This window comes from Vombatus ursinus, unplaced genomic scaffold (genome assembly GCF_900497805.2).
Source record: "Vombatus ursinus unplaced genomic scaffold, bare-nosed wombat genome assembly UNPS02014785.1, whole genome shotgun sequence".
Lineage (NCBI taxonomy): Eukaryota > Metazoa > Chordata > Mammalia > Diprotodontia > Vombatidae > Vombatus > Vombatus ursinus.
In genome coordinates this window covers 12,863,928-13,008,106 of record NW_020954563.1, presented here as the reverse complement: position 1 = coordinate 13,008,106, position 144,179 = coordinate 12,863,928, and the positions used below count along the sequence as shown (strand labels likewise).

The 144,179-nt window shown below is 39.1% G+C and overlaps 1 protein-coding gene across 1 annotated transcript; it reads left to right on the top strand.

Moving 5' to 3' along the window:
* Positions 1-66,717: 66,717 nt before the first annotated feature.
* On the top strand, positions 66,718-127,515 carry GFPT2 (glutamine-fructose-6-phosphate transaminase 2). Its single transcript, XM_027867160.1, has 19 exons — positions 66,718-67,205; positions 89,172-89,279; positions 93,229-93,327; positions 93,967-94,092; positions 96,251-96,309; positions 101,195-101,329; positions 102,509-102,570; positions 106,326-106,405; positions 106,873-106,990; positions 110,212-110,375; positions 112,251-112,346; positions 112,447-112,544; positions 112,855-112,975; positions 113,813-113,970; positions 114,412-114,526; positions 114,994-115,121; positions 124,817-124,984; positions 126,052-126,213; positions 126,653-127,515. Exons 1-19 carry the CDS (start codon positions 67,199-67,201, stop codon positions 126,695-126,697), a joined length of 2,049 nt encoding a protein of 682 aa, XP_027722961.1. The 5' UTR covers positions 66,718-67,198; the 3' UTR covers positions 126,698-127,515.
* Positions 127,516-144,179: the final 16,664 nt, after the last annotated feature.

Here is a 144,179-nt window from a genome sequence, read left to right as displayed (position 1 = left end):
CACACAGCTAGTAAGTGTCAAATGGTTGGTGTGGGGTTGGATTTGAACTCAGGTCCTCCTGACTTCAGGACAAGTGCTCTATCCACTACGCCACCTAGTTGCCCCAAGCTATAGTTCTTTAGCCCCCACTGGCATGTTTACTTTTACAAGTCAGCCAGAGAGTACAATCAATTCAAAGCAAAGGCCTTTAGTGAAATGCATAAGAAAAAAAAAAAAACTTCTAAACACAATGAGTAGTATTTATTATATTGGCTTTCTTGATATGGCAATTTATTGTTGTATATTTTGAACCTTCTCTTTCTTTTCTTATCTTGTATTTGTTTTAATATTTAAGTTTATAATATGTTTCTTCTTATTGAGTATTTAAATTTAAAATAAATTAATAATAAAAAATAACAGTAACACATTTCTTTCCATAATCCAGGGCACACTCTTCCATAAATACACACATCATCGAATGAATGAATATAGAAGCATCTATTAAATGCTCACTATGCATTAAGTGCCAGGTACTGTGCTAAGCATGAGGGATACGAATACAAAAGGAAAGATAGTCCTTGTAATCAAAGACTTTATATATACAAACAGAGGGAGACAACACACAGAAGAGAGTCTAGCAGGGCGGGGGGCCACGAGGCGACTATTGACCTGAAAGTTATAAAGGCAGTAAGTGGTACCATAGGGGAATAGATTCACACACACATACATGTAGAGGGGAACATAAATAGAGAGTTGTGTGGTTAGAGCATACATGAGGACAGGGCAACCTCAACTTTCAGTGCTAAAAAATTTCCAATCCCTTCTAATGGTGTCATTATGCTAATTCTGCCAATCCTGCTCCACCCTAGCAGAATATAGTCTCTGCTAGACGGGGTCTAGTGGTTTAAGTCAGGAGAATCTCTACTGGGCACCTAATTATAGAACTTCTCTGCTGCCAGCTTCTGGCTTCAGCTAGGGTCTTCATTTCAAAAGTTACGCCTTTCCCATTAGAGTAATAATGAGCTAAACAACCTTTCTTTTAGCTTAAAACTCAGTCTTAAGCTTCAACTCTTTCAGGGAAGAAGTCTCTTCAAACAATAGTTTCTTTACTTTCTTCCTTTGTATCAGACTATGGAAATTCCCAAGCAGCTTTTCTAACCATAATGAGAATGAGATCTGTCAGGTCCCAAAGCCCTGGTTGTCATTAGCTTTTGCTCCGTTATGAAGAGTCTTTACCATCATGGGTCAGACCCTTTTTTTCTTGATAATTTATTTATTTTTAATTTTCAACATTCACTTCCATAAGATTTTGAGTTTTAAATCCCCCCCCCATATAGCAATCTGATATAGGCTCTACTTATACATCATAATAAGCATATTTTCCCATTAGTCATGATGTAAAGAGCAATTAGAACTAACGAGAGGAATGAATGGAAATTGATGGGAAGAATGAAGCAATAAAACAAAACAACAAAGGAAAAGGAGAGCAAATAGTATGCTTCCATCTGCATTCGGACTCCATATTTCTATCTCTGGGGGTGTGGATAGCAATTTCCATCATGAGTCTTTTGGAGTTGTCTTAGATTCTTGCACTGCTGTGAAGAGCCAAGTCTATCAAAGTCAGTCATCTCACAATGTCAAATTCTTTTTAAGCACAAAGCATCTAGGGAGCTAGGTAGAATCCATAGATATTAAATCTGTCTTTAAACTTGATCTTCCTGCTCGCCAAATGCAAGGACTCTCTCTGAACTAAGCCACTATCCTATTTAGGGTTATAAAGTCCTTTTAACTCCTGCTTAATTCCCTTGTGAGGATCCTATGCTTTAAAACCTTTTTCAAGGGAGCTTTGCCAAAGTATTCCCACAGGATTATATGGGTCTCCATTAGCTTTGTTTTCACTCAGACCTAGATATTTTGGGTCTCTATTGCAAATGAAAAGAAGAAAGTCAAGGAACAAAACCCCGTAAATGGAGCCAAGTTAAAGCATTGCCACTCATCTAAATCTTTTCTTTCAAATGCCTACCTTTATTATATGAATGTGGCTGACAATAAGGTCCAGCCTCTGAGGATCCCTACATCTAAAAATTCTAACAGGGATGTCCTGAAGCTGGCTCCAACTGGTTTGGGATAGTTGACTGTCAAATTTTCATTGTGAGCATATACACTTTGGAAACTGGCAAATGCTACAAATCAAAACTTGAGTAATTGTTCTATTGATTTCTAGACTTGAGAAAGTGATGGAGAAAATGTTAATAATGAAGACTAAATTGAAAACTATGTTGTGTATATATTTATTTTTTCCAAATTATTCAACATTTACCGTATATGATACACATGAAGGAAATAGGTTTAGGACCAAACTGGCATAGTGATCTTTGGAGTCAGAGGACTTAAGATTAAAATCCTGCCTCTGTACTATCTGTGTGACTTCAGGGAAGTCACTTAACCTCTCTGGATCTGTTTGCTCAACTGTAAAATGAAGAACTTAAGCAAGATGGCTCCTGCAGTTCCTTCTGATTCTAAATCTATAATCATAGGACACTGTTGTTAGCCTGCTATAGCAGAAGGGAATAATGTGTTCATGCACTGTGTGATTCTGTGCTGAATAAGGGTTTCCTACTCAAGTAGGCATTGGATGAGAAATCTCAACTTCCTTCCAACTGAAATTGTATGAATCTAAGTGCTGGAACTAGTGCAGCTGGCTCTATGTGTGCTAAGAAATATGTGTAGTTGGGAAATCCTTGATGAGCAGGATGGCCAGTAGCTGGGAAGGCATTAACCCCTCCTAACACTTTCTGAGCCATCGGCCATTGTCTTACTCAGAGAACTAATCATGGAGCAATGGCACTGAGCTCAATGGTCAGACCACAGAGAGTAGTTAGGATCTTCAGTTCACTGCTAGTACACTTCATTCACTCAAACAAGGGTTTATTAAGTACCTACTAAACTGTAAAGCATCATACTTGGCTTTGAGTATACAAATTCAAAGTGAAAAACAGTCCCTGCACCCAAGGAACTTATATTCTATTGAAGATACAACATTTACACAAATAAGTAAATACATTTAAAGCAAATTATTCCCTAAAAGAAGAGAGCAAATTCCCTCTCTCAACATGGGCATCTGGAGAAAAGTAATTAAACTCTTTAAGTTTGTTATATCATAAGTATCCTATATTCATAGAGGTTGCAGGGTGGGGAGTGAGGAAGATACCAGTCATATTTTATAATTTTTTGTACACTAAGATATTTTTCTAACAACGACCTTGATTCCTAGTAGACCATTTCCCTAGGTGAGTGGTATAAATCCTAATTTAGATTATCATCACCTCTCACCTGGATCACTGTAATAGCCTCCAAATTACCCTCACAACTTCCAGTCCTTCCTCTACCTAATCCATTCTCCAGGTCAATTTGTGGTCAAAAGCTAAGCCCTGAGCACAATCAGTCCTCACACAAACATACTGGGGATCTTGGTAAGAGAGCATGGATAGTCCAAAAAGAGTCAACTCTGCTGCTGGATGACTTTCAACATGTGCCCTGTTGAATTTAGGAAAGTCATGAGGATCTTCTGCATGCATGGTGAGGAAGCCTTCTCTGAGGTTGACACTGTGTAGAAAGAATAGGAGAGTAGAGAAATGAGCATTGTGCATATATGCGTGCATTGCATCTGTAAATTCCTGAAGAGAGGCAATGTGGCTTAGGGGACTGGACAACCTGGGTTCATGTCCACTTCTACATATTGCATCTATGTGGCCATCAGCAAGTTACATACCCCTTAATATCTCTAGACAGTGAGTTGCAGACCTGCATTGGTTCAGTGAGTTTCTATACTTGGAGATCCCCAGAGGACAAGAGAAGCATTTGTACAATGATAAGAACTCTGAGGGCTTTGGAGTCAGAACACCTGAGTTCCAATCCTGTCTTTATCACATGTTATCTGTGTAATCTTAAGCAAGTTCGTTGACCTCTCTGGGCCTTCATTTTCTCATCTGAGTTTTGGACCAGATGGCCTCCAAGTTACTTTCCAGCTCTAAATCTATGACCTTATGACCCTACATGGATAAAATCATGGATCCAAAAAAACAAGAAAGTAAATTATGCTGGAAAACAGGACCAGATATGAGAGAGTAGAGCAGACCCACTCTTTAACTTATGGGGTCATTTATTTTGATGTGCTGTGTATGATCCCACAAGCTACATGCTCTAAAGCCCGAAATCCACCCTTTGCACATGTCCAGTGCATGTGCTTGGAGCCAAGTAGGACCTGCTGGATGAGGCAGATAGCTGAGTGATGCTTGGACCTCCAAGGATTGTGACCAGGCAGAAATGAGAATTTGAAAAAAATAAGTGAGAGCTAAGGGTGTGCAGTTTCTGAGCAGGCATTTTTGCCTCATCAGGACAGAAAGTCTAACTCACATGGCCAGACAGGGTTCAGACAGCCTCTCTGCTGGCACTAGATCACAAAATGGGCTATGAAGTCATTAAAAAAATTTGTCCTTTGGGTCCTCAGCTCTGTCTCTGGCCTGTGATGGATGGATGGGCTGGGCCAAGTGTTAAACCAAATAATTGTATCTAATTATTATTAACAAGACCCAGAACAGTTTGTCCGGGGGAAACCTTCAGGAAACTCCACCCAGTCCACGGGCCACTCCACACTAGGAGTAGGGAGCTACTAGTCACAGGGTGAACGACACTCCAGGAAGACTTAATGTCCATAATTAACAAGGAGAGCCAACCTTGGATTTGAAGACTTCATCACACTTCTTCCTGCTAATATTGTTTGAGCAGAAGATGGTAACAACAACACCAATATGCTATTAAATGTTCTCATTTGATCCTAACAACAGCCCTAGAGGTATGTAGTACATGTATTATTACATTTCATAGATGAAGAAACTGAGACGCACAGAGTTGAAGTGATTTATTCAAGATCACATGACTTGTAAGTGGCAGAACAAGACGTTGATAAGGTCTTCTAAAATCCAAATCCAAAGCCCACCTACAGCTGCTGGAAAGAGACAAAAACATTCTTTCCCAGGGTTGGTATGAGGGGGAGGGAGGGAGAGAGAGAGCAGGAATATCTTGCTATATGCCTTACCAGGAAATTCTCTATTATTCATTCTTGATAGTTGATCCAATCATTAGACCTAAAATTTTTTTTTTGAAAATCAAACCTCTGTCCCCATACATCTCCCTTGCTAGGCATTTATTCCCCAAGGAGGTTAAAGACAAAAAGAAAGGTCTTATATTCACCAAATAATGAAAATCTTCATTATAAAGGATGACTCACTGGGAGGAGACAAGGGAAGTATATATTTGAAAATAAATGTAATGTAAAAAAAAAACCAACAAAAATAAAGAAAGAAAAAAAAGAAAATCTGTTCAAGATATTTTAACATTATATAGTTTTGAATAGAGAGAGGTATGTGAAATAGTTTTCATTTTTGTATTTTAGAAGAAATTTAATAACAGACAAGAGAGGTGAGATATAGGAAGGAGCAAAATTTAGAGTATGTCCAACTCATAAAATTCTACAATGAAGGGCAATTCAATTATTAAATGAGATCAATTTATTCATAGTTACGTAGAATTATTATTGGACATGTGTACATTATTTCCATCCATTCCTTCTAAGCATTCATTCATCCATCCATCCAACATATATTCACCCACCTAACTATCTCTTCACCAAATAAAATTTTATTGAGAGTTTACTATATACAAGACCTCATACCAAGGGTATGGACCTAGACACATTCTAATAAGCTCTCCCCACTTTCCACAAATTATGCTTACATCCCATCTCTGATTCTGATGACTGCTCTATTAATGCTCTCTTTTTCCATTCAGAAACAACTGGGTCTCAGAATTGTATGAATTATCTATTTACATCTTTCAGGATTTCATCATAATAGTACCCAAGATAGTGTACCCTATAGGGAACACACAGGACCAAGGGCTTTAAATTTCTCTAGTCATCTCTATAAACAGGGAGGGGTTTCCAGCATCGTTTTGGACTAGGAAGCTGCCCCCCCATTCAGTGAGGCATCCCTCTTGCCTCATCTCACAAAATCTCTGATGATTATGGATAAGGAAATAGAGATAGACAGAAGTCAAATGGCTTGCTAGTAAGTGTAAGCTCATCTGAGGTTTGGGGCTCAGATGACCTTTCCCTCATGCTCACATTCCAAACATAGAATTTACTACAAGGATCCTTGCTTGAATACTCTTCTTTCCTTTTGTATTATACCCAACATTCAATTACTCACTCCAAGCATATATAATAACTAATTGAAATATTTCATTGTCTCCTCTCTTGCCCCCTTTTCCATCATTCATTTAATAATCACTATATGCATACATTCAGCAATTTAATTTAATTTAATTCAATTCAGCAAACCCATGTACCAGGTACTATATTGGGGGGTTAGGAATATGAATACAAAACCAAAATAGTCCTTCCTGTCAAGTTTACATTCTACTAGGATTGGGGAGAATGTAGCATGTATACATAAGAATAATACAAGATGACATGAGATAGAAGAGATCACTAATGACCAGCAGATCAAAGAAGGCTTCATGGAGGAGGTGGCACCTGAACTGAGCCCTGAAGGATGATAAAGATCATGAGAGGTGGAGATAGAGTGAATGCATTCCAGGCTTAGGGGATGATCTTAGCAAATGCACTGAGATCAGATATGAAGTGTATATCTTGGGGAACATTTAGAAATACAGTTTGGCTAGAACAAAGAGTTCTAGCCTTAACAGGCTTAAAACTGTACTAAAACTTTTAGGATGCCCTGTATAGATCTGGAAGTTTTATGCATTTAGATAATATTTGGACACACTCTAGTAGATGGACTCACTAAGGAAGAGAGAATGATGATGTGTTGAAATTGTATCCTGCTCTGGTCCCCCTCACGACCTGTCCTAGTTAGTAAGCAAATTTATAAGTAGCCAGTATTAAGTAACAATAGCAGGAAGTAAGATTGCAAAGGGGAACCTAGAAGTGACTTACAGACTGTTCCATAGATCAAAGGAACATAATGGTTACTTGCCAGACCTTATCATAAATTAACTAAAAATCACATCCTGAGACTCTGTGCTAAATCAGGGGAATCCAGATAGGATTTGCTGTCAGGGCCTTTTGGACCTGCTCACTACCATGATCTGTAAACCTCAGCTAAGTCCATACATCTGCAGTAAGACCAACAGAACACCAAATATTGCTGAAAAGTCTGAGATTATATGGATATATTAATGAACTAACCATAAAGTATTGTTGATAACTTTGAGATGATGTGTTAATGAACTAACCCCAAGGTGTCATGGATAAAAGCTAGTCTGTCCTCTCAAAACCCTATAAAAATGAGATCCCAAACTCCTGTCCCCTGAGTACTCCTCCATCTACTAAGGGTCTATGCTGCCCAGCACTCCCAACTCTAATCTATGGTTGCTTCAGTCATTCTCTGTGATTCTCACCCTCCCCATTCTCTTCCCCATGCTGCCTGCCTTCCTCCACTACCCCATTCCCATCTCCATTCCCATGCTGTCTGCCTCTGTACCCTCATGCTGTTTGTCTCCACTTTTTGTGCCATTTGTCCCTGTACTCACTGTGCCTTTTTAAAGTGTGATTGAAGCATTACTGCCCACTGCCATCATGGTCTTTCCCAGCAAGTACTCAAAAAACCAGTTATACCTGCCCCCGTTTAATAATTTCATAAATTAATTAGAAATTCAGCTGAGAAAGGGGGTTAGTATAGAGCCCCAGGAAACACTAATGCTAAGGGTTTGGAAAATAGATGATGATTAATGCTATAATGTAATATCATGTAGCATTTTAACATGAACAAGGAGGAGAGGTGTGTGAATACTGTTAATTGACTAGTCTTTGGGTCTAGTCGTTCAACTAGTTCCAGATTCCTCTAATGCTTACTAATGTCTAGCTTACTTATTTCTACCATGTTATTTTTATACAAATGTTCTCCACCATATCCTCTATTTTCTTTCCTTCCCTTCCCTTGCCCAGGGTCACATAGCTGGTAAGTATCTGAGGTAGGATTTGAATTCAGGTCTTCCTGACTCCAAGCCTTAAACTTCACCTTGGGAGCACTTGAGCTGAGAATTAAAGGGAGGTAGAGGTTCCAAGAGATGAAGATGAGGAGGAAGAATATTCTAGGTATGAGGGCAACCTTTGAGAAGGTACAAACATAGGAAGTAGAATGTTATGTATGGGGAATAACAAATAGATTGTTTGGCTGGAGCACAGAGTGTGTGGTATTGCGGGAGAAGATGGAATGTGTAATCCTGGAAAAATAGCAGGTTTCAAAGGGCTTTCACTATCACAGTAAAGTTTATATTTTATCTTAAATAGGGAGTCACTGAAGATTCTTGAGTAGGGAACTTACATAGAATTTCAGTTTGGTAGATGTGGGGAGGATGGGTCAGAGTGAAGTGAGACAATAGAAAGCTATTGCAATTGGCCAGTTTGTGATTGCCTAAACTAGAACAATTGTGTTGTGAAAAGAGAAAAGGGGAGAGATGTGAGAAGTGGTAGAAAGGTGGAATCAACAAAACATGATGACTGTGGAGGAAGATATAGGGATAGTATATACTCATTCAGCCACCAATCAAGTAGTTGTTTGATGGGGAATATTGGGAGGCTCAGTTGGAGTATTTCCTATACTTTGCCATCTCATTCACTTCTGAGTGAGTGTGAACCACTTCTATCTTATGCATTCCCTTTACCAGCATTCTGTAGAGTAGAATATAAGCTCCTTGAGGGCAGAAACTATTTCATTTTTGTCTTTACATCTTTCTGTCCTTATGCCAGAAAGTGAGACCATACAAAAGCTATTGTTTGTGAATATTGTATCAATGGCATCTGATCCTGAACCACTGTAGCACCTCTTTAGTTACAGCCACAGTGACTCAAAACAGAACAACCTAACTACAGCTTCTCAGATAAAGGTCTCATATCTCAAATATATAAACAACTTTGTCAAATCGATAAGAATACGAGTTAACCTGCAATTAATAAATGATCAAAGGATATGAACAGGCAATTTTTCAATGAAGAAATCAAAACAATTTATAGTCAGATAGAAAAAAATGCTCTAAATCATTATTGATTAGAGAAATGCAAATTCAAACAACCTTGATATATCATTTTACACTTACCATATTGGCTAAAAGGAATGAAAGGCGAAAGCAACAAATGTTGGAGGGGATGTAGAAAAATTGGGTCACCAATTCATTGTTTGTGGAATTGTGAACTGATCCAACCATTTTGGAATTATGCCCAAAGAGTTAATGAACTGCCTATATCTTTTGACCCAGCAATACCACAAGATCTATGTCTTAAGATGATGAGGGAAAAAGGAAAAGAACCTAAATGTTCTAAAATGTTTATAGCAGCTCTCTTTGTAGTGGCAAAGAACTGGAAATTGCAGGGGTGCCCATCAATTAGGAAATGACTGAATAAGTTGTGGTATATGATTAAGATGGAATGCCACTGTGCTATAAGAAATGATGAGCTCAATGGTCTTAGAAAAATATGTACTTGCATGAAATAATGAAGAGTGTCGATGATTCAGCAGTTTCTACTATGTTATGACAAAAAGTCTTCTAATTGACTGCAGAACTGGAAGAACTGATGATTCATGAATTTCTAAGCCAGAATTGAGGATGCAAACAAAGGGGGCAACCGGCCCATCTCTAAATCTCTTTCCTTTTTCTAAGGAGGTAGAACTACTTTAGAGCCAAGTGGAGATAAAGGCAGCTGCTCCATCTTCTATCTTCTATCTGGCCATGGTAGCTAAGAGTATGTCTTCCTTAGACAAGTGTGCTCATGGGATGAGGCTCCTTTATTTTGTGTTTTCTTCCCTGGGTAGATGACCAAGAAGCATTCATTCTTAAGATAGATTTGTCCAGGCAGCAACCTTGTAAGTTCAGGAGATCCAGAAGTTCAATAAGAGATAACAACAGTAGCCAAAGGTGGCATCAGTAGCCAACAAAACAATAGTGCCTGACTGTCATAGAAAAAAATCACTCAAGGATGATGGCTTCAAAGTGTGACTCTTGAGGAGATGGTACTGACTATGACCCCTAGAAAGGTACCTCAAATCTCAGCAGAGAGTTGCACCTAAGTATTCATTGGAATGCTATGAAAAGAGATAAGGACTTCCAGTGCCAGGTGTCAGAAGGTGTCCTTTGCCACATACATTCTCTACATATGTGGCTCACTACTGTTGTACTTGTAAGTCTGAACTTTCTATTCCCAGGATCCTGGTATGCAATGAAAGAGTATGCTCCCAGTTTGGAGAGAATGTTTTATGCCAACTGTTTGTTCCATACCTTCCCAGTAAGTCTTATTTCTAAAAGCAGAAACATCTATGAATAAATCCTAGCATGTTGTTATTTCACATTCTCCACAAATTCCACAGCATCCTCTGTGTCATAGTATTAGATCATTTTCCTTTATTTTATAGTATTTAGTCATAGATGCCTAAACTAGTTTATTAGATCTGCAGGCTGTATTTCTTTCTGTTCTTACTGCTTTGTTGTTGTTGTTGTTGTTGTTGATTTATCTGTTTATGTTCAAGGTCTTTTGATTTTTCTTCTTGAAATCTTTGGTAATTTCAGTCTCTTTCCCCCTTGTTTTCCCTATCACTTGTGTCCCGACTTCTGCCCCTCTGATTGTGGTTTCCTTAGGGGCTGGATATCAAAGTATCTCAACCTCTTCCTACACCAAGCAATTCATGGTTCACCAGCCTAGATCTCTGCCCCAGCTGACTTCTGGGTACCCAGAAATGGCCACATCTCAGTGCTATACTTTTTCTCCCACACTTGGTGGAATGCTGCACAAACCAAACCCTCCCCCTGCCCCACCCCGACACATACACACACATAGAGTGTCCTGTCTTGGTGACTTGTCCCACTACTCCTGTTCCTCGGTTTTCTGGACCAGCACTGGCAGTTCAGTACTTTGTAGCACTGGTGTATCTGGGTTGCAGCCCCTAGAAGGCTTTTGCTTCTGAACGGCTATAACCATGATGGCTATCAAGACCTGAGAAAATTTCCATAGCCAGGAGCCAGGATCTTCATAATACTGGAAAAAAGGAGGGGGGACCAGGGTATAGGAGTGGGTTTTGATGTGAGTCTGTGTCTTTTCCTTAGGTCTGCTAGTGCAGCCTTCCTGCCAGTAATGTGGGAGGTGGGGAGGGGGTGCTGAATGAGCTCAGGGTCATCTGTTTTGATAAGTCTCTTGAAAGTCTTTTTTCTTTCTTGGACACTTGCCCTAGAAAGACAAAGAATTTCTCAGTTGTTACTACTGAGTGGATAAATGAATGCCTTGGTATTCCTGAGCCACCAAACACCATTAATTTCTGTATCTTTCTCTGATTCCTACCAGTTGATCTTTCATCTGTTAGTTTCTTTGGCTTTACTTTGTTATTCCTTAAAGAACAAGCAAATGCATCTCCTTCTCCCAAAGGGAACGTCAAATTTTGCTTTTTAAAAACTATGTATAATTCACTACTGTGCACAGTTGTCCTTCTAATCTTCTTCTGTGTTATATTCTCTCACTTTCCAATATCTTGACAAGAATCAAGTTTCCTTTCTATCACTTTAGAACTTTTTTTCTTTTCCATCAAAGCTATGCTTCTTTTTTCATGTGTTGTTTGAGGAGAAGCATTTCTACAACCTAGATAGTCTTGAGTGCTGAGTTGTGCTCTTCGAACCCCTACCCCTTTTTCCAGAAAGAAGAATAGACTAAACTTGGAACATCCATAACAGGGATTTAGCTGTGGCAGAAATGAAAACATCACACAGTCAATGCAAGTGACTACAAATTCATCATCTCCATGTTGATTGAGAATTTCAGTCTTTTTTTTGGCATGACTTTTGCATGTTTAAATCACCTCCTTAAATCCAAGCACCTCCTTAAAACCTTTACATACTATTACTGTCTTATCATAGTTGGACAGTCATACCAACTTCATTTCCTTAATCCTAATAATTCCATGGCTCCATTCTACCTCTCCTCCTCCATATATCAACCCCTTATCTGATTCACCCACATATCCCAAACATCAATTCACTGTGCTAGTTTGCTTTACCCAATAATTTGTTCCACTTGCCTTTTCTCCCCTTTCCTTGCCAACTACTTTCTTCCTGAGTGCTTCTCTTGAGATTTTTATTCCTAAATCCTACTCCTCTCTCACAGAAGCAGGGAGTAGAATCTAGACCTGAAGATCATTCTCTTCTACAGATTCCTCAATTTCTCATCCCCAAATTTGATCTTTGTCCTCCTTTATAAATCTAAACCCTTCCAATTTACCTACATCATTCTCTTTCTCTTATTTAGCTCATAACTTTCTCTTCTCCTTTTCCTTCTCTCATAAACTTCTTCCATAAAGACTCATATCTGAGACCATATAATGTCATGAGATTCTACCTCTACTACCATAATCTTTCCCTCTCCCTTAGGGAACTGTATATTTTCCATAACTCACAGTACTCATTTTTGTGGAGCCTCAGTAGGAAGGAGTGAGCAGGGGGGCAGGGGCAAGGTTCACTCCTCCACTTTAGCATACTGAACTGCAGTGTTCTTTTGCCAACAACTCTCTTCCAGTCACTGCTACCTGTTGGTCTTCTAATGTTCCATTGTTATTGTTCAAAGTATAGATGAATTCTCTGCTGCTTGTGTTAATTTTGACCTATCAATTAACACCAAGAAAATAGAGATTTTTCCACCAATCAGCATCACATCATCCATACATGGAACCATTGGTTAAAACAAATGGAGAAATTTTGAAAGCTGTGGATAAGTTCACTTACCTTGGCAGTATACTTTCCAGGGATGTGCACATAGATGATGAGGTTGGTCCGTGTTTTGGAAGTTCTGAGGAAAGTGTAGGAAAGAACAGGGATTAGACTGCCTACCAAACTGAAGGTCTACAGACCCAATGTGCTGACCTCATTGTTGTATGTCTGTGAAACATGGACAGTATCCCAGAGGCATGCCAGCAAACTGAATCACTTCCATTTGAATTGTCTTAGGAAGATTCTGAAGATCACCTGCCAAGATAAGGTACTGGACACTGAGGTCCTTTTTTGACCTGAACTGCCAAACATTCAAACTCTCCTGCAGAGAGCACAAATCTGATGGGCTGGCCATGTGATCTGAATGCCAAATGTATGTTTGCCTAAAAGACTATTTTATGGAGAATTCACATGAGGCAAGTGGTCACATGGAGGCCAGAAAATGCAATACAAGGACACTCTCAAGGTCTCTCTGAAGAACTTCGGAATCAATTGTGAGACATAGGAGACACTGGCACAAGACTGCCCAAGGTGGCATGCCCACATCAAAGAAAGTGCTGTGCTCTATGAGCAAAGCAGAATTGCAGTAGCTCAAAAGAAATGTGGGATGCAGGAATTTAGAGACATCTCTCCTCCAAATGTTCACACAGACTATTTCTGTCTGACCTGCGGTAGAGCCTTCAGAGCTCACATGGGTCTTATCAGCCGCAGTTGGACACGCCACACCTTGACCCCAGCACAGTGATGTCGTCTGGGTCCTCTTCAAGAACAAGGGATAACAACTGTGATCCTTTACTCCCAACAGCTGTTGTGGCTCCCCCTCACCACTGTCAGAGTTCTCTGTCCTGCTTCCCTCCACTGCTTGGCTCTCCTCCACTAAAGAGGACCAGTTACTCTCTTGCCCAGGGACCAGCTCTCAAGCGTCTGACCTGTGGCTCCTCTGCTAAAAGTATTATAGTTCTTTTAGATCATGGGCATTGAAAGCTTCTGGCCTACTTAAGTTTCTCCAATAGAATATAAGCTTTTTGATACAGGGACAGTTTCACTTTTGTTTTCAAGTTTAAGCTACCTAGCACCTAATAATTATTTAATAATTTTTTAAAATAATAGATTGGTTGATTTTTTGGTTTTCCACCTAGGTCTCAGAGCCCCACTCTCCTCCTAAAGAGCATCTTCCAGTGATTCTGGCCACACCTCTTTCATGTATAACTGGGGCAAATCACCGATGATGGCCAAAGTGTTTCTGTTTTTCTTGAGTTTGTTCTTCTCTGATCTAAAGTGAACAAATATCCAGGCACAACTGACCAGGTTACAACTTTGCAAACTTGGAAAGGTCAAAAGAACCAGTAGATATCCCACTGTCAACCAGAGTCAGAAACAAAGTCTAGCAAAAGTCATAGGAGTACAGAGTTGGATGTGGAAAGCTAGTCACCTGAGAAAGGTAAAAGATTCAGGGAATGTAACCCTTAAAGAAAGAAGTTATGGCTATGCACTCCAGAAAGGCACTGATCCTCAGAGCCCATCAGAGAGGTATATTTAATTGGATCATCAGGAGACTCCCAAGGGGAAAACGGATCCCCAGGGCTAGGAATCTTGAGGTACTCCTCAGTCCCATGTCTTCTCTATTCATGAATTATATTTTGACTGAGCTCACTATCTCTAGGTACTTAGCACGTGCAAGGGGAGAGTATGATGTACTCTAGTTTGGGGATAGAGGATGGTTTTACAACAATTGTTCTTGCTATGTCTTCTTCATAAGTCCCATTTGTAAAAACTAATGGAATTCAACTGTTTGAAAATGAGAAGCACCTTGGAAGCTCATTAACTACAATGTTGGCAACTTCAGTGACCCTCAAAGTTACCTTTAGAACCATGAACAAGAGTATCAGTTGCTCTCCCAGGGAACCCAATTTGCCAATGCCAGTGCCCAGCTAGGGAGTGAGCCTAGAGGGGCTGCTAGTGATAGATTGCTCAAATGAAACTTCATTTTATATTCTTTATGAGTTTATAATGACCCAGTCATCCCTTCCCAGCACCTGGGTAGTGTACCTCCCAGTTGAGACATCTTCCATGGAGGCTTTGGGAGTCCGAAGAACCATGCCTGCCAAGTTTAGGAGTTGTCTCCCAGATGAGAAGCATTTTTTGTGTGTGTGTCTGCACTATCTCATAAAAGATTATCTAGTAAGGCTTGGAGTAGCTGAGATGTGTGTTTGTGGAGGGAACATGTACAGTTTGTCCTTTGAGGTACTGAAGAAGTTAGAGAGTTAGATGCTTTATTTAAAAAGAGCTTCATTGGTTAGGACAGTGTGGTTCTGGGTCTTGGAGTTTTTCTACTAATAAAGCTGTGTCAGAAGAGTGTTTAGGCAATGGGCATTAAGAGAAGATACCTTGGGGAGTTTACAGCAAGGGAAATTGATGCACCCCACTGACCAACAGGACTGAGAGTTCTTTTGTATAAGAAGTCCCTGATGACTTAGTTCTTTCTCTTCCTTATTCTTCCCCATCTACAATGAGTGTACTCCTTGGTGCCCTGTCAGCTTCCACTATGATAACAAGGATAAAAAAAGCACAAAAAACTTTTCTTCAAATGAAATGTAGGAACACATCATAGGAGAGGTATTAACAAAGCAAATAAGGAGCAGCTGAGTGATGTAGTAGCTAGAGGAGTTAGAGAAGGCTTCTGGAAGAAGTGGCATTTGACCTGGGTCTTGAAGAATGGGAAAGAGCAAGATAAGAGGAGTGGGGGAAGGGAGGGTAGAGAGTGAGAGGGGAATGAATTTCAAGTGGAGGAAATAGTATGAATGAAGGCATAGAGGCAAGAAATCATGGAGCAAGTTCAGAGAATCCCAAGTAATACAGTTTGGCTGGAACCGAGAAAACACCAAGGAGAGTAGCATAAATTAAATGAAAAAAGTAGAATGGGATATGAATGGAATAGAATATTGCTGCATGTTAAGAAACTATGGATAAGAAACCTTATATAAGTTGATACAAAATGAAGTGAACCGAAACAGGAAAACAATATATTTAAGGACAAAACAATGCAAATATGAAGAATCATTTTTAGGGGCAGCTAGGTGGCACAGTGAATAGAGTAGCAGTTCTGACATCAGGAGGACCTGAGTTCAAATCTGGCCTCAGACCAAACACTTGACACTTACTAGCTGTGTGACCCTGGGCAAGTCACTTAACCCCAATTGCCTAAAAAAAAAGAATAATTAAAAAACTATGAAACTGAACCCTGTGTAAATGTAATGACCAAGCTTAGTACCAAAGAAAAGATGAGAAAATGCACCTTCCTCTCTTCATTGCAGAAATGGGAAAATATGGGTATGAAGCATTGCATATACTGTCGTATTTACTTGATGTTTCAATTAGTTTTGTTGAACTGATTTTTTTTCTCTCTTTTTAGGGAAGGCTCTCTGGATAGAGGAGAAGAGAGGAATATATTTGCAAATAACAGTGGCATATATGATATCAATAAATTGTTCTAAGTATATTGTAGTACAATTGTGGAAGGAGTTGAATACAAAGTAAATTAAATGTAGGGCAAGGAAATAACTGTTAGAATTCAGAGACGAATTGCATGTGTTTCAGTATATGTATCTACATGTATACGTGTCACTGTGGATAAACAATGCCTGTGTATGAATATGTACATACATGCATTCAAGTATCCCAGAATTGCAGATTCCATCTGGGAGGGCTGAGCTCCTTTCTGACTTCTATTTTTTAATCTTGACAAATTATTTTGGAGCCTCTGCCTCTCATGGAAAGAGTAGCCTGGTCTGGGTCCCTTCATTGTGTCTAAGGTTCTCCCTGGGGTATCACTGATATCTTAGAATCTAGAGCCACCCATGACTCCAGAGATTAGTACTCATTCTGGGCTTCAAAAGCGGCATTGACCAGAACCAATTGTCTTGATCTCAGAAGGTGGTAGGATGAGATGTGAGCCACCTTCATAAAGAATGAATGGCAGGGCAGCCAGGTGGTGCAGTGGATAGAACCTAGGCCCTGGAGTCAGGAGCACCCAAGTTCAAATCCGGCCTCAGACACATGACACTCACTAGCTGTGTGACTCTGGGCAAGTCACTTAACCCCAATTGCCTCACCAAAAAAAAAAAAAAGAATGAATAACTACTCACTGTCCTGAGCTTCAGAGACTATATGGGAACACTAAGATCAGTACAAAGAAATAGAAACATGAGCTCATAAGATCATAGATTTAAGCCTGGAAGGTACCTTAGAGACTATCTAGTCTAGGAGTGGGGAACCTGTTCTGTGAAGTTTGGATCCAGTCAAAGGGCCGCACTTGAGGACCTAGAGGGCCAGGAGTGGCCTCGAGGCCGAATGTTCCCCACCCCTGATCTAGCCCAACCACTTCATTAGTAATTTGCCCAGGGTCCCACAGGTAGTAAGTAGCAGATGGAGGATATTCATATAAGTTCTCTGGCTCAAAAGGCAACATTCTTCACACTATACCACATTGTGTGTTATGTGTCCATTGACAGGCCAATGTTGTGTGCTGGTCCTTCTGGCAGCCCCAAAGACTGCCCTAGAGATTGCTGCTGGACAGTGGAGTCCTTCCCACCTGCTCCCAGGTTCCTCTAGTACCACAAGAGGAAGAACCCAGCTGAAAACATATTAAATGGGTGGTCGGGACATTTGAGTTCTCTAGACCCGTTTCTTTAATTATGTCTCTGTATAACCTTGGGCAAATCACTTATACTCTCTGGACCTCTGGTTTTATAAGATGTTCATTAGATTTACAACTGGCTCCTCTAGTCCAAGTCCTTTATTTTACAAGTTGTGACTTGTCCTTTTGGCTAGAAAGCCCTAGTGGTTTCTAGCACATTGTTGAAGAGGAATCTCCTGGAGCTTTGGAAAGGAGCAGGCTTGGCTTCAGTCAGGTTTCCTCCCAGTCCTTTGACCAGAGGAGGACTTTGACAGCATTAAAGGATCTGGAAAATGTTAGACTGCCTATCTTCCCATTGGTTTCATGGCATCATGCCCCTCAGGGCAGCGTCAGATCCTCTACCATCTGTGTCCTAAGCAGTGTTCCTGGATCAAAGGGCAGCAACAGAAGTTAAGGACAGTCTGGACTTGCAACTTTGTATAGGAGCCCAGCAAGAAAACCATACCATGCCTAAGGGGAAACTTCTTGAGCCTTGCCCCAAATGAAAGAAAAGGTCTTTCAGCAGTCAGATCTGTGAGTTATTTCTGTGTGCTGACTAAGCTTAAGCTCTCTTTCCCTTGGACCTATGCACTCCCAGGAAAATATCTCACACATCTTTGAGGAGATGTTTTGTACCAATTATTTTTATTGTACAACTTTAATAAATATCCCTTTCTAAAAGCTACTTAAAGCATTAAGGATCTCAACTGAAGCTTGGGGAGAAGCACACCGATGGGGGCTCTATTCAATAGCATTAGAGTGTCATCTTTGACCAATCAAAGGTACCCCTAGGACTCTAAGGAGGAGATATAGCTTACAAAGTCCTGGAGAGTGAGAGATGAGATAAGGATGCTCTAGAGCAGAGCTTCTTAAACTTTTTCCACTTGTGACCCTGTTAGCACTTCTTAAACTGTGTATGGGGTCATGACCCCCAGTTTAAGAAGTGCTACTCTAGAGCATACATGAACTACAAACGGATAGTATTCAAAATGAGGAAAATAATAGTCCTGCCATCCTTTGCCTGATCAGACTACATCTACAGTATTGTGTTCAGTGTCGGGTACCACATGTTAAAAAGGACATTGACAAGCTGGAAAAGGTCCAGAGAAGGGCAACCAAGCCCCAAGAAGGCCAATTGAAGGAATTGGTGGTAATTGTCTCACAACATGAGCTGTTTAGTACATAATGGAAGCGTTGTTGTTTAGTCATTTTTTTTAGTCATGTCCAACTCTTTATGTCTCCTTTTGGGGTTTTCTTGGCAAAGATACTGGAGGGGATTTGCCATCTTCTTTTTCAGCTCATTTTACAGATAAGGAAGCTGAGGCAAACAGGGTTAAGTAACTGTCTGAGTTCAAATTTGAACCCAGGTCTTCCTGACTCCAGCCCAGCACTCTATCCACTGTGCTACTTAGCTGCCCTACAATGGAATGTACTGCTTTAAAAAGTAAGTGCCTCATCACTGAATCAGTGATCCAGGATTTTTTATGCCCTTACATTATGCCAAACGCTATGCTAGAAGCTAAGGATATAAAGACAGAAAAGAAATAGCCCCTGACTCCAAGGGGCTTACTCTCAAATAAGGGATGAATAATTAGCAATTGTAAAGGTTTCATGCTTTCAGGTAGAAATTGTACTAAGCAACCTCTGACATCCCTCCCAGATGGAGTGTTCTAGGAGTTGAATATTACACAAACTTAATTCCTGCTTTAAATTCTGCTCCTTCCCCCCCCTCCTCGAACTCTCCCCACTTCTCTCTCCAAAAGACATTAAAATATAAGCTACTCAGTATGGAATTGTACAAACACAAAATTGTGTCCATATTTCCCCTCTCTCCCCTCCATCCAGCTGGGCTTAGTTGTTGACAACATTCCTTCAGGACCCAGCTGTGATTACAGACCAGAAGTCTGGAATTCATTAGTGGAAAACTTGCAGCCTTCTTTTTCTGACTGGCCTGGTTACAGGACGGCAAAGCAAACAGAGATGAAATCTCCCAGGGAGGGATGGAGAAGAAGAGAGGGGAGGGGAAGGAAAGGCAGGAAGGAGGTTCCTAACTCCCTTTCACAGGACCCCCATGGGGTGAAAGAAGCAGACTTAGCTTCCTTTTTTTTTAATTTTTTTTTGGTTGGGAGGAGGTTCTAGGGGTATCAGGTCTGGGTGGAAGGCTTGCCCATTTCTTCAGTCTTTTCTTGACTCGGGAGAGATGTTCAACAGGAAAGAACTCACAGAAAGAGACTGTAGTCCTTTACCAATCCCACCAAGCCATCTAGCTGCAGAAATATTATTGACATGTTTGCAGAATATATTTAAAAGTTGGAACTTTCCCCTTCCATGTGGTTTAGTTAGTTTGCTGAAAAGGCACTGCCCAGACTTTTTCACTGACCAGGCTTATATTCTTGGGCAAATAACTGAAAGAGGGAGGCCATTGAACTGGGGAATGGGTTGAAGGAACACAGTTTTCTCTATTTTAAGATAGTTAAGGTCCCTGTTTGTGATCTTAGGAGAATGGGGTCATCCTAATTGACTTGGGAAGATCCCTTGGCTTTGAAGTCTCCTACACTCCCTGAGGCACTGAGGACCCTTGCTGGTAGTTCCTCCTTCCCTTTCTCAGACTGCTTCCCTGGCCTTCAAACCCTGACCTCTCCCTATTGCCATCCTGTTGGAGCTCATAAAGCACAGGATGTAGGATGAAGGTAAAGAGAACCAGGTGGGTGAATTTGGCTGAACATAGCATGGTGGTTTCTTTCTTTTTCTTCCCATATCAGAGGAGGAATGGAATTTCAAACGCTTTCCTTAGTGAAGTGGGACAAAGGCATTTGATCCAATTTTGAACATTTCCACTCTTATGGATTCCATGTTCAGAGCTTTAAACTCCAGCCTGTGGGTGTTCATTCTTTTTCTCTTGGGCAAGAAAGTCCTTCTTGTTTGTGGAATCTGAGATTCCACATATGTCACAAAGAAAGTTCAAAAGGACCCTGGGAGGTCTACCATGGCTTCGGAAAGATCACTTTGATGAGATAAGTACAAAGGAATCAGAAATTCACAAATTGTATTTCCTTTCAAATGGGCTGGTTTAAAAACTGAAGGAAAAAAAGTATCAAGTAAAACCATTTCAGATTTTATTTTTTTAAAGGGACCATTAATGGACCGTTTGTATTAGCCAGAACATCCAGGAAGGTATTTCCTTACTCTAGCCCTAAACTAAAATAAACAAAGGGGAAAAAAGGAGCTACCTAGCAGCAGATCAATGAGGGTCCTGTTAAAGACTGATGCCGGCCAATTGCCGCAGTGGGGAAGAAGATAAGAGTTTCTGTTTACATTTCTATCTCCACAGCTGGTTCGTTGTTGAAACAAGAGGTTCTTTTGCCTTGCTTCAGGCCTTAGTAAATGAAAGCTGTTTCTATTTCAAACCAGCTTTGTTGCATTAGTCACTTAATAAATGTTCAATTGAATTAAATCAAGGCAGAAGACCTTTATTAAACAAAGAATTAGCCTTGAGACCCAATGATTCTTTAGACAGAAATTGCTCCCTGAGTTTCTGATCACAGTTTCCCTTTGCTTCATCTCTTACTCTTCTTTCTCCACATCCAGCTCTCTAAGCCTGTGATAAATCAGAAAATCTTGGATCCTGAAAGAACCTCAGAGGCCATCCAGCTGAATCTCCCAGCCATCTCTTTTCTCCAGCCTCTGTGATATCACATAGGCTCTGCTTAAACACTCTCGGTCAGGGGTGGGGAACCTTCGGCCTTGAGACCACATGTGTGGCCTTCTAGGTCCTTGGGTACAGCCTTTTGACTGAGTCCAAGTTTTAGAGAACAAATCCTTTTATTAAAGGGATTTGTTCTGTGAAATTTGGATTCAGTCAAAGAGCCTCACCTGAGGACCTAGAGGGCCACGTGTGGCCTCAAAGCCACAGGTCCCCCAGCCCTGCACCTCGTGATTCACGTCCACAAGAGGAAGAGTACTTCATCGTTGGATAGTGCTACTTATTAGGAAGTACTTCCTAACCTGGAATCAAAATCTCCTTCCTTGTTACTTCCATCCTGTAGTCCTAGATCTTCCCTGGAGTCAAACTTCTAGGATGAATTTTCTATTCCCCGAGACTGTCCGTCCTGCCTGGAATTTACTTCTTCCTTATTACTTCCTCCTCCTCCTCATAGAATTTTTCTCTTTCAAATGAGATATTTGTAAAGCACTTAGCACAGTGTCTGCACATAGTAGGTGCTTGATAAATGCTTGTTCCCTTCCCCTTTGCCTCTCTCCATTAAAATGCTGTTCAGATGCCATCTTCTACAGGAGGTCTCTCCTCCCAACTGCTATTGCCCTCCTTCCCAAACTACCTGTATTAACTACTTTATATATATTTCCATATATGAACTTTTACATTTATGCTGCATAGATTTTTCTATCAATTTGTTTCCCCCATTAGAATGTAAGCTCCCTGAGAGTAGAGATTATTTCATTCTTTGTACTTGTAGCCTCAGCACTTAGCTCAGCACCTGGCACTTAGTAGGTGTTTAATAAATACTTATGCATTAACCCATTGATGTTAGTCCTTTAACTATGTGAAAACAGCAGATCATAATCCTCCTAAATCTTCTCTCCTACGGAAGTGAAATTTATACTTTTCCCTTTGGTTTTCTAAAGGCCAATAGGAGTTTACCAGAGGCTACCAGAAGCATTTTGTTTTTTAAATGCTTGGGCTCTACTTGTTGGCAAATCCATTCTCAGTTGCCCTAGCATAGAGCCTCACAAGTCATCTCAGCTGTCGATATGAAAGAAAATGATGGGTTGAACTCTTCTGCTAAAGGAAATTTAGAAGTTAGAATGTGGGGCTCATTTTATACAGCTGGGCATCCAAACAAAAAAGTGTACATAGATAGACCACTTGAGTGTGGCAATATTATGATCCTATACTTCTTTTTTCCAATTCAACAAGCATTTAATTAATAACTTATGACATTCCAGTCTAGAAGTAGTATGGTATAGTTAAAAGGCTGTTTTTCAGATCAAGAAGACCTTGGTTCAGATCCCTACTCTGACACATATTAGCTGTGTGGGCAAGTCACTTAACGTCTCAATGTTCCAGACAGTTCTCAGACTCTGAGTTATAGACGCCTTGGCAATCTGGATCAACAACAGTTAAGAGTTTCCACCCCAAATGTTTCCCACACTGATGAAATCACAGGTCTGGACCTAAATAAATCAACAAATGTGTCATGTGCTATGTTAGGATATTCACAAACAGAAAACAGTTGCTGTCCTCAAAGAGTTTACATTCTACTAGGATACTTGCCTCATATTAACTATTGCAGCCTAAACCCTGGAACTAGCCTCCTGCTGATCCTACATTGAATCTTATTGTTATTGCTGATTTGAACCCTGCCTCTGCTTTAGACACCCCTTCCTTTCTCTGCTCCATTCTACTCTATGATGTGTCTGTCTTCTTGATTTGGGTTTGATGCACTGGAATTCTGACCCTCAACCATGTAGGAATTTCTTGTCTGCAACTTCCCCCTCATCTAGCTCCCAAATCAGTGAAGGTTCACAAGGCAGCCTAGATCCCATTCACTGACAGCCTTTGATAGGCCTCTATCCCAGACCTGTCCCCAGCAGATGACTATGGAATCTTCCCACCCTCAGTTACACCAGCCCTGGTGACTAGGATGGAAACCCTTCAGCACTAGCTCTCCCAATACTGCACTACAGTAGCTGGGCCAAGACAGGTTAGCCATTGTGCATGGAAAGAATACTTGTTAGTGAACATAGTTGGATACCGAGAGCAGGGGGTGGCACAGAATAGAGCAGGTCTATGGACGCCCCCAAGAAATTTTCTAGTCAGACAGCAGGTCTTCCTGGATCCACTGCCCAGTGGAGTTTAATGGGTGAACAAGTCCCTAATAAAACTTTGCAGGATTCTTATAGATATTCCACAAGTTTTCCAAATACCTGATTCATGTCCAATCTTCCAACCAAGGCATCTACTGGCTTTGGCAAAGGAGTGTCTCCCAAGTGGAATGTTTCAGTTTCTTCTGTGTCCTGGCCCAGGATTTTCAGTGGAACCAGTTGGCCTTATGGACCAATTTCAGCAAGTCAGTCAATATTTATCAAGCACTAACTCTGGGCCAGGCATTGTACTAATTTGTACAGGCTTAATGGATCCCATCCATGATAAAATGGAGAGAATAGAGCCAATGGGGACCCTGTCCAAGTCTCATCAAATAGTGCTCCGTAATAGATAAACACTCCCATTTCCAGCTCAGAAAATAAAAGATTCCTCATGGGCTATATTTAATTTCACTTTAAACCTGTACATACTGAGAAGCAATCTAGAAAAACCCATGTAGCCTTGCAGGGAAGAAAGGAGAGAGATAGCGTACAACCCAAAGTGACACTGGCTAAATATACCCAGCACCCATGAAACATTTCTTGCTCTCTCTGATTATTCATAATCTCCCATCCAAAATTGCCTGGTACCTATTTTCTTTTCTCCACCTCCCTTACCCAAATGATTCCCTCTCAGTATCTTGGCCAGACTGCTCTCTCCTCTAATTTGCAAGACACTCCAATCCTGGGTCCCAAACTAGCTTACTATCCTATACAAAACCCACAGTTCATTCCTGAGTCTCCTTAACCAATCCCAACAAGTTTTCTGTGTAGCCACTTCATTTCATCCAATGGCTTCAATCTTTCTAAGCTTGATTAAGTAGGTTATTTGCACTTGGTTTAATGCCTTTGATTAACTGATTGTGGAAATCTATGCCTTGTTCAGTAGCAGCTAGGTGGCCCAGTGAATAGAGACCTGGGCTTGGAATCAGGAAGACTCATCTTCGTGAGTTCAAATCCAGCCTCAGACACTTACAAGATATGTGACCCTGGGTAAATTACTTAACCCTGTTTGCCTTAGTTTTCTCATCTGTAAAATGAACTGGAGAAGGAAATGGCAAGCTGTTTGTGACCCCCAAAATTGGTCACAAAAGAGTTAGACATGACTGAACAACAACACCTTGTTCATACCTAATTCATACCTCCGATTGATTCAATGCAGAAACCCTAACCCTCTGTAATAATTGATAGAATACTCCCTTATATATGACATGTTGCAAAGTAGGGGTGAGGAGGGAAGGAAAATCATGGAAATGAAGTACAAACTACTACACAATCATATGATGAAAATTGAATGAGAAGTGGGAAAAAGTCCTGATTGAGACTTAAAGGGAGTAACTGAGAATGTGTTTTACATGTTGAAATTAACTTAAAAGGCAAATCATTATGAAGGAAGTCTAGCTTATATCAGTGCACAATTTTAAGTTTCTAATTTTTATGATCTCACAAAAATGTGCATAATGGGTTCACTGATTCTTCTCCCCCGCTCCAGGCTCTCTGTGCCCTTCATGAAGAAAAAGAGCAGGTAGTTGAGGCTCTCAATGTAACTACCAGATCCTTAACACCAGTACAAGGTAAAATCATTGCTCTCTATGCCAACTCTCTGTCAGCCCACCTGCATCTGTATATTCTCTTCACTAAGCTGGATTTGAGGAGGACCTGTAACTTTGTTTGGGATCTGGTAGGGAGATAAGTGGAGTATGGCATTTCAGACTAGGCAGCCTGAGGACAGAGTTGTTCCATTTGGGCTCTGCATGTCCCCTGTGGCTTCCCAGAACTTTGTAAATTCAATCTTGTTGTTTGTCCATTCTTGAAGAGGACCATGACATCAGGGAGGTGATGCCATGACATGCAAGTGAATTAGCTTTAAGTGAAGGAGGGCTGTGCAAAGTCACCAGCCTCAAATTCAATCTTGAAGGACCTGCTGAATCAGAAGTAGTTTACCATGATCATATCTTAATCCAGCTTAGTGAAAAAGGACTATCTGATATTTCTGATACAATAGTAAGGTATCAGGCAGAGAATAGTTAGTGTATGGTCCTGCTTACTGTCCAGTTCCCCTACTGCATAATGATACACTCCTTCATACTGAATACTTCCTTCTACTCAAACTATGGGTTTTTGGGCTTTTTTATTTGCTCTTTTTCCCCCTTACTCACCTCTGCACCATTAGCAGCAGGTAACTAGCTGAGAGCATTGCAGGCTGTCTGTAAGAAATCTTACAAGCCATAAAGAGGCCTACAATGGACAAAGAGATTGGTATAGTGACCAATAGTGATTTCAAGAGAACATGATGGTGAAGTATGTCTCCCTTTGCAGAGATGTGGTGAATAAAAATTACCGACGTACCCCTTCTCAGATATGGCCAGTGTGTTAATTTGTTTTGCTTGATAGAGGTTTTTTTTGGAGGGGAGGAGAGAAGGAGTCATTGGGGAATGACAGTAATATGAAAAAAAGAATATTAATAAGACATTTTTAAGAGAGGAAAAAAAAGGAAGGCAAGGTGGCCACCTGGCAATCTCTATGGTTGCAAAGTAGATGAGCTGGAAAGGGAAAGGGATCAGTTCACATAATAGATTTGCAGTTTCATGTGCAATTATCATTTTTAAAAAATTCTACTATGTTATTGAAATGCTTGTTTCATTTCATAAATTAAAAACAAATTAAATTAAGAAAGAAAAAGAAGGGAAGGGAAAGGAAAGGAAGGGGGAGAGGTGGGACATAGCGTCAGGTGGATGCAAAATCAAAACTAATGTAGCAGGGGGACTGGATGAGAAGGGCCCAGTTCCTAGAGCATGCACAATATTCTAAATTTGCAGCAAATCTACAACTAGATTGATGGAGGGCCCAGTCACTCCTCAATTCTGGGCAGGCTCAGGTATTCTGTTTCCTGTTTTTTTACTGTGTGGTGATGAAAATCCTTTTAATTGACTGCTGAGCCAGAAATAAGTGAGCATGCAAAAGATTCTCTCAATTTACTAGTAAGAAACAAGGCAAGAACTATAATGGGCTTCTGGGTGAGAGAGAGAGAGAGAGAGAGAGAGACCTTGGGGCCTCTCCTTGGTCACCATGTGGCCATGAATGCATTGCACCCCTGTTTCCTCTGTATGATGTTTCTTCTTTCCTGATTTCAGGTGACTGAGCATCTCTCCATCTTGGTAGTTCTGTTACTAATGAACTCTAGTTTGTTATTTATTTTTTAGTAGAACCATGATTTCATTGGTGTAAGGAACTCTTGGTGAGAAATTCCATCTACCAATGCAGAATGACATTACCTCTGTAATTTATAGTCTTAAAGAGTTGCCTGAGGCAATGAAATCTTGATTGACTTTCTCAAAGTCTGGAGACCCCAGGTTAAGAACTCCTTCTGTAAGACTATATTCATATATGTGTGTGTGTGTGTGTGTGTGTGTGTGTGTGTGTGTGTGTGTGCCTATATAGTGTTTTGCAAATCTTAAAGAGCCATATAGGTGTTACCTACATATTGACTCTTCCCAGATGGTCACTGGTACAAATCCAAATGAATGCACTGTCATCTAGCCCATATCTTCTGATTCTACCTATAATAATAATCTTTGTTGTTCAGTTGTTTTTCAGTGGTGTCCATCTCTTCATGACCCCATTTGCGGTTTTCTTGACAGAGATACTGGAGTAGTTTACCATTTCCTTCTCCAGTTCATTTTATAGATAAGGAAACTGAGACAAACAGGGTTAAGGGACTCATCCAGGGCCACATACCTAGTAAGTGTCAGGCCAGATTTGAATTCAGGTCCTCCTGACTACAGGGCTGGTGCTTTATCCACTGTGCCACCTGGTTGCTCCTTGGGCAAGTAATTTAATCTGTCTGGGCTTCACTTTCCTCACCTATAAAATGAGAAAGCTGGACTAGGTTGCTTCTGAGGTCACTTCTAGCTCTAAATCTGTCATCCTGTGGGAAGAGTAATGGAGAAATCCCAGCAAAGAAGATTCAGGGTTGTGGTATATAGTAGTCTGATGGACTACTAGCCAATCAAGGCTTGTTTCAATTACGAGGTGATAGAAATGAATATATTGTAAATAGAAGGGCTCTAAGCCTAGAGGTATTTATTGAAGGATCTTTAGGATCAAGTAGAAATCATCAGATATATGGTCTATTCTGGTTGGCCCTGCAGTAGTAGTGCTAATCAATGTAGCCATCCCTAAGACTCAACTTTTTACATGCTAAGATATGTCAATGTGCATACTGTTAAGAAGGATCCCGCCCTACACTAAGCTGACTTGCTTCCCTTTATTTCTTATACCTCTTACAGACTCACCAGAGGAGGAAAGGTCTGAGAACATCTGTTAGATCAGATCTCTTGTAGCAGGGATGATGGATCAGTCTCCAAGAAGCCACTATATGGAGCCCAAGAGTACCCGTGAAGACCCCATTATAGTCATCTTTCCATCATGTGTAAAGCTCCTAGGCCAGGGAGGCAAGGTTGTTTCCCTCCCTCCTTTGTTCTGTGCAGTTAGTGGGAACATAAATCAACAGATTTTGCTATTACTAATTAATAGGAAGTGAACTCTATCTAAGGAAGAGAAGCAATATATATTATCCAGTCCTTTGTCCCAAATAGGACAAAGGGTGCTATATGGTGGGCACCAATTAAGCTGTTTCCAGACTAAGCCCATGATTTAGTCTTTTCTGATATGGCTTTGTACAGAATGTCTTCAGAATGATGGCAGAGCCAAGTGAAAGCTGTAGATAGGGGCCTTAACCTTCCAAGTAGAAAGGAGATGGAGGAACTTGAGTCCAGAGAAGCAGGGACTTCAGCAGAAAAGCAAAGCTTCAGGCATGAGTACTTGATTGTAGCGAGTATCTGCTATATGGCTCTTCTCAACGATACAATGATTCAAGACAATCCCCAAGGACTCTTGGTGGAAAATGCTATCCACATCCAAAGAAAGAACTGATGTCTGAATACAGACTGAAGCACATTATTTCCCTCTTCTTTTCTTTATTGCTTCCTTCCTTCCTTTTTCAAGTCTTCTTGCACAAAATGACTAACATGTAAATGTTTTAGATGATTTCACATGCATAACCTATATCAGATTGGTTACTGTCTCAGAAAGGGGGAGAGGAGGGGAGGATAGAATTTGGAACTCAAAACTTAAAAAAAAATGTTAAAATTTAACATATAATTGAGGGAAAATAAAATATTATTTAAAAAAAAAAGAATGACAGAGTCATTTAACTGAGAAGGCAAAGTCCAGATGTGGGCTCGGGCAGAACCACAGATTTAAATAATGATTTTAACACTTTGGAGGACAACTTTTACATTTCCTCTATCTTAAATTCTGGACTTGGTCATTCAGCATGAGTTTGTTGTTGTTATTATTATTGTTGTTGTTTGTTTGTTTGTTTGTTTTCCAAATGGCTTTACTAACCACTTGAAGCCAGTGGAAGGGAGGAAAGAGCGGGGAGAAGTCTTGGGGGCTTAAAGCTGAATGCGTTCTAGTAGTGTCTGATGGCAATAGGGCAACTTTTTAGTAAGGGTCTTTGAGAGCAGATTTGAAAGGACCAGTTGACTGATGGCTCAAATATAATACAATTTGGTAGATAACTCAGATTTTACCTGCCCTATTGAAGGAAGATGTAGACTTCTTATACTAGTCTAATGCACCAATGAGCTACACACTAAGTGTCCCATGCACTGTACATCTGTGTCACATGACTATCATATCTAGACAATGGATTTAGTGACAGCTGCTATCCTCCATATAGAGCAACGAGCTAATATCAGAAACCAGAAAGGATAAGAGACAACAGGCAGAGTCAGAGAAGGAAGCTGGGTCAACACTAGGAATTTACAACATCTAAGAGAGGGATGGTGAAAGGCAAAGTCCAGGTTTCAGACTACAGGAATTTCAGACTACATCATTAATTATCAGATGTAATTAGAGAGGATGCAAAAATAATAGAAGGAAACAAAGGTAGCAAAAAGTGGCTGGGTTAGACCAAGTATACAGAGGCAGATCTTGCTAGATGTGGCATAATTTGAAGGCATTGAAATGTCAATTCTCAAATATCTGAAGTTGAGGAAGATACAAAAGACATGAGAAAACACGCACATCCACATATACACACACACAGAAGTGATCAATAGAACATACATCTACTTTTCCATCTGTACAGGGTGTCCCAAATGTGTTAGTTCAGGTTAAAGTTCTAGTAGCTTGACACTACACTAAGACTTTTGGGATACTCTGTATAAAGATTTCATAAGGATAATCTATATATGCATCAATGGTATCCTTAATGAAGGTACAGAGAGGAACAGGCAGGCTTTTATAAGCAGCTTTCCATAATAGATCACATTATACCATCACAAATGATCAATAATAGAAGATCCAACTGTGTTTATTCTTTGCTGACTATAAAATAAGACTTTGATTTGGTAGAGACAGAGAGGTGGCAAAGTAGATAGAGTGCCAGACCTGGAGTCAGCACAACTCATCTTGAGTTCAAATCTGGCCTCAGACATTTACTAGCTATGTGACCCTGGGCAAGTCACTTAATCCTATTGGCCTCAGTTCCTCTTCTGTAAAATGAGCTGAAACAGAAAATGGCAAACTACTCCATTATCTTTGCCAAGAAAACCCCAAATGAAGTCATGAAGAGTCAGACACAACTGAAAATTACTGAACTTGGAAGCAATACACTACCTACTGCCTATTCTCCAACATGGTGTCTCTCATACATGTTTCATATTCCATGAAATATTTAACAGAGAAAACCTTACTTGAAAATGCTCTGATAATTAATATCAGGTAAGAAAAAATATAGGGAGATGCATCAATGCCAAATGTATTTTCCACTGTGGTGGAGGAAGATCCAGCCCCAAGTTCAAATCAAGGAGGGATTCTCTATAGATGGTGAGATCTTCTAGATTGTCCTCTTTGTAGATAACATTGTGTTATCCACATCAAGCCCGAGAATACTGCAAATACTCTTAAATGAGATCCATAACCACTCAAAAAAAATTTGACCTAACTGTTCACTCAGGTAAAAAAAAAAGTGCACAAAGAATGCCTATTATTCAGAACATGAGATTCGGTTAGATGGACAACCTATAGAGTTCATTTATGTCTATCTATCTATCTATCTATCTATCTATCTATCTATCTATCTATCTATGTGTGTGTGTGTGTGTTTGTGTGTGTGTGTGTGTGTGTGTGTGTGTGTATCTTGGGTAAACACTGCAAATGGGCAGTTATTTGGGCCTAGAATTGAGCAGGATGGAAAGAGCAGATTGGATCACTTTTTTTTTTCAAATTGAATATTGCAAAAATTCATTTAAGGACTCCAAACTTCTTAAAACAAAAGCCCATCTTTCAAATACCAGCATTCGTCTAGCGTTCTTGTATATCTGCCAGATATGGAACAACAAAATCTAAGCCAGGGAGAGTGAAAGGCAAAATCCAGGTTTCAGACTGCAAGGAAGCCTACAAAATGAATCTATCCAATCTCCAAAGGATTGAAGTTGAGTATCAACCAAAAAGTAAAGAAGTTCCTGGAAGACACGAATAGGATACAAAACATAAACAAAGAAATAAAATAAGGAGAAGCAGAGGAAAGGTCATCATCAAGGAGCTGTATAAGCAAAAAAGAAGATAGATTGATTATATAGCTGGAATGAGGCATAACTGATAGCAAGCCCATGTATTCTATCATTAACCACGTTGGGTAGACTGCCTACGGTAAATTTATGGGAGATTATATAGGATATATATAGGATATATATATAGGGAGATATATAGGATAGGCAGATATATAGGATAGGGAGATATATAGGATAGGCATATAGGAGAGGGCAACTGTCCACACTGGCGAAACCATAGATCCACTTAATTATTTGAAAGTTTAGGTTGGATTGGATAACAGACTTGGTATCACACAGCAGGGCTCAGAATCAACAGCACTATAATAGCACTTAAAAATTGGAAGGGATCTTGGAAGTTGGCTTTTGATTTTTTTTTAAATTTTGAAATTAAACATACACCAAAAAAGTATTTCCATACACATAGCAAAACATAAAAGGATTCTATATGTGAATGTTCATTTATACCACTTGCTTAAAGAAAAAAAAAGTATAAATTCATGTTACTTTCAAAACTATCCTACTTCTCTGTGCTTCCTTCTGAGCTGCCTTTTGCTCTCTTTTGTGCATTTTAAGAATGTTTCAATGACTCTCTTTTTTTGTTATTATTACTAATTTTCCTTCTCCTGAAGCCCCCTCCCAATTAACTGAAAGAAAAAATGTTCACAACAAATAAGGATGTTTAGATAAAATTAATCCATCCTGTTACCATGTTCAAAAATATAGGCCTCTAGGGGCAGCTAGGTGGCGCAGTGAATAGAGCACTGGCCCTGGAGTCAGGATGACCTGAGTTCAAATCCAGGCATAGACACATAATACTTAGTAGCTGTGTGACTCTAGGCAAGTCACATAACCCCAATTGCCTCACCAAAAAAAAAAAATATATATATATATATATATACACACACACACACACACACATATATATACACACACACACACACACACACACACACATATATATATATATATATATATATATATATATGCCTCTGCATCTTGTGTCTATCACCTCTCTATCAAGAGATAGGTAACACATATCATGGGTCCTCTGGAAACATCATAGGTCATTGAATTGATCAGAGTTCTTAAGACTTTCAAAGCTCCTTTTCTTTACGTTGTTTTCCTTCTATAAATTGTACTCCCAGTTCTGCTCATTTTACTTTGTATCAGTTCATAGTACCTAGGATTCTCTGAAATTGTCTTTTTCCTCATTTTTCGTGGTGTGCTAATATGTTATTATATTCATATTCCACAATATGTTCAGCCATTCCCCAATTGTCTAAGAGGCATTCTAACATACCTCTTATCGGGGTGGGGAACCTATGGCCTCAAGGCCTCCTGTGGCCCTCCAGGTCCTCAAGTGAGGCCCTTTGACTGAATCCAAACTTCACAGAGCAAATCCCCTTAATAAGAAAAAAACTCTTAACTTAAAAGGACATCATGTAAGACACCTCTAAGACCCTGGATGGGAGGTGTATCTGAGTATTCCTACTCTAGAGCTTTCTGACCACTCTGGGGTTTCCTTGGGAAACCCTCTGCTCTTGCTGCCTCTGAACACGAAACCTTGAAGGCTACATGCATTTCTGGCTCATCTTGGTTTCACCAGGAGGCTCCCTTGCTCTGGTTTGGCTTTGTTTGCTGCCCCCTTTCCTATTGTCCAAGGGCTTCTGGCTGGCCTCTTGGGTAGTACTGGAATGGAAGAAATCACTTGCTATATAGTTTCTCATTGTCTCATGTCTTGATTATTATGTAGTCTGGTGAAAACTTCAGACTTTTATCAGAGTAGGTATGTGGGAACTCTGCAGTCTGTCTCTACCATCTTGGTCAAAAAGTTGGCTTAAACTTTACTATTATCTTTATTTTTTTATGTGTTTTATATGTATTCATCTGTCAAATTTGAATCATTTTGTAACATGTGGTAAGGAAGAAGACTTAATTCTGGTGTGAATTCATTTGGTTGCTTTTAAAATTATATGCTTTTTTATTACAAAGGATATCATTTCCTATTAAATTAATTCAGCTTTGTATATTTGCTGGTATACAATTTTGTACTATTTATAAGCTAATTGCTTTTCCCAGGTTTTGTTGTAATTTTTAACTTTCTGTTCTATGGATGCCTTTTATTTTAAAATTACATTTGTTTCTAACTCTGGGTCATGTGAGCAATAAGATGTTAGCCTAGAAATTTTCTCCAATCACCACAACTTCTCAAGCCTCTCCAAAATAGAAATTATGCACTAAAGATAAAACAACTTCAGCTGTTTCCATGGTAGAGGACACCCAGAATCCAAAAGAAGGTTTAAAAAAAAGACCCAGAAACTGATTCTCACTGACCCTCCGCTGACTCAGCACCCTTTCTCTACCTCCCACACTACTGGCAGTGAGGCTGCACTAGTAAACCCAAGGACATGATATGTATGTACATCAAAACCCACCCCTAGACACCAGTCTTTCCTCCATCTTTCCAGTAACATGGAGATCGTGGCACTTGCTCTGGGCTCAACAGCCAGTTCAGCCACTGCCCTTCAGGAGTACATGCCTACCAGGAGCTACAACCAGGAAGAAACAGTACTGCAAAGTCCTGAACTGGTAGTGCTGGGGAAAACAGGCTCTAAATTGTCTGTGCTGGCCCTGAGACCTAAACAGAGGAAGCAGATCAGGCCACCAGAATAGGCCATAGATGTGGCGGGTTGTGCAGTGTACCACCAAGCCTAAGGGAAAGTACACAATATCCAGATGGGGCCAGTTCTGACCACTCAAGAATTAATTGGGGGAGAGACTTAGGACGATGAACTATGAATTGCCCAGTGTGGGAGGAGGCTGAGACTCTTTGAGATCTAGCCCCCAAAGAAAACACAATCAGAGGGGAGGGAGTCAGGAAGTGAGTGATAAGGCAAAGGGGGAGGGGGAGAGGGAGGGAGAAAAGAGTAAAAGCACCAAAAATTTCAGGAAGAAGAAAGCTTAAAGACCTTGAACATAAACAGATAAATCAATAGGGAAAACTATAACAATAGAAGGAAACCTGGCCTCCAGAACTAGTTAACAAGCTCAGGCATCTATGAATAAATACTGAAAAATAAAGGAAAACTATCCAACACTTGATGAGATAGAAGACTTTGTGGAATTTGAGGAGAACATTGAATAATAACATGCTACTCCTGAGTGGTTTAAAAGAGAATGAGAATCACAAGAGTAGAATTACATCCTGCACAGTGAAACTATGAGCAGAATAGCAAAACTTGAATTTGCAATGGCAAGCTTCATCAAAGAAACAAAAAGGGTACCAATAGATTGAGAATACAAATACACAGAAGTGAAGGGCACCCTAGAAGAAGAGAAGTAAAAACCAGTAACATTAAAGGAAAATATGCTCACTATGCAAGCTAAACATACTGAACTCAAGGACAGGATGTGCATATATATTCTAAGGATGTCTTCCCGAAGAACATGGCAGGACAAAAATATTAACACCATAATAAAGAAAAATAATGGAAAAGAACTGCCCAGAACTTCTGAACATGTTAAATTAAATTCCAATGGAAAGAATTCACAGATCACCTCCAGAGGAAAAAAAAAAGGCTGCAAATTCCAAGACAGTGGTTAAATTTAACAATTTAATTCAGAAACAAACTCCCTAAGTAATCAAAAGGAACACTTTCAAATAAAAAGGAAAGGTCATTTGATTAATGCAAGGTGATTTCACACCCACTTTAGAGAGAGAAAGGAATAATGTATATTATAGAGCAATAGAGCTCCAGATGCAGCCCAACCAGAATGCAGGGGTCTATCCTGCAAATCCTGAGTCTAGCCATAAAGTACAAAAGATGGATGTTCAACAATAAAGAAGAGTTTGAAACATTTTTAGAAAGAAAACCAGAACTGAAGAGATTATTTGCATCTTGAACACCTCCAAACAAACAGAAATGCAAGAGGGGGTGCATAAATGCAGCAGGCAAGGACAATAACAACAATAGATCAGCAACAGAGTAAGAGACTTCTTTCTAAATGTACATAAGGAGTTGGGGAGGTTGGGGGTGGTGAAGGCAGAAATCTGTTGGAGGTAACATGGAGGAGGTTGATGGGGGTATTATGGACAGAACCCTGTGAAACCTCACCTACAAGTGAATGCTTCATTTGCGGCACTACATTACAAATTGGGAAGGTACCTGAAAGGTGGGGGAGGAGATCAGATGGGTAAATAGGAGTGAGTGATGTACCATGGTCGAATCAAGAGCTAGAAATAAGGGAAAGGTGATGTCTATGATCTTAGAAAGAGAAGAATCTAAAGGTGGGGGGATTGAGAAAGAAGGAAGGACGCCTCACTTTGGAAGTGGTAGGGGATTCCACTAATGAATACTACTATGGGTGAAGAAAGATAGTGAAAAGAGATGAGGATCTAACACTGAACAAGGACTGGGGGATTTGCAAAGTATACTTGTCCTGGGAGTGGGGGAGTTGGAATCCTTGGAGACAATTAGCACCTGGAAGAGTGGGAAAGCATGAACACAAGGAGATTTCTAGGCAAATGAAAAAAAGGTCTACAAGAAAAGGCATAAATCAGTGGTGGGCTGCATGCTGGGGAAGGGGACCTACCACAGGTTAGTGTCCTCTCTGATATGTGTAATAATTGCCATTGTTCTGGAAATGAGGCACAATAGAAAAGGAGAATATATGAGGCAAGCCGTCATGGAAGTGGCAGAAAGCACTTAGTGGGGAGAACCTAGAATGGATACCTTAGAAGGTATAGAGAATGTAGAGAAAAGCAAGTGTCCAGATAATGATAAGGGTCATAAATCAGAATGAAGGTGTAGAGTGAACAGAAAGAGAAGATGGAAAATGAAGAGAATGAAAGAAATCCTTTTTAAGAAAGGGGTACAAAAATGAAATTTAAAAACTAAGGAACAGGACTAGCTTGAAAGGAGAATATCAAATGAGAAGAGGGGATCAGGAGTGAGGAGAAGAGAGCCAACAGGAACCCCAATTGCAACTCCTTCCTCTGACTAAAGATGATAATTTTTGTGATATTGGCTGCCTTCTTATTAATTCAGGTCAATACCTTATAACAACAATTTCTTTTAATTATTTATTTAATATTTCCCCCCCCTCCAATTACATGTAAAACAATTTTTAACATTTGGTTTTAATTTTTTTGGTTTCCAATTTTTAATTTTTCTCCTTTTTTATTTTGTTTAGTATTTTATTTTTCCCCAATTACATGTAAAAACAGTTTTTAACATTTGTTGTTGAAATTTTGAGTTCCAAATTCTCTCCCTCCCCACCCTGCTCAATAAGAAGACAAGCAATTTAATGTATATTACACATGTGTAGTCATGAAAAACATATTTCCATTTTAGTATGGTTTTAAAAGAAAACATAGACCAAACAAAACAAGAAAAATAAAGAAAGTAAAAAAGGAAGTATACTTCAATCTGCATTCAGACTCCATCAGTTCTTTCTCTGGGGATGGACAGAATTTTTGGAATTGTCTTAGATCATAATATTGCTGAGAATAGCTAAGTCATTCACACTGGATCATCTTACAATATTGTTGTTACTGTGTACAATGCTCTCCTGGTCCTACTCATTTCATTTTGTTCATGTAAGTCTTTCCAGGTTTTTCTGAGAGTATCCTACTCATCATTTCTTATAGCACAATAATATTCTATCACAATCACGTACCACAACTTGTTCAGCTATTCCCGGGCATCCCCTCAATTTCCAATTCTTTGCCACCAGAAAAGAGCTACTATAAATATTTTTGTGCATATGGATCTTCCTTTCTATTTTTTGTGTCTTTTGGGATACAGACCTAGTAGTGGTATTACTAAGTCAGAAGGTATGCATGGTTTTATAGGCCTTTGAGCATAGTTCCAAATTGCTCTGTACAATGGTTGAATCAGTTCACAACTCCACCAAAAATGCATTAGTGTCTAAATTTTCCCACATCCCCTCGAGCATTTGTTGTTTTCCTCAGAATTGTTTAAGTTTGCATTTCTCTAATCAGTAGTGATATAGAGCATTTTTATATGACTATAAATAGCTTTATTACTTCATCTGAAAACTGACTTCATATCTTTTGATCATTTGTCAATTGGAGAATGGCTCTTATTTTTATAAATTTGACACAGTTCTCTAAATATTTGGGAAATGTGGCCTTTATCAGAGAAATTTGCTCCAAAAATTTTTTCAGTTATGATTGCTTCCTTTATTTCCCTCCATCTTATTTCCTCTATGTTTATTCTATTCTCTCTCACCTTTCACCCTGTCCCTCCTTGAAAGTGTTTTGCTTCTGATTACTGCCTCCCCCAATCCACTCTCAGTGGATTGCTGATTGCTATCAGAACCCTCTCCCTTCTCTTATCCCCTTCCCCTCCTACATTCCTGTAGGGTAAGATAGATTTCTACATCCAACTGAGTGTATATGTTATTCCTTCTTTGAGTCAATTCCAGTGAGAGTAAGGTTAAAGCATTCCCTACCATCTCCCCACCTATCCCTCCACTATAAAAGCTCTTTCTTAACTCTTTTATGTGAAATAATTTACACCATTCTACTTCCCCCTTTTTAGATGCCATCCCTTCATATTCAACTCACTCCTGTGCCCTCAGTCTATATGTACTCCTTCTGGCTGCCCTAATAATGAGAAATTTCTTATGAGTTGCAGGTATCATCTTCCCATGTAGAAATGTAAATAATTTAACCTTATTAAGTCCCTTATAATTTTCCTTTCCTGTTTGCTTTTTTATGCTTCTCCTGAGTCTTGTATTTGAAAATCAAATTTTCTATTTGGTTCTGATCTTTTCATCAGGAATGCTTGAAAGTTCTCTATTTCATTGAATAGCCATTTTTCCCCTTAAGAATTATAGATGATTATTGATTGTAATCCTAGCTTCTTTACCTTCCAGAATACCATATTCCAAGCCCTCTGCTTCTTTAATGTAGAAGCTGCTAAATCTCATGTTATCCTGACTATGGCTCCATGGTACTTGAATTGCTTCTGGCTGCTTTTACAATATTTTTTCCTTGACCTGGGAGTTCTGGAATTTGGCTATAATATTCCTGAGAGTTTTTATTTGGGGATCTCTTTCAGGAGGTGATTGGTGGATTCTTTCCATTTCTATTTTACCACCTGGTTCTAGAATATCAGGGCAGTTTTCCTTGATAATTTCTTAAAGATGATGTCTAGGCTCTTTTTTTGATCATGTCTTTCAGGAAGTTTAATAGTTTTAAAATTATCTATCCTGGATCTATTTTCTAGGTGAATTGTTATTCTAATGAGATATTTCACATTGTCTTCTTTTTTTCATTCTTTTGATTTTGTTTTATTGTTTCTTGATGTCTCATGGAGTCATTAGTTTCCAACTTCTCAATTCTAATTTTTAAAGATTTCCTCAGAGAACTTTTGTACCTTTTTTCTATTTGGCCAATTCTGCTTTTCAAGGAGTTTTCCTCCTCAGTGAATTTTTTTATATCTTTTTCCATTTGTCCTAATCTTAGTTTTGAAGGTATTATTTTCCTCAATACTTTTTTATGCTACCAAGATATTGACTCATTTTTTTTCCTGACTTTCTTGCATCACTCTCATTTCTCTTCCCAATTTTCCCTCTACCTCTCTTACTTGATTTTAAAATCCTTTTTGAGCTCTTCTATGGCCTGAGATCATTTCATATTTTTCCTGGAGGCTTTGGATGTAGGGGTTTTGACTTTGTTCTCTTCTTCTGAGTGTGTGTTTTAATCTTCCTTGTCACCATAGTAACTTTCTGTTGTCAGAAATTTTTCTGTTTTTTTGCTCATTTTTCCTGTCATTTCTTGACTTTTAACTCTTTGCTAAAGTGGGACTATGCTTCTAGGTGGAGGGTACACTGTCCCAAGCTTCAAGGGTTTTGTACAGCTGTTTTCAGAGATACTTCTAGGGACCCATAGTTTTCAGTTCTTCCAAGGTGGTATGATCTAAGGAGAGATGTGTTTACTACTCTCCTGGCCTGTGCTTTGGTCTGTGAGTGACCAAAAGCACTTTTTTTTCTGCCTTGGAACTGTGACAAGGGTCCCTGCTCCACTGAAGCCACAAACTCTACTGCTCTTCCTTGCCGTGGGACTGCCACCCAAGACTGTAACCCAGATCCAAATATGGGCAAAGCAACAGGGTCCTGCCCCCAGTGCCAGCAAAGAAACCCCTGTAATCTTCTTCTAACCAATTGTTTGACCACCTTAACATCTGTGGCTGAGAGCTGTGGAAGCAGCCACTGCCAATGATTCAGTCATTCCCAAATCTTGCTCCTGGTTTTCCTGGAACCAGTCTGCCCTAGTGTGGCCTATTTGGACTATGCTCCACTCTCACCCTGGTGTGACGGACCTTTCCTGCTGACCTTGTAAGTTATCTTGAGCTGAAAAATCATTTCACCCTGTCTTTTTGTGGGTTCTGCTGCTCCAGAATTTGTTCTGAAGCATTGTTTAAAGTTGTTCAGAAGAGTTTTGAAGAGAAATCAGATGAGTCACTGCCTTCTCTCTGCCATCTTGGCTCCACCCATCCACTCCCATAACAATTTAATGGAAAAAGAAAAAAAAATAGTTCGATAAAACCAACATTCACGTTGATCTCATCTGACAGTGTACACAACATTGCACACTCACAGTTGCTTGTCCTGCCAACACAAGGAAGAGATACATTTTCTCAACTTTACCTCGTAGCCAGCCTTGGTCATTTTAATTATGTGTGTTCAGTTTCACTTTATTATTCTTTATTTTTTTCTTTGTTGAAGTCATGTATATCATTTTCCTGATTCTGTTTACTTAACTCTGCATCAGTCCCACATAAGTCTTCCCATGTGTCTTAGAATTCTTCCTATTCACCATTTCTTTTGACTCAATAATATTCAGTTACATTAATGTATCACAATTTGTTGAGCCATTCCTGAATCTATGGCACCCAAATTATTTCCATTTCGTTGCTACCACAAAAAATTCTGCTATGAATAATTTGGTATATACGGGATTATCCTTTCTGACTTTCACTTTTTAGGAGTTTCTGCCTAGGTGTGCATATTTTAGTTATTTTTTCCAAATAAGATCAAGTCACAGTTTCACTAACAATGCATTGATAAGTATGTGTTCCCACAACCCTTCCACCACTGACTATTTATTTCTGTGTTTTGTTATCTTTGCCAATTTGTTGGGTATAAAAGTAAACTTCAGGGTTGTTTGAATTTTTTTTTCTCTTATTAGTGATTCAGAGCAATTTTTCCTATATTGTTAATAATTTGCAATTTTTGTTTTGTTTGTTCATATCCTTTGACCACTTATCCATTGAGAAATGCCTTTTGATCTTATATATTTGTGTGGATTTCCTATGTATTTAAGATATGTCTTATTAGAGATATTTGTCAGTCAATTAACATTTATTAAGTTATCTAGTATGTACCAGGAACTGTGCTAAGCACTGGATATTTGATAGAAAGTTGTTTTTTTCTCAGTCAACAATTTCCCTTCTCATATTGGCTATATTTATTTTAATTGTGTTAAAAGCTTTTCAATTTCACAGGAAGCAGTGGTTGAGGGTTTGAAGGTGTTTGGCTGAAAGGAAAACTATTTCCTTTTGGATAGTACTTTTGTGAGTGGTGTCACATTTTCCGAACTCCTCCCTTTCAATATGATTCTCTAACTGCCACCTTCATCTCACCCCAAGGGGAGAGGAGGGATTTATTTGAATGCCCGTTAGGAAACGAAACCAGAAGAAGGAGATATGTCTTAGGCCTCTAAGGCAACTACCTCTGAAGGGAACTCCTGTTCCCTATTCACCAAGCAGCTTTCCCTCAAATACTAACATTAGTTCATTCTTCACTTGGGTGAACGTCTGAATTCTTTTTTATTTCTGCTTTCAAGGAATTTACTATGTTTCCAATAAAAACCTCTTTAGTTCATTTGAGCCCCCAGGCAGACAACCAACCCTGTTATGTATAAAGAGTCTCTCTCTCTGTCTCTGTCTGTCTCTGTCTCTGTCTTTCTCTCTCTCTCTCTCTCTCTCTCTCTCTCTCTCTCTCTCTCTCTCTCCCCCTCTCCCATCTCTCCTCTCTCTCCAATAACAAATTGGGGTTAGCCACAGTTTTATCTTAATATGGCTTTTTTAGAGACAGGGTAAACAATGATGAAAAATATAAATTTTGAGGAATAGAAGTTAGCTTTGAAAAAGATATACACTCATCCAGGGTGAAAGAGAAGAAGGGAGTTTTGCTCTTGGTAGTTGTCCATAAAGGAGGACAATTGAAGTTTATTCTGCATTGACTCCAGGTAGTCCCACATACTTTGGAACTTGAAGGTGAGAATGGCAATCATAACAGCAATGACAACAGTAATTGCAGTGGATTCCTCTCGTTTCTTTCAGTCACCCTCAAAAAGTTGGTGATGATGATTAAACCTCTGGTCACCTCCACCCCTACACCATGGTTGAAGCCATTTGGGCGTGGAGGCTGTGGGAGAGGGTCCAATACTTGAGGCAATAGTGGCAGTGGCTGCTTTGGCAACCAGAGCAAACTGGCCTCCCAACCTCCTTTCTGCCATCTCCTCTGCACACACTCTATTTTCATCACCACTTTCACTCAGGATAGCAAGTCTTGCCTGTCAATCATAGTCTGCTCTTATCAGTTTGTCTGAGGGTTAACTGATAAGGAAACTGAGACACAGAGAGGTTAGGTGACCTGCCCAGGAACATATAGCTACTAAATGTGTGAGGTGGAATTTGAATCAAAGTTTTCTTAAATCCAGGTCCAATGTCCTCTCCATCACACCATGCTACCTGTTTGTTTTCTTACCCATTTTGCCATTCTCTTTCACTTATTGGGTATTTAATCCATTTGAATTTAAGGATATGATGGTTAGGTTTGTCTTTTCCTCAATAGTTATCTTGAATTGATTTGTGTAGCCTTCTTCTTGTAAGTCTCTTCAATTAGTTTTGTTTAAATGACTCTGATACTAGTCTGTTCCCACAGGCTTATTCTCTTCACCCTATCCCACCCCTGCCATTCCTATAAATGTGTCTTATCCCAAATTCCTTGAATTTGCTTAAATTATTAGTCTATCTATCTATCATCCTTTCCTATCCACCCCTTTTGGATCTTTTCCCTTTTCCTGCCTTGGTAAGCATGTGGTTCAAAATTGTATATTTTCTTTCCTCTCCAACCTTGAATCTTAAGCAACATTTTTTAATCCTATTTTCTAATAAGTTTTAAATTATCTTGTCCTTATTTCTATTCTCTTTTAAGGCTATCCTGAATTCTGTTCACCCATTTATGGGCTATACCTTTATTCATTCCTTCTCTACCTTATCTATCCCCTCATGAAAAGTAGAGATCCTTGGGTAACAAATTTGAGTTATCCTATTTCTTGCTACATTTGTAGATCTTACTTATCTTCTTCTCTCCTTTCCTCCCTTTTCCCTTACTTTCCACTGCCCTTTCCTTCTTCTCCCTTCCCCATTCTCTTCCTTCTATCTCTCCTCTCCTCTTCTTCTCTATTTTCCTTTCTTCTTCTCCTCTGCTCTCCCTTCCCTTGCCCTCCTCTGCTTTTTCCTTGTCTTGACTTGTCTTATCTTCTCTGCTTTTAGGTTATAGACTCTTCATTTGAGAAAATAATTGACAAATGCCAGATATGACAAGCACCAAGTAACATTTTGAATGATCGAAATTATCCACTATTGATGTAATAATTATCCATGAATCAGATGTCCGTGCACATTAAGATCCTCAACTTGTTAGAACTAAGATAAGAATTAGCAAAAGGAAAGAAGAAAATAATGAGGATAAAATATGGCAAACAATTGAAACCATTTAGTCCTGAACATGATTTAGCCAGTCAACAAGCACTTATTAAGGCTTATTCTATGTCAGGCACTGGGCTAAGCTCTGAGGATATAAAGAAAGGCAAAAAATAGTATCTATCCTCAAGAAAATTGCATTCTAATGAAGGAGCCAGAGAAAGAACAGTCAGTTAACATAAATGAGCAACAGAAATAACATCAACAAGGATTATAAAAAATTTATGCAGAAATTTAACCAATATAAATTAATTGCCACAGAGTCCCAAAGAGACCATAATGTGTCCTAGTCAGCAAAAATCTGTACTTGCCAAAAAGAGAAAGATAACTGCCAAACTCAGAATATACAGTAAACTCACTTATAGAATCTTACAAAGAAAGATGATTATGAGCAGTGTTGTCTCATAAATCAGAGAGAAGCAGTGGAAGGTAAAATCAATTGAAAGAAAGCTTTTGCAAGACATCGAACTGAGTTAAGTAAATTCAAGTCAACAAGCATTTATTAAACACCTACTACTATGGGCCATACACTGCTAATCACCAAGGGTACAATATAGGCAAAAATACAGTCTGTGCTGTCAAGGAGCTCATAGTCTGATGGTGAGAAACATGCAAATGACTATGTACAAATAAGATATAGATAAATAAATGGAGATGATCTCAGAGGGAAAGGACTAGCATTAAGAGGAATTGGGGACTGGGCAGGGTGGAGCCAAGATGGCAAAGTGCAACCCACATAAACTCTCTCAACATTTCTCTCCAAACAACTTTAAAATAACTCCTCAAATCAAATTTTGGAGTGGCAGAACCAACAAGAGGTCATAGTGAGATATTCCTCCAGCCTAAGACAACTTGGGAGGTTAGCAGGAGAGGTCTATAACACAGGGCCAGGAGCCAGCCTGGAATGCAGAAGCAGTACCCGTGGTGGGCTTTAGAAGTAGCTGCAACAGTGGCAGCAGTAACAGCAGCTTCAGGAGCTCTTAGCCCAGAAATGGTAAGGGAGGTCGGACAATTGGTCAGAAAGGGATTACAGGAGACTTTTGGTGGCACTGGGTGCAGCTGGTGCTGATTGGCAACTCTACTGCCCACAAGCAGCTCTGGGTTGCAGTTCCAAGGAGAGCAGCACTTTCTTGTAGTTCACAAGGGAAGAGGGGCCCTGGTTGCCTTCCGAGGCCAAGAGGAGCACTAGCACTTATGGCTGTAGAAGAACAGAGGACTTGGTCACAGCTCTAAGGCCAAGATGGCTATTAGTACTTGCAACTGCAGGGAGCAAGGCCCCTTCCTGGATAAAGACCAGAGAGCAGACCAGGAGAACAGCAACCCTATCTCTCCCCAGATCATAGCACCTTGGAAGCACCGAAAACTTCCAAACCTCCAGAACTAGCTTTGAAGACAGCAGTATGATAAAAGCCTGAAGCTTGGGACAGTGCCTCCCCAGCCCACAGAAAAGGAGAGATGGAATGGGAAAATTTTCCTCATATAAAAGATACACGTAAAGAAGAATTTTTATAGTGCAGAGGAAAATGGGGGAGGGGGGCAAGCAATGCTTAAACCTCAGTCTCATTGGAATTGGTTCAAAAATGGAAATACATATATATATATATATATATTTAGTTGGATATAAAAGTCTGGCTTACAAAATAGGGAAATAGGATGAGAAGGAGATAAGAGATATGGGGGAGGGATAATAAAAGAGAGGACAACTTAGGGGAGGCAGTAGTCAGAAGAAAAATAGACTTTAAAGGAGGGACAGGATAAAAGAGAGAGTGAAGGATAAACAGAAAAAAATGGGATAGAGGGAAATACACTGTTAATAATCATAATTGTGAATGTAAATGGGATGAGCTCAGCCATAAAATGAAAGCAGATAGCAGAATGGATTAGAAACCAGAATCCAACAATATGTTTACACGAGACACACAGGAAACAGAAAAAAGTTAAAATAAAACGCTGATGCAGAATCTGTTATGTTTCAGCTGAAGTAAAAAAAAAGAAAAGACAAGGGTAAGCAATCATGATCTCAGACAAATCAAAAGCAACACCTAATTTAAAGAGATGATCATGGAAACTACATTTTGCTAAAAAGTAAGAATAGAAAATGAAGCAATATCAAAAAAATTTATAGCAAGTTTCTCTGACAAAGGCCTCATCTTTCAAATATATAGAGAACTGAGTCAAATTTATAAGAATACAAGTTACTCCCCAATTGATAAATGGCCAAAGGCTATGAACAGGCAGTTTTCAGAAAAAGAAATCAAAGCTATCTATAGTCATATGAAAAAATGTTAATTGCTATTGATTAGAGGAATTCAAATTAAAACAACTCTGAGGTACCACCTCACACCTAACAGAAATGACAAATGCTATAGGGGATGAGAGAAAATAGATACACTAATGAGTTGTTGGTGGAGTTGTAAACAGGTCCAAACACTCTGGAGAACAATTTGGAACAATGTTCAAAGGGTCATAAAATTTTGCATGCCCTTCAATCTAGCAATACCACTACTAGGTCTATACCCCGAAGAGATCAAATAAAAAGGAAAAGGATCTATATGGACAAAAATATTTACAGCAGCTCTTTTTGTGGTGGCAAAGAATTCAAAATTAAGGGGATGCTCATCAATTGGGGAATGGCTGAGCAAGTTGTGGCATAAGAGTTTGATGAAATACTATTGTTCTATAAGAAGTGACAAGGGGGGTGATTTCAGAAAAAAATGTGGCAAGACATATGAACAAATGCAAAGTGAAGTGAGAAGAGATCATTGTACAGAGTAATAGCAATGTTATAATGATGACCAACTGTAAAAGACTTGGCTACTCTGATCCATTCAATGATCCAAGACAATTCCAAAGGACCCAGGGATCAATCTGTAGCCCCATACCTCATAGAACAAATGACAATTCTCAATTACTAAAATTGCCTCCTCTCCCCCAGCAGTAAGGGAAGGCATGGTGGTTGGCACCATTACCCTAAGATATAGTAAGAAGATGTGGCAGACATAGCAGACACAATACAAGTAGCTTGGAGAGGGGCACCACACCCTTGTGGCAGAGCCCAGTGCGTGGTATAGGAGAAGAGACAGCTGCTTTGGATGCTGGCCAGTGATGCACTGCCAGCCTCATCTGGAAGGATGTTTGTTCACCAGTTCACCAAATCCTTAGCCTTCTTATCTCCCCTTCCAGGTATTCCATACTCTTTGGATCACCTTCTCCCCAACCCTACCCTACCCCTTTGGTTTTTTTCACTTCACAGAAGTAAGTGCTTCAGGTAGATCACTAATACTAAAGTTTTTGAAGCTAATTTAATAATTTTCCCCTCTCCTAGTCTCAGATGTTGGGAATTGAGTGACCAGAAGGAAAGAAAACTTTGCCTTCCTTAGGGGCTACTGGGAGCTAAAAAACAAAGAGATTTTGTTATTATAATAGTTTGGTTTTCTTAAATAGCAAATTATACATGGTAGATTTGCAGTTTCATGTGCAATCACCTTTTTTATTGCACTGTATTATGGAAATGCTTGTTTTGTTCTGTGAATTGAAAATAAAATCATTTTTTAAAATGATAATGGTTTTTTCACTTTAAAAGGCTCCCCTCCTGGGCCAGTTCACTTGCAAAGTCCTTGCTTTTAAATCAAATGGGCTGCAGAACTTGGAGCAAAATCTTGTAAGGAATTTCCTACAATGTAGACATGAATCACTATAGCAACTTGAGCTTGCTAAAGCTTTGATTTTAAAAAAAAAAACTTTGCTGTGAGATTTATATGTGAAATGGGAATGTTTTCTGAAGTAAATTGTTAGAACAGAGGAGAAAGGAAGGGAGAATATTCTTAAACGTGTTCAGAGCAGATGTTAAGGCCAATTCAGAGGAAGCCGGGAAGCCCAGCCCATATCACACAAAAGGCAGAATTGTAACTAAGAATTCTTGTGCCTGGGTCAAGTGGTTGGGGGGTGAAAATTGTAAATCTGGGGAAAGACCATGAGACCAACATGGCAAAAGAGCAAGGCAAAACCAGAGTGAGGAAGAACTCACCTTGCAAACGTAAAGGCCCACAAATCACGTCTCTTGAGTTCCCCTGCCTTCACCTTTATCGTGCTCAGTATGGGAAACAGAAGAACAATTCCTACTGTGGTCTGGCTGTGTGTACAATTGGATGCCAGGAGACAAATTGTTTGTGCCTGCTGATTTGAGAATGAAGTGGTGCCCATCTAAATTTGGGCACTGTTGCTCTGGATCTGTGGAGCATCTCTACATATTTATTTATTGTTAAAAATCATTATTAGCTTTTGTTTTTATATTACTTTCATTCTCAGTATGTCCCTCCCTCTCCCGTTGCCCCAGAGCCATATCTCATAACAACAACAACAAAAAAAAATCAAAAATAAAGAAGAAAAAAAAGTTCAGCAAAACTAACCCACACATCAATCAAATCTGTCAGCATATTCCCCCACCTCCACAAAGAAGTTAGGAAGATGTATTCTCTTATTGCTACTCCTAGGTCTGGATTGGTTATTGTAATTACAGAGTTTTCTATTTTGATTTTTGTCATTCTTTCCATTTCCATTTGTAATGGACGTCTGGCACATATACAGACCCCACCAGCTTGCTGGGCTGATGTAAAAGATGCTAGGGAGATGCTTCTGGGAGAACTGGGATGACTTGTAAAGGAAATGGCTTGGAGAGACTTTGGAGTACGTGTAGGTATTCTATAACTGTTTTTTTCTGGATAAACATGTGGTTGGGAGGAGCCTTTTTTGACTGACTATAGAGCCTGAATTGTAACTGTCTTCAAAAAGCCCTGGTAGCTTCAGTTACTCCCTCTGTCCTATTTGCAGCTGAGGGTGCTCAGTAACACTTGCTGTCATAGCATCTAGTGAGAAATCATAGGTAAGGGGAATAGCCTCAGGGCCCTCTCTCCACCACCACCACCACCACCACCAGCAACAACAACCACCATCACCACTACTCCCAGTCCATGGTCCTGAGTCCTTTTCCTGAGGAAAAGATGTTGCAAGCTTGGCCTCTGGGAGAAAAGGCCTGTGCATGCATGTCACATGTTGTTGTAGTAATTGCATTGACTGTTTTCTTAGTTCTGCTGCCTCACTTTGCATCAGTTCATAAAAGTTATCCTTTGCCTTCTTGTATTCTTCATATTCATTATTTTTATGGCACAGTAGTAGCCTACTACATTCATTTACCTTTGTTTAGTTATTCCCCACTGATAGAAGTAATACTATATAGTAAGAAAATACACTCTATGAGGAAATCATTGTGGAAAGTATTTGGGTAAGCATCAGTGGAAAGAGAAACAGAAGCAATGTTACAAACCCCCTGGACAGAAAGAGGAACTAGATTTAGGAGTATAGGAAACAGATCATGAATCTGGCACAGAGCTAATATCATGTCGATGGGAGATGTAAACTATTTGGACAGCTGCTAGAGCTCTTCTGTAAAAAAAAAAAAAAACAAACAAAAAAAACAGGGTAGCTGATAAATTCCTATCTTAATGATAATTTCATTCTTTAACAGATGGAGGCAACGATCAGGGGATTTAGCATTCTAGGCCTAATTCTAACTAACAAAGAGAGAATGATCATGGAAATAAGAATGACAGCAACTTTGGGGGCCAGTGAACACTCAGCCCTAAAATTCATGATAAAGAAGGAAAACAAAGCTAGCATGATGTGTACCATAATTTTGGGTCAAGGGTCCAGGATCTGAAGACCTTGCAGGGCAAGTCAAACCAAAAGTAATGCGATGTTCTCTAAAAATTCTGAAAACACAAATGGAAATAATTCCCCTGAGGGGAAAAGGGAGAGCTATCTTAAGGGACTCACATGGCTTCAAGAGTTCGATGATTAACTCAAATTTTTTTGGAGATATGTATAAAAGGTGGAAGCAAGAATCATTCGGTAAAGATGAATATAAGAAAACGAAATGGTCTTGTAAATCAGATGCACTAGCACCAACTGAAACTGGTAATGAATGATAAGAACAAAACAAAAGACTTTTAAAGGTATGTTTGGGGTGAGAGAAAGATCTAGGAAAGGCTAGCACTACTGCTTGGGATGAGTGGAAGGATGACACTGATATATGATGAGAAGGTAGAACTGTTGTTCATTTTTCAGTTGTTTTAGTCATATCTGACTCTGTGGTTGCATTTAGGGTTTTCTTGCAAAGATACTGGAAATAGTTTGCCATTTCCTTCTCCAGCTCATTTTACAGATGGGGAAACTGAGGCAAACAGGGTTAAGTGACTTGTTCAGGGTCACATAGCTAGTGAGTGTCTGAGGCTAGATTTGAACTCAGAAAGATAAGTTTTCATGACTCCAAGCCAGGCAACTCTATCCACTGTAGCACCTATTTGCCCCAAGATAAAACTATTCAACTCTTACTATGAATCTTTGAAGCTTTTAGAAAGAACTCTTAGAATGATAAATCAGAGAAATGTGTATATATGTGCACATATATGTATATGTATACATGTGTGTTCTATATACCTATATGAATATAAACACACATCTATACAGACATATGCATATATGTATATGTACATAGATTTGTATATATGCATACACACACACACACAGATTCTGTTGCTTCGTCTTCTAGGCCAAGGAGAAACTTCTTTGAACTGGGAAAGATGGGGAAATGATAACCATAGAAAAGTAAGGAGGTAGAAAAAGTACCTAGCTGCCCTCAGTGAGTTAAAGTCAGAAAGCCCTAACAGACCACATCCTAGGGTACTGAAAGAACTGGCAGATGTGATTTCTTGAGTGGCTATACTGAACTTTGTAAGATTATGAAGGAGGGAGGTACTGCAGACTATATAGAAAGGCAAACACTGTGCAGATTTACTGAAAAAAAGAGTGTGAAGGATGACAATTATAGACTGATAGTGGAAAAATTCTGGAATGTATTTTTATAGGAATAATTTACAAGCATTTAGAAATGGAAAACTGTGATCATGTGACATCTTTATTCAGGACAGGTCATGTCAAATTAGCCTCATTTCCTTTTTTGAAAGGGCTATTAGACTGATAAACCAGGAGAATGCCATATATATGCATGTGTATATGTCCAGACATCTATATACATGTATATGTGGATATGTATATAGGTGTGTGTATATATGTATATATGCATCTATGTACATATACAAACACACACACACACACACACACACACACACACACACACACTGAAGTTTCAGCCAAGCATCAGACAAAGTCTTGTATGCTCTCTTTGTGGATAGCACTGGCTGTCTCCCATGCCCTTTCTTCTCACCTCCACCTTTTGGAATGCCTGGTTTCCTTTTAAGACAGCTCAAAAGCAACCTTCTTTCTAAATGAAGCCTTTCTCAACCCTGCCCCGCCTCCAACTGCTAGTTCACTCCCTCCCCCAAACTAACTTGGATTCATTCTGTATATGTTGTGAATATGCTTAAATATGCACATACTGTCCACTTCGTTAGAATGTAAGAGTCTTGAAGGCAGGGGATGTTTTATTTTTATCTGTGTATCCCAAGTGCCTAGCACAGTGCCCATAACATTTATTTCTTTAGGTTTGTTGTTCAGTTGTGTCTGATTCTACGTGACCCCACAGGTTTTTGTCTATGGGGTTTTCTTGGCAAAGATACTGGAAAGGTTTGCCATTTCCTTCTCCAGTGTGTCCTTTTTACAGATGAGGAGCTGAGGCAAACAGGAGTTAAGTGACTTGCCCAAGATCACACAGCTATTAAGTGTCTGAGGCTGGATTTGAACTCAGATCTTCTTGACTCCAAGACCCATGCTCTATCCATTATACCACCTAGCTGCTCCCATATGAAGAATTGTGTAAATTCCTACCACTGAGGCAGATTGCCAGAACATCCATAGTTTATCATCTTAGCTGTTTGGGACACTGAAAGGTTAAGCGACTTACCCCTGTTTACACAGCTCCTATGTTTCAGAGGAAGGATTTGAACCCAGGTTTTCCTAACTTGAAAGCCAGCCCTTCAACCCACTATACCACATTGCTTTTTGATTAGTGCATAGTAAGCATTTAATAAATTCTTGTCTATGGCTAATATGGAAACGTGTTTTGCCTGACTTCGTATGCCTATTTGCTTCTCTTCTCAATAGGTGGGGGAGGGGATGGAAGGAGGGAGAGAATTTGGAACTGAAAATTTAAATTTTTCAAATGCTCATTGAATTAGATAAATTAACAGAGTATTCACAGAATCTGACATACAGTAAGCATTTAATAAATGGTTATTGAGTGATTAATTGATTTGATCACATCTTAGACATGTCCCTTTTTTTTAGGAAAGTTATCCTCTGGGACCCTGTATTATTAACCCTAATCAAAAGCAAACATGGTAGGGACATTCTTTTCCCCCTGGGAATGAGGGTTCTGAAATAAATCAGAGAAACTGGTAGGTTTTTGTTGTGAGGTCTCTGAGCAGAGTAAAATGGTAAATCTGGTTCCTTCCTTCCCAGGGGAAAGAAAGCTTTGTCTCCCCTCCTTCCCAAACAACCCAATTTCTTCACTTCATCAAGACTATCCTCTGGGTTCCAAGACTGCTAAAATCTATCTCCCTTTGAACTTCAATATGGTAAGATTTTCTTCCTGCATTCACATAGCTGGGTTGCTATTAGTGCCAGTAATAAATCCCTTGACTGGACAGATGTATTTGAATTAGCACTATTAGAAGTTATAGCAATAGAAAATACAGTAATTGGTTCCAGCCCAATAGAAATATGCTGTGAGAATTTGAATAATGCAGCTATTTCATGGGACTTCCTATTCATGCCAGTCACAGCCTAGCTGCATTTCTCCTCATTGTAGGTTTTCTAATCAAGGTTCATTACCCCACTGTCCAGTATGTTAGAATAGTGATTCTTTTTGGTTTGGTTTAGACTAGGTGGCTGGTGAGATCTCTTCCAACTTGCAAATTCTATGGTTCTGAATCACAAGGGTAAGAGAAGGCAGGGGTGAAATAAAAAGTCTGCAAGTAAAGAGACAGGCAGAACATTGGAATTAGTGTAAGAAACTGAGTAACTCACTTCTAGGTTGCTGAAATCACTTGCTTGGCTAAAGAAATGCTAGAGTGAAAATGTTTTTCTCATTAGCAAGTGAGAAAAAAATGTTTGAATTCCTAAGCCATGAGTTCTCTGCCATCAACTTACTAAGTGACCATGGATAAGCCTTCCCCTTAGTTTTCTCATCTGAAAAAGGGGTAGAGGGTTGGACTAAGTAATCCCTAAAATCCCTTCCAGCCCCAATAGTCTATTCTATATTAGACCAGCTCAGAGAATTGGAGTCACTTCCAAGTGACTCTGATTAACATTGGACTCATTTTCCTGAAAACTGCCCAGACCCCGCCAGATTAGGTTGAAGAAATGTGCAACTTTCTTGCTAGGCACTGAGAAGTATCTGATTAGTCACTAAGTCCTGGCAATTTTACCTCCAAAATATGTCACCCATCCACTCCCTCCTTTCCATACTCACAGGTACCACCCAAGTCCAGGGCTTCATCACCTTTCAGCTGGACTATTCCTAATTCTCTGCCCCTCCAATCCATCCTTCATCCCACTGCCAAACTACAATTCATGGATTACTCTGACACGTCATCCCTCTTCTGGGAAAAACAATAACAACAGAAAAAAAATGATGACTCCTCATGATATCTTAAGGTACAAATCCTTTAAGCTGACATTCAAAGCCCTTAGTCAGTCTGATGTCAACCTACTCTTTCAGATTACACACACACACACACACACACACACATGCACACACATGCACAAACATACACATACACACACATACACACACTGGACCTGTAACTCCATTAATATTGGGAGCAGCTGATGAGGAGTGTCTTATATCAATACAAAACCATATCGACACCATCTCTGTGACTGATCAGCTTAGTTTTCTTGGGCTGCTGAGAGGATAAATGACTTGCTCAGAGTCATACAGTAAGTTCAAGAGATGGAACCCAGGCTTTCCTGACTTCTGAGAGTAGCTCCCCGCCTTTCCGCTGCCTTGCCTTATTTCCCTAAGAATAAGAGTTCATATTTTTGTAGCACATTACAAAGCATTATTATAACAGTCCAGGGAGGCAATCAGTACAAGCGTTACGCTCAGTTTATCATCAAGAAAGATGAGGCTTAACAGAAATTCAGGGACCTGCCGAGGTTCTACATGCTAAGTAGAAAAGTCAGGACTCCAAGCTAGGCTTGCTAATTTCAAGTGCATAGTGCTCCCTCTTCATCATGGTCTAGCCTACAGAATTCCTCTTCACAGACCTCGTGCTCTTGCCTATCTGGACTCCACTCTGTCCCCCAAATATAATCTCTATTTTCCTGATTCAGTGTCTTTGCTCACCCCCTCCTCTATGGCCCAGAATGCCTTCTTCCTTACCTGTGCCTATTATCTTTTAAGACTGTTCAAATGCTACCACCTATGGGAAGACTTCCCTCATTCCTGCTCGCCAAATAGCAGGGGCCTCTCCTTTCTCAGAAACCCTACAGAGGCTTGTTGCTAGACTTCTTATGGTGCTGAGTACCTTCTGTATAGGAGTTATCTCTATCCATGTCCTAGCCTCTAAACTAGCCTGTGAATTCCATGAGATCAGGAACTGAGATCTACATTAATCACAGCATAAAGTAGCAGACAATCAAAATTGGGAGGTCAGAGACAAGGGTTCTATTCCCAGCTCTACCACTAATTTATTGTGTGACCTTGGACCAGTCACTATTCTACCTCTTCCATCTCCTGGTTTGTTTGTTTTTTGTTTTGTTTTGCCAAATCCAGAGGATAGATTAGATCACCTCTAATGTCTCTTTAAACTCTCAGAGCTGTGATTTTTGTCTCTCTCTGAGCACCCAGCTCAGGGTTGGACATAAGGTAGGTGCACTAAACAATGTGCCAAATAGGGCAGCTAGGTGGCACAGTGGATAGAGCACCAGCCCTGGATTCAGGAAGAGCTGAGTTTCAATCCAGCCTCAGACACATAACACTTAGTAGCTGTGTGACCCTGGGCAAGTCACTTAACCCCATTGCCTAACCCAAAAAATATATATATATATATATATATATATATATGCCAAATGAATGAAGAGGGAAGGAAAGGTCTGTGGGGACAGAGTCTGGGGCTATAGAGGATGATAATCTTTTCCTAAGCCAGTGAAACAGTGAGGTACGTGGATCTGTCCACAAAGACCTGAACTGAAAATTAGAAGTTGTACTGTGTGTAAAAAACATCTACTCAGACACCTTAGTGAGATTTGCCCAGGATAAGACAGTCCAGGAAAATGAGTTCTAAATTGTTGTCATGGTTTCCATTTGCAAAACGAAATTGAATGTTTCTCTGAATTCGCTCAAACCCTGTAGGATTACAAAGAGCTTCTGTGTGAGGAGAATGTGACAGCAATATTTTTCAAAAGCAGAGGATGACTTTATATGCAATTATCCAGCTTTTCTCCTCCAAGAAGAATGAGGCCAACTTTTCCTTCATGAAGATCCAGGGCCTGTATTCAGGTACCTCATGATTATAAATAAGTAATGACAGTTGGGACTAGAGGATACTCTCGGCTTATAATTCACCGGATTGATTCCATGGGAGAAGCCCATACAAGTGGATAGAGACACACAAACACACATTGTGAGCATGGAGCTGTTGACTGAGAGCTGTGAATTTTAATATTCATTTGGTTTGGATATTCAATACCATTCAGCCAAGATTTCAGGGAGTGTAATTTTCCCCCCAAAGAGAATACATTTACTGAAAATAAACATTCTTCTGATATTTTAAGTTAAGGGGGTGGGGGTGGGGGTAGAGGGCGACAGCAGCCAAAAAGCTGGTGCTATTTCAGGCTCCACTAACAGAGTTAAGAATGAGGGAAATGATTGGTCTCATGTCCTCTACCCTAACCAGACCCCATCTGGAAGGACACTGACCAGCTGGGGCACCTCCAGGATGGGGAGAGGATGCAAACCCTAGCCATGCACAACAACTAGGTTCAAATAGGTACACTAAGTGTGTAAGGCATCAGAAGGCTGAGGAGATCCTGGGGAGGGTATCTTGAATGAAAACACAAAGGGGGAACAGGCAGTCTTTTAGAGATCATTTGCTACAAAATCACAGTCACACAGATTGATATCTATTGCTTATTGGTTTTCAAAAAGCATTTGACTGGGTAAAATAAAATGAAGTCCCATGTACTCTTCTCAGGTAAGGTAACTACCACATTTGTTAAAATTATGCAAGTTTCCATGAGGATGGATGGAATAAACATCTTGTTTTGTTTGCAATTGGGGTTAAGTGACTTACCCAGGGTCACACAATTAGTGTCAAGTATTTGGTTTAAGGCCGAATTTGAACTCAGGTCCTCCTGACTTCAGGGCCAATGCTCTGTCCACTTCACCACCCAGCTGCCCCGGAATAAGCATTTTTAAGTGACTACTCTGTGCCAGGCATTATACTAAGTACTTTGCAAATATTATCTAATTTGATCTTCACAACAACCCTGTATGGAAGGTGCTATTATTATCATCCCCATTTTATAGTTGAGGAAACTGAGGCAGACAGAGATTAAGTGACTTGCCTAGGGTCCTATAACTAGTAAGTATCTGAGGTTAAATTTGAATTCAGGTCTTCCTGACTCCAGGCCCAGTGCTCTATCCACTGTATCACTTAGATTCAACTACAGAATAATTTGGTTCAGTGAGCATAAGATTTTAGCATCAAGCCAGATTATAAAACAGGGGGACATACCTGAAGTATTTTTCAGTGTCATGGCAGATGCCCTAGGAAGAGTTCAGACAGGATTCCCTTTTAATATCCAGATTCTTCACATGCTCCTCATCACAAATTATATTGTACTAACTGCATTGAATTCTAGAATGCTACCAAGCCTCCTTAGTAAAATCCACAGAACTGGGAACGAGTGTAACCATTCACAGTGGAAAAGTAAAATGGATTTAAAATGCATTTTTCTCACACCATGATAAGTAACTAAAGGTCCATTGGATTGATCTATATCTCCTCTTTCCCTCTTCCTTTTCCTCTTTCAATCCTCTTCTGGTTTTCCTCCCTCAACCTCATTCCCTCTCTTTATCTTTAACTCCTGACCTTTTACTCCCCCTCTCCCCCTCCCCCTCCTCCCCTACACAAATATGTTCTGCTTGGTTTCACACCATATGGACCCCTATGAGCCTACTTCATGAAATGCATGATGTGATAGAGGGACCCTCACTGATTCAGAGTATTCATGGGTAGTGTTTGACTATTTCCTGTCAGTTTACTGTATGGGGCTGAAGAACTTTTTAATTGGTAGCTGAGCTTGAACTAAGTATGAACTTGAACTTTCATATAAAAGAACAAAATCTCTCTCTCTTTCTGTATGTGTGTCTTTCTGTCTGTGTCTTTCTCTTCTTTCTTTGTCTCTGTCTCTGTCCCTTTCCCTTCCTCTCTCTCTGCCTTTCTCTCTCTCTTCCCCCCCTCAATGTCTCTCTCTCTCTCTCTCTATCTCTATCTCTTCCTTCCTCCCTCCCTCCCTCTGTCTGTCTGTCTCTCTTCCCTCTCCTCCTCCTCCTTCCCTCCCCCACCCCCAGTGGGAAGCTTCAAAACTGCAAGCCTCCAGTGTAGAGATAGCAGGCACTGTCATTGGCCTTATCTCCCTACTCAGGTTACCATGTACTATGAAAACTATGACCTTGTGAGCTTCAAAAGGTCAAAAGAGCCACCAGGGGTCCAGCAGCTGGAGTCAATAGCAAAGTCTACTAGTACTCAAAGCAGCTGGGCCTGGTGAGGAGCTAGACCTGAGGAGTGACCTTCTTGATCCAAACCAGTACCAGAGACACTGTGCCCTGAAAGAAAGGAAGGAACTGGTCTATTGGCTATGATTCAGCCATAAGTGAACCTGCTAGGGGTGGGGCGTACGGGGAGTTGGGCACCACCTTGTTTGATTCCATCCTCTCCAGGGTTCAAGAGGGTAAGGGAGAATGGGTTCCCAGTTTCATAGTATTCAGGTATTGCTTTATCTTCCTGGTAAATATACCTTTGTAAAAGTTAATTAATACTAATAGTTGATTGATGATGAGGAGAGATCAACTGGCCAAAATTATATTGGAGCAGTAATCATGCCTTACATGATATTGAGAAAATATTAATTGCCAAAAATACTGGAAGGAATATGCCAGACAGGAGTTTGTGAGCAATAGTACTAGACAAACAACTCCTTGGAGCTACCCTTGGAATTCTTAGGGGAAAATAAGCCAATAGCTGGAGACCCACCCTACCAACACAGGAGTGAAGAGAGAGGGTGGGAATTGAAAGTATGAGCTCAGAGTCTATGCATGTGATATATGTGTGTGTGCATATATACATAGACATATAGAAATAAATATATACATATATGTATAATTCTTGACTCAAAGGGACAATTTCATGAGTCTCTTTCTTCATTAGTGGAGACTGTTTACTCAATACCCCATGCATATGTGAGAGGCCAGTGGAACTGGTGAGAGCTAATAAGAAGGGATCTTCTCTTTTTGGGGGGGCTTCTATAACTTCCAGCTTCAAGAGGAAAGATGCAAGATTCAAATCTTTCTTCAGATTACTGAAGAGAGAGAAAAACTCTGGAAAGCTGTTGACCTGAGAGGAGCTGATAGTCTCCACCATGACCCCATCCCCAGTTTGTCACATTTTTCCTCTTGGGTGGATGAGATACAGCGCTCTCTTTCTGGGTTGAACCAAATCAGGGCTGGGGAACCTGCAGCCTCAAGGCCACAACAGCCCTCTAGTCCTCAAGTGGGGCCCATTGACTGAATCCAAACTTCATAGAACAAATTCCCCTAATAAAAGGATTTGAAACTTGGACTCAGTCAAAAGGCCATACCCAAGGACCTAGAAGGCCACATGTGGCCTTGAGGCTGCAAGTTCCCCAACTCCTGAGCCAAACTACCTCACTCCCAATGGGAGAATTCCTTCACTCTATACTGTTTAGTATATATATTCTCTTATGTACACTTTCTCTGATTTCTGTTTGCTATCTACTTGAATAAATGGCTTTGCCTTCTATTTGTTGTGTATCTTTATTGCGGAACTAACAATAATGAAATAATGAAACTGGGAGCCCATTCTCCCCTACCCTCTTGAACCCTGGAGAGGATGGAATCAAATAAGGTGGTGTCCAACTCCCCATCCTCCCCCCCCACCCCCAGCAAGTTCACTTGTGACTGAATCATAGTCAATGGACCAGTTCCTCCTTTTCTTTCAAGGCACAGTGTCTCTGGTACTGGTTGGGATCAAGGTCACTTCTCAGGTCTGGCTCCTCAGCAGACCCAGCTGCTTTGAGTACTAGTAGTAGGAAGAGGAATAAGTCTTGAATATAAAGCTTGGGTTCTCATTTCCCATTAATAAATAGTGATCAGAAGATTAATTGCACTTAAAATTACTCTTAGACTAATAATATTTAAGGGAACAGACAGATATTCTAGACTGGTACCCCCTTTCTCTGAGGAGAGGAGAGTGGCCAGTCTCTGGCTTCAAACTCCTATTTCCCTTTCTGAAAGGAATCAAAGTCCCCCTTGGTGAAGGGTGAGATGGGATAGAAAGAGATACTACAGTCTATTCTTGCCTCCCTTCAAGTCACTTCTAGACATACACCCATGTAGACATATATAATCTACTAGGGCAACAACAAAGCAACACAACACACACACATATCCAATGAGCCAGGACTAGAATTAAATAGGAGATCAGGATAGATCACATTTAAGAAACTGTGTATTGTTTTCAATAATCCCAAATTGTTTGCTACTGCAAAAACCCATTTCTTGAACACCAATATTTTTCTAGTCATGCTCTAGGGTTATAAATCATAGAATATCATAATCTCAGAAGGATCAAAATTACAACAACAATGAAAAACTATGTGGTGGTGTAAGTAGGCTAAATCATTGCTAATGATGATTCATGCATGTTAAAGACATTAGGGATATATCACCAGAAAAGGGGGTGGCTTGATCATATATTGAGAGTGAGAAACAATAGAAAACCTCAGTAGTACATTAATCCCTTCAAGATATTAAAATATCTAGAAGACCCATCTAAGTGTTCCCTTATGAGAGAAGACTATTGGAAATAGAGGAATCTTAGTTGGACCTTTATGTGTAAGATTATCTTGCCGGAGAAGAGGGGGGAGGCACATTCTAACATATGAAAATAAATGAACAAATTCTTGATACAAGATCAAGAGACAGCAAGGACACTCTAAGATCTTTGAAGGTAGGTTCTATATCTCATTTGTCTCTATAAGCTGGCGTTAGGCAAAAGGTCTTATACATAGGAAGTGCTCAGTGGAATCATGGAATCTCTGAGTTAGAAAGGAACAGGCTTTGTGACGATAGAGGTATAGTTGGAGTTGAGCACAGTTAGGGTAGAAAAAGAAAGAAATGGTTCAGGAGTGGTATTAGAGAGATAGGAGAACCAGGAGAGTAAAGTGTCACAAAAGCCAAGGGAAAGAGAGAGCTTCAAGAAAGAAGAGATGGTCAGCTATCAAGATTTGAGGCTACATGACAAGAACAATTTGTGATGGAGATCAGCAGTTGAAATTGCTATTTGCATTTCATAATGCTTGCCATTCTCATGCCATCTAGACAGCGTGAGAGAAACAGAGACAAATAAGATACCAATCCAGCCCTATAGGAGTTCACATTCAAGTAACAGGGATAAGGCATGCACAAGCCAATGCTTCAGGGATCTGTGCTATGCTGTCAGTGGGTATGTCCTCTCTCCACTGATGCAAACGGCATGGACTCTGTGGCTCTAGCAGATGTTTCTTCTAGAGTTGCTCTGACTGCAAATGTTAAGTACCCTGCGGCCAACGTGGCAACAAACCTCTCCAAACTGAGGCTGGTCCTTGGACAACATTCATGCATGCAGTTCATAAACAGGCCCAAGTCTGAAACCTTTGCAACTTGGGAGGACCTCCTAGAACTTGTGATCCACTGGCAATCTCAGAAAAGTCAGGGCAGCCTCCGTACTCTGGTGAGGCATTGGGGTGCTAAGTGGGCACTAAGTGTGAGGGAGTTCCACCACAAGACACCATGCTGATGGGGTGGAAAATGAGAGTGAAATTCTGCCCTATACCCTTACTGCCCTTGGGTAGCTCTCAAGGGTGTCAAACTTTCTTTTAAGGTCCACACAGAGGCATAGTCAATCTTTGGCCAACCTGTGGCAAGCAGGCCCTCTAATTCCATCGAGGAAACATTCATTTTTCATAAAGGGATAACAGAGGGAAGATACATTTTGCCCTTCATGTAACACTTTAGCACATCATCTCTGTTATCTGCCCCTTACTTTCTGTGATTACATCAATGAGGTTGAACCAACTGGCTCCCTTCCCAGACCCCACCCCCACCTATATAGGACTTTAGTGGAGGCACATGCACACACATGCACAGATTGGCTTTGAAGAATGAATCATTATCGTTTAGTCGCTACAGTCGTGCCCAACTTTTCGTGACCCCATTTGGGGTTTTCTTGGCAAAGATAATGGAGTGGTTTGCCATTTCCTGTTACAGCACATTTTACAGATAAGGAACTGAGGCCAACCAGGTGAAATGACTTGCCCAGGGTCACACAGCTAATAAGTGTCTGAAGCCAGATTTGAACTCAGGAAGATGACTCTTCCTGACTTCATGCCCAACACTTTATCCACTGTGCCACCTAGCTCCCCCTGAAGAATGAGCAGAGTTTATATAACAGAGGAGAGGAAGAGGAAGAGGAAGATCACTCCAGTGGACATACAGACAAATAACTATCTAGACAGAATTTGATTGATGCTTTAAGATCAATACAATAAACCAAAGGCCACTGGATTTCAGAGGATAGAAAGACTATACCTAGCTGAACACACCATTAAGGAGAATATACCAGAAGAACTGGGCAAGTGTTTCATCTTTTGATTTCATGTAGTTTGAGGTTCAACAATGGAATTGGTTGGCATGATTTTGCATTTCACATTGGAAGTGTAACAGAAATAGGCAAGATGAAGAGCATTAACACTAAAGAAGGAGATGCATACATCTTAGCTTTTACTCTAATGCTTTCTATGAATCACCTTGGGGTGTCCTGGGTATGATTAGAGACTGTAACAAAAATGAAGTTTCAACTAAATTTACATAGACGTGAGCCCCGTATACCTACCTACAGGCTACTTGCCAAGCAGCTTAGAAGCTACTGTTTGGCTTATTCATTCATTCAACACTTGTAGAAAAGACATTCGTGAGGAAGGCACAGTCTCTTGCCTTCAAAGGGCTCCCAGGGGGGAAATGACAAGCATAGGAATAATTATAGGGCAAGGCAGGGTGTGAAAAGGGCCATAGGTTTGGGCTCCGGAGGGGCTCCCAGAGTGGGAAAGATCACATCTGACTCCAGGATCTGGAAAGGTTCCTGTTGCTCCTTCCATCTGTAATGTCATTCCCCTTCTCTCCAGCCCCTCCAATGTCAGCCTGTTGAAATCCCTCCCATCTCTGAAGATACAGAAAATGTCCTTAGTCTTCCGTGAAACGATCCCTCACAAGATGGGACCCTTTGTTCCCCTGGATCTCTACATAATTTTAAAATTACTTTTCTGTGCTTTACCGCACTTCACCTTGTAATATAGTGATCCATGCAGGGCCTCTGTGGAACTTCAAGCACATCATTTCTCACTGGCAGGCACCAAGAAACATGGTTTCAAAAACAAGGCCACAGTTGTAAAAAGAGCAAGCATGGCCCCAATTATTGACCTTTGTACTAGGTGCTTCCTGTTTCTGGACATCAACTTGCATTCTGTATTCAATCGATCACTCATAATTTAAGAGAATTAAAATAGATTTTGTTTTGAAAAATTTGCAACAGCTCTTGAAATACCTAGAGGCATGCTGTATGTGGGTCACTGACCTCTGGTGTTAATTTGTTACGACCTGCTCTTCCTCTGGAGTCCTTTCTATCCCTTCTGGGTTTTTTTTTTTCCTTTCTTGGCCCCTCTCTACTTAACCCTGTTTTTCATTTTTATTATGTTATATGTTCCGTGATCAAGTTCTCCATATAGTGCCTTAGGACGAAAGGCCCAGGTCAGAGAACTAATAGATAAGGAAATAAATGCCTAAGTTAGTAACTAGAAAAAAGCACGAGATCAATAGACTATAAATTCCTCGAGGGCAGGAACTCTTTTGAGTTTTATTTTTGTGTCTTTTGAGTTTAGCACAATGTCTTGTACTGAACGGAGCTTAAAAAATGCTTGTTGGGTCACTGGGTGATAGAATCAAGCTGCGATAAATACTCTATCCAAGGAGTACAGCTCCGGAGCTGGGGAGAATTTCAAAGACCGTCAAGTCCCCCACTCATTCTACATATGAGGAAACTGAGGTTAAATGACTTTCCTGAGGTCACAGAGGAAATAAGCATCAGAGATTAGACTGGATCTTTACGTACACCTAAGGAGTCTAACTGATACATCCTGAAGCACTTAGTATGCGTCAGGCACTATGCTAAGCACTGGGTATGCAAATACAAGCAAAAAGAAAGGTGACCCTCAAGGAATTTGACAATGCATAACAAGGAGCTGAAAAGGTCACGTGGATGGGGGGAACTGCTTATGCCCTTCTTCTCTCTCTCTCTCTCTCTCTCTCTCTGCTCCACTGTTCTCCAGCCTCCTTTAACCCCCATCCCTGCAGTTTCTGAACCCTGCTACCTATTTTGTTTTCAGAATCACAAAAGCTCAGATTGAGGAAGAATATTAGAGATCGTCTGGTTCAAACCCCCTCCTGGTATTGTAATTCCTTCTACTGCAGCCTTGACAGGTAGTCATCCAACAGCTGCTTGAACACTTCCACTGGGGAGGGGGGAGGGGTTTCTAATCTCCCCCGACAGTTCATTCCATTTTGGGGCCTTTCTAATTGTTTGAAAGCTCTTCCTTATGTTGAGCTAAAAATGTACCTCCCTTATTCCGTCCCCCTCCCCCACATTGCTCCTAACTCTGTCTTCTAGGACCACGAAGACTAAATCTAATCCCTCTTTCACTTGAGACCCTTCGATCACTGGAAGACAGGGTTCGTAGTCCCCTTAGTATTCTCTTCTCTAGGATAAACATTCCCTGGTTTTCTAGTTTTAAATGTTCTCCTTAAAATATGGCATCTAAAAACTGGACACAATACTCCCAGGTTTGTTTTGATTGATGCAGAGAGGCCCAGCAAGATTCACCTCCCTCTTCTGTGTACAGTTAATGTGAGCACCTAATAGTCCATGAACCTTTTTAGCAGCTGTATCTTGCTGCTGGCTCATATTGAGCTTATGTTCATGAAAATCCCCAGGTGGCTGGGAAAACTACTTCAGATCCATTTCTGGAAAAGGTTCTGGATCTCCCATTGAGAAGTATCTGGCCTACATTAGGCCCTGAGGGAAATTATTCTTAATAACAATTTTCTGGCACCGAATAATCTTACAATTGAAACAGGATTTCCCCTTTCTTTCTTTGTGACTCTTCTACCAGTGGGGTAACAGCAGGCAGTGGCTGGTATTCTTGTGTCCGTGGGAATTAGATTTGCTTTGTCTTTGAGTCCAGTTGCTAGAATTAAGAACCAGAAGAATATTACCTAAAAACAGAGGCCTTCAAACATTGAACTGTCATGCCTCCTATCCCTCCTGAAACTATCATCCTCTATACTCCTCAGACCCTTTCCTGTCTTCCAAAGGAGAACTACCGGTGTAAACTGATAGCCAATGAGGCTGCCTAGGGCTTAGGCTTCTGTGATGTAACCCTTTGTGCCCCTGGAGAGAAAGTACTCAGAAGAAACAGCAAAGAGACAAATAAAAGTGCAGTGGAATGAGTATTGGGTTTGGAATTAGAAGACCTAAGCTCATATTCTACCTTTGTCACTTAATACCTGTGTGTCCTTGGGTAAATCACTTCATTTCTCTGTGCCTCAGTTTCTTCATCTCTAAAAAGATGGGGTTAGACTAGATGGCCTCTTAATATTCCCTCCAGCTCTAAATCTATGGCCGCCATGCTTCAGCTGCCTTCTCCCTCCAACCTTTTGGCCCCCTCCCATCAGTGAGCTTTTCCTGGAATCTCCATTTTGAGGGAGGGCTCAGAGAAGCCATCACTCATTCTTAGAACTTGGCCACCAGGCCCCAACATGGTTACTTCCCTCTAAGCTAGTTTTTCAACTCCCTTTTATGCATTGTCTTCTCCCTTTAGACTGTAAGCTCCTAAGGGCAAAGATTGTCTTTCTTTTAGCTTGCATTTATATTCTCAGTGCTTAGCACAGTGCCTGGCATATAGTAAATGTTTAATAAATGCTTGTTGATTTGACTTGTCCTCCAGTGGATATCTCCGTAGATACCCATTGCTGCACATAATCTGTCTGCTGACAAGGATGGCCCTGGGAAATCCCATTCTGTAAATCATATGTCCTCTCTTCAGACATAACCTCCTTTGAGTGCTCCTCCCCAGTCAGATAAGGCAGAGTGAGCAGCTACAGTTACAGCCTCTCAGGCTCGACTCACCAGCAAGGTTTATTTGAATAGCACTGTAGAGACCAGCCTACGGAGAGGAGAGATAGAATTCTGACAGCTGTAATAAGATTAGCTAAAACTCCAATACTGCTGAATTTGCACATACCACAGCTAGAAAATTATGCTTCTCATGACGTCACTATTTGTTGGGGTTTGGCAGAGACTGATGGCACCTGTAACTTCAGCATTCAGAGGTTGGTTTTGGGGGGGGGGGTCACAAGAGACCTTTGTCCTGAAAACATGAGCCTCCTTGCCCCAAAGAAAGAAGGTCCCATACTTATGCAGTACCAACTGACCCCTATGTATATGCCACAAGTTCAACCCAAATTCTTGGGAATCCCCCTTGGAAAAAAACTCAAATTTTTAAAAATTACTTATATCTTTAATGATTACATTACTCCATTTCTAAATACGTCACTTTCTCCTCTTCTTCCCAGAGACCCTCTTTTTGTAACAAAGATTAGGAAAGCTGGATGGAAGGACAGTTTTAGAAGGAGAGGGAAATGATGAGTTCAGCTTGGGATCTGCTCACCAGTTAGATATCCCCGATTCTAGCAAAGGATTGGAAAAATAAGTCTGAAGCTCAGGAGAAGGGTCAGGATTTTGGGTATGATACCTTCAATGGCTCCCTATTATCTAGGCAAAACCATAAATTCCTTAGCCTGGTAGATAAAGCCCTCCATAATCTGGCTCCCACCTAACTTTCCAGACTTATTTCATATCACTGTCCATCATGAATTTTGTGTTCCAGCCAAACTGTTCCCAAAACATGACATGCCATCATTTCCCTTCTTCATGTCTTTGCACAGGCTGTGTCCCAGGCCTGAAATGAATTCCCTCCTTATCTCTGCCTTTTACACTTTCTAGCTTTCTTCAAATCTCAGCCTAAGTGTCCTTCCTACATAAAGCCTTTCTTAATCCTTCTCTCCAAATTGCTGTCCCCTCCCTCCTGAAATAACTTTGTACTCATTTCTTTGTTGAATGTCCCCCTGTGGAATGTAAATTTCTTTAGGGCCCAAACTGTACCCCAGTCTTAGTGCTTAGTAAAAATTTATTGAATATAATTGAATTGGCAGACATGATAGTTGAAGGCATTGATTGATCGTCTATACGGAAATATTCTTTTAGCACTAGTGCCTCACATAGATTATACAACTATAGAATTTCAGAACCACTCCCAGGACAGCACCCTAGGGAGCCGGAGAGTGTAATCCCAAGTACCAGAAATCACTCAACCTGAACAAAAATGTTCCATTCAGTTCTTTTGAAAGAACCAAAGAACAAATGTAGAATGAATGTGATATACATACAATGGAATACTGTGCATTGGGAGTCCGGAGCCCTAAGTTCTTTCACTAATTCAGTTTGTGACCTTGTCTCTTCATCTGTTTCAGCCTTGTTTCCTCCTCTGTGAATTGAGTAGGTCTGACCAGATGACTTCTAAAGGCCCTTATAGGCCTGATGTTCGGTATATGAAGGGGAAAACTAGAAAGGGGGAGGTGGAGAAAGATAGCCATAGTAAACAAATCTCCCTTTCTTTAGCCCAGCCTAGTCTGGAGTACGGGCGGTAGAGAGAAGGGCTGAAGAAAGTTCCTTGCTTCATTGCCGGCCTTTGCACTGAGTCATGTGCGGGGGCTGGCGAGGGGTGCGATAGATAACGCCCTGTAAGCTGCTGCAGCCAGAAGCCAAGGAATATTTTCCCGGGGGGAGGGGGGGTTTCCCCCCAAGATTGGATATGTATGTAGTGCTGTTACTTTCGAAACCCCAGAGAAATATGTTAAATAGGTGTATTTATCACAAAATCATAAATCAAAATCATAATAATCATAAAAAATCCTAAAAAGACCTCATAGCGATGGTGCGAGGGAAGGTAACTGCGGGTTGTCAAGGTGCCCCTTCCCCCTCTGCATCCCGCCCCGTTCCCCCTACTTGTCCAGCAGGTAAGTGGAGATGCCTCCTCAAGTCAGCTCAGCGCTCCCCTTGGGTGGGCTAGCTTTCCAAAGGTGCCCTGGGAGCTATTCCCAGCTTTCCCCCCATATGGCTTGCGCCTAATTCCCAGACATTTCATAAATGCTTTCCTGGGTCCCACTTCCTGACACCGCCCGCCGCCCCCACCCCCACCGCCCTCACACAGCCGTCGGGCCATCTGCTGTCCACTATACGATGCAGTGCCGCCAGTGCTGACGCCACCCACTAGGCGCAGAGTTCCCGCTCCCTCTCCCTTTCCTCCTGTTCTTCCCTTTTCTCCCTCTCTTTCGTTTTCCTCCATCTCCCCTCCTCTGCTCACTCCTCCCCTTTTCTCCTCTCCCCTCCCCTCCTGTCCAACTCCCTCTATTCTCTCTCTCTTTTCCTCCTTTTCTCTCACCCTCATTTTCAGTTACTGACTCTCTCTTACCCTTCTTATTCTTCTATCCTTCATCGCCCCCCCCACCACCACTTCTTCCCCTGGGGATCTTCCCTCCCACCCTTCCACCGTTCCCAAGACAACCTGCAGCCAATGAGGAGCCGGAAAAGGAGGTGCAGCAGCTGCTCAGAGCCCTCACTCCCCAATCCACCTCCCCTACCACCCCCCTCCCCAACTCCACTGGCTGGCCCCGCTGCACATAAGAGGCGTGCTTCGGGGCGGGCGCGGGACGTTGTGAGGGAGTCGAACTAGCACAAGGAGGGAGAGGGAGAGTCAGAGGCGCCGAGCAGAGCAGATCTGAGCTGAGCCGAGCCGAGTAGAGCCGACCAGAGCAGAGCGGAGCGGAGCAGAGCAGAGCAGAGCAGAGCTGACAGTCTGACAGTGGACGCACCGCCAGGACAGCAGCCCGCACGAGACACAAGACTAGACGAGGAAAAGCCAGAGCCTACAAGATGTGCGGTGAGTGAGGCCGAAGCGGATAGAGCCGCGGCTCCTGCTGCCGCTACCTCCGCCCCTCCTGTCCAGTAGCCCAGTTCGGCCCGACCCAGCCGGCCCCCGCCCTAGCCCCGGACCCCGGCTGGATCGCGCCCCCGGCTCCGGAGAGCCCCGGAGCATCGGGATCCGCCGGAGGGCGGAGCTCTAACCTGTCCTAGCCTTGGGGAGAAAAGGAGCTCCGAGCCCCACAATAGAGGTGTTTCCTAGCCCTTGACAGAGGGATCTGCTCTCCTCCAAACAGAGAAGTCTGCCCATGGCCTCCGCAGAGGAGAATGCCCACCCAACCCAACAGAGGAGACCGCCCCCCAATAGAGAGGAGTACCCCCAAACCGTCATCTAAGCCCCCAGTAGAGGAGAAAGTCCACCCCTCCCAGCAATGCTCTCCCATTAGAGGAGTATGTTTACCCACCCAGCAACCCCCACCCCATAAAGGACTTTGTCAAATCCACCGACAAAGGAGACTGTTGTTACCCCCACCTCAGGAGGAGAGAATGTTCAACTCTCCCAGCAAAGGGGTTTAGTACCCTATATGTCCATTCCCGCCGAACATATAGATTTGTCTAGTTACAGCCCCCCCCAATAGAGGAGGTCCTGCCCTGCTCAGCTGAGGTCTGCCCCGTCCATAATACTTCCTTCATCTCTCAAGTTCTGTCACTAATAAAGGAGATACCCCCAGAATCGTCTCTTCCTCACACCAACCCAGGCCTGTCTCTAAGAAGGTTTTCCAACACAAATTCTCACCAAGCTTCTCATAAATAAGGAGAACCCTCTCTACTTTCCACATCCCATGACCCAGAACTGTTGAGATCTAGCAGTGATTTTCCTTTCTCCCATGCACACATATTCCTGAGCCTGGAAAAGCATAACTCACCTCTTATCCTTTATAGTGGGAGCAGTGAATGGACCTACCCTTCCCCCTAGCCTGGGAAACCCAAGGATTTTAAATTCACTATTGCCTCACCTATTCCCCACCCCCAACTCCTGAGGTGTTACTGAGCAGCCCCCTTGTGCTGTCACTTTCCTCTTCCTCTTTCTTCTCTTTTCTCCTAATCTTTTCCCCTCTATTTCTCGTTTCCTTCTAGCAGATAATGGGAGTCCCGGATACCTTTTCTATTTTAAAGCGGGGAGGCTGAGTTGGGATGAATGTTTAGAAGCTCAGTTCTTGTTATAATCTAGACTTGAAACAACCTTTTGGTTTAGCAGCTTTTCATGTTATTAACATATTGCTAAACAGAGCATGTTATTAACATATTGCTAAACAGGAAATGTGATTGGGGGGGGGGAGCTGGTTCCTTTTAATAGGGTTCTTGTGTGAGTCAAGGAGGACAGTGGTTCCCTTCAGGTGAAGGCACAGAAGTTTGCCTTCCTCAGAATTAATAGTATGGTGTCATGGAGAATGAAGGACAGAGAGAAAGAAGTTCTACTGGCTGAGCTGTGAACATGCACACATCTGTAATCCCTTTAGACTTCCTCCTGGTGTATTTGCAGCCAGTAAGACCCTCTGGAGAGTAGGAACAGGATAACTCCTGCTGGGACAAAAGGTCACTGTGTGTCTTTTTTTTTTTCTAAAGTAGTATAAAGTTACTCAAAACCAACAAAATGTGGCTAAATACCAGGTCAAACTTTTTAAATTATGAAAGGTCTCTCATTGAGACGTTTCACTGTAACTTGTGTGGGCACTGCAGTATTTACAGGAATTGGACCTAGTGAAGGAGAAAAAGACACTTTATATGGAATGGTTACACATTCCCTACTATTCATGTTAAAAATGAATTTGGATGAATAAAAATACTGATGACATTTGCTTTTAGAACTAATAAAATGTTAGGACTAGAAAGGCCCTTAAAAATCATGTTGCTACAACTCCTCTTAAGAGTAGGATATACAAAAGGAAAAAATGAGACCCAGAGAGTTTTGGGGACTTGCTCAAGGTAATACAGTTAGTTTAATGGCATTAACATACAGATCTTGTGACCAGTGCTCTTTATATGCTTTACTTTGGGGCCTTTGAGAAGCCTATGTCTCAACGGGCCAAGCTGGACTTTAAAATCCTGAGCCTTCTCAACAAAAGTTTCAGGAAGTACTTTTGTGTCATTTGTCATTTACAAAATAAACAGGACTCCTGTAGAGAAAAGCCTTTTCTTTTGTTTTGTTCCCAAAAGAGTAAAGAGGCTACTTGGTGAGTATTTACACTTGTGGAGAAGAAGAAAGGAAGCAGTTAGAGGTTGTTTCCTTACCCTAGTGATACTTCGAGGACCACCTTTCTAGACTGTATTCTTAAGAGGTTTCATAGATTTTGTAGGGAGATAAAGAGGCTTGCCAGAGATTGAACAGATAAGATTCAAACCCAGATCAGAATCCTGTGGTTTTTCCTTTATGCCATAATGTTTATCCTCCACACCCTAAAAAGTTGCTAAAAAAGCAACTCCATACCACGGCCAGAATAAGTTTCCTAAAATATTTCCTTTATCCTACCTCTCCTCCTTCTTAGAAATGTCTGACTCCTTATTGTGACAGTTAAAATTCATACTTTGTACCTAATATTTAAGGTCCTCCACTGTCTTAGCCCTACCACCACCTTTCACACCAGTAGAATGATTCTGCTACTCACCTGTCCCTTCCAATCCAACTATCCAAATCTCTTTGCCAATGCAATCCTTCTCAGAACACCATTCCTATTCTCTATATGCCTAAGTCGCACTCAATTTCTAAGGACAGGATCAAGTGTCATTACCTTTTGGAAAAACTTATCTACTTTACCTCACCTTAGTCCATTTATGTGAATAAATACAGCACTTACTGTCTATTCCACGCATATATTGCCTTACAATACTAGTCATCTTTCTGTGTATATATTTCCCACCTCCTTAAGGAGACTGCAAGTTTCTTGATAGCAGGAACAGTCTTACCTCAGAAAATGTGTTTTGTGTGCACTATAGCGCCTTGCACACAGTAGACACTTAATAAATGTTTGTTGGTTGACTAACCATATGCTAAGGACGAAGGAGATTCAAGGATTAGACAATATACCATGCCTATTATCATTGGCTTATAGTCTACACTTACAGACTTATAGTCTAGAGAGGGTTAGGAAGGCGGTATATGACATTTATATAAATAACTATAATACATGATAAGGGTAGAAGAGATTCAGGGAGGGAAAGAACATCATCAACTTTAGTGGGAGGAGAGAAAATAAAGGTCTTACCATGTTGGTTCAGAAACACTTATTTTTATCCTCCATAGTACCTTGTCCGGTAGTATTCATTCATTGATTCATTTATTTAACAATACCCACTGTGTGTAAGTGCCCTGAAAGGCAGTGGAAGATAATCATAGTGAGCATTTGTATCATGCTTTAAGGTTTTTAGCAAAGCACTTTACAAATATTATCTCATCTTCACAACAATCCTGGGAAGGAGGTGCTATTATTATCCTCCCTTTACAGATGAGAAAATTGAGGCAGACACATTAAGTGACTAGTCCAAGGTCACCCAGCTAGGAAGTATCTGGGACAGGATTTGAGCTTAAGTCTTTCTGACCCCAGCACCACACAGAAATAGAGACTATACTATACAATACTATGTGCTAAATGCATTTAAGATGTTAGAAACAAAGCCTGAAAAGCATTTTGAGGTCTGAGTGAGAGATCAGGGAAAACTTCATGGAGGATACGGTATTTGAGTTTAAAAGAAATAGGTAAGAAAGGGGAATGAGGTTCTAGGATGCCAAGCAAAAGAATTTAATTTTTTTTTTCCAGAGTAGAGGTTGAATGAAGACAATCTTAAAAAGAAAGGCAAAGAAAAGTTGTTGTTTTTTTTTTACCTATTTGAGAAGCCTGTGGGACATCCAGGTGAAGACATCCAACAAGGCAGTTAGTGATCCAGAACTGGAGCTCAGCAGAGAAATGGAGGCTGGATATATATCATCTGCATATATACGATCACTGAACCATGGGAGCAGATAAAGTAACCAAGGGAGAAGGTATAGTGAGAAAAGAGAATAGATAGAGCTAGGGGCACACCAATCTACACATAGATGGAGATCTAGCAAGAATCTGAGGAAGAATGATCAGACAAGTAGGGAGAGGACTAAGAGAATGTGGTGTCACAAAAACCTAAAGAGGACCCAGTTAGAGGCTGCTAGGTGGCGCAGTGGATAGAGCTCTGGCCTTGGAGTCAGGAGGACTTGAGTTCAAATTCAGCCTCAGACACTTGACACTAGCTCTGTGACCCTGGGCAAGTCACTTAACCCTGATTGCCTCACCAAAAAAAAAAAAAAAAAAGAGGACAGAGTTGTATTCTTTTGCTTGGTTTGGAGTAGAATTTAGTCACTAGATCTTTATGTAATCAGAATTATAGTCTCAAAGGATTGTGACCCAGTAGAAAGAAGATGAGACTAGGAATTAGAAAATGTGGATTCTTAATCTTTGTCTTGCTATTTTTCCTAGGGCAAGTTATTTTAACCCTCTGGGATTCAGTTTCCCCATCTGTAAAATACAAAAATCTGACTAAATAGTCTCTAAGGTCCCTTCTAGGACTGATACTTTATGGTTTTTATAATTCAATTCAACAAGGGTGTGCTGATAAATGTGTAGCAACCAGGTTGAGGGGAGGGAGGAGTGTACACAGACATTTAAGTTTAATGTGTATCATTAATAATTTTTTAAGCCTTAAACCATCAACAAAACCTGATTTGTTTTAGTGATTGCTGATTTCTAAGGTATAAATGCTCATGCTGAAAATTTAACAACTGGCTCTCAGTAAGCCGGTTAGAGCTGGCTCCAGCACATCCCTGAATTCAACAATTTTTAAGCATTTATTGTATGCAGAACACTATCCTAGGTGCCTGGAGAAATACTAAATTTAATAAGACATGATTCCTGCCCTCATGGAGTTTGAAACAGAGAAAAAGGATACATATCCTGCTAACATAGAACATTGTGTGATGGTTTTGAGAAAAACATAGCAAAGTACTACATGAGATCAAAAAGAGAATGTTGGTGAATGAAGATGGATGAATGAAGAAGGATCAAAGGAGACTTCATGTAATAAATCTTGAATCATGTGTAAAGTATTGTTAGGATTTCAAAAAGTAAAGAGAGGGAGGGAAGGCATGTCATACTTAGGACATCGCATGAATGAAGACTTGGAGGCAGAAAAGTGAAGGCTATATTGGGGAAAGACAATAGTCTAATTTAGTTAGAGTGTATGAAGGAGAGTAATGTGAACTAAGACTGAAAGGCTAAGTTGGTCCCAGTTTATGTGGAGGGCCTTGAATACTAAACAAAGTCATTAGAACTTGACCTAATAGGGCGTTACTGAAATTTTTGAGCAAAGGAATAGTATCACCAGATCTATGCAATATTCCAGAATAACTTTCCACTCAGTGTAAGTATTCCCTCTGCAACAGACCCATATTGACTGAAACAGTAGACTAAAGGTGGTAATTCAGTCTTGACAGGTAGATTCCAGCCCTGTTCCACCACTTCTAGTTAGAGAATTCATTTTAAGGGAGCCCATATCAATTTTGGACAGCTCCAGTTGTTAAAGACATTCTTCCTTATATTGTGCTAAATCTGTTTTCCTGTAGTTTCCCCACATTTGTCTTAGTTTTGCTCTCTAGAGCTATATAAAATATCTAATCCTTCTTCTACATGCTATTCCTTCAATATTTCAAGATAGTTATTAAGTTTTTATTTATTTAAGTTTTTAAGTTACTTAAGTTGTTGTTACTTTATTTAAGTTTCTCTTCTCCGGGTTAGGCATTCCTAGTTCCTTCAACAATTCTTTATATAAAATGATTTTGAGACTCTTTTGGATAAACTGCTTTTCCAGTGTCTCTTTTAAAATACAGCACCTAGAACTAAACAAAATCTTCCAGGTATGATCTGACCAGTATAGAATACAGTGGGACTATTATATTCTTCTTCTGAATACCATATTTCTGTTAACATAGACTAAAATCGTATTAGCTTTTTTTGGCGATCACATCAGAGTGACTCACTGAGTACCAAATTTATGGTCAGCCAATTCTCCTGTCTCTGCACTTGTGCAACTAGTTTGTTGAACCTCAGGGAGGGATTTTACATTTATCTGTTAAATTTCATCTTACTAGGTTCAGCTCATCACTATGACTTATTTGAATATTTTAAAATATTGATTCTATGGCTTAGCATATTATTTTTCATTCTCAGCTTTATGCCAGCTGCACATTTGATGAGTATGCCTCCATTCTTTTGATTAACATTAAATAGATCAGGATGATAGCCAACCCTGTAATCTGCCACTACAAAACTCTTGAAGAAATGAGAGGGTCAGTAGAAAGATTGGGGGAAAAAAAATGAACCTTGGAGAAAAACATATATATATGCTTCTTTATCCACCAGCTAAGGAAGAGGGTGGCCAGACCAGATGGTAGTAGCTATGTACATCTTCTTAGCTGTGATATAGGTAACCCAGTGGATTGTGCATGAAGCCTAGAGTCAAGAAGACCTGAGTTCAATCTGGCCTCAGACACTTACTAGCCGCGTGACCCTGTGCAAGTCATTTAACCCTGTTTGCTTCAGTTTCTCATTTGTAAAATGAACTGGACAAGGAAATGGCAAACCACTCCAGTATCTTTGCCAAGAAAACCCCAAATGGGGTTACGGAGAGTTAGACACAACTGAACAACAACAAAAACAGCAGCAGCTCTGACATAAATATATTCACTAAACAGCCTTCAAATCTACAGTTTTGTTTCACAAAACCAAACTCTAATGTTCATGTCAGTAGCAGTGAGGTCTTTTCTATCAATTTAGCATTCCCTAGGGTGTGGCAATCAGGACTTTTCCCTTGTACACAGATGGTTTAGAGTGCAATGGCACTTCTTCAGCAGTATAGAAATAACTGAGCTTAGTACCTAGTTAGCAGGAATAACTAGATAATGATGAAAAGTGAAGAGAGCAGAACCAGGAGAACATTGTACACAGCAACAGCAATATTTAACAATGATCAACTGAAAGACATAGCTACTCTAATCAATACAATGATTTGAGACAATTCCAAAGGACTCAAGAGAGAGAGAGAGAGAATGGGTGAACTCTTGAGTGCAGACTGAAGCATAATTTTTTTCACTTCATTTTTCTTGCTTTCTTATTTTTGCAACATAGCTAATATGGAAATATGTTTTACATGATTTCACATGAATAATTGATATCATATTGCTTGCCTTCTCAACCAGTGTAGGAGGGACTGTAGGGATGGAGAATTTGGAACTTGATTTTTTTTAAATGAATGTTTAAAAAATATAAAAAATAAATATAAAATGATTTTTTAAAAAGATTTTAAAAAAAAGAAAAGAAAAACTAGTTGAAATAGAAAACCATCTGATGATACCACACCCCAACTGAGCCCCTTCCTAATCCACCCCTGTGCCCTTGTGCCTGACATCCCTTCCCTGGAACTCCCCAGCATGACCCTAAGGTGTTTTCGGTACCTTAGGTACCATGGGAGCTTTCTATCATGCCATCTGCCAAATCAATATGTCTTAAAAACTTAACTTGAAGAGTATTTTGTGCTGCTTGCCTGGGTTGTCAAAATTACTATTTATGACTATATATGTGATTCTTGCTTAATCTCCCTTGTTTTTTCCAAGTCTTTCAAAGATATGAATCTGTAAGGAGATGAATAACTTGATCATTAGTTTAAGAAAGTTTAACAGAATGAATATTCTATTGTTTTTTATTGTAGGATTTGAACCAGGTCCCTCTAACTTGAGAGCCAGTGCTTTTTGTACCACTTGGTACAATTAGCTTGAAGTAACCTCCCCATATTCTCAGTATCATATTAAAGCTGGAAAAGGATCTTAAAGATGTTTGGTTGTTCAGTCATTTCAGCCATTTTCTACTCTCTGTGACCCCATTTTAGGGTTTTCTTGGCAAAAATGTGGGAGTGGTTTGCCATTTCCTTCTCCACTTCATTTTACAGATGATGAAGCTGAGGCAAATAGGGTGAAGTGACTTGCCCAGGGTCACACAGGTAGTAAGTGCCAGATTTGAACTCAGGAAGATGAGTCTTCCTGACTCCAGGCCCTGTACTCTATCCATTGTACCACCTAACTGCCCTTAAAGAAGAATAATTTAAATTAGACGCAACCTTTTCTTTTCCATTTTACTTCTTGGCTTCTTGATTTAACTCAAACATTTATCCATTTTTGGCTACTGAGAACATCAAGCTCATAGATTTTTTCATTGTCCCTGGGAATTAGGAGTTTCCTCTCTTTTTGTCCAAAAGAGATTGTTCTGTTTCTCTCTATGCTTGTATTTGTTAAAAATAAAATAAATAAACTTTTCCTGCTTATGGTTTCCTAGTCTTCAAGACATCCTTCTTGAAAACATTACTTCTTCACTGATAATAGGGAAGTCTCAGATACTACAATTTAGACATGATGAGGGACCTCATCGAATTTTAGAGCCAGAATGGGACCCTTGTAATCAAATCATTTTTGGAATTCTGTCGGTGGTTGAGTTGAAAACAGAAATGAAAAGAGTAAAATAATTTGTTGGTACTACAGTTAATGACTATACTTATTTGAACTTTTGTGAATCTTATAAGCAGTAGAAGGATACTTCCCTGATGGAAATATTAAGCTTTCTCTACCAATTCACATTCTGTCTTTATGGACATGGCGGTTGGGACCATCTGGAAGATTCTGAAGACGAACTATTCTATGCAGGGTAAAGAGTGTTTGTTTTGGAAGTAGAGCACCTGGGTTCAAATCTTGGTTCTACCATTTCTATCCTGTACAAAACTGGGTCACTTAACTTTTCTGGATTTCTTCATCTGTAGGATAAAAGGGTTGCACTGGATGTCTTTTAAGGCCCCTTCCAGCTCTAAATATATGTTCTCATACAGTCCTAGTACACATATAGTACATATATGCATATATATGTATATATACACACACACTCATACACATTAGCTGTGATTGTTTTTTAAGCTTTTCTTAATAAATTAGGTAACTATCAAGAGGAAGTCTTATGTAAACCATATGTATTTGCTAAATAAATAAACTAAATTTATTTAAGAAAACTTTAAACATCTGGAATCATCCTTGTGACTTTGTGTCTTTCTATGTGTTGGATAAAGAAGAATGTTTCTCATTAAAATCAACTTACTAATCTTATAGCTCAGAGAAAAGGCAAGTAACTCAGGATAAAATAAGAAACTGGATGACTGATTACATATAGGAATTTATATGATTTCCCTGCCCCAAATCTTAACATTGTTGTAAGTCCTTTTTTTTTTTTGGAGCAATATTAGAAAAAAAATATGCAGTAGGAATATTATAGAATTAATTCCTCAATACCAAGTACAGAAAACAAGCTGAATTATGAACCTGTGTCAGTTTTTAAGTGACACGGGCCGGGGGCGGGGGGGAGAGGCCGGCGGCGTTTCACCAAAGAATCAGACTGACTGGTCTGGTTCTGGTTGTTGTCCTTCATTCTTGAAGAGGGTCAAAATGACATCACTATGTTGGAGTCAAGGTACAAAGTGTCAGACCGGATGAACAAACCAATATGAGCTTAGAAGGCTCTACCACAGGTTGGGCATAAATAGTCCACATGAACATTTGGAGTGATGACTCTGGATTTGCACATCTCATGTTTCTTCTGAGTTACTCAAATTCTGCTTTGCTCAAAGAGCACAGCACCTTCTTTGATGCAGGCATCCCTGTTCCTTTGCCAGTCTCTCTCATGTCCCACTTCAATATCTCCCATGAGACTAACCAGTAATGTATAAATCAATAGGTCTTTTATTATAAATCATGCGCGTGTTTTTTAAACTCACAAAAAGTAAAGCAAAACCCCATAGGGCAAGGAGAAAGCAAAGTCAATAAAGAAAGAGCACAACCAGTTTCATTATGGAGGTATTAAGTGTGGTGATACTCTTTAGACCAGAACAGGAAGACAAAAGGGAGTCAATAATGTTCCTTTAGAGTTAGCCCTTGGAGTTGGCATACCTAGTTTTACCAAGTTCTCTGTTATGCCTAATTGGTGCATCATGCCTCTGTCACAATTATCTTCTTACCAGTATGCCTTGCTAAGGCCACTGGAAGTTATGGATTTTGTAGGGAGGGGGTGGGATCTCACTTTGGGGAGTATGGTTGGCTTCCAGACCAGTGCTACAGGTGGGAAGATGCTGGGTAATGAAAGATGGTAGAGGCCCTGACTGGAACAAATATCTCCTACAACCACGGTACAAAATAGTAGGATGTGGGTATTAGGCAGGAAAAGGGGACATGCCCAGTGTATACACCCTAGGTAGTACACAAGACTTTTCACTGGGATATAGGAAGAAAATATTAGAACTCCTCTTTTAAAATTTTTAATCTAAAAAAAAGAAAGAAAGAAAACAAGCTTTACTAATACTTAATGCACAGATTGCCACAGGTGCTTTCTCTTGATCTGTATTTCAGATGGTCATGTGTCATGTAAATAAAGTATTGGGTGGGAGGAAGAGTGAGAGTTTCATAATATGAATAGATAGATAGTAGCAGTGCCCTGACATTAACTTTATTGTGTTGTGTCATATGCATCAAGTTAACTGGATCTGTGTGTTATAGTGTCTAGTTTTAAGGAAACATCCTCACAACATGGACCCAACTTAGACCTTTTTCATCAGTTCCACAGTTATACATATCAGACTTTTATTAGTGATGATAAAGTTTAGTGAAAAGGTTTTCCCACAGGTTTTAATTAATTTATTTTGTTTACATTCAGGGTTATAACTGTTAAGTTTGATTTTCCTCCTACCATATTGTGTTACATTAATTATATTTTTTATCAGTTCACTAGTATCAATCCACTCCTAGATTCTATACATGAGTAGACACATACCCACATCTGAACCCTCTCCCATCCACACAAAATCGATTCTTGAATTCTGCTTTTACCGATACGCTTTCAAATCTTCCCTCCCTTAAAGAAAACAGCACCAAAAGAACAAAGCATACAATGATTAGAACATGTAAATGAAGACAGCAAAACTCAAGTTAGACACAATGGATGAATTCAGCCCCAAATTGCTGGAGTTAAAACATACATCCTTTCTTTTGACAAGTGGCAGATTAACCAAATGGAAAGTTACACATATTTTCAGTCACTATTTTAGGCAATTATATGGAGATAGAGATATACATGCATATACATATGTGTATGTATATATATGTATATGTGTGTATGTATGTGTATATATATATATACATATATATGTATTTTAATGGAACATACTCTAGTGAGAGGGAGTATAATTTATTTGGAAGTGACTGATGTGTCCAAATAAAATATATACATATTTAACTTTTCTGTCTTTCCCCCATTTTAGAGATGTAGTTTAGGAATTACTCTTCCTCTACCCCATACCCCTAACCTCTTCATTAGTTTGCATTTCATATATGGCTACCACATTCAAAGTACAATAAAGAGCTCCTTTCATCAAGATGATCTATTTTCTACTGTTCCTCTTCTCTCAAGTTTTTCACATGACACCTAGACATTTTTTGCATGATGGAACATCAAATAGACAATAATCTTTTTATTCCTTTGACAATGTAAACATTGAGTTACCAAGACTGATGGTTGGTTAGCCTGGCAAAAATTTTGACCCAGTGCTGCCTTCTTTTACAGGAAAGTTCAAAATTCCTCAGTGGTATTAAAAAAATACATATTTCCTGACAAAAATATCTTATTTTGCTATACAAGGTAATATTGGCATAATGGCCAACTCCCCTTGCATTTTTTTAAAATTCTGAATTTATCAAACATCAAATAAAATTAACATTTCTGGTTTGTTTTTGGTTTTGTTTTTTTTTTTTGATGAGGCAGTTGGGGTTAAGTGACTTGCCCAGGGTCACATAGCTAGTAACTGTTGTGTGTCTGAGGCCGGATTTGAACTCAGGTACTTCTGACTCCAGGGCCAGTTGCTCTATTCACTGCGCCCCTAGCTGCCCTTTGTTTTTTTGTTTTTTGTTTTGTTTTGTTTTGTTTCTGAAAAATGAACATTTCCATATACATAGTGGGGAAAAAACAATAAAAATAGGATTGTACAGGAAACTGTGACTCCATTTTATATAGTTTGCTTTTCTCCATAAATATATAACAAGTTCCATGTAACTTTTGAAGCTTCCTTGCTTGTTTACAATCCTTTCTTTTCTGTGCATTTTAAAAAATTTTTTTTCTTGGCTAGGCAATGGGGTTAAGTGACTTGCCCAGGGTCACACAGCTAGTAAGTGTTAAGTGTCTGAGGCTGGATTTGAACTCAAAAGACTCCAAGGCCAGAGTTCTATTGACTGCACCATGTAGCTGCCCCCTCTTCTGTGCATTTTTTAAAAATGCTTCAATGACCCTCCTTTTTTGGCTACCCTATCTGTAGCTTTCATAATTCTTCCATCCACCCTAAATGTTGCTTTTTAATATATTGCATTCTATCTACTACTTCTGCTTCTAATTGTAGTTGAGGAATGGGGTGTGTGTGTGTGTGTGTGTGTTTGTGTTTGTGTGTTCATTTTATATTGAATTGATTTCTTCCTGGCTGCTTCTAAGTGCTTCTCTTTGTTGTCAGAACTCTGGAGTTTATTCCCTACATTTCTGAATGAGTAAAATTTAGGGTTCTTCCTACTTGTTGGCAGCCTATGTGTTTTATTAATCTGCACTTTGCCCTCTGTTTTCAATACTTCCATGGAAATTTCTTATATGATATTGATGTACTTTGTTACTTAGTATTTTCCTGGAAGAACAATAATTTTTAGATTGTTTTTCTGAGCTGTGTCCTTTAGCTTCATTACCTTTGTTGAGCTCTCAATTTTTTTTCCAATTATGCTGTTGTTTAATTTGTTCTACTGCCTAGGCAATTTTTTCATCCATCTGGATCATTCTATTCCTCAGAGGATTTTATTAAGACTATTCTGCCAAACATTCCAAACTGTTTGAGTCCCATGTTTGTTCTTTTTTGTTTTTTTTTCTTAGTTGATTTTAATTCCATCTTTATAGATACCAGATCTTCCTTTATATCTCTTACTAAAACTATTAATCACTGGAGATTTTTGTAATACATTCAGTTTTAGTTTGGAGGTCTTGTGTTATTGTTGTCTTTCTTTCTGTGGTCTTCTTGCTTTCTTTTATCCTATAACATTTATTGTATGTATGTTATTATATGTGATGAACTTTTTGTTGTTGTTACACAGTTTTAGTTACTTTTTTTCTCTATTTTGCAAGGTAATTTTCCCATGTAGATTTATTGCCTTTCCCCTCTTTTTTATTATTCTTTTTCTCTACTTAGTGCACGTCGTTGTGTTGAAGTAATCTTAAAACCACTTGACGTCAAGTCTCATTTCTCTTGTCCTTTATCCTATCTCTGATAAAGAGATACCCCCTTCTCCTCACCAAGGTCAATCCTTCTACTTGTACCCATGATCTCATCTACTCCAATCTCTAGCAGATTGACGCTACAACCATCCCCCCTTTCTCTCTAATCTTCAGTATGGCCACATCTGCTAGCTCATTTCCAGATGTCTATCAACACACCTATTCCTTTTTATAGCATTTTATTTTTTCCAATTACATGTAAAGATGATGTTTAACATTTTTTTTATTAAATTTTTGAGTTCCAAGTTTTTCCCCTCCCCTGCCCCTTCTTTAAGAAAGTAATTTGATATGGGTTATATATGCAACATACCTATTTTTTAAAACACCTCATCTCACTTACCATTACCTTAAGCTATTATCCTATATCTCTTTCATTTCACAACCAAACTCCTTAAAAAAAAAAAAGCTTTTTGTCAAACTCATTGCCTCTACTTCCCCTCCTTTCCTTGCCTCTCCACTCCTTGCAGTCTTACTTCCTTCATTATCACTCAACTGAAACAACTTCTCCAAAGCTATCAATGATCTCTTAATTACTAAATCCAATGGCCTTTTCTCATTCCTCATCCTTCTTGAATTCACCGCAGAGCACCAGAACACTCTGTCCTTTCTAGGTTGTTGTGACATTGCTCTGTAGTCCTCTTTCTACCTGTCCAACCATTCTATCTCAGTCTCTTTTTCTGGGTCATCATCTATATCCCATCCCTTATTTCTGTACTGTTATCCCCAAGGTTCTGTCCTGGGCCCTTCTGTTTATTCTCTCTTGGTGACTTTATCCCAAAGGTTTGATGATCATTTCTATGCAGGTGACTCTAAAATCTATATATTCAATTCTGGCTTCTTTTCTAAGTTCCAGTCCCACATCACCAACTGCCTAATTAATGGACATTTAGCACTGAACATCCTACAGGTATCTCAAACTCAGATATCTAAAAGAGTTCATTATCTTTTCTCCCCCAAACCCATTTGTCTCTGAATTTCCCTGTTTCTGGTGAGGGCACAACCATCTTTCCAATAACCAAGGTTCACATCCTCAGAATAATCCTTTAACTCCTTTCTTTTCCTCACTCTGCCTATCTAATCAGCTGCTGGGTCTGGTCATTCTACCTCCATGATTTCTCACACATCCTTCTCTTTCCTTATAATTTGACAAACACCATAGTTCAGATTCTCATCAACTCTCCTGGACTATTGGAATAGCTTCCTAATTGGTATCCCTGACTCAAGTCATGCCCCTCTCCAATCCATCCTCCATGCACTTGTTAAAGTGATATTCCTGAAGCACTGGTCTGACTATTTCATTTCCCTACTCATTTATTTCCAGTAACTCTTTACTGCTTTTAGAATCAAGCACAAACTCCTCAGCTTGTCTTTTAAAACCCTTCCCCACTAAACTCCAGCCTGCCTTTCCAGGATTTTTATGGCTTCTCACATTCAACTTGCTGATTCTCACACCTAGAATTCCATCTTGGAGCAGCTAGGTGGTGCAGTGGATAGAGCACCGGCCTTGGAGTCAGGAGGACCTGAGTTCAAATCTGCTCTTAGATACGTTAACACTCACTAGCTGTGTGACTCTGGACAAGTCACTTAACCCTAAGGATTGCCTCTCCCTCCCCCAAAAAGAGAAAGTCACATAGAATTCCATCTCCCATCTCCTGTCTCTATGTCCTCCATGGGCTGTCCCTTATGTCTGGAATGCATGCCTCCTCAGTTCTTAGTAAGAATCTCTACTTTCCTTGAAGGGTCAATTCAAGTACAGCTGCCTACATGGGGTCTCTCCTGATCTCCCTTCCCTCTACTCCAATTATTTTTATGCATTTACTATATACATATATATATATGTATATGTATATGTACATATATACAGGGTACCTTAAAAGTCTTAGTGTAGTTTTTAAGCTTTAACTTTTTAAGCTTTAATAGCTTAAAACTACACTAAGACTTTTGGGACACCTATATACATTTCTATATGCTTTTATGTGTACATGTTGTATACAATATAATTTTTGTCTTTCTATCTCCTCAATCTAGCATAATACATTGAGTAGGCTCTATGAAAGATGGAGGCAACCTATTAGTTCTTAGACCCTTGGAGACCACTCTAAATTAAAGTAGTCCCATGAGGTTTGGACCCACAGCACCATGAGGTAACCATGAAAGTTATAGGACTTGAGTCCATCCTAGGTGTGGTCTGGTTAACCACAGGTGCCCTACCCTTAGTTGGGGCCATATCAAAAGGAGCAAACATAGGCTTCCAGGTGAGAAAGGTGCCAGAAACATTTCTATTAATCACAGTGAATAGGACTTTCTTTGTTTCAGGTCCTGTGCTCATTCTAAGGTGAATATTTTGGTTTACTCCTAAAACTGCAATTCAGGCACTCCATAAAGTATGTCTTAAAAATATCAGGAAAATATTTTTGCCATAATTTAATTTTTTATTTTTCTAAAAATTATTAATAAATTTCATTGTGATACAAGGCACTTCCCTATAAATAGATACCTTTTCAAAGTGCATTCCCTGAAAAAATCTATCAATTGCTAACAAAAAGAAGGGATTTGTCCTTTCAATTTGACAAAGTGGTTCGACATCCACCATCATATTTATCTACAGTTTTGTTGTCTTTCGAAGTTGACTTTGTTCATTGTTGAAGTTATTGTATATATTATTTTTTTTTAGGCAATTGGGGTTAAGCGACTTGCCCAGGGTCACACAGATAGCAAGTGTCAAATGTTTGGTCTGAGGCCAGATTTGAACTCAGGTCCTCCTGACTTCAGGGCCTGTGCTCTATCCACTGCAGCACCTAGCTGTCCCTATATATTTTCTTGAATATGCTTTTTTCAACCTGTATCATTTCAAGCAAATTTCCCATGTTTCCACAAATTCTCAACATTTATAATTTTTTATGGCACAGGAATATTTCATTTACATGCCAAAATAAGTTCAGCTATTCATCAGTTGTTGCTAGCCATGATTTTAAATGTCTTTTTTTGTTGTTAATTTTTATCTAAACTCTAGATGTAATTCTGACTTGTGCATTTGCAGTGATCTAAGTCTTTCCAATCCCAAGAACATTTTCTGGGGGTAGTTGGTGGTGCAGTGGATACAGCACTGTCTCTGAAGTCAGGAGGACCTGAGTTCAAATCCAACCTCAGACCAAACATTTGACACTTACTAGTTGTGTGACCCTGGGCAAGTCACTTAACCCCAATTGCCTTAAAAAAAAACCCAGCTATCCAAAATCATTTTCCTTAGCAGATAAAACAAAGAGAAAATAAGAATTGAGCTTTCTCTCTGTTATTGTATGTCATCCCATCTTCTCTTAGCAGTAGTCCTATGACTTCTTTGATTATCTTCTATCCCCCAACATAGCTAAAAACAAACTCCACCCTTTTTGTGTCCTTATGAAATAAGCCTTAGCTCATTTGGAGACTTAACACGCCTGAGTTTTAGAAAAAAATAAAAACAAAGACAGGATCATGCCATGCTTTTGTATTCATCCTCTGTTCAACCTATCCTTGCTGCTATATTCTGTACATCTCCTTTTGAGAAAGCCACCCTTTTCCTCTCATTGAAATTGTTTTTCCTGATACCTTCAAAATTTTGCTCTTGAGAGTTTCCTATTCTTCCTAGGTTGACATCTCCAGTAGAAATTTTAATTAATATAAATATAAATGTATAGATGTGTAATCATAGGATATATAGAATATAACAATATATTATATATATATATGTATATGCCTTCTGATCTCTTTTTTTTTAATTTAACAAGCATCTGGGTTTTTAAAAAGGTTTTTTGATCCTTTTTTTAAATCCAATAGTCATTTCTGGTCATTAAACTTTCATTTTTAATGAAGAAAATAAGCAGAACCAACCACATAAAGTCCGCCTCACAACACATGCAACATTCTCTACCCACGGTCCTCTACCTATTTACCAAGAATAGGAGTATATATTTTGTCTCTGGCTCTCCTGGACAAAAATGCCTTTTCTTTGCATTAGCAACATTTAGTACAGTGCCTGGCACATAGGAAGCACTTCATAGATGCTCGTTACTGGCAAGCTTATAAAGGGGAAGACTTAAGGCCAACAGGCCCATGAGCAGGCTATTCTAACAGTTCAGGCATGAGGTGATGATGAGGGCCTGTACCAGAGTGGCAGCCAGTATCAGAGGACAGAAAGTGTATATTCAAGACATGGTGCAAAGGTGAAATTGACAGGCCTTGGCAACAGATTGGATATGGGGGTAAGAGATAGTGAGGAGTCAAGGATGATACCTAGGTTGCATGAGTCTAAGGGACTGGGAGAATGGTGTTGCCCTTGATGGTAACAGGGTAATAAAGAAGTTTAGAGGGAAAGATAATGAGTTCAGTTTTGATGTGTTGAGTTTAAGATGTCTGAAAGTCAGTTGGGGATTCAAGATTGAAAATCAGAAGAGAGGTTAGAACTGGATAGGAAGATTTAAGAATTGTCATCATAGAGATAGTAATTAAATCTGTGGGAGATGGTGAGATCACCAGGTGAAGTAGTATAGAGGGAGAAGAGAAAAGAGCCCAGGACAGAATTATGTGGGGTTTTGAATAAAGTATACCCATCCAGAGTTATGTATCACATCTCAGCAATAGCTATGAGGTCAGTTCCTCACAAATTAAAACATCTAGGTTATCTTACTTGTTGGCCAGACCTCGTGCATTGTAAATAGGCATCCAGGGCAATGGATCATAGGATCATAGATTTAGAACTGAAAGGAACCTTAGAGTCAACTTCAAGTCCTTCATTTTACAGATAAAGAAAATGAGTTTCAGAAAGGTTAAGTCCTTTGCTCAAAAAGTTCCAGTGGTAGCCTTGTGTCTGAGGTGAGACCCAAAACTAAGTCTTTCTGACTCCAATTCCAGTACTCTCCCTACTACACCACACACCGGATCCTTTGTCGGATTTTTATTATCCATCTGGTTCCCTTCTTGGATTATGTCTCCTGTGTATTTCTGGGTGTCTCAACTGCTACTCTTCTTCCTAAACTCTCTGGTATATAGCTTGGTGTATAAACATAGACAGCTTCCTCCCTCTGTCTTCCTTTTCATAGGATCATCGGTTCATATAGTTAAAGCTACAAAGTACCTTAGAGGTCATCTTCTCCAACCCTTTCACTTTACAGTTGAGGAAACTTGGACCCAAAGAGGTTGTTACAGGTGTCAAACACATGTCCCACAACATTCCTATGGCCAACCTGAACCAGATTAAAATGTGATTGGGAAGTATTTAACAAAATAAGTTAAAATAATAAAATAAAAATAATACATTTTAAAACTAAGTCAATATGACACCCTTGGGGATCTTTGGGTGTGGACTAGTGGCCCCTGTTTCTATTTGAATTTGAAACTACTGGGTTAAGTGACTTGTCAAAGGTCACAGAACCAAGAAATAGCATACCTGGGCTTCAAATACAGGTTCCGCAACCCAGAACTGCTTCCATGTTTAATGTCTTTTAATTAGGAAAGTTTCCTTCTCTTATTTGCCATATGACTTGATTATTTTGAGCTGGTGGAGGGGAGCTGGTCTTTGATGGAACCTTTAAGTCATCTTGCAGACCTGCCCTGTATAACCCTATAAAAGAGAAGTTGTTCTGCAGTCAAAACTGGGACTTTTATTCTGGGAGCCTATTCATTTGACTCAGGCCTACAGACAAAACATCCTGATAAAAGAACTCAACTCATTTTTGCTGAGTTCAATCCCTGTGGGACCAGGTTATCATTCCTCTTTCCCAAGAACTTTCAGTATCCATGTTAAGGGGAAGGGCTATTGTCTTCTGGTCTGACTTAGGCTAGGTCCCTCAGTGTACCCCAAATTTCAGTGGGTCCAACAACCTGGTCATAGGGGCCTTATCAATCTCTTTTTTGGTTGGCCTCCTGGGAGAGGCTTGGGATCTTACAGGTTACCAGCATGGATGCTTCCTAAAAGAAATTCCAATGTGTATAGAGACACATAATTAGGAAATGTCTTTTTTAAAAAAAATTAATAAGAACATTGGATAAGTGCTATGTAGGTATGATACTAATAATGATGCATAATGAGAATCAAGTGGAAAGGATGTTTTATTGAGGAAAGAGAAACACGGAAAAGACAATGTGGTCTGGATGGCTCTAGAGCCTAAGGGACAGTAGAGGTTATGTGGCTCAACCCCATCATTTTGCAAATGAGGAAACTGAGGCCCAAGGAGGTTAAATGATGTGTCCAGGGTTATACATGTAGTAAATGCCAGAGGTTTGGTTTGAACCAAGCTTCTGTGACTCTGGAGCCATCGATTTCAGGTGAAGAATAAGAGTTATGTTTTCAGGCATGGCAGTGGGCTATGGTTCTTGTTTTTGTTTTTGCTGAAATGCTCATCTTTGTACAAGGCAGGATTCTATTGCAGAAGGCAAGAGCTATTATTGAGAAATTATAGTGAGATATCTTAAAGCACCAATAAAATGTTTGTAAAGAAAGGAGAGCATTGGAGGTCTTGAAATCAGGACCTTGGGTTGAATTACTGGCTCTGATATATACTCTTCATGTGACCTGGAACATGTCACAAAACCTGAGTGTCAGTTTTTTCACCTATAAAATATAAGTATAATAACACTTGTGCTTCCTAATGCAAGATTTTTGTGAAATGTTATTTAAAATAATATGGCATAAATGTAAGGTACTATTATATAGATAAAGAATAAATAAAGAAGAAAGTACTATATATTTAATGTTGAAAGTTATATTTATTCCTGGGGGGGGAGGTGGGAATGTGAGCTTTTAGCTGCCCAGCCTGAAGCTTTTATGTTCATGGACTTCAGTTGAGCCTCTGTTTTTTATGCGCAGAAGCATAGCTTGAGTTCCTTAGAAACAAGGAATCTTTAACAATTATAGCACACTGGTAACATTGTCAAGAAGGCCTCCAAAAGGCTGTTTTCTGCAACTTTGTAGTCACAAAGACACCACACTAAACATACGTGCCTGACATATCTTCAAATACATCATAAAATTTGGCACAGAAATGCGTGAAAGAACATAAGTGAAAAGAGTAGTATGTCTGCTTTTGGATGCAGGTTTAAAAGTTTCTATTTTTAAATGGTTTTATGACTGGTGATCATTTATGGTTGTTTGCCTCTAGTCATATAGAATAGCTGTTAATTAAGTTCTATTTATTGAATTGCATGCAATATTAGATGTTATTGCCAAGAAACCAGATAAGAACGTAAACCATTTGTGATACTATAAAAAGCATTACTAAGATCCATTGTCAGCAACATAACATTTAGCTATAAAAAGATCTGATGCTAACTATTCTAGATCTATTGGAATTTGATTATGGCCCCGTTCATTTGTTGTCAATTGACTGATTGAATCCTGTGTAAGGCTTTGTGCTAGGCACTATAAGGAATATAAAGACCACAAAAACAGTCCCTCGATCTCAAGAGGCTTATGATCTAACAGGAGTGGGGAACCTGCAACCTACATGTGACCTCAAGGCTGCTGCAAATTCCCTACCCCTGGTCTAGTACCTGAATCTACATATCCTTCAACATACAGGAGAATCAATCTCAATTAATTGAGAATTTGGGAGATTCAGTGATTCATATATTCATTTCATATTGAATTGAAGATGGCATAAGAGTCTTAATTCTTTCAAGTGTAATCAAGCCACAAATCCACATACATTTTAAATGAATGGGACTATGTATAATATGTACTTTGTACAAATACAGTCAACATACAATTATCTAAGTGTAGATTATCCACAAGACATATTTAATCCCAAATATATCCATTTTTAATCCCAAGAGGCAATATAGTATAATTGATAGAGTGCTAGCCTTGAAATCAGGGAGACCTGGGTTCAAATGCTACCTCTAACACTTACTAGATATGTGACCTTATGCCAGTCACTTAACCTCTATGTCTCAGGCAATGCCCCTGGATTTATCTACTAAGCCATAAAGAGCTTGCCACAGGAGCCTTGATCTTAGTTAGGAGGGAGTTCCCACACGAAAAGATCTGAATAAATCACAGATCCTTAACTATGCTTTTTTTTTTGTTTATCAACACCCCACAGAGTTGCTCCTCTGTGTGTTTAGGAAAGAAAATTTATTTGAGGATTAATGAGGCAAAATGTAATTAGGAAGGAAAAGCTTTGAAAAAAAATATTATACATTCCAGATTCAGATAATTTTGAAATGAATTGTGCCAATTGCTTCTCTCTATTAAGTCAGATACATTATAATAGAGAGTTCATGAGAGTTGGAAGGATCTTATAGATCAGCTGTTCTAATCCCCCCCCCATTTTACAGACGAGAAAAAGTTGCTTCTAGTTAAATGCTTCTTTTCATCATTTCAGTCTCACAGCTATGATGCCTTTTATAGGATAACATTCAGATATCATTTTGAAGTCTTGCATCTTGACTTCAATTTTACTACATGTTACTCTCTAATGCATTCCAAGTAGCCTATAAATATTTATTTATGTCTTTTTCCTGTTTCTCTTTTTGCCTTTTGATAGGAATCTTTGCCTATATGAACTACAGAGTGCCCCGAACAAGAAAGGAGATTTTTGAAACGTTAATAAAGGGTCTTCAGAGGCTAGAGTACAGAGGATACGATTCTGCAGGTATGACTATTTCTCTGCTAAAATTAGCATTAATATATTTGCATTTGTTCATTCCCGTTTTTAAATATCCATTTTCTTGTTGCTTCTCACAGTCCAGGCATTTTCTGGTATGTTTTTCATTGAAACCTTCTTTTGGAAATTGTGATACTGATTTTAGCCCTAAAGTTAATCTAATCAAGTACTTAATTACAGTTGGAAGATAGAATAATACCTCACATCAATATAGAAGTTTAAGGTTTGCAAAATACTTTACATGGATTATCCATCACAGTGAAGTAAGTATTATTATCCCCAATTTAAAGATAAGGGAACTAAGAGACTTGTCCATGGTCACACAGTGTCAGAGCTGAGTTTGAATCCAAATCTCTTCAGACTCAAGGCCCAACACTCCTTATATTTTACCACATTGTGCTACCTCTCTGGAAACTCCTTCACCTTCAGTACTTTTGAGCAGGTATGATAAAGTCATTCCTTCCACTAAAATGGATTTAAAAAAAAAAACCTTCGTGCCTTAGTAGATCAATCAATAAGCCTTTGTTATTGTTGTTCAGTGGTGTCCAAGTCTTTGCGACCCCATCTGAGGTTTTCTTGGCAAAGATAGTGCAGTGGTTTACCATTTCCTTCTTCGGATCACTTTACAGATGAGGAAACTGAGGCAAATAGGGTCAAGGAACTTGCCCAGAGTCACACAGCTCGTAAGTGTCTGAAGCCAGATTTTAACTCAGATCTTCTTGACTCCAGACCTAGCACTCTATCCCCTGCACCACCTAGCTGCCTTAATATGCCTTTAGTAAGTGCCAACTATGTGCCTCCCGGTGACCGAGCTAAGTGATGGATATCCAGAGACAAAAGTAAAATGATTTTTGCCCTCAAGTAGCTTAAATTCTAATGGGAAGATACATCCATATATAAATTTATACAAATAGATAAATACAAGGGCTTTTTTTTTGTTTTTGTTTTTTGAGATTCTTTGGAGAGTAGTGGGAAACACTATCAACTATGTGTATCAAGAGAGGCCTCATGTAGAAGATACTGCTTAAGTGAAGCTTTTGCTGCTAAAACATGGAAGCAAGGAAGGGATGCATTCCACACTTAGAAGGTTGGAATAGGGGGCAGAGGGCGGGATCAACCTGCGCAAAGTAATGGAGACAGGATTGTTTCAAGAAAAAAATTTTTTTTTTAAATTAGACCTGTGATTTCATTGGTTTGACATAGCTAGGAAGGTATTCTATGGGGAAGTGATATGCTCAATTCTGTGTTTTAAGCAGCTTCTCTGTAATGTATAGCCTTAGAGAGTTGCCTGAGCCACTAAGAGTTTAAATGGTTTTTCCATGTTTTGGCCTTGACTCTGGGGCAAGCTCTTTATCCACTCTCTTCAATGAGTTATTGAGGCCAAAAAATTCGCCACCTAGTGGCCAACTTTTTGTTCAGAAGGCCCTTCCCACTAAGCTAGTCTGGTCTATGTAGGATACTAGGCTCCTACTGGAAACCTCCAGCTTAGAAAGGCTTCCCAGCACTTACAGGCCTTTGAATAGGATCCTAGGCTGTAAGAGACCTTAAATCTCATCAAGTCCAACTCCCCAATTTTATAAATAAAGAAACTAAGGACTACAGAGGTAAATAATAAGTAATATGTAAGAATAAGTAGCAGAAGTCAGAATCAGAACTCCATTTACCCAGGCCAGGGATGGGGAACCTGTCGCCCTCTAGGCCCTTGGGTGCGGCCTTTTGACTTAGTCCAAGTTCTACAGAACAAATCCTTTTATTAAGGGAATTTGTTCTGTGAAGTTTGGATTCAGTCACGGGGTTGCACTTAAGGACCTAGAGTGTCACATGTGGACTCAAGGCCGCAGGTTCCGCACCACTGCCCTACACCCTGCTGCCCTGGTCTAGCCGTTAAGACCATGTTGTCATTTCTTTGCTTCAGTAAAGCATAAATGTCTTAGGAAAGGACATGTTTTTGTGTGGTGTGTAGCTCAACTTTAATTGGTCAATGACCTACATCGAAAGCCAAATAATTTCCCCAAAAGAATAATTTCTTAAAAAAAAAATCAGAGGTTTTCTTTTAACTTGACAATTTGATTACCCAAAAACATTTATGAATATGTCCTGGGTTCAGGGTCTTTTACTTGGTGCTATGAAAAACTGCAGAACTGGTCTTCTCCCTCAAGTAGTTAGTTATTAGTCCAAAGGAGAAAGAAGAGAAACATATTTATCCTATCCTCTGTTCTTGTTACCACTAGATTAAAAGTCCTTTGAAGGAAGAGTCTTTGTCCAACTATCCATATTCCTAACTAGTTCTTGAAATAGGATCTTCTTTTAACAGTGCATTCTAGACACTCAAGAAAGCTTTACTGTGTGGTGTAAAATGAACAAATCAAAGAAAAGACAAACAACTCCATATATCAAATAGTAAGAGTTCTGACTTTGTCCTTTATTAGCTGTTTGACCTTGGTCAAGTTACTTAAACTATAGGAGCCTTAGTTTTCTTACCTGTAAAATAGGGATAAAAATACTGGTACATCCTCTCTCATGGGGTTGTTGTGAGGGAAGTACTTTGTAAACCTTGAAGCATCTTCATAAGAGTTATCCTCAAGTATTACTTTACAGAATTCTATGTAAGTGCTAGAAAAAATGGAGTGATAGACAAATATGGATAAGGTGAGATAAGAATTTCAATGGAAGACTTGAGTTTTTTAAAGAAAATTTTGAGAGGGGAAGATTTATGGGGGGTATATAGAGTACCTGTACTGCTTCCCCAACTTGCTTTGGGTTGCAGTTACCTTGGGGCCAAATGGTAATTCCGTAAGGCTATACACTGTAGCTCATAAGCCCCCAACAGTATGCTTCCCATTAACAATCAGTCAGTAATCTCTATCAGCTCTTAGTAAAGGCATTTTGTCAGATGGTATACCAAGAATGTTAGTTATAAAACAGTCCCCTGTCCTCACAAATCTGGGCACCTCTCCCACAGATATATACATGGGAAAAATGGGCTCAAACTTGGAGTATCAGGTAGTGAATCAACATGTAGGATACACTTGTGGCAAGGCAACTCTCAATGGCTGGTGCTTCAAGTCCTGGAAGCCCTTTCTGTCTTCATAGAGAGTCCTCATCCCGGGTTTCCAGCATCTTCTTTTCACCACAGTCCAACTCTTAACATCAAGGTTACAATCCTTGAAGCGGCTTCCTCTGTCTTTCTCTATCCATGTCTACCTGCAAGGTGTGTTTCTCCTCCTCCCTTATCTTCTATTGGTACAGTAAATAATAAGGGTGAGGATGGGGAAAGGGAAAAGCTTCTTCCTACCTTGCTAGCTCTTGATATGTTTGCAGGGTTCTCTTCCATAGCCACCTCCAGATGTATTGCTTACTTTTTTGTGGCTAGGACCAAGGGGGCATTACAGATTCTCTTAGTTGATCAATAGCTGTTTTCTGTGAGATGTCACAGTTGCCTTCATCCAGTGGTCACCAAACCTTAATGTCCTTGTGCTTTTGTAACAACATAGACCCACCTGTACCAATTAGGGTCTGGGGCATTCACCCTTTCCCTTTCCAACTGAGGAATCTCTGTGGTCTGGGCTCACTCAAGTATCAAGTACTACAACAAATTGGCAGTGGACTTAGGAGTACTTGCTCTCTGTTCTCACTAAAGAACTCCTCTGCTCTGGATACACATGTGTGATCTCAAAAAAATGCATAGAGGATCCAAATATTTGGATAAAACCCCTACAATGTAGCGCTCCTGCTGGGCTACTCTCCTAGCCTGCAGTCAAACTCAAAGATTGGATCTCCAGTGGGTGGCTACTATTTCCAGCTCTAGGGGTAACCCTATAGTTGACTGACCTATATGTGTGTGTGTGTGTGTGTGTGTGTATTCTACAAAACTTTTTGATAATGAAAGCTAAACAAAAATTCAATTAATATAAAAATAATCTATCTTATATTACAGGAGTGGCAATCGATGGAAATAATAATGAAGACAAAGAAAGGCATATCAAGCTAGTTAAGAAAAGAGGAAAAGTCAAGGCCCTGGATGAGGAACTTTATAGTAAGTGGGAAAATCTGAATTACTATAATGAGTGATATTTGAAACATTTTGTTCAATTTATACTTATCATAAGAGATACTCCTATCTGAAAATGGCATAGCTTGAAGAAATAAAGAACAGTACTATTATCTGCAAAAATAGATGTTTGAAAAAAAATCTCTGAAAGGCACTGTTTCTGGGACTAAATGAAATTGAATAGTGTCTTCTAAGTTTAGTTGTAATTTGACAACTTAAAAAAATTATGAATGGAAAAAATACTGGACTGAAAGTCAAAAGATCACTGTTTTAGTCTTAGTTATAATACTTATTAGCCATGTGACTCTATCACCTATGTAACCTTGAGCAAAGCATTTAACCTCTTTGGAGCTCATTTTCCTCATCCATAAAATTAAATGGTTGAGGTAGTTGGCCTCTGGGTTGCCTTCTAGTTGTAGCTCTATGATCCTATAAACTAGGCAACTCATATAACCTTTCAGAGGTTCTATTTCCCCGTATGTAAAATAGGGATATTACTTGCCCTGCCTGTATGACAAGGTTATTTGGAGCAACAAATGAGATCATGTATGTGACCATATTTTGTGCACAGTACAGAGAAATACAAATATAAAGGATTGTTATTATTACTATTATTTAATATAGAACAAGATGGAATGGACTTGAAGGTAGAATTTGAAACTCACTTTGGCATTGCTCACACTCGTTGGGCAACCCATGGAGTACCCAATGCCGTGAACAGTCACCCTCAGAGATCAGACAAAACTAATGGTATGTACTGTTTTATGATCTGGAAATGCTGATAAAATTAGAAAATTAAGTGGCTTCATAAACTTTCTTATTCTTTATATTACTCTGTACACTTTTCACTTATTCTGATAATGATTTTCGATAAGTAGTTATAAAAAATTCCAGCTAGAAAAAAGTATATCATGAAGATACTTAACTGTGTCAAAACCTACTCAATAAGTATATGGTAAAAATTTTATGCGATTGGGAAACACTATAAAAACAAAATCTTTTCATTCCACAGTTAAACTGAGAACTTTGAAACCAAAAAGAAAACCTTTTCTGTGTTATCAGTCTTACAAGTTTAGTACAGTAACGTAGTAGGTTGGAAATTAGTGATGTCAACAAATCTGAATAGTTTATTGTAAACAGATAGAAGAGCACGAGGAACCTTACCATTTTTTGGTACTAGTTACTATAAGGAGGTACTTGTTAGAGTTCAATGTACCCCTGAACCACTAGACAAAATCCATTAATCCATACCTAGAGTCAGTTCACAGACTCTCTGAGTTGGAACATACCTCAAAGTCCATCTAGATGAACTTGTAGCTAGGCATGGATTGCCTCTACAATATACTCAACCAGTGGTCATCTAATCTAACCTTTGCTTGAAGCTTTGCAGTGAGGAAGACCCCACTACTTCAGAAGGCAGCTCATTCTGCTTTTGATTAGCTCTGGTTCTTAGGATATTTTTCCTCATGTCAAAGGTTGGTGCTGAGGCATCAAGCACTACTACTCTAGCATCTCTCTCTCTCTCTCTCCCTCTCTCTCTCTTTCTTTCTCTCTCTCTCTCAATCTCCCTCTCTCCACACCCACACACACATACACCCCCCTCCATATAAAGGCCATGTATGTATGTATATTGCAAAAAATGCATTTCTACACAACAAAGAACCCAATTAAGTTTATATAGGCTTGCATGGGTCCTCAGAAGAACTGTTTTACATCATTTGCTTCTGGAGAGGCAAAGAAATATATAGCCCCACCCCAGGGCATGTGACCACTTTATGTCATTTAATGGGCATATAGATTTACAAAACTGTCTGGGTCCCCTCTTTAGCAGAGAGTATCACAATATAAATTCAAACTTCTGAATTTCCCAAACTTTGGAAAAAAGGGCTACTGGTACTAACAAGGCTGTGTGTGTGAATTGTCATGCCTTCTATCCAAGATAATTCGTCTCACCAGAGAAAGATGGAACATCAGGGGGCAGTGAAGCATCAGAGAATTTGGTCAGGAACCCATTTTCTGGAAGATTTAGAACCTGGTGATGTCTCTCTGAATAGGATTACAGGACTGGGCCTTTTCAAACAGGGAGGTAACAATTGGCCTATACTAGATATTTCATCACAGATATTGCCCTGATAGTGGCTGTTCATTTATAATGGAATCATGGAAAGAGTATTGACTCTGGAGGTGATCAGTGTTCGAATCAGTCCCCTGACAAGGACTACCTTTCTGAGCTTGGGCAAAGCACTTAAACTCCCTGGGCCTCAGTTTTCTCAACTATAAAATGAGGGTCAGGCCTTTTAAGTCCCTTCCCACTCTAGATCTATGAACCTGTAACGTCACCACGGTTGTTAAGAATTTGCAGCATCTGTTCAATAAATTTCAGGACTGCCGAACTGCTGGGGTAATAGCAACAAAACCGTGGGAACATAGAATGCATTCTAGCAGAAATAAAGGTTGATGCCAACACCTCATGCCGTATACTACAATAAGCTAAAACGGATCCATGACCTATAACAATAAGAAATAAAAAGTCACATAAAAAAATTAGAGGAGAAATGAAGGGGCTGTTATTCAATAGAAGAATTCTTTACCATAAAAGGAATAGAGATGACCAAAAACTATGAAAAGGTACATTGTAATAAAAGTAATAAACACAAGACTTTTTACAACATATACAGTTTTGACAAACTATGAAAAAAAATTTTCAGCATCCATAAAAACCGATTTTCTGTATCTCTCAATATAAAAAGACTTATGCAAATTTGTGTTTCCTGATAATCATTTATTTTAAATGAGATCATTGACAACTTCTATTTTCTTGTGGGAAATGTTCTGAGAACTATTCAAATTATTCTGTTATTTATTGTAATGTATCCATAATTTCATTTTTAATGTCTTTTTCTTTCAGAATTTGTTGTTATACATAATGGAATCATCACAAATTATAAGGATCTAAGGAAATTCCTGGTATGTCATGGCTAATCATTGACTTGGAAGTTAAACCTCAATATACTGAACATTCTTTGTCATCATAGGTTTAGAGGTGGATGGGATTTAATGAGTAAGATTCTCCCAGTTTACATTTTTTTTTAAAAGAAAGTTAGGAACTTTGGGAAGATGAAGGATCAGTAAACAAAGGATCATTTAGGGGCCGCTAGGTGGCACAGTGGATAGAGTACTGGCCCTGGAGTCAGGAGGACCTGAGTTCAAATCCAGCTTCAGACACATAACACCTCACTAGCTGTATGACTCTGGGCAAGTCACTTAACCTCAATTGCCTTACCAAAAAAAAAAAAAAGGACCATTTAATAAAATATAGCAGTTACCCTATTATTCTAACCTTGATATCACCACTAGCTTAAAATAATGCTTTCCAAATCTGGAGGGTCTTTTTTTGTTTGTTTATTTCATTGTAAACTTGATTACATTCTCAACAAATACAAATAAACAAAATATGCAGTTGAACCACAAATAAAGCCATAAAATGGAAATTGTTTTCAACTCTCAGCAAATGACCCATACTCTTATCTCCATTCCCAACCTCTCCAGTGTCCCAACCTTATATCCTTGATTCTGCCTGAATGTCACAACATTTCTAAAACTATATTCATCATCTTCCCCCAGAAACCTGCCCTTTCACTTAACTTCTGTATTTCTTTTGATGGTGTTGCAACTGTCCCAGTTATCTAAGCCTGTGATCTGAGTATCACATTTGATTTTTCCCTTTCCCTCACCTCTCAGAAACCATCAGTGACTTCCCATTGTCTGCTGAATAAATTGTAATCTTTAATCTTATTCCAACCTACTTTTTCATTTCCCCTTCACACAATCTACATCCAAGTCAAAGTGGATTCGTTGTCTCATTCTTATTCTGTCCTTTCCCATTTCTTTGCATTTGATTACACTGTGTTTTAGTAAAGCCTTCTTTCTCCCACCTCCACCTCCCTCAGTTGAATTTCTGCCCATTCTTTATAGTATAATTCAAATGTTTCCATTGGCTAGAAGCCCCCTTTGACATCAACCTCCAGTTTATATTGACTTTTCTCCCCTCACACCTCACTTACATGAGAAATGATTATTAATAATCAGTATCCTGAGGAGATTCAGAGCTCTCTCCTTTCTCCAAAGTCCTGATTTTAATGTCTCTTGAACGACATAACTGATAATGAGATTGCATTAACTCTCCTCCATCTTGGTCAGACCAACTCAACCTTATAAGGAATTTAACCTAAGGTGGGTTGTTCTACTCAAGCTTTGGGGGAGACAGATCCTTTCATCTAGATAGGCCAAGGCTGTGGGTGTTTTTGAGTAGAGAGAGAATTTCTCCATCCAAGGGGTCACTCTCAACCCCTCATTGAATACCTAAGGGTATATAAACTGTGAGCTCGCAGACACTATTGGCTTTGGTCTAAGAGAGGGCCAAATAACCATCTTTTTATTAATAACCTGCTGGCCTTATTAATAAAATGATTAAATTACCCAGAAACCATGTCTTTGAACCTTTTTAATTGTCACACAGCAATTGTTTCTACCTTTCTTACATACTTATGCATATTTACTGATTGCATAACAGGTCTGCTGTTACTAGCATGTGATTCTTCTCATTTGTGTCTATCCCAGCACCTAGAACTATGTTTTGCTTAATAGAGAAGGTGTTTAATATACATCAGTTGAATTATTGAATTGTTAGGTGACCTAGGCCAAAACTGCCTACTTTTTATAGACAAAGAAATAGATCCTCAAAAGTATAGGAACTTGTCTAAGGTCACAAAGCTTAACAGTAGTAGGTTCAGGACTAAAATTAAAGTCTCCTAACTATGCCAGGCCAGTGCTCTTTCCATCGTACCATGCTGAATTCTAGAGCTAAGTGACTTGCTCAGGGTCATACACCTAGTAAATATCTGAGGCAGGATTTGAATTTAAGTCTTTCTTGACTCTAATCCAAACCTCTACCTATTGCCCCACCTTGCTGCCTCCAAGATTCATGATTTCATTAACTTGGGGATCTTCCTCTGCTGACAAAAACTGAAACTTCACTACAGTTTGGAGGACACTTTTCAAAAATCTCTATGCCTGAAAAATGTATCATCATGTAACCAACCCCTCATTAGCACTAGAGCTGAAAGCCTTAGAAGCCCTTTAGTCTAAACTCCTCATAGATAAGGAAACTGAAGCCAAAAAAGTTTTAGGAACTTGCCCAAGATAACATAACTCTTAAGTGACAGAGCTCTGATCAAACCCAAGTCTTCCTGACTCTAAATCCAGCATTGGGTCCACTACACCCAGGGTGGGGAATCTTCAACCTCAAGGCCACATGTGGCCTTCTAGGTCCTTGGATGTGGCCTTTTGACTGAGTCTAAGCTTTACAAAACAAATCTTTTTATTAAGAGGATTTGTTCTGTGAAGTTTGGATTCAGTCAAAGAGCCACAGTTGAGGACCTAAAGGGACACATGTGGCCTCAAGAACACAGGTTCCCCACCCCTATACTACACTATATTGACTCCTTAATCAATCAGCAACCACTTCTTAAGCACCTAGTATGTTCTGGGTGCTGGGGATATAAAACGCAAACTGAAATAGTCCTTGACTTCAAAGAGCTTACATTCTATTAGAGGGTCAACATGGGTGTACGTATGTGTCAATATATGTGATTGTGGTGTTTTTTTAAATTCTAGGTCATCTATTCTATTTTTGATCATTTTATTTTTTCCCTAGTTAAATATAAAGACAATTTCAAACATTCATTTAAAAAGACTTTTGAGTTCCAAATTTTCTCTCAGTCCCTCATTTCCCCCCTCATTGATGCAGTAAGCATTTTGATTTGATATTCCATATCAATAATGCAAAACATGTGTTCAATAATGCAAAACATATTACCATAATATACATGTTTATATAGATTTAGCTATATGCAAAATAAATACAAGCTAATTTAGACAGAGAGGAGGCAGTAGTACTTGGAGGTTTTCAGGAAAGGCTTCTTGCAAAAAGGTGATATTCAAGCTGAGCTTTGAAGGAAATCATGGATTTACCTCATGGGAAAAGGTATGTGATCTAGGCATTAGGGACAGGTAGGACAAAGACATAGAGAGAGGAGATGGAGTCTGATGAATGAAAAAGACCAAGAAGTCCAGTTTGGCTTGTCAGTAGAGAGTATGAAGGAAGAATAATACATAATAAGGCTGAAAGAGAGGGTTAGAGCAAGGTTGTAAACAGTTGTTAATTATCAAACATAGGATTCTGTGCTTGATTCTAGAGGCAATAAATAGGGAGTCATTACTATTTATTGAGCAGGGGATTAACATAGTCAGACCAGGGCTTTAGGAAAATCACTTTGGCAGCTTTGTGGAAGATCACTTGAAGGAGGGAGAGACTTGTGGCAGGAAGACTGAATAGGAGGCTATTGCAATATTTCAGTCAAGAGGAAGCAATTGATTGGATGTATGGGGTGAGGGATGGTTCATCTCACATACCCAAGGGACCAAAATTGTAGTTGTGCCCTTGGAAGAAATAGGGAAATTTGGAAGAGAGGTAGATTTGTGGGGAAAGTTAACAAGTTCTGTTTAGGACATGTTGAGTTCCAGATGCTCCCAGGGCATCCAATTCAGAATGTCCATTAGGCAGCTGATGACGTAGGACAGGAGCTCAGGAGAAAGATTAGATAGGGCTAAATATGTAGATCAGTAAGCCACATGCATAGAGATGATAACTAAACCCACAGGAAATCACTAAAAGAGAAGGCCCAGGACAGAAGAGGGCCTTGGGGGCACACTCACAACTGAGGTCAGATATGGTTGATAATCTAGTAAAGATTGATTTGAATGGTCAGATCGGTAGGGTGAGATCAAAGAGAAAGCAAAAGGGGCAGCTAGGTGGTGCAGTGGATAGAGCACCAGCCCTGAAGTCAGGAGGACCTGAGTTCAAATCTGGCCTCAGACCAAACACTTGACAAGTACTAGCTGTGTGACCTTGGGCAAGTCACTTAACCCCAATTGCCAAATAAATAAATAAATAAAAAAGATGAAAAACAAAAGAGAAAGCAAAATCAAAAATCCCCAAAAGGAGACAGCATCTAGGAGGAAAGGGTGGTCAACAGTGTCAAATGCTGCAGAGAGCTCTAGAAAGGTGAAGATAGAGAAACGGCCCAGAAAAGACAATTAATAAATCATTAGTAATTATAAAAAGAATCATTTGAGTTGAGTGGTGAAAATAAGAAGCCAGATTATGAAGGGCTGAAAAGCAAGAGGAGAAGAAATGGAGGTAATGAATAGAGAGTAGGCAGCTTTTTCTAGGACTTTGAATGTGAAAAGGAAGAGAGCTTTAGGACATAAGTTTGAAGGTGAAGATCTGGTAGTGATCTCTGAGAAGCAGCATGAAGGAGGAAAAGAACTGGATTTGCAACAGGAGGATTTGAGTTCTAATCCAGCTCTTCAACTTACTTCATATGTGACCTTGCGCAATCCTCTTAACTTCTCTCAATCTGATTTCTCATTTATAAAGTGAGGAGGTTGGATGGGATCAATGAACTCCCTTTCTGCTAGGTGCTATAAACTTGGGCTGGCATACAATAGACCATGGTCTTTGACTGGTCCTGAACTCAAAGCTTTTCCAATTTAGTAAGAGCTCCAGAATCTTGTGCTTCCCTGGAGTAGGTTTCAAGTCCTTATGGTTACTTCATGCTATGATAATTAGATCAGGCTTAGAGAATACATTTATTTTTACCTAAAGTCATCCTAACTAATGCAAAGGGAGGTGGAGTGGAAGAAGTCCTGGCAAATCTATTAGAGTAATTGGGTTATAAGATATATCACAATGGTTAGCTGATATTGCACATACAATTAAATATTTCAGGAAACCAAAGGCTATGAGTTTGAATCTGAAACTGATACAGAAACCATTGCAAAACTGATTAAATATGTATATGATAACAGAGAAAGTGAAGACATCAGATTCTCAACCTTAGTAGAAAGAGTCATCCAGCAGCTGGTAAGTCAAAATGCACCTTTGCACCCTAACTCAGTCATAAAGATATGGGCTCATTTACCCTTAGGAATTGACTCAAAATAGCTCCTCTATGATAGATAATTGCTTGTGTAGGTGAGTGTCAAGGGAAGTCTTGAGAGAACGGGGTGAGAAAGTACAGAGAAGATACATAGACTGGGCACCCACTGGAATTGATAGCATTGCTTCTCCAGTGTGAAGTTTTAGCATACTTTGATATTTTCAAATTAATATTCTGACAAAAAGAAATTACTTTGGAAAAAAAGAAAACTTTAGAGTCGTTACTCCTTTGCTAAATACATCATTGGTTATGCCAATGTAGTCTTTTGACCTAGTTCCTTTTATAAGGATTTCAAAACAAAGAGGGCTTAACTATTTTCATTGAGTGTGGGGTGAAGTCATTTCTATACCACTGGTATCATCTACTAATTCCAGGAAGATTTTTTGGTTTGGTTTGGTTTGGTTTTTTCCCAACTTGTCATATCCATTTTTTTAATCTTAGCCTTTTGGAAATTTCTAGTTGTTTGATAAGTCAACACAGGAAGGCAAGCTTTAATCAGAAAAAGACTGTCCCAGAACTCTCCTTTTCTTATGTTTCTGAAAAGGATAGTTTAGTCTTGGTGACTTGAGGACTTCAATGCCTAGTCACTTCTTGCTGTATGGTCATGGTAAACAGGCATAGGACAGAATTGTAAAAGTTTGGAAACCTAAGTAGTCAATTTTTAAATCATTATATATAAAAATCTCTGATAAATATACATATGTGTATATACATATATATACATATATATATATGTAGCTTAGAGTTTAGAATTGAAGTGTTTTCCTCTCCTTTGATACACTCAAGATATTGTTATCAGCAAACATCTATTAAATACCAATATTAACTAAGACAGTGTGGTAGGCACTGGTGATAAATGTCTTTTATTAAGTGGTTCAGAATTACCCATTGTTTATCATGGTATTCTTTATTAGTGTATTTTGTCAGGACTTTATCTCTACCAATAAAGATTGCTCAAGTAATTTCTACTAAGTGTCAATGTAGGTACATGAGTGAACAAGGGGTCAGTTCCAAGTTCTATTTTAGGCAGATGTTGGTGATGCCATGTGATTCTTTTTAGCCATATGTGCATTTTCCTCCAGTTTTGTTATGTATAATTTCAGGAAGGAGCATTTGCATTGGTTTTCAAGAGCATCCATTACCCAGGAGAGGCTGTCACTACCAGGTTAGTTGTGTGTGTGTGTGTGTGTGTGTGTGTGTGTGTGTGTGTGTGTGTGTTTCGGGGAGTCTTTTGGGAAGCAATTGGGGTTAAGTGACTTTCCAAGGGTCATACAAGTGTTTGTATGGTCATATTTGACCATAAGTGTTTGAGGTCATATTTGAACTCAGGTCCTCCTGACTCCAGGGCCAGTGCTCTATCCACCACGCCACCAAGCTGCCCCTAGGTTAGTTTTTAAAATGCATTTGTATTTTTTATTGCAAAAAACAGCAATAAAAATTTGGGAACTTGATTGGATCATTTCAAAATTGTACATTAAGTTTTAAATAGCAGAACCAGTATGACCATTTTATTCTTTGTGAGGAAAAAGTGTTTGAGAACTAACACATAAACAAGCTCAGATACTTACTAGCTGTGTGACTCTGGGTAAATCACTTAACCCTCTTTGCCTCAGTTTCCTCATCTGTAAAATCAGCTAGAGGAGGAAATGGCAAACCACTCCAGTATCTTTGCCAAGAAAACTCCAAATGGGGTCACAGAGTTAGACACTACCAAAATGACTGAACAACAACAACAAAACCATAAACAAGCTTGAGAAAAAGTGCTTTTATTAATTACTTGAAAATGTATGTTTAAACTTGAAAATGAAATTAAAGCTTTGGCTTTTTTTCTTTCTTTCTCCAGCAATAGGGCATTGGGAAGGGAAAACCAAATGATAACAATAGGGCTGATGTGCTGGTTGAGATTTCTTTGGGTTTCATTGTTTCAATGTTGAAAAAGTGCTTAGCTCCTCTGCATCGTACACAGTCACATTTCTTTGTCTTCAGGCAGATTAGATGAATAGAGAGAATCACTCCTCTCCTTACCTTTATTGTGACTAGAACCCTGAAGTTAAGGAAAATTGGTGTGAGAATCCTTTCTCTTTTCCTCTGTGACTTTTGAGGGTTAAGCCTATGGTAATGAAGGAGAAAAGGTACTTGCATATGTCTGTGTGCTAATCAACCAGATATAGGAGAGTAGGTATTGTCCAGGCTGGCATTGCAACCTCCTTTCCCCAGCGACAGTGTTACTTCCTCACTCGTAATATTTTTTTTTTTGGTCTGAACCTGTGATTTCATTGGTGTAAAGAGCTCCCAATGAGAAAAATCCCACTAGCGATGAAGATTTGAAGCTGTTCTGCAACTGTCTGTTTTAGAAAATTGGCTGGGGGGGGAGGAGGTGCTGAGAGGCTAAGTGACCTTCTCAGAGTGATACATCCAACATGTGTCTGAGGGTGGCTCTATCCACTGCACAGTGCCTCTCTAATAATACCACTCCCTCATGTTCTATAATATGATGAAGTCTTCAAAGCATGTTTACAAATATGATGCTTCTATCCCAATCTATGGATGAGCAAATAAGCATAAAGAAGGTTCTTTGTGTTGCCTAGTGTCACCCACCTAGAAGTGGTAGAACCCTAGAACCAGAATCCAGGTTTTATGAAAGTGATGGAGAAAATGTTAATAATGCAGATTCAGCTTAAAAGTGTGTCTTGCAAACTTTTTTTATGAGATCTGACTGTTCGCACTCTTATGAGTCACATCCCACCTATTAGATTATAATTTTCTTCAGGAACATATTGTGTTGTGTTTAATTTTTGTGTAAACCACTATGTATCATGGAGTCCCATCATATAATCTATTTATGGGATGTCTGACCCCCCGTAGTGTAGCCAGGTATTATGCTAAGCTGTGCAAATACAAAAGAGGCAAAAAACAGTTCTTGCCCTCAAGGAGCTTACAATCTAATGGGGGAGACAACATACAAACAAATATATACAAAGCAAGCTATATACTTGATAAATAGGAAATAATTAGCAGGGAAGGCATTAAAATTATGAGGAATTAGGAACAGCTTCCTGTAAGAGATGAAATACATGAAGGAAGCAAGGGAAGTCAGTAGGTGGAGTTGAGGAGGAAGAGGTATTTCAGGTATGGAGGATAGCCAGAGAAAATCCAATGAGCCAAGAGATGAAATGTCTTGTTTGTGCAACAGCCAAGAGGCCAGTGTCACTAGATTGAAGAGTAGGTGGTAGGGAGTAAGGTGTAAGAAGACTGGAAAGGTAGGAAGGGGCTGGGTTATGAAATACTTTGAATGGAGAATTTTGTATTTGATCCTGGAGGCCATAGGGAGTTGATTGAATGGGGAGTGACATGCTTGGACGTGCACTTTAGGAAAATCAGTTTGGTGGCTGAAATCAAGGGCAGTTTGCAATGGGCAGAGACTTGAAGCAGATGGTCCCATCAGCTGTCTATTGGCATAGTTCAGGTGTGAGGTGATAAGGGCCTGTACTAGAATGATGGTAGTATCAGAGGAAAGCAGGAGGCATATAAAACATGTTGCAAAGGTGAAATTGAGAGTCCATAGCACAGATAGGCTGGGGGTGGGGGAGCAGACATAGGAAGAGATAGTGAGGAATCAAGAATTACTAAGAGGCTGGGAGGGTGTTACCCTTTTAGTAATAGGGAAAGGAGGAGAGGGGGAGGATTTAGGGGGAAAAAGAATGAATTCCATTTTGAACATGTTTATTTTAAGATGTCTAGTAGACATCCAGCTTGAGAAATCTGAAAGGCAGTTGGACTTACTATCTCCAAAGTCTCATTACAACTTTGTTGGTTCATTTTAACAGGTCAAAAGCAATGTACGTGGGCTAGATTCATGTGGCATCACAGCAGTGAATAGTTTATTTATCCAAGTTGTCTAGAAGCCTTTTAAACAAATATCTTACACAAATGTTGCCTTGGAGTTCATATTACTAGAGACAGAAGTCTTGATAGGCTTTTAAAAATTCTTCCTCTCCTCTATAAAGGCAATTAAAAAAAAAACTCTTACATTTGTTAGTGATGACTGAGATTTCACTCTGATAGAAAGATTGTGGCTAAGCATTCTGTGGCTATTTGGAATCCTGAATTCACTGTGAGTTACAAAATGAAATGTTCTTTGTTGATGTTATTCTGAAACATGAAATTGATTTAAAAACCAAAACTAATAAATATGAGCGTGAGTTAGACTTTTGTAGGACACAAAAAATTAAAAAGGTATTGGGTTGGAACAAAGACTTCTTAATTGAATGTTACCTCTAAAACAGAGAAATTGCATTGCCAGCAATAAACATATTGAGTTAAAGAATCTCTTCTCTACAAGTTCTGAAAGAAGTGGGGGAATACTTCTTATATATTGGCATAAGTAGAGAGTAACTAGGGCCCAGGTTGGGGGAGGTGGATAAGCTTGTTAAACAAAACTACTAGCATTTCTTGAACTTGTAGAGAAATCTAAATGTGAATTTGACTACTTGCCTCATGAAATGAAGTAGTAACAATTGCCATCTGTCTGCTTCAGAAAAGTTATGTACCATTACTGAAATCATAGATTTGTAAAGCTCTTTTGAATTTCCTCATTGGGCCTAAAAATATCTACATAAGGTCAAGGAAAAAAATCCATTGGCTTTAGTACATTGTACTGTATGCCCCATATGTGAAATTTGGCATTTTCATAGAATCTGAATTGGGTAATGAATAGAGGAGGATGTTGTTTCAAGCATTGTTCATTTGGGGGCATCCTGCTCCTAAAAATCCACTATTTTCCCCAAATTCAAAACTTGTTTTTAATGAAAGGTAGTTGTCTCAATATACCTATATGCAAAATATTTTGTGTAATGCTATTCATTGTTACCTATATGTAAAATATTTTATGTGTAATGTCATTCTTTGTTACATTAACAGGAGAGGTAGTCCGCTGCTCATTGGAGTTCGTAGTAAATATAAACTCTCTACTGAACAGATCCCCATATTATATAGGACATGTAAGTTATTTATAAAGCATGTGAAAGTTACAACTGTTGGCCAGTTCCTCAAGACTCAGCAAATATGCTTAATGCATGCCAGTTCTTTGGGAAATATGGAAGCATTAATACGTGGAGAGGATGTAAGGGGAGAGGGAGGGAGAGAGAAATGGAATATGCGTATGTGTCCAAAACTTCCTACTATCATTAGGTGACTTGACAGACATCATCCAACTTTTCTGAATCTTATTCTATTGCTTTTAAATATTTCTGTGGGTAAATTTTGAGATTTGTGATTAGATTCAGAATTTGACTACTATAGCTAATAACCAAAGAAATTCATATTTCTCTCCCTGTGTCAAACCCATAAAATAACTGAATTCAAAAGATTAAATTGACCCCATTCCTAATGCATATTATTTAAATTTTATATTTTAATACACTGAATCTTTAGAGTTATGAAATCAATGAAATGATTTTATTTCCAGGCAATATTGAGAATGTGAAGAATATATGTAAAACAAGGATGAAGAGGCTTGATAGCTCAACTTGTCTCCATGCTGTTGGGGATAAAGCAGTAGAGTTTTTCTTTGCCTCTGATGCAAGGTAGGGGGAAACTTTTTTTCTTTTACTTCTTTTTTTGGGGGGGGGAAGGAACAATTGGGGTTAAGCGACTTGCCCAGAGTCACACAGCTAGTAAGTGTTAAGTGTTTGGTTGGAGGCCGGATTTGAACTCGGGTCCTCCTGACTTCAAAGCTGGTGCTCTATCCACTACGCCACCTAGCTGCCCCTTTTCTTTACTTCTTAGGACTAACAAAGGTTCTCAAGTTTTCCTAACAGGTGTAACACTGATTATTTCATGAAGAACTAAAACCTGCCATGTCTTGTGTTTTGTGTCTTAACCCCCCCTACAATAAGCTCTATGAGATCAAGGACCATGTCTCGTCTAAACATTACATCTCCCACAATGCCTAATATTCATTGTAATATTGTATATCTTCTAATTCTAGCTGTCCTCTCAGACACCTACTATATAAAAAGCTCACCATTTTATTATATGTGCTCAATGATAGCTTTGTTTATATTAACATGGTCCTTTCTCCAGAACTGTATTATAAATCATTAAGTGTTGACTTCTGGGCTTGTTACCATTTCTATAATGATCTGTGAATGAAGGATCATTTTCTTTGTGGCCGACGTATAGTATGTTTGGCAGAAATTTTATAGATGTAATTGAGTAGCCACCATAACATTTGTACAATAGCTAGCATACAGCTATTGTCTCGTTTAAAGATTACAATACTTAATTTGGAATTTAAGTAAATCCCATTTCCCTTCCATTTCAAGACAAAAAGACCCAAAATGAAAGTTATTGTAGAAGCACCCTTCTCCCCCACCCCCCAACCCCGACAAAAAAAGGCAACTCTTTCCTTTCTCATTTGTTCTCTTCATGTGTCGATTGTCTCCTATGCCTCTCTCTCTTTTCTTTCCTTCCTACTTCATTGTGGATCCCCACTACTAGTATAAGAAGTTTGTGGTATAGGATTCTACCATCCTAACCTTCTGTTGACCTCTCTTTATCTTCAATGGAGGCAGCTGGGTGGCATAGTGGATAGAGTGCCGGAAGACTCATTTTCCTGAGTTTAAACCTGGCCTCAGACGCTTATTGGTTGTGTGACCCTAGGCAAACCCTGTTTGCCTTGGTTTCCTCATTTGCAATTTGAACTGGAGAAGGTCACAAAGAGTGACTCCATCTTCAATGGAGACTCATTGAAAAATGGAGAAAGATAGGAAAATGGAGCTCAGTGCAAGACAACAAGTGGAAAAGTCTGTATTGTCTAATGAAATTAACTTCCCTCTATGTTGAATGATAAAGAAGGTTCAGGTATGGGATATCAGTAGAGTATGCACCCAGGAAATTTTTATTATTTTTTTTAAAAGGTGAACAGTAAATGAATACTCAATCATAAAGGACATTCTTTTTATTGATCAGAAAACTAAAGAAATTAAAACTTGACCAAATTTAATTTTTTTAATTAAAAACAACTTAAATTTTAAGAATACAAACTTTGCAAAGAGCTTTTAATGTAATTCTCATTCATTAAATTTTATTTTTTCAATTAAATATTTATTTCCTCTTTCCCATATTCCTTTCTCCCACTCCCACTGGAAGAAAAAGAAAATTTCTATAACAAATATGCATAGTGAGGCAAAACAAATTCCCACATTAGCAATGTCCAAAAATTTGTGTTCTGGTCTGCATATTGAGCCCAACATTTCTCTGCCACGGGATGGATAGAATTCTTCATCATAAGTCTTATGGAATCATAGTTGGTCATTCCATTGAACAGAGTTCTTAAGTCTTTCAAGGTTGTCTATTTTTATAATGTTATTGTCATAGATAAATTGTTCTTCTGGTCCCGATCACTCCATTCTGTATCAATTCATACAAGTCTTCTGAGTGTTCTCAGAAACTGTCTATTTCATCATCTCATAGGATAATAGTATTCAATTACATTCATGGACCATATTTTGCTCTCCCATTCCCCAACTTATGGTAATCAACTTCTTTGCCATCACAAAAAGAGCTGCTATAAATATTTAGGTCTTTTTCCTTTCTTTGCTCTCTTTAGGCCTAATAGTAGTATTGCTAGGTCATCAAGTAGGTGTAACGAATTGCTTTCCAAAATGGCTGAACAAATTGACAGCTTTCCCCACCACTACCACCAATTAATAAATCATCAAAGAATATGAACAGACAATTCTCAATGAAAGAAATCTAAGCTATCAATAGTAGCCACATAGAAAAATGCTCCGAGTCACTAATCATTAGAAAAATACAAATTAAAGCAACTCTGACATATTGCCTTACACTCATCAGATTGGTGAAATAGACCAAAAAAGGGGAGTTTCTTTGAATAAATCTTCCTCTTACCCCCAAAATGCAGAATAACCTTTTTTTTAGCAAAAAATAAAAATAAATCATCTTCCTGACTGGACCTTGCTCCCTTATCCCTGCAATTTGCCATGAAGGACCAGTGTCAGGGTTTAAGGACGAGTGACCCTCAGAGGTGCATCCTCTCAAAATTTAAATCTTTAACTTTTTGCCTTCCTTACCAGTACCATACAAAGTCCTAGGGCCACATACTACAGGCTAAGCCATAGAAAATAAAGTGGCCAGAGAAGTCTTAAATCTTGATTTTTTCCCCGCCTCTGCTTTAAGCTTACAGAGTACAAGAGCAAGAGGAGGATTCCCAGGGATAGAAAGAAGGAAAAAAAAAATCTCACTTGATCCTAATATAATATGGGCTCTGCCATACAGAAGTACTAACAGAGCAGGTTAGGCAGCACCATAGTAAGAGAAGAAGGTCATAGAAAGGCCCTAGACTATGGGGTGACAAAGTCACTAGACTCACCTCCTTCTTTCTTCTGCTTGAGAACCTCACAGAGGTGGCAGAGGGAAAGCAAGAGAAATTGGGGCTATAACAACCAGGGAACCCCAGAGACTGGAAAAAACAACCCTAGTCTCTGACAAACTCCAGATCTCAAGCAGCCCCTGAATAAAAGGGTTTCTGGCACATTAAACTGTGCCTGGACATATCCAGAACACTTCATATGAAAGCCTATGGTTTATCTTATAGCAATCTCCTACTCTCTGTATTAGAAAGAGATTTCTCTAATAGATTTTATTCTGATTTCTATATTTTCCTCAAAAACAGTGCCAATGGAGCACTGGTTTTTTCCCAATGAGTTATTGAATTAAACAGCACTTTTTTTGAAATATTAGAGATAGTTCCGAACTCTCAAGCCTATTTTTCTTCCTTTAGTGCTATTATTGAACATACCAACAGAGTAATTTTCCTTGAAGATGATGACATTGCAGCCGTTGCTGATGGGAAGCTCTCTATTCATCGAGTGAAACGTTCAGCTAGTGATGATCCATCTCGAGCCATCCAGACTTTACAGATGGAATTACAGCAAATTATGAAAGGCATGTATATTATCTGAAGTCCCACACATGTAGCCTGATTCATGACTTAATGTATTTTTAGCTTAGCCCTTCCTAAATAAGGGCTATATTAGGATTATTAGAGGAAAAGAGTCAGAAGTAATGGCATTAAGTCTTTTTTTTCCTCCAGGTAACTCCCAAGTGCTCAAGTTAAAAATAAGTTCCAGAACATCATTTCTCACAGGATAATAGTATTCAATTACATTCATGTACCATACTTTGTTCATCCATTCCCCAATTCATGGTAACCTACTCCTTTGCGATCACAAAAAGAGCTGCTATAAATATTTCTGTACATATGGGTCCTGTTCCTTTCTTTGCTCTCTTTAGGCCTAATACTGGTATTGCTTGGTCATAACTTTTGGGGCACAGTTTGGAAAGTAAATTGTTTTCCAAAATGACTGAACAAATTCACAACTTTCCCCACCACTACCACCAACTGATAAATTGTCAAGGGATACAAATCGACAATTTCATTGCTTTTAGAATCCTGTTCTAAGGTGTTAGAAATGGAACTTGGTCTTATCATAAATTTCTCAGGCAAACTCCCTCCATGTAAGCAGCTCAAATTTCAGTGCAGTCACTTACTACATAAATGGCCTTGGAAAAGTCACTAAACCTCTCTGTGGACCTTAGTTTCCTCCTCTAAAATGGACTATTTCATTTCTAAGGTACTCTCTAGCTCTAAATCCTAATCCTTTTCTTGCTTTTATATTGTCTTTGCAAGTCTAAGTGCGGTTGAGATCTCCATCCCTCTTTTTGAAATATTAATTATAGCCTACTTTCTCCACTTCAAGACTTCTAGATATATGGTTTATCATCTTAATCATATGATATTTTCATGGAAGTTGAGGTGCTAGTGGAATAAGTCACTAGTAGAGAGGAATTTAAGGGATGCCATAACCTCAAAGGAGAACTAGGTTTCTACTAAAATAAGGAGTCAAAGGAATTTTAGTAGAAGAGTTTTAGGATATAGGGGAGTTTTGTGAATAGGAGGGAGGGTTCCAAAGGGCCTAGTGGTATAGTCTTTAGGACTGGGAAGGAGATGGAAGGGTTAGATTAGAGAAGTGAACATTATTATCCACACAATAGTTTGCATTTATAAAGCACTTACTATGTGCCAGCTAAGCACTTTACAAATATTATTTCAATTGATCTTCACAACGATTATGGGAGGTAGGTACTATTACCATCCCCATTTTGTAGTTTAGGAAACTGAGGCCAACAGAAGTTAAGTGACTTGCTCAAGGAGACACACCAAGTAAGTGTCTGAGGCAAGATTTGAATTTCTGAATTCATGTCTTCCTGACTCCAGGCCCAGCCTGGTACCACGTAGCATACTACTTGAAACTAAGGTGGTGAAACTGGATGACCAGATGATGACCCAGCATAATAGGAGATATATTAATGTGGCAGATGATTAAACTCTAGTTGATACACTGTGGAGTCCAAGGCAGAATCTAGCATGCTGGTGTTTTTGTTTTTACCAACTCGAGCTTTCCTCTTCAGGTGTGATTTCAATGAACAGAACAATGGGGCTCTGGGCTCCTAAACATTTCTGGGTCCCAAATAATGGAGAAGCAAATGCCTGGACCTCCTTGGGATTATAAATCAAGAGAACTGTTCTAGGTTCAACACTATTAATAAGGAAATTGTTTCATTTTCTTGGGCATGCTCACTTTATACTTAAATATGTGTGAATTTCTTAAAATTTTTTCCTGGTTCTTTTTGTTCCAACTAGGGCACTAAGTTATCAGTTCCCTTTGTCATCAATACCAGAATAAAAATGTCTTTTCTGATAGAATTAAAATTAGGAAAAAGTAATTTGTTTAACACTAACCCTGTTTGTTTACATAGGTAACTTCAGCGCCTTTATGCAGAAGGAAATCTTTGAGCAACCAGAATCCGTTTTCAATACCATGAGGGGCCGAGTGAACTTTGAGACAAACACAGGTGATTTAGATGATTAATTAATAATGAAAGTTATAGCCTCAGCCTTCAATACTGGACATGCTCATCTAAGGGAATTGGCACTGATTTTCATGTTCTGTAGTGTTGTTAGGTGGCTTGAAAGATCACTTAAAAGAAATAAGAAGATGCAGACGTCTGATCATCATTGGCTGTGGGACTAGTTATCATGCTGCAGTTGCTGTAAGTAATCATGACAGGAAGTAGGATAAGAAATTATTCATGAATAATAATTCACTGAATTTCCTTCAAGATTTGACATGGGATCCTCATTATACAATGCAAAGCACACTTCCTTCCAGACATTCTCTTGACTTGTCATTGCAAAATTAAATTACTCCCTTTCTTGGGTGTCATATTAACTGTACTTAAGTGAAATCAGAGCAGCAGAGATATAGCCATGAAATTTTTTTTATCAGATTTTGCATTAAAAGTAGAACTGTTCTTCTATCGCTTGGTTTCAACTCTTTTAACATGTTATTCTTACTCTTAGACACGACAGGTGTTGGAAGAATTGACAGAGTTACCTGTGATGGTTGAACTTGCTAGTGACTTTCTGGACAGAAATACACCTGTATTCAGGGATGATGTTTGCTTTTTTATAAGTCAGTCAGGTGAGTGTTATCAGAGTCTTCATTTGTTCATTAATGGGTTTTCTTATTTAAACACAAAAATTTAATAGGCAAACAGATCCCAAATGTTAGCTTCAGCCACTTTAGTTTTCCATTTTGGGCTCTGAATCACATGAAATCAAATACTTGTGTACATGTGTGCACACATACACAACACATGAAGGACTTTAGAAAGGAGAATTTTCTTTTCATTTCCTCTTTCAATCTCTGCCAGGCTGAGTCTATATCATACAATACAGAACATCTGTTTCAAACGGAATCACCATTTTATGACCAAGCACGTACTCGGTAATTCATGGTTAGCCCAGATAACTTGCAGCGTCTCCACAATTTATGGATCAGCTAAGTGGGCATTAGACATTCTGCTTGCAGCATAAACAGTCATCTCTCCTGAGGAGGAGTGGGAGACAGTACAGTACTGTGAAAAGAGCAATAGACTGGGAGTCAGCTCTGATTTACAATCCAGGATCTGCCACTATGTAACCTTGTACATAAAAGTTACTAATCCTTTCCTAGTTCCTGGCGTACGCTTAATTTTCCTTGTCTTTGAAATAAGGAGACTGTATATTGCTAAGGTCCATTTTAGTTCTGATACCAAGGAAACCCACAGAAAGGTACTCCTTTAATATATGGGATTGTCTGTAGCTTGTCCTTGAACTTTATTCTAAGGAATTCTTCTTATACTTTGTATTTAACTTGGAAATAATCTGGGAAAATGACTATTTTCCTTTCTATACATACATGAACACTGCATTTGGATCAAAGTAAATTCCATGCATGAGGCATATAGAATAAATGTGAAATGTGCTTACTTTATAGGTGAAACTGCCGATACAATTATGGCCCTGCGTTATTGTAAGGATCGCCGAGCTCTAACGGTTGGTATTACAAACACAGTGGGGAGTTCCATATCCAGGGAGACTGACTGTGGTGTGCATATCAATGCAGGGCCTGAAATTGGTGTGGCAAGCACAAAGGTAATTTCTGTTCATTCCAGCTTGTGTAGCTTTCTTCGGTATCATTTTCCAATAAATCAAAGACTAGGACAAGACAAGGCATCCTAAATGTTTGATATACCAATTTGTGTTAACAATTGCCATCATTAACACACTTAACTTTTACACCTTGAGAACTGGATATTACTTGAATACCCCTTTTTTGGAGACCATGTTATATTAGTAGAAAAAACTGAACTAGGAGATTGCAAAGTCTAGATTCTCATTCTAGCTCTGTCATATAACTTCAGGCAAGTCAATTCTCCTGTCTAGGAAAGTTTTTCCTCATCTGTAAAATGGATATGATATGCGATTTGTTTACCTCATAGGGTAGTTTTAAAGACAAAATTAGGATAATATGTGTGAAAGCACTTAACTATAAATCACTATACAAATGTGAGGTGGTATTACTATTATCTACAGGCTTATACCAGTCAGTTCATCTCCTTAGTAATGTTTGGCCTGATGATGTCTGAAGATCGAATTTCCTTGCAAAGCAGGAGACAAGAAATCATCAATGGACTGAGATGTTTACCTGGTATGTTAGTTACATTTAAAACATGAAAACATTTCCAGTCATATTTGGGGAACAACTTTGAAAATCAGACTTTTAGACATAGACAGCTAGTGGGAATATGGGAAGGTTTGCTGGTATAACCCCATGGTGAGCATGTTATCTGATTTACCTCCCAGCTCCAGCTCTGGTCACGTGCAGCTAGAACTAGGCTCCCATTCAGACCACTCCAGTAGAGCTGTGCCCAAATATAGAATAGGGATAAGGCAAGATATGGACAGAGGGTGAGGGCTTTCTCCCCTTTCCATTATAAGGTAAGAGGAAATGGGTTTATTTTAAAATATAATCCCCTTTAGGTGAAAACTACACTTGAAACAAAAAACTGAGGTCATCTTTGATTTCTTTACAATTTCAAATGTATCATAACTTTTCATTAGCAACATTTATAGAAATATAAATAATAGTGTTTCCTTTTTGTCTGCACACTCTAGAGATGATTAAAGAAGTTTTGTCTTTGGATGAGAAGATCCACGACTTGGCCCTTGAACTTTATAAGCAAAGATCCCTTTTGGTGATGGGGCGTGGGTATAACTATGCTACCTGCCTGGAAGGAGCTTTGGTAGGTCTTTTTGGTTCTGGGTCTTTTTCTTCCTCTAAGCATACAGAGCTTTCAGCACGATGCATTGTGCCATTCTATATTTACTGAGTGGCTGTCCTAATGACTCCTTTGGGGTTTTCTGGTGTCTAAAGTGTTAAGGCAACTACTGTTGATAAAAATGCAAATCCCTCCATGCCTCCTCACCCTCAGATCACTGCTTTGGAACTGGAAGAGACCCCAGAGGTCTTCTAGGCCAACCCTCTCATTTGATATCATCTGTTAAAAATTCTCCAAATACTTAACTGGGCTAGTAAATGATAAACGCATGTTCAACGAGTACTTGGGACTATTGTGTGCCATAGTTCTCAGCACATGCTGTGGGACTGTGTGGGGAAACTCTGGGCATTTCTTATCCACAGAGTGGGGGAAAACTTGGCGAAATAAGATGGTGGATCGTTCTGGTGCTACTAACCCAAAGTCGCCATTCTGCAGGAAATAACCAAAAGTAGGAGTCATGAGGCAGAGTATCATGACTTCTGTGTTCAGCCTTGGCTGAAAGACAAAGGATAACCTTAGATACACACAGCCACTAAATGTATATGTTATAGCATTAAATGATGAATCAAGGTGCCTGCAGAGACACAGATACAGGGCTATAAGATCTTAGATTGTAATATTGCCCTCATACAGGCAAGCAATGGATATATACATATAATCTAAGAACATATAAATTAGAGATATCAGTCAATAAGCATTTATTATGCACCTACTATATGTCAGGTACTATGCTATGTGATTATACACAAATTATGTATCTGGATTAATACTTTGTTGGTATTCTTAATGGTAATACTCCAAAGCTGAATGCAAAGCTTCCATGCCTTCTTACCTTAGGATCATTGATTTGGAACTGGAAGAGACCCCAGAGGTCCTCTAGTCCAACCCCTTCATTTGATAGATGAGGAAACTGAGGCAAAAGGGTTAAATGATTTACTCAAGATCACAGAGGTAATAAGTAGCATGATTGTTAATCTTGGGTTTCCAAAAATCCTCCATAAAGGATTTGTCCAACCTGGAGGCTGCCTTCCTTGGGTTATTTATCATCTCAAAAGTGTTAATACAGCACTTGGGAGATCAAAATGTCATTTCTCATTCCTTTTGTTTGTTTGTTTCTTTTGGTGAGGCAATTGGGGTTAAGTTACTTGCCTAGAGTCACACAGCTAGTGTCAAAGTCTTGAGGCCAGATTTGAATTCAGGTCCTCCTGACTCTAGGGCCAGTGAGTGCTCTATCCACTATGCCACCTAGCTGCCCCTTATTTCTCATTCCTAGTACATGACTGACTCACTTCCTTTTCCTATTGGACATGTTCTTAATTTTATGCCATTTATCAGGTGCTCAAGATCTCTAGGTAAAAATACCAAAGTGTAGGCATACGTACTATGTGTCTTTCCATCACCCCTTAGGTCACTTGTAATTTTAATCCATCTAAGATTACTACATGATGTTTTGCCACTTCGTATCACTGGGAGAATATCGATGTTAAAGAGATTGGTTTTTGCATCATTGAGCAGTTTGGGATCATTGAAAGCATGACACAGTTTCTCAAATGCCCTAAATCAAGTGATGCAGCCTGATTTTTTCACCTCCTGCTCAGTTTTGAGAGCTGCTTATTGTCTATCTACAAATGCCTGTCCTAAATCAGTACTGATGGACTATCTATCCACCTGCATTTCATTGTTTATACAATATGCATTATTCTTACACTTAGTTTTTTTTCACTGTGAATGGTTCAACTAATTTTTTGTGCATTACTTTGTATTTCACTTAGGGGAGAGTACTGTTCCAGAGTTCAGTGCAGTTAATACAATAGTATCTGTGCATTTGCACTTACTATCAATAGAATCTTTTTTGTTTAGACCCTTTTGGTCACTAGGTGATGCAGTGGGTAGAGCACCAGGCCCAGAGTCAGGAAGAGTCATCTTAATGAGTTCAAATCTGGCCTCAGACACTACTAGATGTGTGACTCTGAGCAAATCACTTAACCCTGTTTGTCTCAGTTTCTTCATCTGTAAAATAAACCGGAGAAGGAAATGGCAAACCACTCCAGTATCTTTGCCAAGAAAACCCCAAATGGGGTCATGAAGAGTCAGACACAACTGAAAGGGCTGAACAGCAACAATTAGACCCTGTACAAGACATCTTCCATTATGCTAACAACCCCTTTAGGTTAACATTTGTCTCCTTGTTTTGTATTTCACTAGATAATATTCAACGGATCATTGAAAAAAGTTAACTAGGTAGTTTTATCTGTCAATCTCATGTAATTTTCACATTCATGGTCACCTTGTTTGAAGAGAACTTTCAAGACTGAATTTTATTCTTATATTTTTTAACTCAAGGAACAGTAGCTATGGTAGGATCCAATGACATCTCAGACAGCTGTGTGACATTCTGCTGAGTTTCAATATGATCTCCTTATGTTTTGTGGCTACATTCAATTTTACCTAGACATGGCTAATGAATGTGGTGAGCTCTAGCAATTCATCCATAAAAGTCTGCCTGTTCCCCCCTCATATTTAGATCCAAGCTACCCTCAATACATGCACAGACCAGTCACATAAAGATTTTTTAAATAAGAAAACATATTTAAGTTGACAGCTGAAGTTGCATGACCATAGAATCACTACTATTCTCTTTAATGTAAGGGTGGTGAGAAGAGCAGTATCTCTTCTTTTTAAAGTATCTTAAAATTTTGTCCTTGAGTGTCTTTAAGATTATAGGTTTTTGCTTATGTTTGGTCAGGTCTAGCCTCTCTTCCCAACTTCATCTTCCTAAGTGCCATTGCCATTTCCTTACGAGCTTGTACTCTGAGTCAGAATCTCTTTGGCTGTCATGCCTTTCTGCTTGGCAAGGAGATTGTATTTGCTGACTGAAGTGGATTAATTCCTGTTTTGCTTCCTAAATGTGGTGATTATTTTTTATCAGTTAAACTTTTCTTAGAAATGACAAAGGGGGAAGAAAAGGGAATAAGCATTTATATAGCACCTACTATGTGCCAGGCACTGCGCTGAGTAGTTTTTACAAATGTTACCTCATTTGATCCTCACAACAACCGTGAGGTAGGTGCTACAATGATCCCCATTTTACAGTTGAAGAAACAGACAGATAGAGGTTAAGTGACTTGCCCAGGCCACACAACTCTTAAGTATCTGAGACCAGATTTGAACTCAAGGATTCCTGACTCCAGGCCTGTATATACTGTACCACCAGCTACCTCTAATAGATAGAATCAATATTTCTCTTCTATCCATTTCTCATTTTTCAATGCCAAGTATGTGTTTAAATGCATCTTATTGGAGCGACTATATTCGAGTATCCAGTGTTATCTTCTTATTATCCTTCTAATTTGTTGTTTACTGTGGCCTACCTCTAATCCATCAATGATTTTATAGCTGATTCCGAAATAATCATGTGTGACTCTAAGTCACTTAACTCTGACTCAGTTTCTTCATCTGTAAAATGAGCTAGAGAATGAAATGGCAAACCACTCCAGTATCTTTGCCACGAAAACCCCAAGAGTCAGATGTATCTGAAAGGACTGACTAATAACAATTAGATCCCGTACAAGCCATCTTCCATTATGTTAACAACCCCCTTAGGTTAACATTTGTCTCCTTGTTTTGTATTTCACTAGATAATATTCAACAAATCATTGAAAAAAGTTAACTACATAGTTTTATCTGTTGATCTCATGTAATTTTCACATTCGTGGTCTATCATTTTCTATCCTTATAAAGACATTATTTTTTATGTAATACGGTATACAAAATATAAAGATATGTCTTTATAAAGATATGAAATTCTATATAATATGGTACATACAATTTTCATTGCCTTCTGGCTTTGAAAAAAAATATTCATGACATACAGATATGAGGCTTCTGAGTAATCTAGGTCTTTGACATCCTCCATTTCTTGATCTCAGACCATGTTTTTTCAGCCTATTTTTTGCCACTTTTCCCAGTGCTCACTTTCACACTGAACCTAGAGAACTAGAATATCTGTTGGCTGAGTTTGCAGGATCTTATTAAATTCTTTATAGAATTTCTCAAAAAATCTTTTGCAACAAATGTTGACATGTAAGTAGCAATTATCTTCCCTGTTATCTGTTTGCACATTTGCCTTGCACCCAAGACAACATGATTGAGTGTCCCATAAACTGTATTTCTTATTACCTCTGGGTACATTGTGAAATCAACTTGATGCCTCTTCAAATTCACCTAAGATGAACTTGGCTTCAGATCATCTTCTTTAGATCATAGGCATTTCTGCTTTTTCCCTAAGCAAATCATTATCCTGCTTCTCTGTCTGTCTTTTCCAGCTAAGACATCTCATCTTTCTTAGACTTACCCAGTTATGTTTCTGAATACCAAGAAGAATTCTGAAACCAAGAAGACTAACTCTCCCTTTGCTTCTAGCAATAAACTTCCTCTAATCACCTGAAGTTTCTTGCTCTTACAGCTACAATTTGTAAAAATTTTCCCTTTTATCTCTAAAAAGTCATCCAGAATCATTTCCTTCCCTCCTACCTCATCCCACCCAGTTGTTTGACTACTTTTGTACGGCTGAGTTTCCTGATTTATAGCTCAATTTTCCCTAGAACTATCTTTAAAACCCTTCTCTACGTACCTTAAAGTTATAGAATCCAATTTGAAACAGTTCCCCATGCCTAGAGTGTCCTCCCTCCCTATCTGTCTTTCAGAATCCTTATTTTCCTTCAAAATACAACTCACATGCTGTCACCCTAACTGGAAGTATCTTCTTTAGATTTTCTAAAGCAATATATGTACATTTCTCCTTTGTTTTCATCACTCCCTCTCTTGTACTGTACTTATATGGAATGTAACCTCCACAAGGGCATGGACTGCGTTCATTTTTTAAAAAATTTTTCCCCAGAACATAGCACCATGCTTTGTTCTAGTTGAGAGTTAATAAATGTCTGTTGATTAAATTGAACAAAAATTGGAATAGAATTTTCACTTTTTTATTCAATATAGTTAACCTTGCTTGAAATAAATAAATAGTAATAACTTTTAACAAAGTTATTAATTTGGGTCTTGTTGTGGCTCTTTAATAAAGAATAATCATTTATTGCATCCTACACATTTACAGGAAGTATGTTTAGGCAGGAATATTAAATGAAAAGACTTCTGGGAAGGTGGCAAAGTGAGAGGTTATTAGGGACCCTGGCTCCTCATGATTGCTATCAAAAGTAACAATAGAAATTCCAGTTAGACAAATACAGAGACTTCAGAGGAATATAGGATTCCTGTGAAGTGTTAATGCCATATATCAAAATTAAAGGGTATATAGCTCTATTCTGTTAACAATCAATAAATTAACTTTTTTCAGGAAATGGACTTTGTAAGGTGGCTATTTGAGTGTTTATTGGGAAGTGTCTTTTTGTCTGGAAAGAAGAAAGGAAGGCACCAAGTACACGAGATAGCATTTTTAAGTTTAGATGAGAAGGAGTGGAGAGATACTATGATAATAGGGAGGAATAGAGAATCAAATGAGGGTTTTTAAAGAATGAAGTAGAATAAGGACATTGGTAGGCAGCAGGGAGGAAGCCATTCATTTGAGAGAGATTAAATCATAGAGAGTGATGGCGAGAGTTTGTTGAAGATGAAAAGGCACAGGTAGAGATCTCAAGGCATGAGATGACCTCATCATCAGAGATTGCAGTGAAGGAGGAAATAGTAGGGACTGATGTCAGGGGGATATATAATGATGAGAAGGCAAGGAGAAGGAGCTCTCAGTGAATGGCTTCAATTTGGGGGGCAGAGTATGAAATGAGGAGCTCAGCTGAAGAGGGAGTGCCATGAGAGGCAAAAAGAAAGGAGAAAAGGTTTGGAACAGCCACTATGGTCAATGGGATGGAGATTCAACTCTCTATTAGGAAGAGTAGAAGTATTGTTTGCTGCAGTGAGGGCCCAGTTGAGATTATGTGACATAAACTTGTAGTGAGCCTAATTAACCCAGTTTTGTTACTTCTTCCAGCTCAGTTAGCAGCATGTGAATAAAAGCAAAGGAGGCCAACAGTAGATGTAATCCCAATATTGGGACTTAGTAAGGCCTGGTTGGGCAGCTAAGTGGCGCAGTGGATATAGCCCCAGGTCTGAAGTCAGGAAGATAAATCTTCCTGAGTTCAAATCTGGCCTCAGAAGCTTACTAGTTGTGTGACCCTGGGCAAGTCACTTAACCTTGTTCGCCTCACTTTTCTCATCTGCAAAATGACTTGGAGAAGGAAATGGCAAACTACTTCTAGTATTTGCCAAGAAAACCACAATGGAATCACAAAGAGTAGGACACAATTGAACAAAAACAAGGTATAATCAATAAGACAAGAGGGCAAGGAATTTGAGAATAGTCAATAGCGTAGAGTCAAAATGGTTCACCAAGGAATCAAGATTAGGAAGGGAGGACAGTATAGGTAGTGTAGGGGTGATAGCTTAGGAAAGTACTAAGGGGTGGAAGAACTGGAGGTCATAATGAGGATAAAGATTAAGGATCATAAGGCATAGAGACAGATGAAATGATAAAAGATTATGATCAGATAAAGGGATTTTGGTGTTAATGAACATGAATAAAGTGCTGGGCCTGGAGTCAGAAGACTTCAAATCCAACCTCAGATACTTACTAGCTGTGTACACAATACAAGTCACTTAACCTCTGTTTGCCTCAGTTTCCTCAATTGTAAAATGGAGAATACCTGCCTCACAGGGTTGTTGTGAGACTCAAATGAGATAATATTTATGAAAAGCAACACGGTGCCTAACACATAGTAGGTATTATATAAACACTTATTTGGTTCCCCCTGGATGTGGGATATTTATGTCTGATGGTAAGATCAAAAGTATGACCATCTCTGTGTGTGACTAAGATAGAGTGGAGGAATAGGTTATGAGAATTGAGTAGACTGACCAACTGGGAAACTGTAGGAGCTAGGCTTCAATGCAGTCCTCAAGTCTTGCCTCTTTTGTTCTTTGTTCCTAAACCATATATTTTTTTTTAGTTTTTGACAAAGTACATTTATTTATGTTAAAGACATTAGAAAGCTTAGAAATCAATGGATTTTTCCTTAATATATTAAAAAATATCTATTAAAGCCCAAGAATTAGCATTATTTGAAGTGGAGTCCCTGATTAGAACATCAGTGGGAGGAAAAAAACTACTTAGCTGTATGGAAAATAGTAAATACAAGAATTACAGAGGAAAAGTTTTGCAACCTTGGTGTCATCCTTGCCCTCTCACTCTTGCTTACCCCACATATCTAATCAGTTGCCAAATCTTATTGTTTTATATCTTCACAACATCTTCTCTGTTATTTGTATCTATCCCTTCTCTCTACCCATGGTCTTCATCACCTTTTACTTGGACTATTGCAGTAACCTTCTAACCAGTCTCTTTGCTCAAGTCTCTCCCCACTGCAGTCTGTCCTCCCCTGAGGGGCTAAGGTTGCTTTTCTAAAGCATGGGTCTCACTTAATTAGCTCCGTGCTCATTGAGCTCTTTGTTACTTCCAAGATCAAATATAAGCTCTTTTTTTTGACACGTAAAACTTTTCTGATCCTGGGCCCTTCATAAGCCTCCAGTCTCCTTACACATTATTATCTGCTAAACCATATTTATTTTCCAACATATTTTTAACTGTCCTCAACTACTCTCATCTTTGCATTAAAGTCACTCAGTATCATAGTATATGTTGATTTTATTTCAGAGGCTCTTAAGTTCTTAATAGAATTTCTCTACCTTTTCACCTTCTCCAACAGACATTGGTACGTAAGCTACAATTATTTTCATGGTGGTCTTTATTATATAAATTGTGTACCTGGTTCTGCTCACTTCTCCTGCATCAATCCATACAAGTCTTCCCAGGTTTCTCTAAAAAACATCCCATCTATCATTTCTTACAGCATAGTACTATTCTTTTACATTCCTATACCATAATTGGTTCAGCTATTCCCTGATTGATGAGTATTCCCCCTTCATTGACATTGTTCTTTGCCATCAAAAAAGCAATAAAATATAAGGTATTTGTGCGTATAGATATTCTTCCTCTTTTGTTGTCTTTGGTTTATAGACCACTAGTAGTAGTATCACTGGGTCAAAGGGTTTGCACAGTTTAGCAACTCTAGAGGCGTAGTTCCAAATTGCTTTCCATAATGATTGTGCTAATTCACAGTCCCATGATAGCGTATCAATGTACTCATTTTTTTCACCATTCCTCTAACATTTGCAATTTTCTGGTTTTTGGTCAACTTTGCCAATCTGGATGAGAATGAGGTGGTACCACAGACTAGCATTAATTTGCATTTCTCAAGTTGTTAGTGATTTGGAGCTTTTCTTCATAAGGCTATTGATAGCTTGGATCTCTTCCTTAGAAAGTACCTTTTGGAGTTTGAATGCAGATCAAAGCATACTATTTGCTCTTTTTTTTTCTTCTATTTTGTTTCCTCTTTCTTGTGGTTCCTCCTATTGGTTCTAATTCTTTCTTACAAAATGACTAATGTGAAAATATGTTTAATAGGAATGTATATGTAGAGCCTATATCAGATTGCACACCATCTTAGGAAGTGAGAGGGAGAAAAATTTAAAACTCAAAAGCTTATGGAAGTGATTGTTGAAAACTAAAAATAAATTAATAAAAAAAACCAAATGCCACTAGCAGGCTGGCACCAACTTTAAAAGTTTTCAGAAAATTACATTCCTACCAGTTTTAAATCTTGGTTTAAAAAAATACTCTTGCCTTCCCAGATTTCACAACATTTCTTTTGTCTCACTATTGAAGTAATTGTTCAATTTAATAAATGTGAATTTGAGTCTCAAAAAAAAAGAAAACTGCTTTTGGATATTTTTGACCATTTATCAATTAAGAAATGCTTCTCATGCTTATAAATTTGAATCAATTCCTTTATATATCTTGGAAATGTGGAATGTGGACCCTATCTGAGGAATTTGCTGCAAATATTTTTCCCATTGATCTGTTTCCCTTTAAATTTTTGCCAAATTGGTTTTGTTTCTGCAAAAACTTTTAAATGTTACATAATAAAAATTGTCCATTTGATTGTCACTCTCTCCCTTATTTGGTTATGAACTCTTCAACTCTAGCAGTCTAAAAAGCAGTTTCTTCTTGCTTCTCTCATATGTCACATTTTCATTTGAGAAGACCTTTGCATATGATCTATGGACTTTCTGAAGTGCTTCTTATGTACCAATGCTTCAGTTGTCTGCATGTTCAAGGAAGCTACTATGTTAATTACATGAGTTTCCTGTTTAATGATTTAATCTATTTTACCTAACCACTAATCTAAACATTTATTAACTATTTCTAAAAGGAGAATTTGAGGAATGTTTTCTAATACACTCTAACCAAATGACCCAACATTATTGTAACTAAAAATAAAATTGTATATACTTTCAATTGATTAATAAAAAACAATAACAGGAGGTTAGAAGTGGAATGAAAACAATTACATTCTACAAAGGGAAATTTGCTTTATGGAAATGAGGTGGGGTTGTCTAAAGTAGCAATGTGTTACACTAATCTGAGATAATAGTACATTGTTTTAAATTATTGGTGTCTCTAGCAAAGGAAGTATTTGACAAATGGCTAATTGAAATATATTCATTTTTCTTTTATATTCACTTACTAGAAAATAAAAGAGATCACATATATGCACTCAGAAGGCATCTTAGCAGGAGAGCTGAAACATGGACCCTTGGCCCTAATAGATAAGCACATGCCAGTTATCATGGTCATCATGAAAGATCCTTGCTTCACTAAATGTCAGAATGCCCTGCAGCAGGTCACTGCTCGCCAGGTAACTGCAAATTCTACTAAAAACTAGGTTTATATTCGTTCTTTACTTCACATGGGAACATGAGCCTTGTTAATGTTTTCTCTGATCATTTGCTTTGAAATGGGCTGCAGTGAGCCATCTACACACTCTCCCTAATCCTCTATATTGGAATAACAGCATACATTTGGGGAATAACTGGCTAGGGGTGAGGATGCAATATGTCAGGGTCATAGAATAGTATAGTCTGCTGAAATGTGGCACTGTAATGTGGTTTTGTAAATAATTATACAGTCTGCTGATAACTCATGAACAATTTTACCAGTTTAGGACACACAAGATGAAACATTGGCTCGGTGTGGGGAATTTCCCCTGTATATGTCTCAGTTTTGGAAACTTGGGTGAAGCCAGAAAAGAGATTATATTGAACAGAGAAAAAAAAAAAAAGCCAAACCACAAAATTTCCATAGACATAAAAGCAATAGAAAGGTTAGAGTTTAGCAAGTAAATATGAGTCTTGTAGAAAGATGCATGGATTTTGAGTGAGAAAATTAGAACTGGTTTCAGGATCTGGTTCAAATCCCAGCTCTCCTGTTTGCTGCTTGCGTGCCTCCAAACAAGTCCTTTCTCTGAGCCACAGAATCCTTTTCTGTAAAATGAGGGGTAAGAAGGGGGGGCATAAAGAAAGGTGGGAAGCCCAGTGAGGAATTAAATATGTCAATGAATGACATTTTGAGGATGTGTCAGGAAAGATAGGAAATTGAAACCCAAGAATTTCCTACCCATTGGAAGACGTCTGATCACCTTACCCATAAATAGAACCACAGGAAAAAACTCAGTGACAGCTACACCAAACTTAACTCAAAAGAAATTGAATGGAAGGAAGGAAAAAAGGAGGGAGAAAGGATGGAATGAAGAATATTAAGTGCTTACTATGTGCCAACTACTATGTTACTCTCTGGGAATACAAATATGAAAGCAGTCCCTGCCCTCAAGAAACTTACATTCTAATGAGAGAAACAACACACAAAAGGAAACTACATTCTATGTTCAGGGTGTCTGCTTTTTGATAACATTTGTATTTGTTTTAGGGTCGACCGATTATATTGTGTTCAAAGGATGATACAGAGAGCTCAAAGTATGCATATAAAACTATTGAACTGCCACATACAGTCGATTGTCTCCAAGGAGTCTTGAGTGTTATTCCTTTACAACTCCTTTCATTCCACCTGGCTGTTCTCAGAGGATATGATGTAAGTCTAATCTATTCTTAGATTTCCCAATTAGGGCAGTGAGGATGAGGGCACTTGTTAATGCCTTTCTCTTCAGATGGAGAGGAAATGAGCTACTTATAAGAGTGATGCAGTGGTTCTATTAAAATTACTGCATTCAACTTGAATGAAAAAGCTCTTCTCTGGTTTTTCAAAGACACTTTTGGCATAGAAATCTATATAGTAATGGATTCTAAGTACCTATACTTTAGGAGATGAGTCGTGTTCTGCAAATAGAAAGACTATGTAGTTGATAATCTTTTGCTAAGCAACATTTGTGGTATTAGCCAGAATTTCATTTGCTTTTGAATTATAGATTACAGGAGGAGATTATTAATTCCATAATATTCTGACATGCTAATATGTAGAGTAGATTGCTGTAATATGTTGTACACTGAGATCCTGTAATTTCTCGTTCTAGGTGGACTTTCCTAGAAATCTGGCTAAATCTGTAACTGTGGAATAAGAACATGAGATTTGGGGAAGATACGTCTGCCACCCAAGTATTGCAAAGCTCTACAAACTCAAAAGGCTTGTAGGTTACATGCCTGTCAATAGAATGAGAAGATAAACTGGAAAGAGAATGTTTTCTAGAGTACAATGTTTAATTGCAGCTTTAAAAGCTCTCAATGTGCCTTGTACCCAAGTGCTTTTGCTTTTAGCAAATACTGTTTCTAGATGTCCTGGAATTGCCAAAGGAGAAGGAAAATCATTGTTTACATATGGTATACAGGATGAACTTTTCTACTACTGTGCAATATATATATATATGTATGTATGTATACAGCTCTCTTCAGAGTAACTGTGAACATTTTTTTTAGCCAACATTTTAGTTTTAAAAGACAAAATATTTATAACTACAGTTGTATAGCTTCTAAGTTATTTTTTTAGTATGTTGCTTGTCTGTAGCATTGGTAATGCCCAGCCTGTAAATCCCGAATGTACACCAGGGCTTTGTCTGTTTAGGACCCCAATCTACTACAGGTGTAATTCACAACATAGCTTTGAATGGAAAAGTGTCACTTTGCTTCCTTTCTTACTTTCTTGACCTAGATCTCTAACACTTCTTACACCATTGCAAAGCCCTCATATCTTTGGTAATTCTTTGGCAATTTCCCTCTCACCTATGATCGAATTTTCTTAAGTTCTCAAACTTCAGTCTTATCTAACAATAGCTCTCCTAAAGCCAAAACAATGTTTTGGGTCATTAAAACTGCTTGACATTAAGGAGGATAATTTCAAGCAGGCTACCTTGATCTCTATTTATGAGTGTACAATTAAATTACTATGCAATAAAAATAAAGATATTGCAATTTTTTTCTTGTGTAGTCTTTTACCCGGTTCCTTTCATGCCTTTAAAATAATGAGTGCATCTAGCATCTCTGGGAGCTGGATAAGGACCCCTTCCCCAGGGACCTCTCTAATAAAGTGTTACTCTTGGATTGTGGATACTCCTAACATAAAAATGCGAAATTCCTTCAGCTTTATAATTTACATAAAACTGATTCTGCAGATGTAAGGCCTCACCTGAGTATGGGCATTACAGCATGGTGGAGCAGTCTGGATTGGCCAGCTATTTTGTCGCCAGGGGAAAACAAATCCAACCATTTCTCTACATCTCTATGTTAGCTCTTCAAACATCTAGACAACTGCCATGGCTGCGTGATTTTTCAAAATACTTTAAATCAAGTTGTTTTGCTAGTAGGAATGATAATTGAGGTTATCTCCAATCTGTTACATTGGGAATGAACATTAGGTGAACAGGAACACAGGAGCTCTAGCAGTGTTATCAAAAGCTCTTATGGTGCAGTAGAAAAAAAGACTGATCCTGGGTCCTACCTAACCCAGCTCTGACACTTACCAATGATGGGATATTGAATAAGTCATCTAATGTCTCTGATCCTCTGAACAGATGGAGAACTCTCACCCTGCCTAGGTCAGGTTATGAGGCTGAAATGAAATGATGCATATGAAAGCACTTTGTAAACTACAAAATGTTATCTACATTGAAAACATTATTATTTAACCCAAGTCCTACCAATCACTTTGCTTCATAACTGTGCCACTGGGAGATGGATGGATGGATGAGAGACATTATTATATATCGGTGTTTACTGAATAGCTACAGCATTCAATGAGGGCTGAAAGAACTGAGGCATTATAAGATCCATGTCTTTTCCTTATTCCAGTCATGTAGCACAGGTCCAATAAACAGGCAAAAGAGTGTAGCTGTTATCAAATGGGACTATCAAAAAAGAACAATAACTGGGTTAAATGGAATTCTAGAAATAATTTTTGCTCTAAAAAAAAGTCATATAAAGAATAAGTATATGCAATGGAGAGAGAGATTCCCTATAGATCTTCCAAGTGTTCCTTTTTGTGGATATTATGCTGACTGCATTAAGCTCCAGAACATTATAGGGCCTCCTAGACAAGATCCATGATTACTCAAGGCGAGTAATACTAACATGGGAAAAACCAAAGGTATAAAAAATACCTGTTATTCAAATCATGACAAGCAGTTGGATGGCCAGTTCATTGAATCACCATATCAGTAGTACACATATCTGGAACAAGCACTGAAAATGGACAGTAAATTGAACCCTCAATTGAATAATTCAAATCAGTAAACATTAAGTACCTACTATGTGCCAGGCACTGCTCTAAGTACTAGGGATACAGATAAGAAAAAAGAAAGTCCCTGCCCTCGAGCTTACAATGCGGTAGAGAAAGACAACACACAAAAGGAAGTTGGAAAAGGTGGGGGAGACACCAAGGGATACTCTGCTTGGGGGCATATTGTGCTGTGGAGTTGGAACCAAGCAACGCTGTAGATATAGAGTGAGCTGGAAAGGCCAAATGCTGCCCTCTATAAAGGAAAGCATTGGGAGGAATTGAGTGCTTCCCCCACCCCAGTCCCCTAATCAGAGGTGGGAGAAGAGGCTGGGGGAGGAGGGAAGGAGTTGAGTTAATAGCATGATGAGATTTGGAGTGATCAGCTTATCCTAAGAGGAGCATCTTGCTCCCTTGGATTGAAACCAAGCAGAAAAGTGGAATAAGAGGAAGGGGGCAAGCTGATGTAATTTAGAAAATGATACAATGCCTTGAATGCTCCCAAGCTGTTCCCTGGCTCAAAAAGAAATATCTTTATAACAAATATATGTTCCATCTGACAATGCTGCATGTTTGTGAATCTTTGAACATTTCAATCCCAAAGTTGCAGGTGACCCAAAAGGCAATGAAGAAATGCATGGTGAGTACAAGTTGGTTTGGCTACAGCCTATTTCCATTAATGACACAAGAAGTAGTGTAACAGACATCATCAAATAAATGTATGACTGGGAAAGGAAGTAGGTAGGCTGGTTATGACGAGAAAGGGATAATAGATGGGCAGGCCAAGTGCTCAATTGATAATCACAAGATATAAAAAAGGCCCAGAAGAAGAAAGCCAAGAAAGCCTCATGCGTTTTGGTAGGCTCTTCAGTGAATGATCGACGGGAAAACAAGGACAAAAATGGAAGTACATGGTAGCTTGTAATCTGCACCACTAGAGGAAACATCTATGTTAATGAGACCACCAATACACTGAAATACATATTTATTCAACATACTATATTAAAAAAAAGAATTAAGCATTTTGCTGTTCCATACTTCAGAAGCCCAATACCCTCAATCAAGGAACCGAAGGATACCTGGGAAAATAATCTCATAAAAGCACATATCAAAATGCCAATGCCCTAAACTCTTCTTGGGATTCTAGGTGAATTCAAGTTCCCTATCAACACAGCAAACACCAATCTGTCTCTGATTTCACTGGTTCTCTAATCCTGGTCATCACTGCCTCAGATGCAAGTGGGATGCACTCATATTACCTTTTCCTGTACCCTCATTCCTGTTGTAAACAATTCTACTCTTCCTTGTAACCAATCCTGGACAGTTCATCCTTCATTGAATCCATTACATCATGCCCTTTGGAACCCCTGTTCTTGTCACAAAAACAAAAACTCTCCCTAACAGCCTCTAACTTCTCAAACATTAATTTTACTTCTTCACTTTAAATGAAAACTGATCATTCCCCAAGATGTAGCCTTCTCCAATGGAAGCTACTCCTTACACTATCTCTGACTTTCAAGGCCAAGTAGAAGGTAGATGTACTCATTTCTTCCCCTTCTCTTATTTCTCTTCTTTTCTCTCTTTTGAGGTATAATAATTTCTCAAAAAGACCTCCTTTTTCAATACCCATGTAGTTCATTTATAGCATTCTCTGCTCATACTAATTGTTTTCCTCTGAATATCTGATTCATTCTCAATTTCCTCAATAACTTCAGTACCTAGAGCTTCCATTCTTCCATCCCACCTTAATTCTGCTATCATCTTCAGGGATGTCAGTAAGCATGTTGTTGACAACATCACTACCTTCTTAATCTCATCTCCAGTGATCACTCCATTCTATTTGAACTACACACCTACATGGTGGCACTTTGGACTTCACTAAATCACAAAATTGCACATCCTCAGATCCAGCCTCAAAGTCATCTTCAGTGCTTCATTCACTGACACACTCACACACACACACACACACACACACACACACACCCCATCCAATCAGTTGCCAAGTATTACCAGTTCCACTGCTTTAGATCTCTGATATCTGTTCACTTCTCTCTACTTACACTACCACCATTCAGTCTCTCCCCTGTACAACTCACTCTCTTCACAGTAGCCAGAAAGATATTCTTGAAGCATAGGAGTCCAGCTCACAACAGCCAGAAAGCAGCAGCAAAAACTCCTGATTATCAGCCATAAACTTCCTGTATTTTTATGCCCAGCACAAACATGCAGAGTGCCCACACACTGTAGGTGCTTAATCAATGCTTGCTGATTGATCCAGAGCTTGAAATTTCACTTTCTGATCACAACTGCCTAACCTTTCACTACTCTTACTTCTTACATTTCACCTTCATTTAACACTCATCGTAAGGGAGAATAAGCATAGTTAACTGAGCAAATCTTCTTCTCTTAGTCTATCTCCCTCACCCTGGCTTCCCTGGCTTCCATAAACTAGCCGTAATCACATGATCTACTATTTGCATGTTTCACTACCTTCTAACCTAGAATCCTTTGCCCCCAAGACCCTCCACCATTCTCCAACTTCAAATCAATATTCCCAGGTAGCCTACACAATCCACTAAGGCTTACCCTACCTGTGCCCTTGATCCCATTCCCTTCCCTCCCCCCAGGGACTTGTCCAGGTAGTTATCCCTTCTCTCTAGAGCATTTTCAATCTCATTCTCCACTGACATCTGGCTAAGAGGGTGATGTCTAAAAATGGAGTTTAGATTTTTGAAATCACAGCTTACAATAAAAACTTGACAAATAGCTGGCCACAGATGGGGTATACTTAACAAAGGCTAGTAAGAATATATTTGCCAGGTATCTTACAAATAAAATCAAAAGAACTTTAAGCTAAAAAGAATAAGGAAGGAAGAAAATTTGTTTTGTATGACTTAGAACTTACATACTGTAGAGAATGGTTACAATGATAGAAAAAGAATAGTAGTTGAGATACCCAGAAGTTTACAGGAGACAAGATCCAAGAAAGAAACCAGTAGTAAAAATCTATGGCCTCAAATATCTATACACAAATATCCAAAGTTTAGGAACAATAATAGAAACTAGAAGTCATAAAGTAAGGAAACTTATTTGTCTTTATAGGTAACACTGAGACTTGGTGGGCCATCACCAATCCTCTTCACTTATGTTTTGCCACTTGACTCTGATGACTCTGGAGGAGAGAATGAGGAGAAACTTTGAATAGCACTGCCTCACTTAAATCCAATTCACTTAAAGGTCAAGACATCACACTCCTGATGTCATTGGTCCTCTTTGAGAACAAGGGGCAAACAACAATCTGTGAGACTTGGTGGGATGAAACTAGAAGTGTGCTGGAGCCAGCTCAAACCAACTTGCTAGCTGTTAAATTTTCATTGTGAACATTTATACCTTAGACTCAGCAAATGCTACAAATCAGGGCTTTATTTATTGTTTTATTGATTGTCCAGACTTAAAAAAGTGATGTAGGAAGTGTTAATAATGCAGATTAAACTTTAATATTTATTGTATTTAAAATGTAAAATGTATTTCTTTCAGACACCCAGTATTTACCACTGGATAAAATCCATTCAGTAAAATGGCTATAGAAGGGTATGTCTTAATCAAAAGAAACAGAATTGCTGAAATGGAGAGGGTAGCATTGCTGCTGGAACTTCTAGGTTTGCCTACATGGTAATTCCATGAAGTTACAATTTCACCTTCAAAAGGAGAAGGAACCAACAAGGGGAAAATCTGTTCTGAAACTGATTCTTAATAATAGGCTTGTGGGGCAGAAATGATGGGAACCCCGAGGGGAGGTAACCATTCTATCCTAGAGCTTGTGATAGAGAAAAAAAGGAAATTTAGTCAGTCTGACATGTACTATAAATTCTGGGAAAACAGATTTTAAGGAGTTCAGAGGAAAATAGGTAGGCTCTTATATGGAGTAAAATGCTTCGGGAGAAGTCAGCCTAGGAGAGATGGTAGGTGCTCAAAAATAAAATTCTGAAGAAACAAAGGGGAACAATTCCAATAAGAAGAAAATATGGTATTTGTCTGAAGAAACTGATGTAGATGCACAATGAACTCACTAACCAACTTACCTTTTTTTTTCCTTTAAAACTTTGTTGCCTCTCTCTTGGGCTTCTTTTGTGTTGATTTGGTCAGGTTCTGTCACCATTCTCAATTTTATTGTTTTGGGTGCCACCAGATCATAGAATCATGGGTCACAGACCAAGAACTAGAAACAACCTCAGAGGACATCTAAATCACCAACTTAGATTTTAAAAGAAATGTACAGAAGATGGAAGCAAAGCTAAGTAACAGAAGATGGACTCTCACGCATACTCCCCTATCTCTCTGTATCCAATCAGTCATCCTATCATTTCTACCCTTGTGACATCTCTTGTACGTGCCTCCTTTATTCTACTCACATGGCAACCACCTTAGCTCGGCCCTCATCTCCTCATACCTGGACTATTGCAATGGCCTTAGGTTGGTTGGTCTCCTGGTTTCAAGCCTCTCCATCTCCACCTATCTTCCAAATTATTATCCACTCAGTTGTTGAAATGATCTTCCTAAAACACGTCTGACCTTATTACACATACCCTCATTCACTAAACTCTAGTGGCTCCCTATTACCTCCAGGATCAAATATAAAATTCTCTGTTTGGCTCTCAAAAGCCTATATAACCTGGCCCCTTCCTACCTTTAAAGTCTTTTACCTCTCACTCCCTTCCTCATCCTCTGTAAAATAGCCTCCATGCTCTTTCCAGTACACTATACTCTATTTTCCAATTCTTAAACATTTTCATTGGCTGTCTCCCATGCCTGGAATATTCCTCCTCCATCTCTCCATCTAGTTTCTCTGGCTTACTTAATGTTTCAGTTAAAGTCCTACTTTCTGCAAGAAGCCTTTCCCATCTTAGTGCCTTCCTTCTGAGACTATTCCCAATTTACAGTGTATATATCTTACTTGTAATTAGTTGTTTCCATGTTGTCTCCCTCATTAGACTGAGTTCCTTGAAAGCCAGGGCTGGGTTTTTGTTTGTTTGGTTTGGTTTGAGTTTTTTGCTCTTTCTCTGTATTCCCAGCACTTATATGCCTGGCACATAGTAGGACCTTAGTAAATGCTAGTGGATTGACTGACCTGTTACGATTATAGGGCACGCTATGGAAATTGTTTATCTAGACTTCAGTGAAGTTCTATAAATTATCTCCTACTTTTCCTGTGGAGATAATGGAAACTTATGGAGTAGATGGTAATGCAATCAAATAGATTCACAACTAATTGGAGGGCTGGACTGGAAAAGATATTAATGGTTCAGTGGCAATTTGGAGGTATGTTTCCAGTGGAATGCCCTAGGGACCTGTACTTGGCTGTTAAACATTTCTATTAATCACTTGGATAAAGGCATAGAGGGCGCACTTATCAAATCTGTCAATAACACAAAGGGATAGTAACACAGTGGATGACAGAGTTGGGATTCAAAAGAAACCTAAAAGATTAGAGCATTGAACTTAAGCTAGTAAGATGAAATTTAATAGGAGTAAATGTAAAGTCCTCCACTTGAGTACAAAAAATCAACTTTACAAATATAAAGTGAGGCAGGTATGGTGAGCAGCAACTGTTCTGAAAAAAGATGTGGGATGAGAAACTCAATATGAATCAGCAGTGTGATGTGGCAAGCAAAAAAACTGATTCAATCTTAGGTTGCTTTAAAAGAGGCATGACTTCCCAGTCCAAAGAAAGAGTTAAATAACTTCCTTCATCTTGATAGAGAGGTTGGGAATATGGCTTTTGAATGTTGCATATGCTGTCAGATATACTGCATCAATTGGTTTTACTTAACTGTTTAAGATAAGAGAGGACTAAGTGGCCATTGGAACTGGCTGTGACATGAAGAACAAAAGACATTACAAAACTTTCTTTAAAAGATACTATCCACTGCCATCATCACTGGGGGACCATCATCCTATCCCTTCTTTTATCTTCTTTTTGATCTCAAAACAACCTTTTAAAAAAATGTTTTATAATCTGTGACAGTCATCACCAGCTTTTAGCTACGGGTGGTCCTGATATCCTGACATTACCAGATTGCATCATTCTTTGGTATTCATCTGGAGTTACCTGCACTTGTTTCCATCTTCAAGACATATCTTCCTTCTTCTCAAAAATAGTTTATTTTAAAAGTATTAACTACTAATAAAAAGTAATCAAATAAATATGCAAAATGAGACATAAAAGTTTATGTAGACCCTTAATATTTAATGAAGTAGACAACAAATTAATAGCAATAAACAAAAATATATTTGTTCTATATTCCTTTATGATGTCATCCTGCAGCTCTGCTAACTTTGGTTTTGTTTTCCTTCTTTAAATTATACTTGTCATTAGTGTACATGCTCTTCTGGCTCTGCTGATCTTACTTTGCATCATTCTATATGGCACTTTCCATGTTTTCTCATATTCCTTATATTTGTTGTTTTATGGTACCATAATATTTCATTATATTAGTATACCAAAATGTGCTCAGGCATTCTTCAATCACTGGATATGTAGGTAGTTTCTAGGTTTTGCTATTACAAATAAAGCAGCTATGATTATTTTGGGGTTAATTTTTTTTTCATTTTTGTGATTTTTTTTTTTAGGAATAAAATCCTAGCAATTGAATTGCTAGGTCAATGGGTATGATCAATGTTGTGACTGATTTTTTATTATCATATTAAAGTTAGGGTTTGGACTTTTAATTTCTTCAGTACAAAGAACTCTCAGATGAGAAAACCCCCTCTACCAATGCAGTTCAGCACCATCTCTTCAATTTATTATCTTAGAGTGTTTCCTAGACCACTGGGAGGTTGGATGTTTTGAGGTTTTCGGTTTTGGCTTTTTTTTTTGGAATTACACAGCCAATATGTTTCAGAAGTGGAATTTGTAACCAGATCTTCCCAAGAACTGAGGGCAGCTCCCTAACCACATATGTCACTACGTCTGATTGTTCTCTCCCAAAAGTTGGTACCAACCTACAATACTTTCAAAAATATAATAGAATGCATTTCCCCACAGTCCCATCAATGTTGAATTCTGTTTATTTTTTTTTTTTGCTATTTTTGTCATTCTAGTAAATATAAGGTTGTATAGAAATTTGACACAGCTAGGTGGTTCAGTGGATAGAGTGCTGATACTGAATTCAGGAAGACTTAGTTCAGATCTGTCCTCTGACACACTAACCATATGACCCTGGGCAAGTCATTTGATATCTGTTTCAATTTTCTCATGTGTACAATGGGGATAATAATAGCATTGTACCCCCCAAGGTGAAGATAAAATGAATGTATAAAATGAAAATATCGGCAAAGCACTTTGTAAACTTTAAAAGCACTATATAAATGCTATCTATTATTATCATTTTATCTTAAGGTGATTTTGAGTTGTAGTGCCCTGATTATTAAAGAATTTGTTTCTATTTCATCATTGTACTATGGGAAGTATATATTTTGCATATATACACACACATATATACATACACACATGTGTATAATATGTAGATATATCTAAGTATTTATTAAATACTTTCTATGTGTCAGACAATATGCTAAATCCTGGAGATAGAAGGACAAAAAAGATAAAATGCCTGCCCTCAAAGAGATTACATTCTATTGGGGAAACAATATATATGAGACTATTTTAGGGTGAGATACTAGTACCTAGTGGGATCTAGAAAGACTTCATGTAGGAGGGGGATCCATTTGAGTTGAATGTTGAAGGAAACTCGGGATTCTAAGCAGCAGAGGCAAGGAGGAAGTACATTCAAGGCATGGGAACAGCCTATACGAGGACACTGAGGTGGAGAAGAATGTCCCGTGTGGGGAACAGTAAGAAAGCCAGCTTGGCTAAACCAGAGGGTACATGAAGGCACCTGCAAAGAGCAACTGGGGCCAGGTTGGTGAAGGTCTTTAAAAGCTGAATACAGGAGCTAATATCTGATTTTAGGTGACAGTAGGAGTTTACATCCATTGGAAGTTTACTGAGTACGGAAGTAAGATAGAACTATGCTTTAGCAATATCACTTTGGTATCTGTGTGGAAAATGTATTAGAGAGGAGAGAAACTTGAGTCATGGAGTCCAATTTGTTCAGTGGTTTTTAGGTTGTCTGACTCTTCATGACCTCATTTGTGGTTTTCTTGGCAAAGATACTGGAGTGGTTCATTATTTCCTTTTCCAGCTCATTTTACAGATGAGGAAACTGAGATAAACAAAGCTAAGTGACTTGTCCAGGGTCACACCGCTATTAAGTATTTGAGACCAGATTTTAACTCATGAAGATGAGTCTTTCTGACTCCAGGCCTGGCACTCTATCCACCGAGTTAACTCAATTAGGCTATTGTAATACTCCAGACCTTATACACTCCAGATATCAGACTTTTATCTCATGTGTTTATTGCAAATATTCTCCCAATCTTTTTTTCTTTTAATTTTAGAGGAATATCTTTTTGCATAGGTCAAGTCTTCAACAAGCATTTATTAAGTATCTACTATGTGCCAGGCATTGTGCTAAGGGCTGAAGATATACAGATAGACAAAAGATAATCCCTGCTCTCAAGGAACTCATAATCTAATGGGAGAGACAACACACAAATAACTATGTAAAAATACACAGGATAAAATGTAGATAATCAACAGACAGAAGGCATTAGCTTTAAGGGGGATTAGGAAATGCTTCCTGAAGAAAATGGGATTTTAACTGGACTCAAAGGAAGCCAGGGAAGCCAGAAGACCAAGGCAAGAAGAGAGAGAATTTCAAGCATGGGAAACAACCAATAAAAATGCTCAGAGATAGAAAATGAAGTGTCTTGTACAAGGAACAGCAGGAGGAACAAAATCCTTTTACCTTTGCTCTTTAGATAGTTTTAAATTTTACTTTGTTCAGTGAGTTTCATGTGTATCTACATTGGTCTCTTTAAACACCTTTGCTTTTTCTTCCTCATCAGAATCAGTTAGGTTTGTTTCATCAGAATTTTTCTCTTGGGACCACTGTACCCCTCTAGGATCATCTTTCCCTGCAGAACTTTAGTACAGGGGATCCTGTCTATTACTCTCTGTAAATTCTTTAAAATCTGTTCTCCCAAAATCTAAGATACATGTGACCCAGCTTATTCCTCATTATCTGTCATAAACTCTAAGGCAGAGTGATTACTTCCTTCTAAGGTTTTCATTTGGTCTCAGTCTGGTCCACAATAACAGATTCCCTTGCCACTTCTTTTCTCTTTTTGAAGAACTAAATCAGCATTAAGAAAAAAAAATTTAATATTAGCTGCTCTGGCTTTTGGTAGAGCCCCAAGTTTGAATTCTGATCTATTGGGTTTATGAGCCTAGGCTAATCATTTCCCCATTTTTAAGTCACTTGCACTTTTTTTTTTTTGTGATAGGACTTTCATTGCGAGGAAAGTTCTTTGCAAACCGTAAAAGCAATATAGAAATGAGTTGCTGATTTTCCCACAAGTATGTCCTTAATATACATTATTATTCCACTGCCCATTTTACCTAATCTGTTCACTTTATATAGGTTATGTTCTTCCATGGCCATGTTGCAATCATGAGTCACATCCTACCAAATCTCAATGATGCCCAAGAGGCTGAATCTACCTCCTTACATTAAGATATCTAGTGCAGTTTTAAACCTAAACTTTGGTATTTGTATATAGACATTTGAAGTTATGGGTTTTATTGATGTCTCTCTTCTTGTATATTGTCTGTGAATTATTATCCTCTCCACTGATATTTTTCTTTCCGTATGCTCACCTCTGTGGTATCTGGTTTGGCAGATACATGAGCAGTTATCACCTTCCTCTTTCATTTTCAGTTTTAAGCCTGCAAGATTAGATTCATATGTGTCCAGCTAAATATATTCATTTTTCCCAACCCTCATTAGATACACTCCATCACTGAATCATCCCTACATCTTAACCAAAGCTCATCCTCAGACATAACAATTTCTTAAGAAATTGTTCAGTTCTCAAATCTGTATTTCTCATCTGAAGCCTCTACAGTTTTGTGCTCATAATTTCAAAACCTTTTCATCCCCTTGTGCTGGCCGCGCCGTGCACTCTCCTCCTATAAGGAGCAGGCTGCCAGAGTCATACTACTTACCAGTCTTCGGTGCCTACCAGGATAAACACACAGAGACGAACCTACCAGGAGGTGCCAACACCCGAGCTTTATTCAGAGGCCATCACAGCAAGGCCAAGCAGGAAGGCCAGAGCAAGAGAGCAGGAGCAAAGAGAGCCTGATCCGACCATGAATGTTCCTTAAGTACCTACTTAGCCCCTCCTCCTCAGCCCGCCTACTAGTCAATGATTGTAGGGTCAGATACCGGAAGGGGATGTCTGAGTTTAGCGCACCAAGGGAGAGGAAGTGACGCAGGAGGCTAGGACCGGATACAGGAAGGAGGCGTCTGGGATTAGTGCATAGACAAAGAGTACGTGACCTAGGAAGTCAGGCCCAGATACCTAGAGGAGGCATCTGGGGTCAGTGCTACACAAAGGGAAGGTACGTGACCCAGGAAGTCAGGAAGGACACAGGAAGGAGGCGTCTGGGGTTGACGTTGCATATAGGGAGGGGACTAAGCAAAGGGAACTCATCCTCTGCGGTCCCACTCCCACGTGGCACAGCCCCCTGCCTCAGGAGCCCGTGCTCCGCTACTTCCTTGTATCCTGATCCTTCCCCAGCTTATCTCACATAGCACTGCCCACTGCCTCAGGGCTTCTCCATATCCAGCCCATCCCAGTTCACCACAACTCCGCCTACCACAGCCCCTGCCTCGGGGGCGTGAGCTCCGGTTGCTTCCTAATACCCAGATCCTACCCCAATCTTGCCACAACGTCTACCTGGCAGCAGGCAACATCAGACAGTCCCTCACATCCCCTCAAACTACTGTCTTCCCCTTCACAGTTACCTCTGCTTCCTCATATCCAATTCACTTCTGAGCTCTTTGCAATTTGTTTTCCAGCTCCACTAGACTGCTGAAACTGCTCTCACCAAGATTATCCATAAAGTACTGAACAACATTATCCACTGCCAAACATGAAGGCCCTTTCTTAGTCCTCATTTCCTTTAATACTTCTTCAGCCTTTGAAATTGGTTGCTTTCACCAACATCATCTTATACCATCTCTTCCTTTTGGTTTCCATTCTTTCAATGAACACTTCATTCTTTCTAATAACCTGGAAATCAATTGATCTTCTTGAGCTGGTAGACCACTATATATTTTGTGCAAATCTCTCTTTAGCTTACTATAAAAGGATCCATGCTCTCTATACTTGCCATAACTGAAATTTTGAGGGGCAAGACTTGGATTCAAGGTAGTCATTGGTTTGAATCTTGACTCTACATTGTGGGCAAGTTGAAACCTGAGTCTCAGTTTCCTCATCTGTAAAATGGGGCTAATAATAACCCTAGTATTTACCTTACAGAGTTGTTGGGAGGCTCAAATAATATGCATTAAGTCCCTTAAAATTTCAAGGGGTTCTCACGAGCCAAAGTTTTCTCTTGCTTTTGGTGTTAGTTTTGGGGGCCTATTTGCTTTTCGAGGGACTTAATTGCCAGTAAGTCCTAGGAGATACTTTTATCTGTATTGGGCTTTTCTCTTACTCCAGGAGACTACTTGCTGCTTTGATCCATAATTCGCAGGTTTCTGCCAAAGCTGAAATGCAAACAGAAACTAAGCACAGCTGTTGTCTCTAAGAAGGTCTTAAGTAGAAATCCAACTTCCTGCCACTCCTTCCTTTTCTCTCTTTGCCCAAGTGATCAGACTTCAAACACCTTACACTTCCTTCAAATCTCTTTGCTGTCTCAGCATCTTTCTTTATTGTAGTCCAATATATGCACATAAACATGTCTTTGAATCCCTGTGGCCTCCTAAATGTACAACTTTTGAAAAGTTCCAATGCTCCCCTTCTTTGTGCCCTTGGTTTTCACTTTTCAAAGGCCCTGACTTCCTTTTGGGAGAGCTGGCAGTGAAGAAACACACATTTATTAAGTGCATGGTGTCAACCTGAAATTTTTATGAAAACAGTCAATATAACAAAATGGAGGTCTTTAATCGAGGCAAAGGAGTTACAGCTTGAGGTACCACAAAGCAAGTGCTGGGTACCAAAGGAGGGGGGCCGGGAAAAGGGTTTACATAGAGTACCGAGGCAGAGAGAATGACTAGGTTGCTGTGGAAGGGGTTAGGTATCTTACAGTACCACCAGATAATTTGTTTTGTATACCATACAAAAGTCCTTAAAGAAAGCTTGGAAATCTGGGGAGGGGAGAGTTACAAAATAATCAGAGGCCAGAGTGACAATATCTGGTCACCCTCAGGCAAGCAAGTATCTGAGGCCAGATTTGAACTCATGGAGTTAAGTCTTCCTGACTCCAGGCCCAGCACTCTATCTACTGTACCACCTAGCTTCTCCCTTTCTACTGCTAAGCAAAGCTCCTTTTACTGTTAGGTGGGCTACAGATACTTCATTTCATTTTGATCTTGAATCTGAATCTGAACTACCAGACTATAATCTTTCCTGGCTTTTAACACCAGCCCCAGGCACCTCACTACTGCCATCTTCTTAACTGCTGCCATGCACCTTCCTCACCTGGATTGGCAGCTTCTGCCCAGCTACCCGACTATGACATCTATCGGCTGTACTGCTGTACTTAAGTCTTCTCCCACTTTCTACCTCTTGCTCTGGGAACTGTGATCAAATCAATACCATCATTGCTTATAGAAAGGATTCAACTGATTGATCAAGTCTCAGAGACAGCTTTCTTATTTTAAGGAAAAAAACTAGCCTAGTCTACAAGGCAGAGACTCTTGTAGATATTGCTGCTATTTTTAATAAACTACCCTTTACATTAAACCTCTGCCCCCCCAGGGGAAAAAAAACTTTATATATATTTTATTTTTATTTAAGCATGTACATGTTGTCCCTTCTCTGCCAATAAAATATAAGCTTCTTGAGGGCAAGGACTCCTTTATTATATCTTTGCATCCCTTTCACTTAACCTAATACCTGGCACACAGTAGGTACTTAAAAATTATTGTTGAATTGTCCATTCTCTAAGGCACTCTCTCATCTCCCCTAATGACTTAGTCTTCCTCTCTAATTCAACACCAGCCTTCATAGTTGGTGACAAATGTTCACATTAATGACTCATTTATCAATCTCAACTTCTATGACTATTTTTCAAAAGTCAAGTTGGCCCTTCTCTTTGAAAGGCTAATCCCTCCACATTCTGGCTCCAACCTTCCTTTCTAGCCTCATATCACATTCTCCTCTTTTACAAGTTCTGCCTCTTGTCCAAATGGACTACTTACTGACTGTTCTGATTTAATCAATGAAGCAGTTTTGGGGTAACGGATAGAGCTCTGACTTTGGAGCCAGAAAGATTTAGGATTAAATCCCAACACAGTCACTTACTAACTATATCACCATACAACCACAGACAAAGCACTTAACCTCTCTAAATCTCAGTTTCCTCACATGCAAAATGGAGAAGGTCATACCAATCTCACAAGGTAGTTGTAAGATAACATGTCATGTCTAAAATACGCTCCCCTTCATTTGTTTGTTCATTTATTAAGCACTGATTTTGTGCCAAGCATTATACCAGGGTTGGGGATTTACAAACAGAAATGAAGCAGTCTCATTCTTCAAAGAGTTTATATTCTATTGGCTAAGGAAGAACATGTACACAAAAAAGCAAATACAACATATTTACAAAGTATTCATGGGGCTCATGGGCTCTAGTAACTGGGAGGTGGCACTTGAGCTGGGTTTTGAAGGATGCCAGAGAGTCTTGGGGTCAGAGGTGGGGAGAGAATGCCTCCCAGGCATGGAGGATAGCCTAAGCAAAGGCATATCTGAGGGAGATGAAATGCCATGAATGGGGAACAAGATATAAGCCAGTCTGGCTGAAACATAGAGTGTGTATAGGGAAGTAATGTGCAGTAAGCCTGGAGAGTTAAGCTGAAGCTAGATTGCAAAGGACTTTAAAAAGCCAAACACAGGAGTATGTATTTTATACTAGAAGCAACAGGGAGCCACTAGAACTTTTTGAGCAGGGTAGCACCATGGTCAGACCTTTACTAGAGGCAGCTAGGTGGCTCAGTGGAGAGCATGCCATCCATAGCATGCTCTCTTTGAAATCAGGAAGGCCTGAGTTTGAATCCAGCCTCAGATACTTACCAGCTGTGTGGCCTGGGGTAAATCACTTTACCTCTGCTTGCCTCAGTTTCTTCAATTGTAAAATGGAGGATAATAATAGCAATATACCTTCTAAAGTTGTTTTGAGGATCAAATGAGATAATATTTGTAAAGTGCTTAGCACATAAAAGTGCCTGGCACATAGGAGGTCCTACATAAATACTAGCTATTATTATAACTTTAGTAATATTAGCTTGGCATCTATGTGGAGGACATATTAGACAGAGGAAAGACTGGAAGCATGAGACCAATTAAAAGATTTTTGCAATAGTAGAGGCAAGAGGTAATGAGGGCTTGAACCAGGGTGGTGGCTGTGTGAGTAAATGGGAATAGATCTGAGAGATTTTGGATGTATATTCAACAAGATTTGGCAACTTATTAGATCTAGGGGATGACGGTGAGATCAAAGAGTAGAAGATGGAAAAATTGTATGAACTGACATAGAGTTAAATGAGCAGAAACAAGAGAACAAATTATATAATAACAGGAATATTATACAGACAAAAAACTTTGAAAGGCTTAGTAACTCTGTTCAACACGACGAAAAGGATTCAAGATGAACATATCAACCTCCTGATAGAGAAGTAATAGATTCAGAGTACAGATTGAGATTTGTTTTTTAACAAGGCCAATGTGAGGAATTTATTTTGCTTGATTATACATGTTTGTAACAAGAGTTGTTTTTCTTGCTTTTTTTCAAGGGGGGAGGCAGATAGGAAGGAGAGAATGAGGATCTGAAAATAAAATAAAATTTAATTAGAATTCTTTTAAAGAAGAGGATGATTTTGAGATTGAAGATTTAGGAATCTGGGAGAATAGTGGTGCCTTCAACAGAGAGGGAAAATAGGGACACACAAAAGGATTGGGGTGAGGAAGGTAGGAAGGAGGGAATGAGGATATGAAAATAAAATAAAATGTAATTAGTTTTTTGGGTTGTTTTTTTTAAGAAGAGTAGATGATGATTTTAAGATGGAAGACCTGGGAGAATAGAGAAGCCATCAACAGAAATAAGGAAAACAGGGAGACACAGGTGGGGTGGGGGAAGGAAGGAAGGTAATGAGTTCTGTTTTGGACATGTTGACTTTGAGATGCTTAAAAGGACATATAAT

Coding starts and splice junctions, on each gene's coding strand:
- GFPT2 (XM_027867160.1), top strand. Junction 114,527..114,993: donor TGGACTGAGATGTTTACCTG/GTATGTTAGTTA, acceptor TGCACACTCTAG/AGATGATTAAAGAAGTTTTG. Junction 126,214..126,652: donor CTGTTCTCAGAGGATATGAT/GTAAGTCTAATC, acceptor TTCTCGTTCTAG/GTGGACTTTCCTAGAAATCT.